The sequence below is a fragment of the Styela clava genome, chromosome 5 (assembly GCF_964204865.1).
Source record: "Styela clava chromosome 5, kaStyClav1.hap1.2, whole genome shotgun sequence".
NCBI classification, from domain to species: domain Eukaryota; kingdom Metazoa; phylum Chordata; class Ascidiacea; order Stolidobranchia; family Styelidae; genus Styela; species Styela clava.
In genome coordinates, this window is record NC_135254.1 from 19,707,738 (window position 1) to 19,834,963 (window position 127,226).

The following is a 127,226-nucleotide window of genomic DNA, read 5'->3' on the forward strand; positions in this document are numbered from 1 at the left end:
AGTCATCAGCTGCACGAAACTAGGGCTCAAAGTCTTAACTTCATAACTTTGGCCGCGAGTAGGGCTAGCCTAAATTTTACTGGTTGGCAAAATTGGCCCGACTTCGCTCAGTTGGATGATTCGTGTCAACCATAACATCGACTGATGGATTTCATTAATCATCTTGCACAATTTCATTGATCATTTGAAGGCTCTTTCCCAACTTTCCAAGCTAAGGAAGAACGCAAGAGAATCGATTCCGGCTCATTACAAGTTGAAGCAGTGAGGAAAGCTTACTTGTGCTTTTATGGGTTTCGCTTTGGGTAGGATCTTCATATAAGCGCGACAATGGATAATGTATATTTAATACACTGACTTGTAAAGATCCATTTGTACACTCAGTGTCCAATGAAAGGATGAGCTGAAAAAGCCTAACTTGGTAACATCACGCGCACTCACTCAGAAATACAGAAGACCGATATCTGAGCAAAGTTACAGGCCAACACACTAAACTGCCAAGAAAGACTATAAAAATACATGATATACTCGACATAGTCGACCACATGTTGGAAGTACAGTAAGTTGGTCTCGCGCAATCCAACTCGTAATCCATTTAGATTCGCCAATATTATAAAACTTACGACACTTGCATAAATATAATTTTGTGTCTACAGTATTAGATTTTCTATATGTAGCCTACTATTCAAACAACTGAACTATCGCACTATTGAATTCCTCGGGCCCCTTAAATGTTCCACTGGGATTATGCTTCACCAAAAAAAAAAAAAAATTCAAAACCACTGGGTTGCATCAATAAATGATTCCATGTTTGATAACTTGACTAACTGGACAGCATAACCGATTTTTAATCGCATAACCCACACGAACTGGTAACCTGGAAAAAGGGCGTGGTACTCAGGTTTGATTACGCAGTCATTTCGGCTTTCATCACCCCCACCGGATTGTGTGTGGAAATGCTTTTTATTAAATTTTATATTTTATTTTTTTTTGGAACTTCATCGCTTTTGGCAGAACCCAAAAATCAAAAATACCCTAGAAGAGTGAGTAATTTGATACATAACATTATCACATTGCACCAAAACTTGTAGGGTCACATTTTTGCCAGTACAGCCATAGACCACTTGTAACACTATCACCCTTGTGTGGTGCATACCATATATGTACACACCCTTTAAACTTGACCATTTCCCCGTTTTATAGTATATATGTGGTATCATCACTCAATGGTATTGTACTTAGATCCAAATTCTTAAACTTATTACTATATTTACATGCAGTGTGTTTCATGTTGTGTTGTGTCTGTATTTATATAGATGTTGTTTTGTTATACAAACTCCTTTGTACACACAGTTTTGGATACTCCACCCTTACCTCTGTTACCAAAACCACCCACCCTCCTTGCACAACTGTCTGTATAAAGGACCATATTATACGTATTTGATGTACCGTAATATAATTCATACATATCAAAAAGGGGGTATGACGCACATTCGTGTTTTAGGCCAGTATGATCTTGTGCATACATACCGTATTCAGTATTTATAATTACTAATTCTTTTATATTGCTTTTACGAGACGAATAAACATACATACATACACCGGACCAATATGTGGATCCTATCCCTTTCTTACAAACTTTTAGTAATAATACACAATAAACATATATAACCGCACGAACAAACGCAGCATGTTAATTACCGAATTTGCCTCGACGAAAATCTGCCTATAAGTAATATTTTGACGGCGGTGTCCTCGTCAGTCACCGTAGCGCAGGGGTAGCGACTAGGTGCCGCTGAGCGTAAGTCTTTGGAGGATGAATTGATAGTAAGCCCCAAAACAGCCAAATATCAATGAATAGCTCTAGAATAGAGCAAAATAGTATTGAAAAAGACGTTCTTACCACTTTGTGTCTAACTTTAAATGACATGAAATCGTTTGTTTCAAAATTTCGGATCTTAGGGCATAAAATAAACACACTCGCTACCACTCAAAATTAAAAAAAAAGATTGCGCAAGAAATTCCAATTTTCAAATCATTCCTAACACTAACTAGATAAATACCAATTTTCAAACGATGCGGACCGTTTGCGTGTAAAGCGAACGTGATGACCACTACACTACAGAAACGCATACGCCGGAGGGTCATATTAAAATGAACAATACTCTTGGGAGACTTCTTATAGGGAAACGTATACACCCGTGGTTCGTGAAATCGGCTTGAAACCGACCCTGATGTCTTTCCGTAGTGTAGTGGTCATCGCGTTTGCAAACGGTCCTTCCAAAGTGAGAAACATGTTTTCCTGTTAACATTTCGCTCTAGCCTAAAATCTTTGACGGATCTCGTTCATCGCCGTAAGAAATAGTGCATATTATGAACTTGGGTATCCTTTTTAAAGTATAAATTAAACCTTCGTGGTAAATTTTTACTTCCTCCTAATATCTCGAAATACTTTTAAGATGAAATGAATATTTACTCGAACAATCGATAATAACCGAATGTGTTTTTATCATAATTATCACACATTTAAGAAAAATGGGTTGAAATGCTGAAAGGAATCAGTTGTTAAAAACATCTCAAATACAATGAGTAATTAAAGTTTACCTTCAGTGGGAAGTATTGCGGTAAACTTATAAATGAATATAGTTGTCAAATCACCGACTTTTTTTTTAATTCTAGATAAGTAATTTTATCCGTTGCTAAAACGTGGAGATAATGAAGATAGACATTTCAAATGTCAAGTTGCTCAATTTAAAGCGTAAAAGTGTGGAATCGAGTAATATATGAACCGATTAAAATGAACAGGAGACGGATTAAAATATGCAGTGGATCTTGAGAAGACTTCGAAGTTTTTTAAAAACTCAAATAACACGCATATGTAGTTACCACACACCCTGCCTCTATACACAGCTGTTGTGAATTAAGTATTTTAGGTTCGAAACCTGCTTGGTCTAGCAGTATATTCCTACCAAGCCGCAAGTTTCAGATTTTTACGTAAGAGTTACAGTTTCCGTGAAGCTTCGTTCTGAGTGGAAATACGAAACACCGTGAGAAAATGACCGCGGAGACTTATCATAACTACATTCTCATTCGTCACATATACAAATCGTTACGTTGTAAACGACCCATCCAACGTGAATCTAGACCGCTAGGGTTGATATCTAACTTTTAAGTGTTTCCTCTTTCATGTCATTTATTTTGCCGTCGTATCTATTGTGCAAGGCTGGCTGCATTCTGCATTATTAAACACGTTAGTGGACATAACGATCGTTTTGTTATTATGTTGTTGTTGTACTTGTTCTTTGTAACAGAAAATTCAGTGCTGTATGGGATTCGTTTCTTCATGTGATATGATGTCATCACAATTTTGCCACTATGTTGCGCTATGTGCTCATAAATTTGAGCATAACTCTCTTGTTTATCGCCATTTGATTTTTCACAGCATACTCAATTATAAATTTTTACCCACTGTCTAATGAACACAATTGCTACGACACCGTCACTCCCACCACTTCAAGGCAAACCATATGCTTATTTTGTCTCATATTCTTTTGAACGATGTATAGGACTGAAAAAGTGCAGAAACGAAACATTTAGTGAACTTGCAAACAGCTGTGAAGTTAATATCTCATGTTCGGTAAACAAAGGTTTAGAATTCGAAGTTTTATAAATATTTTCATATTCAGCAAAAGAATAATTCGGATTTTACAATTGCGGTAAATTTCGTATTTGACAAACAAACATTTCAAAATCTAAGTTTTGTGATGAAGTTTTTATTTCGTGTTGCAGTCCTAACCAATTACAATTCTTATTTCTACGCCGTGATTATCTTGTTAAAACGTGTAAAAACAATAAAAAACCGTCAAAAAGCACTAGAAACCTTGCTAAAAAGGCCAAAAATGTATCAGAAGTTCGCTCAACTTCATTTGTCTCTTGTAACTTTGCTCAGAGATCATTGTTCTATATTTTTTAGTGATGCGCGTAACTTTGCTTTCAGTAAATTTGCTTATACAAACACACACACTTTGCTCTGATTGCATATAGAAGGAATGCACAAACTTCATGTGCGGCAAGCACCCTAATTATCATACACGAGTAGCAGACGTAAACTAACTCTTCGCTATATTTATCTCGGGAACTGAATGCCAAGCCCTGTATTATCCCCAAGATTAACAACTGAATAAAAAAAAATATGGCTATGTACTGATTTATATTCTTCGACTAAAGTTGTAAATTGATGATGTTTTAGTCTTTCTTGATATAATTCCTACACTTTACCACAATTTTCACATTACTTGAATTTCGAATACAATTTATTGGAATGGTCATGATCACAAATGTACTGATTGACTCGACATGGTTTGCAATACGTTAATCATTGTTATCAGATTTCCTATTTCCAGAGGTAAATAGTATCTTGTGCTACTATAATAGAAACCAGTCGAACTTTACATATATTATTGCGATTTTGAGAAAATCCATAAAATGCACTGCGATTAATACTTCAGCCTTCTCCTCTTATGGAATTAGTTTGAAACGAGCACGCCAAAACCTGACAAAAATAGCACGTGGTGACTCAGTATTCTAAATTACCAAAATTATGTTGAAACCAATGCACCCATCGAAAATATTCATAACGATCGGTTGTAAAATAGCAAATATGCAATTTATATATATGTATTCCTATTTTATTGATTTGATCGACAACACGGGGTTATTTTCGCTGTACTTGGGCGACGGTAATATTTGGGCCACATTTTGCTGTCGCACAAATAGATTGGACTTTATTTTCTTTATGAGCAGAAAGTGTGAAAATTTTTGTGATTCTGGTTCTTGTCGACAGTTTCTAGGCCCAGCTATCTATCTTGTAGTTGTTTTTGCTAAGTTGGGGCTACAAATATATATCATGATTTCTCTTTTTAGACCCGGTTATCTTTTGACAAGATTTTGAGGATTAACAGGGAAATTTTTTCGCTATCGTATTGTATTCCAATAATTCGCTGGAAACTTATCTGGAACTTGGAGTACTGTTATGGTAAATTTCACCCTAAATGTGCAAACTTGCAGACTGGACCTATTACGTCATATATAGTATGTATCTGCTTAGTCAGGAGCGATGAGAAGTCGGTATTAGTTATCGATTCAAATAAAGGATAAATTCAGTCGGATCTTGCTCGCCTTACCGTACTTGGTAAGGATTTCCCATAATTAATCGAATTGATGGGGATATCACTTCAAGTGTGCTAAGTATCTCACTATCTAATTATGGCAGCCATGAGAATATATGGAGCAAACATAATAATCCTCTCCAGAGTGACAGAATAGAGTCTTTTCGTGATATTATTAGGAGTGTTTATAGAGTTTCTTTTCAGGGTTTTGCTGATATATCAATTCAATGGACCATATATAAAAAACTTCATTATGTTGTTTTGTTCTGCCAGCTAATATTTAGTAAGTTGCATAATAATAGTTTTATTTCAACTCCTGGATATGAATCACTGTTTGCCACAACTTGTGAATGAAGTTGCCAAAGTTCAATTCGTTACTTGAAGGTGAATATAATTTATTGAACAACTATCATAATGTCAAATATTCATTAGTTTCATAGACACCCTATTAGTTTTTGTTTTGAGCATTAAAGATTAAGTTTTTCAAACCAATCAATTCTGTACATTCTAGCATTGCTCAATCAGAAAATGAACTAATAATACATATGATAACAATTTTTGATTTGGCAACATATTCCATATTCTTAACAACATGCAACAAAAAGCGGCGACGTCGTCCCATAAACTGGTACCTATCTATATCGATAAATGAATATGAAACATTCAGTACTCCTGAAGTATGTGAACCAAGATGGCGGACACCGGAACATTCTATGTGTACAACGTTAGGGTTAGGCCATAATTTCAGGAACAAATACTACGGGACTCACTTGGGTATTCCCCGACCTTGTAATAGAACTAAGGAAAATTAGAATGCAATTATGGCCTAATCCTAACCTGGTACACATACTACGTACCGGTGTCCGCCATCTTGGTTCACATATTTCTGGAGCGCCAAACATTCATACCGGTACATTATTATATTTTCCCAAACCAAATCAACAAAATCATTTTTTTGCTGAAGATGCATTTTAGATCAAATAACGTTAGCGTGGTTTTCCTAATCGCAGATGTGGTGAATTACGATGCTAACAAGAAAACAGACAAAAAACAAAGCGCTTTGCTTCCATTTCGAGGGTTTAATAAATGAAAGACGTTAAAGCGGTTCAATAGATGATTGAAGAAATATGTGCTTCATTGTACAGTATATAAGATAATTCGGAGTCATTCAAAAACATGTGGAAGGAAAGATTAGAATTCGGTGAGAATAAAACTAGTAAATATCGCAAGAAAAATCATATGGTTGATCTGAAAAAAGAAGTTGTTCAGCAAATATCGGAAAAAAGACATATTGGCCGAATATCCACAAACCGTTGGTATGATTGGAAAGTTATTTATCAGCCAAACCCCTCTTGTGCACTATAAAAGTTTATCTATTACCATTCATGAATATAAGTGATATAGCATTGTAAGCTGGCCTCTAAGTGAGTGTTGATTCTGAGTATGCCAACAAAACTACAATCGAAATCGGTGCGAGCCTGGTAAAATATGTTGGTGATCGACAAGGAATGTCTTTTTTTAACATCTGTATCTAATTCTCAAACTCAAAATTTATGTACCTATACATGTACCTTATGCTTTATGAGGAAGTGAATAAGCGATTGGTGTGGAACTAAAAGTAATTGAGAAATAAATTTACTCTTACATTCTCTTTTAAAGATACTCAGGTTATTTTCTAATATGTAATATCGCCCCTCTTACCTAAGTTTCTGATAATGCATCTTTCAATTGGTTTTTAAATTCTTTAAAATTTCGGCACGAAACACGCGCACCAATTTTTGATCTACATATTGATTTTCCCTTGTCTTAAAAATGAAACTGGATTCTGAAACCATGCCCATTTTGGCAAATGAATATAGGTTATTTTTATTCATTTTGTAAAAATTGTTCGAAATACCTTCATAACGTTTCTGAACTTTGAATCGCCGACAACGAAATACTAGAAAAAGTGTGGTGCGTGATATATAGCGGTCATCGTGATATTTATTCTTGATTACTGTGTACTTTTACTGGGATTTTTCAGCATTGTTGTAAACACATAATATTAATTACATTAACTGGCGTAACTATTTTCCGACTATTAAATAAGCAAATCAGTTAATGGCCTATACACTGTGGACTAATTCGGACGCATCCCACTCAGATATATATATTGCCTGAAATTGAAATTCAGATTAAAAAGATCTACTTAGCTCTTGAAATTTTTCTAACGAACTGGAACTCTGGCATATTTAAAAGCTCATGTTATTCTTTTAGCGACAGCATTCCTAATTAAACAAATGGGGTACAATTTGTTGCTGAGACTTGTGGCAACGCAGGAATTAGGACACGTCTATGTACGGAAAGTCTGAATTGCTCCTGACGATGCCGAGTTATTTCGTTTTCCACCCCCATTCCCTCTGTTCTCCCGTTTTAAATATATAATTATGCAACTTACGGTCATCAGAACACGAAATATTGCATTTATTAGGAAAAGTTTCTTGTAATGGTAAAAGTTTTCTGGAAATGGTAACTATATTTGAAAGAATATATTTTATTTCAAAGAACGGGTAATTATTCAGGTGATGGTTCGATTTAATGGTGGGAGGTACCAAAATACAACGTGTAGTTTTAACTTGCTCATATAAATACTTTCAATTGTTAATACAATAAATTATCGCAAAACAACTTAATAATTATGGCGATTTCAAGACCCTCAACATCATGAATCGATATTTTCTAGTTCTTTTGCCTAAAAGTGATGTAAAGCACGTGTAATGCACTTATTATAGACAAATACATTTGAAATCAACAAAAAACGACATCGAACGCACAAAATTGAGATAATCGATGAAACCCTATAGTAACTTCGATATGCGATAATTAGTTTTCTAATCCCATTTATTTGCGAATTTAATGCGTCTCTGAAATACCAAGTGATTGGTATTGACATCATTGGTTTTCATCAAATATATCAAAAGTGATGGCCGAAAAAAACGATAAAAAAATAAATTTAAAATCCAATTTTTTCGAATTTTATTGATGATAACATTTTTAGCTTTCTTATGTTGAAATATATCCGAATATACTAAAAATTTTAATCCAAATGCACTAGAACAAATTTTCCATTTTGTGGTCCGAGGTCATATAGGTAATTGAACCCTTTCCCTTAAGATATAATTATAAAATTCTCACATCGACTAATGCAAAAAAAAATTAAGTTTGACTGAAAATTTGCTCATTTATATGTGTTTGAAGTTTACCTCACGACTTCGTAACTTTCAGCAATAAGTCATTTAACAGATAATCCAATTTATGAAATTATGGAAATTTTGTCATGTGGTATTCAAAACTCCACTATGAACAACTTTCAAAATATTGCTATTAGATCTCTTTTCAGGTTACACTTTGACCTCAATAAAATAGTCTATTCTATTTTTGAAATTGCAATTACTTCGCAAAATATAATTTTGTAGACGATGAGATTTTAGTTCTGAACAATTCCTGAACAATACTTTTCAGTATGTATACTGTCAATTTATTATTTTTCCATGTGTGTCATCTATTACGAGTATAAAAATAATTAAATGAGTAGTCCCATATTTTCATGTGCATGGTCTAATATCGTCTGTTACACGAGAAACTCATTTGTGATTAGGCAACCGAGAGCACTTCAGTTCGAAAGCGCAGTCGGAGTCAGATGTCGTTACGCACGACGAAACTTGATACGAAAGTATATTCGGGGTTTCGGGAACAAACGAACATTTTACAGGGAACTAATCCGTGCCAAACTTGGCAAGAAGGTCTGTCACGATGTCTACAAAACCCACAAAAGTGATCAGGCCAAAGAAAGAGGTTTATTTTTTGCAAAATCGGGTTTTTGGGTCTCGGATGCGAGTACCCGTCAATCTAGTCACACTCGAGTGATTTCAATGTTTACAGGTCATTGAGCTCTGTTTCCGGGCAGAGCGTTTTGCAGACTATATTTTTACAAATATATTCAACAGGTGGGCAGTGGCTTACAAGCAAAGCATTTAGGGGAAGCGTGAACGTTTTTAATGATTGACTATGATTAAATAGCCAGCTCGCGGTGTCGACCATATCCAATGATGTTCCTCATTCCAGCAAATAGGCTAAATAACGTAGTCCCTCGGAATTGGGCGACGACGATTGGGCACCAACTCCACTATATTTAAAACGAACTGTATTACTTGGTGAAATTTTGTCATACCATTTTTTATTGAAAACCGCTAAAAATAACGCTGTGAGTGGCTCACCATATGCCACAGAAAACGAGTAGCCCAACTGCAGCAAAAATAACATGTGACCGAAATGCAGCAAATAGATGTATATATATATATATATATATATATATATATATATATACTAAAAGTAAATAGTACCAAGGTAAATCGATTCAAGTTCAAACAGAGAATAAATTCCTGAAATATATCCTAGTTACTTATAGTAAAGATAAACACTTCACTTATAACGTTTAAGGTTGGGGGGTCGCAACCTGAAACTCGACTTTAAAAAGATCTATAGGTCACGTCGTGTTCAATTAGGATCCACACGTCAAGGGTCGTGGCAGAAATTGTCAGTTGCAGTTACAGAGATCTAGATCAATATAGAATAAACAAAATACTTTAAATGTCATGAAACATTTACATCCACTCATTCGCTTTGCTACGTTTTTCTCATTCGCATTCATTGGGTGACTTGATTTTTGAACAAAGAGGAAAGCAATGTTTGACTCGAAATATGTATTCGCCTTTGTGTTATTCTTCCCAGCGAGCATGAATTCTGTCTCAACAAGTCACTGCGATTGTAACCTGGTAAAATCTGACCATGAGATAGACTGGAATCGCTTGAATGGTCGTTGGTTTGAAACAGTTAAATCCGTAAGCATCATTCTTCCTGGATGTTATGGAATCAGTGAATTAAGATCAATGAAAGACGGGGGTATCATGTTGGACATCGATTATCATTTAGAAAATAAAACGTATGGAGTTATACCAACCTACTTGCAGAGGAATAGTGAAGGTCATTATCGAGTTTTCAATAACTGGGATTCCGAATTGGCAAAGGACGTGAAAGATTCCACAACGAATGCTGAAAATATGCCCAAATATTACAGTAAAATGGCAACCCACGAAGATCATGCTGTCTTCACCGACTACGAAAATTATCTCATTTTTTTAAGATGTGGAGAACACAACGAGAAAGCCGTCTGGATATCAACTCCTGATCAACACCCAAATGTAGAAAGCATAGTGCTTGCTACAAACAGATTGGCATCGATGGGAAACGGATGGAACTCAGTACCTCTTGTTCTATCCGAATGCAAAGATGCCGGCGACCTCAACAAATTTGTAAAGGAATGATTTGTGCATAAATCACAAAAAATATTACCTTAGTATTGATAAATTACTAAAAAATGTACAAGTGTAAGTAAGTTTTAACACTTATAAAACATAAAATTTAGATGATAATTTAATGCCCCTAGTACTCAGTATTTCCGAAATATTTTGATTCCCATACTGTAAGTCCATAAATACTTAATTCTTTTTTTTCATAAATTCTGCATACAACAAATAAATTTTGTAACTATTTATGCATATTTTCTCAACTGTTAACACTAGCAAGTTACAATGTACATTTTTGGTATGGCAACTGGCAACAGAATGTAGTTCTTTTGAAACCTACGAGCAGTTGACATTTTTTTTTAACAAGATATAGAACGTATTTTTCTTTTTTAAAAACCTACGGGCTTTTACATTTTTTATCTATATCACGATGCTGATGAATAAAATAAAACATCTGTTCTTTGTAAATTTACATGCGGCAGTGAAGTTAGCTCGTATTCTTGTTAATTTCCTTTGCGGTTAGCTCGTGTTATTTTGATAACTGTCATCGTATGTATTATGTGTGACATGATGTACCGTATTAATTTATAAGAAGCGGCGTTTAGTGGTGAAGCGCTGAATTGTTAATCTGCGGACTTCGGAATGAAATCAGTTCGGTTAAAAAGGAAATTTGTCTCAAAATTGAAAGATACGAGTTATTAGTTACTTCGCGGTTTTGTATAGGCTTCAAGCTTTTCAAATACCTTTTCCAACTTTATATTATAACCCTCCTCTGACCAAACAGATGTTTTGTAAATTTCAAAACTTTTGTTAGGATTCAGAGTAATAACATTCTCACCTTGTAGGCTTCAGGTTTCTCAACAAGTTACCCGTTGAAGATGAGTTCGCACTTTTGTCTGAATAACTCAAACCGCTTATAGGCTACATATAAACATATCACATGCACTCGTCCAGTGTTTTAAATTCATCTGCCGTCCGCAAGCATCATTTTTCCTGGATGTTATGGAATAAATGAGGTAACATCAACAAAATACTGGGGTATGGCGTTGGCCAACGATTATTTATCATTTAAAAAATAAAACGTATGGAGTAATACCAAATTACTTTTTATGGAATAGGGAAGGTCATTATTAAATTTTCTGTAACTGGGTTTCCGAATTGAGAAAAGACGTGAAAGATTCCACAACAAATGCTAAAATTATGTCTAAATATTGAAGTAAAATGGCAACGTATAAAGTACTGTCTTCACCGACAACGGAAATTGCATTCCTAGGGTGCGGGCCACACAACTAAAAAGCTGTAGGCGATGGTTATCAGCCTCTGATCAAAATCTATTGATGCCTACTACGAAAAGATCGACGAAATTTAGGTGAAACTCGGTTCCCCTCATACTGTCATAATGTAAAGATGCAAGTAAATGGTAATAGGATACTTGCATACATGAGCTGATTGCTGGTGTGGATGCGTGGGAAGTAAGATGCCTCTCAATTATATATTTAGCTGACGATCACACGGAGGACTATAAAATGGTGTCGATCAATGGGGTATAATTACGCTTTTCCAAGGCAAAACAGGCTTACAGAGTTTTATACCCAACGGTGATTTTTCAAGGTAGTAAATTATACCACACTGATAGACACCATTTTATTGTGCTCCGTGTGATTGGAAACTATATTTACGAGGCACCTTACTTCCCAAACACCCACACCAGAAATCAGCTCATATATGCAAGTATAGCATATTCACATTTACTTGCATCTACACATTCTGACAGAACAAGGGGACCCGAGTTTCACCCAAATTTCATCGATGCCAATCTTTTTTGTAGTAAGCAGTATGCTTGCTACATTTAGATTTTGACCAGGAGCTGATAACCAGACAGATTTCTCGTTGTATGCACTATGGCCCACTTCTTAAAAAGGAAGTAATTTGCGCAATCGGTGAAGACATTATGATCTTCATAGGTTCCAATTTTACTGATAAAAATATAATATTCAGACATATTTTCAGCATTCGTGTTGGAATCTTTCATGTTCTTTCTCAATTCGGAATCCCAGTTATTAAAAATATAAATTTTTAGGTTCCATTACATTTGAACCCACGTACATTTGAACCCATGACAATTGCACCTGTATGCTATTGCACCTATGGAATTTTTTTTGTTTCACGGATAGTTAAACCCATACTAACCCTAACCCATGGGTTTTAGCACCCGCATATAGATTGAACCCGTGGATATACGCATGGGTTCAAATGTACATGGGTTCAAATGTACGGTCACCAAATTTTCAATATGACACGTTGACAAATTTTGCAACCAAAACACTTATATTATGGTATAAATTCTCCATAAATCCAAAGGCACAAGCTGCCGTCGCTTTCTGGTTAGAATAGAATAAATACAGAACAAGACGAAAGAAGCAAAATTGTTGCGTTTTGCTAAATCAAATGCACGTTGTTTCTGTGAGAAATACAAGTTACGAAAATAGCACAGAGTATCGTTGATACAACCAAAATACCGATTACAAAATGCTGACAATTCAGATTATATGTGACATCACGATTATCTGAATGCGACGCAATCTGTGCTGCACAACAATGACTTCATAAAATGGCATTAAACATGTCAATGCTTCATGTGACAAATCTATGAAAAAATCAATTTTGTTGATGCGTAATATCTGAAAACTCTAGGATTTGTAGCGAGGATACACAGTATTCAAAAATCCCTGACATTTAAGCACTTTTTAACATTCCTCACTGACGCAAATCTGACCACTAAAATCATGTCCGGGAAAAACCTGGCGTATGGCAACCCTAATCCAAGAAAAATGATGCTTGACGAATAACATTAGGGCGAATAATTATTTCGTGTCAAACATTGCTATCTTCTTTGTTCAAAAATTAGGTTACCTATTGAGTACTGATGAGAATAACGCGAAGCAAATGAGGGATAGAAATGCTACACGATATTTAACGTTTTATTTTAATCTATCGATCTAGAGCCAAATTGCGCCTTTTATGTTGTTGTGTTATGTTTTACAGTTGGCAGTTTCTACCTCGACTCTTGATTGCTGGTGGTGATTGAACATATATTTTGTTTTGATCATATAGGCCTACGCCCAATAGATAGATGAATATTTCTATTGCCTTTGTGTAATAGTGTGCCTTTCTTAGAAGTTTCTTTTTTAATTTCTCATTTTATCTCGGTAACATGGGTTCTGTTATTCTCTTTCACTTCATCACAATTCGAAAGGTTTACGCCGCTATCAAGATGTCCATAGTTTCAGGTACAAATACTACGGTCATTTGGCTAGTCCCCGAACTTGCAATAGAACTAAAACAGGAAAATTATGATCTAACCATAACCGGGTACACATACTACGTTCCGGTGTCCGCCATCTTGATGCACATAGTACAGGCCCAAAATCCGATTATGAAAGGGGATGCGATTGCAATCATTTGAGGTAAAAAAGGGTATGTGACGGTATTTGAATAATATTGATTAAAAATCTAGTGGAAAATTTATTGCATCGAGTACTCAGAAATTTCAGAAATACTTTGATACTCATACTGTAAGTCCATATATTCTTGAATATTTTTTTTTTATAAATTCTGCATACAATGAATAAATTTTATGCGAATTTTCTCAACTGTTAATACCTGCAAGTGAAACGTCTTGTCTTCTAACTACTAATAAAACTAGTTAGATATGAATCTGACTCCAAACAGAATAGATAATAGTTTACGTGTTCGTCTGAGATGTCTGTTAATTTGATATAACAGCAAAAGTATCCAAAGAGTTGCCTGTAAAGATTTTATTTCCGTGATAATATATTAGTATTACAATAACTTAAATCAAATAAACCAACTCACTATTAGAGATTATCAGATTAATATTACTTAATGAATGATCTCTTTGTTTGTTGAGATCGCATTTTAACGTATATCACAACTCAGTTTTTTCTCGATGATTCTAGAAAAATCCCTGTAAAACAGGGGTGATTCATCATATCATTTGAAAATTATTCAATTTTGCATACGGCTATGTGTGGAAGTATTATGTTAGAATGTTCTAGAATAATCTTCAATATTTCATGGCGTTGAAACTATTTTTAGATTTGATGTCAATATTTCCAAAATTATTGGTTAATTTGTTACACAAGTTACAATGTACATTTTTGATAATTTAACAAACAATACTAAAGTAATGTTTCATGATTTATGCACAAATCATTCCATTACAAATTTCGTGAGGTCGCCGGCATCTTTACATTCGCAGAGAACAAGAGGAACCGAGTTCCATCCATATTCCATCGATGTCAATCTGTTTGTAGCAAGCACTATGCTTTCTACAGTTGGGTGTTGATAAGGAGTTGATAACCAGACGGCTTTCTCGTTGTGTTCCCCACATCTTAAAAAAATGAGATAATTTTCGTAGTCGGTGAAGACAGCATGATCTTCATGGGTTGCCATTTTACTGTAATATTTGGACATATTTTCAGCATTCGTTGTGGAATCTTTCACGTCCTTTGCCAATTCGGATTCCCAGTTAATGAAAACTCGATAATAACCTTCATTATTCCATTGTAAGTAGGTTGGTATTATTCCGTACGTTTTATATACTAAATGATAATCGATGGCCAACATGATACCCCCCTCTTTCATTGATCTTAATTCACTGATTCCATAACATCCAGGAAGAATGTTATTTGCTGATTTAACTGTTCCAAACCAACGACCATTCAAGCGATTCCAGTCTATCTCATGGTCAGATTTTACCAGGTTACAATCGCTGTGACCCGCTGGTACAGAATTTATGCTCTCTGTGACGAATACTACAAAGGCGAATACAAATTTCGAGTCAAGCATTGCTTTCTTCTTTGTTGAAAAATCAAGTTACCTACTGAATGCGAGTGAGAAGAACGCCGCGAAGCAAATGAGGGAATGGGAATGTTTCACGACATTTAAAGTTATTTGTTTATTCTATATTGATCTGGAACTCTGTAATTGCAATTGACAATTTCTGCCGCGAACGTTGCTGTCTGGTGGCTTGCAATTATATTTCGCTTTGATGGTATACCCCTAACAACCGGAAGCATATTTTTACGGTTTATAAAAATAAAAACTTCTGGAAATATAAGTATGTCATCTAGCTGGCGTGTAGATCGTAATTGGACACGAAATGAGCCTATATATCGTTTTAATATTATATTGCTTGTTGTAACAGTTTATTTATTATAATCAAAATTATGATTTTAAGAAACCCAAAACACATCTTAACCTTAACACAAGAACATGTAATATATTTACATTGAGTCACTAAGTATAGCCAAAGAATAAAGAAAAGAATAAATTATATGCACTTACAGTATGAGCATCAAAATATTTCGGAAATACTGCGTATACTAGGGACATTCAATTTTTATCTGGATTTTGAATCTAGATTATTTAAATACCGCTACATACCTCTTTATCTTTATCACGTTTTCAAAACATAGCACCCTAATGATTTAATTACACACATCTGCATGATTGCCATATGTTGGCTTCCGGATGTTTTTCTCGTTATGAGAGCGTCTCGCACAAAAATCGGAAAAGAGAGAAAGCGGCGTACACCTTTCCAGTTGCGATAAAGTGGAGAAAATATACCCATATATTAAAATAGGAATAACAGAACCCATGTTTCCGAGATGAAATAAGAAATTTAAATTACATACACAAAGGCAATAAAAAATATTCATCCACCGAAACATACCATACCTTCGCGTTTATTCTCATTAGCATTAAATAGCTTGATTTTTGAACCAAGAAAAAAGCAATGATCGACCAGGAATGTGTATTTGTTTTCATGTTATTCGTCGTAACGAGCATAAATTCTGCGTCACTGATCCCCAGCGACTCTAACCCAGTAAAATCTGACGATGAGATGGTCTTGAATCGCTTGAATGATCGTTGGTTTGAAACAGTTAAATCCGTAAGCATCATTCTTCCTGGATGTTATGGAATCAGTGAATTAAGATCAATGAAAGACGGGGGTATCATGTTGGACATCGATTATCATCTAGAAAATAAAACGTATGGAGTTATACCAACCTACTTGCAGAGGAATAGTGAAGGTCATTATCGAGTTTTCAATAACTGGGATTCAGAATTGGCAAAGGACGTGAAAGATTACACAACGAATGCTGAAAATATGCCCAAATATTACAGTAAAATGGCAACCAACGAAGATCATGCTGTCTTCACCGACTACGAAAGTTATCTCATTTTTTTAAGATGTGGGGAACACAACGAGAAAGCCGTCTGGATATCAACTCCTGATCAACACCCAAATGAAGAAAGCATAGTGCTTGCTACAAACAGATTGGCGTCGATGGGGAACGGATGGAACTCGGTACCTTTTGTTCTCTCCGAATGTAAAGATGCCGGCGACCTCAACAAATTTGTAAAGGAATGATTTGTGCATAAATCATAAAACAATACATTAGTATTGTTAAATTACTAAAATATGTACAAGTGTAACTAAGTTTTAACAGTTAAGAACATAAAATTTAGATGAAAATTTAATGTCCCTAGTACTCAGTATTTCCGAAATATTTTGATTCCCATACTGTAAGTCCATAAATACTTAATTATTTTTTTTATAAATTCTGCATACAATGAATAAATTTTATAACTATTTATGTTTATTTTTATCAACTGTTAACACTAGCAAGTTACAATGTACATTTTTGGTATGGAAACTGGCAACAGGATACAGAATGTGGTTCTTTTAAAACCTACGGGCAGTTAAAATTTATATTTTAACAGGATATAAAACGTATTTTTCTTTTTTGAAAACCTACGGGCTTTTACAATTTTTATCTATATCACGATGTTGATGAACAAAATAAAACATCTGTTCTTTGTTAATTTACATGCGGCAGTGCAGTTAGCTCGTATCCTTGTTAATTTTCGTATTAATTTATAAGAAACGGCGTTTAGTGATAAAGCGCTAAATTGTTAATCTGCGGACTTCGGAATGAAATCAGTTCGATTAAAAAGGAAATTGATCTCAAAATTGGAAGATACGAGTTACTAGTTACTTCGCGGTTTTGTATAGGCTTCAAGCTTTTCAAATACCTTTTCCAACTTTATATTATAACCCTCCTCTGACCAAACAGATGTTTTGTAAATTTCAAAACTTTTGTTATGATTCAGAGTAATAACATTCTCACCTTGTAGGCTTTAGGTTCCTCAACAACAGGCCTGCACAACTCAAATTACCACGAGGGCCACAAGCATGAATCTGAAGGCCCAGCGGGCCGCAAACTTTGCCACATGTATATTTCACAAGATGAACTACAAATCAAAATAATATTGTGAAACAGTTAAATTTAATGAAACACTTTCATTACTGGGGAGCTTGAAAATATGAAGAATCTTATTTTCTGGAGTAAAAACAAGGTACAGTATTTTTGCATATGAGATGGCAAATATGTATTTAGTGGTTCATCTACATTGAAACCAACCCTTCATTTTCAATATTTCTTTTTTATTAGAATTAGGTATTGCGTGTTGCAGTATAAACTGACTGCAGTAAAATATTTTACTCGGGTTCTCAGGTAGTTCTAGTAGATCAGACATGGGCAAAGTACAGCCCGCGGGCCAAATCCGGCCCGCTAGGTAATTCAATCTGACCCACCTGATGATGCCACGACCAAACTGAAACCAAATTGTGATGTTTTAGTTAAAAATAACCCGAGGAATTTGTTGGGATTGCGGGTAAATTTCGTTGTTTTGACACGAGGTTGTAACATTGTTCATAAAATGTAACTCTTTACGTCATACTTACATGATTAGTTTAGGTGGGCAAAATTTTTGGCCCCTGATTCAAAAACCGTGCCCACCTCTGATCTATTTCAATATAGAATAGACAAACAACTTTAAATATCGTGTAGTATTTTTATCCCTTCATTTGCTCTTCGTTATTCTCGATTCGATTTTGTAAGTAAAATGGCAACGTATGAAGATCATACTGTCTTCAACGACAACTAAAATTGCATCATTTTTAAAAGCTGTACATATGACTATCAGCTCCTGATCAAAATCTAAGCGTAGCAAGCATACTGCTTAGTACAAAAAGATTGGCATCAATGAAATTTGGGTGAAACTCGGTTCCCCTCGTTCTGTCAGAATGTAAAGATGCAAGTAAATGTTAATAGGATACTTACTCATATGAGCTGATTGCTGGTGTGGATGTTTGGGAATTAAGATGCCTCTTAATTATATATTAAGTTGACAATCACACGGAGAACTATAAAATGGTGTCGATCAGTGGGTTATATTTTACTTCCTTGAAAAATAACCGTTAGGTATAAAACTTCGTAAGCCTACTTTGCATTGACAAAGCATAATGGCGGATGAATTCGAAACACCTGGACCGGACAGGTGCATGTGATATGTATAAGCGGTTTGAGTTATTCGGAAGTGCGACCTTATCTTCGACGGGTAACTTGTTGAGTAACCTGAAGCCTACAAGGTGAGAATGTTATTACTCTGAATCGACGATAAAGGTCTTGAAAATTACATTACCCTACAACTGTATGGTCAGAGGAGGGTGTTGGTCCGAATTGCTGCTAATTAAATGTTCACTTATGACAAGAAAACGAACAGCCTACTTATATATAGATATAATAGACAAACCAAACAATCCCAGCACAATTAATTAGCTTCATGAATCAGATATGAACACAGACTAAAGTTCGTAACAGTAAATCACAACAAGGGGAAATCAAGTAATAAACTAATTATAGCGATATTAGTGTACTATCTATGAATAGGCATATATATATATACTAAAGGTATATAGTACCAAGGTAAATCGATTCAAGTTCAAACAGAGAATAAATTCCTGAAATAGATCCCAGTTACTTATAGTAAAGATAATCACTTCACTTATAACGTTTAAAGTTGGGGGGTCGCAAACGGAAAACTCGACTATCAAAATCTATAGGTCACGTCGTGTTCAATTAGGATCCACACGTCATTCTTATATTTCCAGAAGTTTTTATTGTTGTAGGCCATGTAAATGTACATCCGCCTGTTGGGTGTATACCATCGAAACGGAATATATTTGCAAGCCTCCAGTTATCAAGGGTCGTGGCAGAAATTGTCAGTTGCAATTACAGAGATCTGGATCAATAAAGAATAAACAAAATACTTTAAATGTCATTAACATTTACATCCGCTCATTCGCTTCGCTGCGTTCGTCGCATTCGCAGTCATCGGGTGACTTAATTTTTGAACAAAGAAGAAAGCAATGTTTGACTCGAAATATGTATTCGCCTTTGTGTTATTCTTTTCAGGGAGCATAAATTCTGCCCCAGCGAGTCACAGCGATTGTAACCTGGTAAAATCTGACCATGAGATAGACTGGAATCGCTTGAATGGTCGTTGGTTTGAAACAGTTAAATCTACAAGCATCATTCTTCCTGGATGTTATGGAATTAACGGATTAAGATCAATAAAAAACGGGGGTATCATGTTGCTCATCGATTATCATCTAAAAAATAAAACTTATGGAGTTATACCAGCCTACTTGCAAAGGAATAGTGAAGGTCAATATCGAGTTTTTGATAACTGGGATTCCGAATTAGCAAAGGACGTGAAAGATATCACAACGAACGCTGAAAATATGTCCAAATATTACAGTAAAATGACAACCTATGAACATCATGCTGTCTTCACCGACTACGAAAATTATCTCCTTCTTTTAAGATGTGGAGAACACAACGAGAAAGCCGTCTGGTTATCAACTCCTGATCAACACCCAAGCGTAGAAAGCATATTGCTTGCTAGAAACAGATTGGCATCGATGGAATATGGATGGAACTCGGTACCTCTTGTTCTCTCCGAATGTAAAGATGCCGGCGACCTCACCAAATTTGTAATGGAATGATTTGTGCATAAATCATGAAATATTACTTTAGTATTGTTAAATTACCAAAGAATATATATTGTAACTTGCAAGTGTTACCAGTTTGAAAAATAGGCATATATATTTATCAAACTTATTTATTGCATGTAGAATTTATAAAAATATATTCGAGAATATATGCACTTACAGTATAAGCATCGAAATATTTCGGAAATACTGCGTACTAGGGACATTACATTTTCGGTACTCCTGAAGTATACGCACCAAAATGTCGCACAACCTGAACCCTAACCAGGTACACAACCTGAGTTAAGCTTGTGCGCCATCTTGGTGCGCATACTTCGAGAGGTCCAAATTTTCATCTGGATTTTGAATCTAGATTATCTAAATACTGCTACATACCTCTTTACCTCAAATGCTTACAGCGTTCTCCATCGCATTTCTTCCAAAATTGAATTTTGTAGTACCAAGGCATAGTCGTAGGTATGAATACAAGCGTTTTAAGTTCGGTATGGGTTAGCGAATTTAACGCAGAATATTACGTATTTTTATCTCAATATCTTCCGTTAGGTTTCTGCACAACAATACGTACTTCCCTTTCCCCCTGCAAAATGTTTTGTCATATCCGCAACGTGTTTCAAAGCATATCACCCTATTGAATTAATTACACACATCGGCATGATTGCCATGGTGACCGTACATTTGAACCCATGTACATTTGAACCCATGCGTATATCCACGGGTTCAATCTATATGCGGGTGCTAAAACCCATGGGTTAGTGTTAATATGGGTTTAACTATCCGTGAAACAAAAAAAATTCCATAGGTGCAATAGCATACAGGTGCAATTGTCATGGGTTCAAATGTACGTGGGTTCAAATGTAATGGAACCGATTGCCATATGTGTGCTTTCGAATGTTTTTCTGTTATGAGAGCGTCTCGCACAGAAATCGGAAAATAGAGAAAGCGGCGTAAACCTTTGCAGTTGCGATGAAGTGGAGAAAATATACTCATATATAAATATAGGAATAACAGAACCCACGTTTCCAGGATGAAATAAGAAATATAAATTACATACACAAAGGCAATAAAAAATATCATAGAAACAAAATATATATCTGTTTTTTCGCCACTAGCAATCAAGTGTCGAGGTAAAAACAGCCAACTGCATTGACACTTGACAGCGCGATAAAAATGGGTAATGTAGCTTTAGTAGATCAGACATGGGCTAAGTACGGCCCGCGGGGCAAATCCGGCCCGCTAGGTAATTCAATCTGACCCACCTGATGATGCCATGACCAAACTGAAAACAAATTTTGATGTTTTAGTTAAAAATAACTCAAGAAATTTGTTGGGATTGCGGGTAAATTTCGTTTTGACACGAAGTTAATTGTTTTCCACTGTTGCTTTTGTAACATTGTTCATAAAATGTAACTCTTTACGTCATACTTACATGACCAGCCTTTTCAGGTGGGCAAAATTTTTGACCCCTGATTCAAAAACCGTGCCCATCCCCGATCTATTTCAATATAGAATAAACAAACAACTTTGAATATCGTGTAGCATTTTTATCCCTTCATTTGCTGCGCGTTATTCTCATTAGCATTGAATAGCTCGATTTTTGAACCAAGAAAAAAGCAATGATCGACTCGGAATATGTATTCGCTTTCATGTTATTCGTCGTAACGAGCATAAATTCTGCGTCACTGAGCCATAGCGACTGCAACTCCGTAAAATCTGACCATGAGATATACTGGAATCGCTTGAATGGTCGTTGGTTTGAAACAGTTAAATCTGCAAGCATCAGTCTTCCTGGATGTTATGGAATTAACGGATTAAGATCAATAAAAGACGGGGGTATCATGTTGCTCATCGATTATCATCTAAAAAATAAAACTTATGGAGTTATACCAGCCTATTTGCAAAGGAATAGTGAAGGTCAATATCGAGTTCTTGATAACTGGGATTCCGAATTAGCAAAGGACGTGAAAGATACCACAACGGACGCTGAAAATATGGCCAAATATTACAGTAAATTGGCAACCTATGAACATCATGCTGTCTTCACCGACTACGAAAATTATCTCCTTCTTTTAAGATGTGGAGAACACAACGAGAAAGCCGTCTGGTTATCAACTCCTGATCAACACCCAAGCGTAGAAAGCATATTGCTTGCTAGAAACAGATTGGCATCGATGGAATATGGATGGAACTCGGTACCTCTTGTTTCTCCGAATGTAAAGATGCCGGCGACCTCACCAAATTTGTAATGGAATGATTTGTGCATAAATCATGAAATATTACTTTGGTATTGTTAAATTACCAAAGAATATACATTGTGACTTGCAAGTGTTACCAGTTTGAAAAATAGGCATATATATTTATCAAACTTATTTATTGCATGCAGAATTTATAAAAATATATTCGAGAATATATGCACTTACAGTATGAGCATCGAAATATTTCGGAAATACTGCGTTCTAGGGACATTACATTTTCGGTACTCCTGAAGTATACGCACCAAGATGTCGCACAACCTGAAACCTAACCAGGTACACAACCGGCGTAAACTTTTCCAGTTGCGATGAAGTGGAGAAAATATATTCATATTTATATATATAAATATAGGAATAACAAAACCCACGTTACCAGGATGAAATAGGAAAATTTAAATTACATACACAAAGGCAATATAAAATATTCATCAATATATTGGGTCTATACTCTATACCATCGAAACAAAATATATATCTGTTTAATCGCCACTACCAATCAAGCGTCGAGGTAGAAACTGCCAACTGCATTGACACTTGACAGCCCGAAAAAATGGGTAACGTAGTTCTAGTAGATCAGATCTCGGGCAAAGTACAGCCCGCGGGCCAAATCTGGCCCGCTAGGTAATTCAATCTGACCCACCTGATGATGCCACGACCAAACTGAAACCAAATTTTGATGTTTTAGTTAAAGATAACTCAAGGAATTTGTTGGGATTGCGGGTAAATTTCGTTTTGACGCGAGGTTGTAACATTGTTCATAAAATCGTCACGCTAATAACCGAATTGCTTAAGTCATTTTTAGCAGTTTTGAGAAAAACGTAAAAAAATTTCTAATGATATGCCATTGAGAGTCAATAATTTGCCATGGTTCAATTTTTTGATCGTAGGCGGATTTAAGTTAATTTGTATGACGCACTTAAGTGACGTCATAATGGCGCACTGTGACTTAGGCAGAAATGTGTCTATGACTTAGGGACATACGCAATTTGCAACTTTACTATATGCATCAGTCCTGAAAACTAAACATTCCAAAAACGAATGTAATTCTCAGTTTCTACAATGTCTAATCCCCAAAATAGCAATCAGTTTCAATTACATTATTTTTTATGTTTGAAAATATATATTTCATCAATATAACACGTTCTGCACACCCACCGAAATAAGACTAAGATTAAATATAAAGAATAAAATAGCAATGCACCCAATATAAAAGGCAACCAAGGTGAATTGGACTCGGACAGTGAATATCACAAGTGCACGTCTTCCTATACTGTAGTATAAATTCAAATTAATACGCGCTAAGATAGAATCCGAGATGCAAAAACTCGAAAATACTTCGCCGAGGTTATTTTGCCTTTGTGACGTCACAATAGTTCTGCGGTAGCAATGATAATTCATTATGACAGAACAATAGCACAAATGTGCATGTCATACTAAATCTTCATTTTGATGGGTTTCGGAATTCTTAAAATAAAATCTGAGTTAACAGACAGGTGCCCAGCATTACATAAATACTTATTTTAAAAAAAACTCAAAATCGCCAAAAATGACTTACGCAATTCGGTTTTTAGCGTGACGAATGTAACTCTTTACGTCACGTCATACTTACATGACCAGCCAGTCTTGGTGGGCAAAATTTTTGGCCCCTGATCCAAAAACCCTGATCTATTTCAATATAGAATAGACAAACAACTTTGAATATCGTGTAGTATTTTTATCCCTTCATTTTCTTCGCGGTATTGGACACGTAGTGGACATAGCGATCGTTTCAATATTATGTTGTTGTTGCTGTTGTTCTTGTTCTTTGACACTTTTTAGACACCTAGTGAAAAATCTAAAAAGTCGCTTTTCTCTTTGATTACTGGACCAATTGCTCTGCAATTTTCAGTGGTTACAGATAAAATTTTTATCCAGAAGGCTATTACTTTTATTTATTTCAAATATTTCTGTTAGCTCTGTGAAATTTGTTTTTGTTTGCTATGACGTCACCGAACGTTTTGCGGATATCGGACGCCATTTTGTGTCCGACTGTACTGCTTCGCTAGGTGTGAATATATTTGTAGACTGTGATCTGTCCATATATTTGGGCGTAGCTCTCTTGTTCTCATTAGCATTAAATAGCTTGATTTTGTAAGTAAAATGGCAACGTATAAAGATCATACTGTCTTCAACGACAACGAAAATTGCATCCTTTTTTAGGATGTGGGCCACACAACTAAAAAGCTGTATGACTATCAGCTCCTGATCAAAATCTAAGTGTAGCAAGCATATTGCTTAGTACACAAAGATTGGCATCGATGAAATTTGGGTGAAACTCGGTTCCCCTCGTTCAGTCAGAATGTAAAGATGCAAGTAAATGTTAATAGGATACTTACTTATATGAGCTGATTGCTGGTGTGGATGTGTAGGGAGAAAGATGCCTCTTGATTATATATTTAGTTGACAACCACACGGAGAACTATAAAATGATGTCGATCAGTGGGGTATAATTTACTTCCCTGAAAAACAACCGGGTATAAAACTTCGTAAGCCTACTTTGCATTGACAAAGCATAATGGCGAATGAATTCGAAACACCTGGACCGGAAAGGTGCATGTGATATGTATAAGCGGTTTGAGTTATTCGGAAGTGCGACCTTATCTTCAACGGGTAACTTGTTGAGTAACCTGAAGCCTACAAGGTGAGAATGTTCTTACTCTGAATCAACGATAAAGGTTTTGAAATTTACAATAGCCTACAACTGTATGCTCAGAGGAAAGTGTTGATTTGGATTGCTGCTCATTAAATATTCCCTTATGCCGAGAAAACGAGCAGAATACTTATATATATATATAGAGATAAAGAAATAGTCAAACCAAACAATCCCAGCACAAATAATTAGCTTCATGAAACAGATATGAACACAGACTAAATTTAGTAACAGTAAATCACAACAAGGGGAAATCAAGTAATAAACTAATTATAGCGATATTAGTGTACTATCTATGAATAGGCATATATATATATATATACTCAAAGTAAATAGTACCAAGGTAAATCGATTCAATTTCAAATAGAGAATAAATTACTGAAATAGATCCCAGTTACTTATAGTAAAGTTAATCACTTCACTTAGAACGTTTAAAGTTGGGGGGTCACAAACGGAAAACTCGACTATCAAAAAGATCTATAGTTTTTATTGCTGTAGGCCATGTAGATGTACATCCGCCTGTTAGGTGTATATCATCGAAACGGAATATAATTGCAAGCCTCCAGCAATCAAGGGTCGTGGCAGAAATTGTCAGTTGCAGTTTCAAAGATCTAGATCAATATAGTATAAACAAACAAACTTTAAATGTCATGAAACATTTACATCCGCTCATTCGCTTCGTCGCGTTCTTCTCATTCGCATTCATCGGGTGACTTGATTTTTGAACAAAAAAGAAAGCAATGTTTGACTCGAAATATGTATTCGCCTTTGTGTTATTCTTCCCAGGGAGCATAAATTCTGCCCCAGCGAGTCACAGCGATTGTAACCTGGTAAAATCTGACCATGAGATAGACTGGAATCGTTTGAATGGTCGTTGGTTTGAAACAGTTAAATCCGCAAGCATCAGTCTTCCTGGATGTTATGGAATCAACGAAGTAAGATCAATGAAAGACGGGGGTATCATGTTGCTCATTGATTATCATTTAGAAAATAAAACTTATGGAGTTATACCAGCCTACTTGCAAAGGAATAGTGAAGGTCAATATCGAGTTTTTGATAACTGGGATTCCGAATTAGCAAAGGACGTGAAAGATACCACAACGGACGCTGAAAATATGTCCAAATATTACAGTAAAATGACGACCTATGAAGATCATGCTGTCTTCACCGACTACGAAAATTATATCCTTCTTTTAAGATGTGGAGAACACAACGAGAAAGCCGTCTGGTTATCAACTCCTGATCAACATCCAAGCGTAGAAAGCATAGTGCTTGCTAGAAACAGATTGGCATCGATGGAATATGGATGGAACTCGGTACCTCTTGTTCTCTCCGAATGTAAAGATGCCGGCGACCTCACCAAATTTGTAATGGAATGATTTGTGCATAAATCACGAAACATTACTTTGGTATTGTTAAATTACCAAAGAATATATTGTAACTTGCAAGTGTTACCAGTTTAAAATATAGGCATATATATTTATCAAACCTATTTATTTCATGCAGAATTTATAAAAGTATATTCGAGAATATATGCACTTAAAGTATGAGGATCAAAATATTTCGGAAATACTGCGTACTAGGGACATTAAATTTTCATCTGAATTTTGCATCTAGATTATTTAAATTTTCTTTATCTTAATCACGTTTTCAAAACATAGCACCCTAATGATTTAATTACACACATCGGCATGATTGCCATATGTGTGCTTCCGGTTGTTTTTCTCGTTATGAGAGTGTCTCGCACAAAAATCGGAAAATAGAGAAAGCGGCGTGAACCTTTCCTGTTGCGACGAAGTGGAGAAAATATACTCATATATAAATATAGGAAAAACAGAACCCATGTTTCCAGGATGAAATAGGAAATTTAAATTACATACACAAAAGCAATAAAAAATATTCACCCACCGAAACATACCATCGAAACAAAATATATATCTGTTTACTCGCCATTAGCAATCAAGCGTCGAGGCAGAAACTGCCAACTGCATTGACACTTGACAGCGCGATAAAAATGGGTAATGTAGCTCTAGGACGGGGGTGGGCAACCCCTGGCACGCGTGCCGAACTTGGCACGCGAGCCCATTTATTCGGCACGCGAGCGAGGCTTCAGAAACGAAATCATTTTCAAGACACTGAATTAATCTGTTGAAACTCTGTCCTGAAATAGATCCCATTTACTTATAGTGAAGGAGATCGACGTCGAGAAACATTTTTCTTCCAATTCCCATAATGTTATTAGTGGTATGGCAATGTTTCAAATACCAGTGCATTTTGGAGAATCTCCTGTTTTCGAAATAAATGTTCAATAGTATAACCATACAACAACTTCGTTATCGACGATATTAAATCATAAAGTATTAACAGGCAGTCGCAGTATGTTAGTTGTCATATTTATTCTATGGCTAAGCTCTGAATTTAACAATATTCTAACTTGTTGGCCATTTGCTTGGGTTGAATCAAATAAACTTATCGGCAGCGATAGTGTCATTTTATATCTACCACTAGAGAGCGAGATCGGACAGTGTAGAATCTCGGGCGTGAAATTCATATTAGACATTAATATGATAAAATATTTATATCTTCACAATGACGGAATTTGAGTATACTCTCCAGCTTTATTATTCCACATGTTTATGCATACGGAAAAATCTATAGTGTCAATTATTAAATTTTCACGACATTACGTCATGTTGTTGGCGCGCAACCGGTAGTTAAATCTACGGATTGTATTGTTTTGGTGTAAACTTCACCGACAATGCTTGCCAAACAAACCGGGCTTTCTTGCAGATTACAGTCAGATTTCATCTAGAAAATAAAAATAATATATTTTAATTTTTTTGTCATGCTGTCAGTAAAATTATTGTTCAAAAAAATATGACTGAGATAATCACAAATAAATTAGCTTACAACTTGTACGCTTTGATGAATTTAACAAAGTGAGAGGCAAGCGATTATTCACATTCCAATATTTTGGAACAACTGTTCGAAAATCTCGCTGAAGCAAGCAAATCTTTCTCGAGGAAATCAAGAATTTAATCAACTCCAGAAACGAACAATACGAAATCGATATTTATTGTTTTCCTCAGTGAATTGAGATCATTTTTCATTGTTCTTTGTTGTACCTGATAAAATGAGCATCGATATCGCCGATAGGGGCTTATACCTGAAGTCCATCGACCAAAAGCTTATTTAAAATCTGATCATTTCTGAGACACAAACAAATGTCGATAAGCTGTCATTTAGGACGCCATTTCTATTGTATTTAAATATTTATAATCTGTTTCTACCACGCCCAACTGTACCACTAAAACGACGATTAGCTGCTAATAGGATTTTGGCATACTAAAACACATATTCGCATAAATACCTATGAAATTGTCAACACTTATAATGATAAAAGTAGAATCAAATATATATTTCTGGTCGTCCAATTTCCGAAACGCTCCCAAATTCAGATGACGTTTCATTTCCAAGCAGTCTCACACTACATGCAACAACAACAAAAATACGTTTGAAATTATGAGATATCGCTGTTAAATGCAGATAAAAATTTTCCTTTCAATCTTAATTATAATAATATGTATTGTATCATAATTCTCATATATCCCTCATATTTGTTTTATTTAGAAATAGAAAACCTCAATTTGTATCGGACAAGTATTAGCTTTTCTGTATAATGGTCAAATAGGTGGCAATTTGCAAAGCTGAATAAAGAAATATTTTTACAATCTGTTATATATTGTTAATAAGTTTTCATGTCGTTTCATCAAATACCTCAAAAAAATTTTTTAGTAATTTTTTTTAGCTTTCAGTTATATTGAAACTTTAATTCCCCGTTACGCGCACATATGAAATATGCTGCAGCCGAATAAATGTAATAAATAAGAACTAATAATTCACGACCAACTATAAACTCAAACTGAGTCATCCACCTACAAAAAGTTTTTGATATCAAATCCGCATTTAATTCGATCTTTTCGCCTTTGTTTTTTTATATCTTAGTCCACAATCGTTCCAAAATGGTATTATTCGAGCCATGATGATTCATCGAAACTTTGTTTAAAATTTCTAGTTTAGATTTTCTGTGTTAACTACATAATCATGTTGATTTTGAGCGATAAAAATAAATATAACATGATTGGTCCCATTGTTTTAGTGTGATTTATTAACCAACGATTTTATCACATAATGTCAATCTGTCACGACGTTATTTCACCACACAGACTTCGCGAAAAATATGAATCGTCCATTCGTGGTTGGATTTAATAGCTTTTGTGTATAATTTATATTTCTTTTTATATCATTACTATCTTTGTCTTATTGTTTCTCTTAGCCTTTCAAATTGTGATAAAATCCGCAGAGATTTCTCAATAATTCAGCAAAGTAATATAGTTAGAATTCATTCATATGCATATTTAATTGAAGATAATTACTAAAATGTGATGGAACTCGTTTCAGCCTTGCCGTAATTATTGTATCTTGCGTTAAGGTTTTTGAAAACCGTTATTGAATCGGCAGTGTTGTACTTTGTTTGAAATGACATAAAATCGTTTATAGCTTATTGTAAACTATATATAATATGCCTGCCTGCGGGGTATAATATCGGATAAAGCAGGGCGTTGTGGTAGCATATACACTTTGGTAAATAAAGAAATTATCATATTTTTGACCTTTTATGAAAGATTTGATTTGTAGATGTCTGGCTGTTTTACAACCATTTTTACATAATTATTAATTTTGATATTCAACATCTGGTTATTGTGATACATTTTGATTTGAGTTACTCTTTAGCGGCTGGCCATACATTTCTAATCGCACATTGAAAAGCGCCCAAAAGATGATTATATAAAGTTCTTTTATGGCGTCTTATCTCCCAATATTTCCAATTTGACGAAAAACCAAACAATAACTGATAACCAAGCCAAAAATGTGTGTCTGGTATTCGTTTTATCAAATCGATCTAGTGATTTTCGAGATTTCGAATCAAATATTTGTTGTTGTGCAATTTTGTAACATTTAAACGTACTGGATACGGATACAGTCCAAGAAAATACGGAAATTGTCGCGACAATTGCAATTCATTTATGGCTCTAACGCACGTGCGTGATGTCTCGAGTAGGATCATTTTTTTGACTTTCTATCAATTAATATACGTTGATGTAGTTGTGTATGGTAGCAAATGTCACCATATCACGAAATAATCATGACGGTATAAATTATCAATCTGATTAATATCTAAAATGATAAGCATCAGGAAAACTTGGACGTAATTTCCGTTTAAAAACATCCGTCAGTGATAGTGCTTAACTATTTATGACATTGCAATTTAGTAATTGCTGCTGTATGTCATACGTGCGTCAGCTTTACAATTTTCCTGTGGGTTTTCCGACAATATAAGTATATTCGTTATCAATTTTATAAATTGATTATAAATATCGATAAGACCTTTTGACGTAATTTCGTCAACTTCTAAATTTCTAATGGGCTGGGTTTGCATTTGTCATGCATTATTAGCAATCGAGATATAATAAATAAAAATACGTTATATTGTCTTCTTCGTATATGTGTTTTCTGCAATCTCCTATTTAAATTTGAATAACACCGCATAACGTCATATATCGTGTGACTTCAAGGAAGTATAGCATTGAATGGCCTTCCTGTTCAAAAATGAAATCTGCAAAATTGTCATCTTGCTAATGTAATTTAGTTTTGGTGATTCGCTTATTTTTGATATCTTTCCAGTCTGGTTGTTTTTCACGTGATAGACATGCGTTGGCTGGTCTTATCACCACAATTTTGAAGAAAAATTTGCCAATCAAGAAGTCTCAATATTACTGATATAATATTATTAAAGTTACTGGGAATAAATTTAGATATATTCTTTTGAACTTTACCACATCAAACATTATAGTTTCTTGTTAACTCTAATTTTTTTTAACATACGGGTAATACTGCTATGTTTACCAATTTATGTTACGTAAAAATGCGGTGCATAAGATATAAATTTAGATTGTTGCGGTATAGGTTCCACCAAATAAAATGAAAAAGTTTTTGACATGATAAGAGCCGATTAATTGTGATGGCGCTCTTGAAATGAAAAACACTATTTTCTAAAAAAAACTCTTTTGAGTACATGTTCGCTACATTTTTGCTTTACGAAGGTTACAAGATATTGGATGACAGAATTTATACGCTATTTTTCCCAAGCATAAAAATAGAAACCTATTTATCACTTCTTACAAATTATCTTTTACAAACTAACAGCTTCTTGCATAAAAGGTTTTATCATGTTTTATCATAAACATAAATGTGGAAAATTTAACATTAAAGCTTAAAATACTAGAAAAGAATCAGAAACAGTCTTGTCTGTTTTATTGCGCGTGTGAATAACTTCAGTTTCAAGAACAAAATAGATAAAATCTTTCTCATTCACGTAGGTGTTTCGCATATATTAAACTATAGTACATCTCGTTATCGAACGTGTTCGAGTAAACTGCAAATATGCAGCATATAAAGGCGATGCATTGATTCGGCGGAAATTGCAACGACGTCATGACATATTAATAACCTTTCACTCCCAGGAAATAACTTATCTTTTTCATGCTTGCAAGTTGAAAGCCTTTTGAATTGAATATTACGCTGTTTTGTGTTGTGTAAATCTGGATTTGGGTGGATTATATTTTTATTCTGTTTAGATGTATATGCTCAGCATTGCTTACTATGTTTACTATCTGGAAGTAATGACTGAAACCACGAAATCATCTTCAGGCTGCTCAAAGAAAATGCCAACTATTCATTATAGGCGTATTGACTACAAAAATAGATATTTCAAGTAAAATATTCAAGTATGTTCTATCATGAACTCTTTTTGAATAAAAGTTTTGTTTTATTTTTTATTCACTTTTTAAATTGACACATCTTTTTTTCTCTTTCTTCCTACCTCTTGATTTTTGTTTCGTTTTATCGTCTCTTCATAAAAGGCTAACAAATACATAACTACTCTGAGTGATGAGACTCACAGACGCTTATCAGTTTAAACGATAAACAATGAACCATTTGTATCCTCATTTGGCGAGCATCAAATTCAAATTTAGGCAATAAACAAATGCTAGATTTAAAGCGTGTCATTTAATTTGATCAAATGAACTTGAACTACAAATAACATTATTAATATCAAATATTATCTAAGAAGTTGCTGTGTGGCTCTATTATAATTTCCCTGTTTTTGATATTAGATTGAAATCCTAAACTCCCTCTTGTTTCTCATGATTTTCTAGTTACTCGCTATTTTACAGATTTTTTAATACATAAATGTGTGTAACAATAATATTCCGCACTGATTTGATATTTTTGAATACAGGGATTGCGGATTACAAAGCCTACCGCAAGCTAATAAATTTTTGCTCTTCAAAAAAATAAGAAAAAGTGGTTTTGTATAAAACCTAATATCCATTTTTGGCAAAAAATAACAAAATTCCACGAAAAAAGTAATTCTTATTGTTTTAACACTGTTGGAATAGTTTACCTTTCATATTTTTGCATATCACTACGAAAATGTCCTACAATTTTGACTTCCGTTTTACGAGTATATACGTTTACTGTCATTCGTGTCATTTTCCATCATTAATCCGTGCCGAAAGAATCTTACATTTTCTCGAATTTATCTTAAAAACTCCATTAAATATTTATAATACGATTCTGGACTATTGAAAGAAAATTTTTACCTCATTGTCTATTGACTTACCAAAATAAACAAGCTCTCGTTTTAAAATTAATCATCAGTTTTTGGTCGATAGTGCCAAAATGATCGAGGTGATTACAACTATATCTCCATAGAAAATATCAAGATGTCATTCAAAGTCATATAACTTATCATGACTTTGGCATACGCGCCATTATCTCCCTTCCTAACCTGTATTATTTACACACATATATATATGTGTGTGTGCGTTTCAATTGTATCTTGAGTTTTGTGAGTTAAGGCCCTTCCCATCGCGAGTCATATCGTATCAAGGCGATAAAGTTTTGGTAACCCCGGTTCCACACTTTTTTCAATTTGTATTAAACTAACCCCATCATAATGGAGATTTTGTTTGGCTATTGACTACAGAAATTATGTTGCCAATAACTTGAAACAATACTTATAGAATAGCTCTTTTAAGCTGGGGAATTTAACAAATCAGATAAACGATCTTGAGAAATATGTTTATTTTTTTTGTCAAAATTGATACAATAATTATTGAAACAGGGCAGTAGAATTAGTTTATGACCTAAACAAATGCGGTTAGACAGCTTATGTCGATCCTTTGACATCGAAAATGGAGAAAATCTCTGATGAATGAATATTTTATCAACACCGACATTCTTTCAATTAATTCGGAACGTAATCTATGATCAAACTTGAAAAATAAAATATATAAATATAAAATGAATACAAACTATGTCATATGCTTGTTTTATATTTTTCTGGCCAACAAGATGTAATATAATTTTTATTGTGGAGTGACAAATTTATTCTATCTATTTTATTTCAAATTAAACGTTAAGCTCTGCTTGTACCACAAAACTTGGTTTTAACATGTTGCCAAAGTGCACTTTTAACTCTTCATTCTGGGATCATTAGGGGGGACTTGAAACCATGTAAGTATAAGCGTATAGGTCAACGTGACGACTTCTACATGCAAAATGGTTATTGCCAAATTTCATTCGTGAGTAGACCCAAAAAAATTAATGACTAGGATATTAGATTTAATTCATACAATCAATATCAGAGAAAAGTTACATCCGTTCTTATAAGCGAAAATGAGCAACGTATTCCGCGACTAGCATTATTATGACGCAAATTTTTATGACCCCTTTCCCTCGAACAAAAGACCTAGTCACTAATACGTAAAGAGCTACCTATTAGACGGGCGGAAATCGGCATTTCTTATTCAATTTTGACGATCCCAGTGAAGGACATGGGATTGTTTGAAAATGAGATATTTAAACCGCGATGCCAAAATAATTCGGTTCAACACTAACCATCAGCCCACCAAGTTTAGATATAACAATCTATATTATGCTATTTAACGAACGAAATTTTGAAAACACTTCATTTAATATCACATTTATCTGGAATCTTTTGCAATGTCAAACTCGTCGCTCGTTAACTCAATTAGAATCCCACTTAGTTTGTATTAAATTAGAATCGTGTGTATCAAAAGCTGCATATAGATTTGTTGGTTCGATAGATATGGAAGGATTACACAGAAGTTAATGCAATACCTGAAGTAGCGCACTACACCCCTATACTAACAAGCAAACGGTTAAACAAAATTGCAGTAGATTTATTCGTTTATACCAAAAAGCTCACAATCAGTGTTCAGGCATAGATTAAATAATATGAAGTACATCAAAAGAGTATAATCCAATTAAAACTCAATGCACCTGTAAAAACGTTATTGTCATTCATCAATCTGACTATTGATAATTTATCACGCCTTATTCCAAATATTTATGTTATCGGACAATCGAACAACAATCTTTTACATTTGCTAATGTTAGACTTGAACAAAAAATTGTTAAATCTATAGAAATAAAACCTTAAGTAAGCACTTCTTAGTTTTGTTTCAAACAGGTCATATTTGAAAAGAAATGTGAGATTTCAATATATCAGTTGCCACTTCTATATTTAATAATAGTGATTGAAAATTTGGTTTGCTTCTAATAAACTTCTCTTTATATTTAAAAACTTGAATTCATAGTATTATTTTCAAAAAGCATTAACTACAGACTTTTGCGTAGCAGTTCAAAATTATTGGTTATGTTCAAGTAGCACTGGTCCATTGAAAAAATTCAAAAAATAATTTTAATCTTTATCAATTGACGTGAGGTTTCAAGAATGAGGGTCTAAAAAGCGTTTCAAGCTACAAAAAATGCTAGATATGATACAGAATTTTTAATTTTGAAGAAGGGGGGGGGGGCTGGCTTCGCCCCTGACCAAATGTGTCAATGGCAAAAACCCATGGTAACAAATTGCACGCGTTATTAATTGCCCATGAGAGGACCAATCGTTATTAATGTATACCCGTATACCCGTGGCGGTACAAAGGGTATACAAAGTATTTGAATTCATGACGTCAGAAGTTGAGAATGAGATTTTGCAATCATCAAAATTGTGAACGTTATATTAGGCAATATACCAAAAATTTGCCTTCAAACTTCAATGTCTAGAAATTATTTATCTTTCATTTAAATCTCGTCACGATCTGTACCAGCCAATGTCTCGTCCAAGAACTTCAAGAATATTTTTATGTGCTTCCACGATCCCCGATCACAAGAGATCGAATATAATACCAACATGCCTTCTATTAATTATCTAAGACGTGATCCAGTAAAAGGCACTTGATCATAGAAAATACTTATATGGAAATACGTTTTAAAGCGCAATGGAGTATGAATGATAAAATACCCATTTAAGGGTGCGTCACGTCAATGGTCGTGATTACACCGAGTTGATGTAGATTATACAGTTTTCGTAAATTCGCGAAACTTCTATAATCCATGACGCATGTCATGTTATCGTTTCTTCGACTCTATGCGCAATATAATAACGATATAAAGTGATTTTGTTTTTATGATATTCATACATTTTTTCGAGATTGCATCGTAATTTTTATCATGAAGATTCATCAGAAGACAGACTAAAATATAGGTTTTACAAACGGGCACATTTTTGAAATCTATTTTCTACGCTTACAAACGAATTGAAACAAAATTCTAATTCGAATGATGAGTTCACATTCATGAGTATATACATATCTTCATAGCAAAACAAACACCTTCCCTAAGAATTGGAAACTTGTATTTTAAGGAATTTGTCAACTAAACGCGATTTGAAATAACTTTCAGTTTCGCGTATTGTTTTTGTCAATTTAATAATTTTTGAATACTTGTATAACACGTATTCTCATGATGTCACCATATACTACATATACGCCGTTCCTTTTGGAAGTTCCTATTTAATTTCTATAGATCCAAACTTTAAGAATTAAAAAAAATCCTGAAAAGGTATAGATGGTATCTAGAATTGTCATTACTGTTTTGTATTTTTGTGTTTGTATATAGTCTTGATCTTCTTTCATCTCTCAAAGAAAGAGTTGGTTAAAACAGAACGTCAAATTACAACAATCTTACACCATATAACGCAAATATACCCAAATAAAATTCATTCTAAACACCATACAGTCTTATGATCTAATACAGTGTTTTCTCAACCTTAGTTTTAGTCTTAATGTCAGTTTTTAACGTCAAAAAATCTTAGGTCCACAAAACTTTAAAAAATATTTTCCAGTATCTAAGTGTCAATGAACAAATCAATCCTTATGCCTATTTATTAACAGCTTGTCAAGTTCATTTTCAGCAATATATTTTTCTTGGAATCCGCTGTAGGCCCAATGAAAACTCCATGCCATTTCAAAAAACCTGAAGAAACACTGATCTAATGCAATACAATATTATCTTCTGAACTACGTCGGTGTCCAAACCATCCGGGGTGGCGTTAGCATGCTAGATCTCGGATGAAATGCTGTTCGAAAAAAATGCAAGGAACTTTACAAATACGTATTTGACGAGAATCATTTATGAAGCTTTTATTGCGTACCGAAATTAGTGAAAATACCACTGCCGTTTAAACTCTTAATTATGGGCGTTTTCAGTTTTAATTTGGTAAAGGTCGGTGAAAAATTAATGAATTGGTAAGTTAGTTAATAAATGTCTGGTTATTTTATAATCCTGAAAAAATGTAAACATTTATGGATAAACAGTAAAAATTTACTCGTTGTATAAATATAATCTTCTGTGATATTTAACTAGAAAACAGTAAAACAAATAAAACGTATTCTTATATTAATAAAAACTGGATAAAAAGTATGATCAATAAAAAATTTGAACTAAGCAAACAGGAAATTCTTATTTTATTCTTAAAATGCGTAGATGGATATGCGCCAGAATTATTTGAATATAATAGAACAAATGTCGCCGATATACTGCTGGAAACTTTCAGTAATTTCCTATTGTTTTGTTAAGATTTTTGAGTTCATTAAAATTTTTTATTTTTGATTCTAGTAAGACTAGAATAAAAACGAACCTCAGGCTTTACAAAGGTGATTTGCGATAGAAAACGACAATGGAAATTTACTCCTTGCCCGGAAATTTTCCAAATAAATTTGATATTATGTGAAGTCAGTTTCGATTACTATAATATATTTTCAACGTGTAAAAGATTAGAGATCACCTAATATTCTCTGTGAGTTTCCTGGTCGTGAAACTAATACTTTAAAATTATTTCTTATCTAGGATGATGAGTCAAAAAATTATAATGATTATTCATTTAATTGATAATTGATATTTCATTTACATTGTTTACATCTGAAGTAGATGTACCAAAATATTAGGAGAGAACATCGGAAATTTAGTCTTCCAACAAGGTGCTGATGAATAATAGGCAACTGACAACAGTGTATCGATCGATATCTGTAGAATTTGGCAATATCAGACATCGGATATGCATCGGTTAGGGCGACACGCGGTTGAACCCATAAAGTTCAATATACCTCACGGTGAAAAACTGATTATATTTCGCTATACGAGTATATATGTCTGGGCATTCAATGAATGGCGTGAAAGGAATTTAAGAAAGGTCCAAAAAGCGCTTTTCGTGGTACATGATTACGTTTCTTGTACAATCGCTGAAAAAATTGGTTTTCTATCTTGTTTAAAATCGGATTTTTATGGATTAGCCATTATATAGACAATTTCTTTCGTGTTTACCGTTGGTTGGGTGTCGCATTCTCGCTTGTCATCTTGGCATTGGTATCTGATAAATCATGGATGAAATTACGAGAAATTTTCTTTTATTTTCGTTAGTCAAACACAAAACTTTCGGAGGCGCAAGTGAAGCAATTCGTTTGATTCATGCGTATCGTAGATAATTCGTATTGACAAAATTTCGTTGAGATTTATTCCACACCCTTACGTACCTGGAAAAGAATACAAAAATTATGCTCAATATGTTAAAACTGATGTATCTAAGATAAAAGTCAAATTACAAAACGCGCCATTTTGCCACAACAAGTACAAATTTGAGAACACAATAATTTGGATTCTTTAAGTTCAGTTGAATTGTATCCGGACTTTGAACCTATTTGATTCCATTGCTGTTAGGTAAGTGAGAAAATTGTGAGCTATAAGAGAAAATAATGTTTCCAGATTAGATACTGACGACATCGCTTAATTAGAATAGCCCCATGGGAAGCAATCTATTGCTGAATGCTGATTATAAACCGTTGTGGCGTCAAGGTTATTCTAGTCTTAATAATATTAATTATCACATGTACCCGCGTTGGCAAAGTATTGCAGTATTAAGATATGTTTTATCAACAGTTACATTCATTTGACACTTTCTATTAAAAACGTGATAAAAAATTTGGGCCTAAGAAAAATCGAAACAAATTGGAAAAATCTGATATTATTGTTCAAATGTTTTTTCATAGGAGTATATGATTTTCATTTCACTTTTGCTCCGAATGCAAAAATAAAAACATATACAACTTTATTTCAATACCAAATGCAAAATTTACTTTATTTAGGGTAGCTCATGGCTATGCTAAATCAGAATTAGTTTGTCTTTTTTTTGATGAACAATAAGAGAGCAGAAAACCAAATACCAGCGCGTTTCACTGTTTGTGAAGAATTTTCCAACAAAATATCGCCAAATTTGTACCGATCACCAAATAAATGAATATAACAGGAAGGAAGTTGTACGTTTTTTGCAACACATCTACTGCTCATCGCGTGGTCTGGTAGTTCACATATCGATACTAATATTCCAACAAAATCGCATATGAATGAATATTTTGCTAATTCACAATGATATTGCAAGTTGTATTTGGTTTCAAAACGTCCGCTGGGATTTTCCTTCGAGTCGATGACAAGTTAAATTCGATAAACTCTCCTGAACGTCACATATTTAAGAGACAATTGCGATTCCGGCATTGCTGAGCTGAATCATTAAGTGTCACCACAAATAACTTCAAATAATAAACGATAATATCGAAGATTCATTGGAATCATTATTGAAGTGAATCATTTAATTTGCATCCGAAAGGAATTATCAACCATCTTTCAACTTTTGGGAGTTCATATTGGAATAATTCGTCCAAATTGTGCAACTAATAAAAATAAGAACAAATACATAAACAAAAACTGCAGATAAACCTTATATCAACTATATAACCCAATTGCCTTATCATTACTGTATTCGCTTCGCACGCTTTGTATACTTAACTCCAAGTAGCGCTTTGTGCAATCACGATAATATACTTCGACTCAAGGATGTGATCTTTTGAATTTATTACATTCTGATTGAGATGGTTTGAACGCAAGTTTCCAATTTTTTACGTGACCCGATTGACTCCTTATTGTAAGGGTTTTCAAAATAGTATTTTACAACTCTGTGGTCAGATAGATCTCTTAGATGTCCTGCATAGAGGGTCATGCGGAGATATGCATACAATAACAAGCACCCGTCGAGTTCAGTGTTTTTTCTCTTACTAAATCTCAAGGGACTCATGAATAACAGACTGCCATTAACACATGACAATTATGATTTGACGTCTGTAAATATATTAGAAAATGTTGACTAACTTCGTTATTTGATCAGATTCTCCTTTATTCAGGATGTGATATATGAAAGATCAAACGACGTTATCATGCTATATTCTTCAATTTTAAATAAGCGAATAAACCCAAGAGAATTTGAGTAAATGTAAACAAAGGTGTTATGCAAATACAAAAAATTAAATTATTTTTCCTAATATGAAGTCACCGTGGATGATTCAGGTATTCTACCTTTAAAGTTCCTATGTCATAAAAAGTCATAAAAGTCTATGCCATTAAAGTCTCAGTTACGGTCAGCCCGCGCATCTTCCTCAATATTAAACTCATTTTGCAGGCAATGTATATTTTGAACTCCAAAAAAAACAAAAAACAAAACAATGTAAAGTAATGTGCTTATATATGGTTTGTTATAAAAGCTGCATTAATTTGGAATTAAAAAAAATTAAATTGAAAAATAAATTTTCCTTCGTCTTATTACATTACTCGGCGCAATTGTGTTGTAGAGCATATACATCCTCAATAAACAACACAACTTTACAGATTTATAACACACGAAATAGCACCAACTTGATGCCTCAGAGGTATGTACTACCCTCGACTTCAACCGCGAAATTTTTTGTTATTTTTTTTTTCAAATCATAAATGTTCTGTGTTTATGACATTCTCAATACTAAAACCAGACTATACATAATTTGACAAGAAAATTGGTATTTGTAATTTCGATGTGCATTTAGATATTTATCAGCAGTTAGTTCTCTCTTACAGAGCGATGGCAATCTCAGATTCAAGACAATAATATTTAAATAGAAAGTTAGATTACCCCATGTGAGTACGTGCGATTGAGCATTGTTGCCACATAATTCTGCTGTTGTGAGGTATCATCAAAAAGATATATTGTACCCAGTATAGAGTGCTTAGGCACATTTTTAATAAATTATATATAAATTCCGCTTCATCTTTTTGTATTTTTATCATTTTTTTAGGTTATGTCGGGTCAAAATTTAAAAAAAATCAAAAATAGGAAATGTGATTCAGGAAATCTCAATTAAAGTATATATATAAAATGAAAGATTAAGCTTGACTAGTACAAAAAATTTCAATTGAACTCAAATCCTAAAGGGCAATTGATTCTGGCAACAGTGGCGCGATTGACGATACGCAGAAATAATGCAATTTTGCTGCCAATTGCATTTACGACGAAATTGTATATACAGTGATCAGTGATAAAAACGGCATTATACTGTGTTAGGCAAGTCATTTTTTATGTCTTCATCAATATCTCTTTAAATAAAATTATGGACCTTTGCAGATATTGGGTTTTGTTCTAGTAATAATTTATTGTTTATATCAAATAAATTTACTTACTTTTCTATAGTATATTTGCAGCACGTTTACGATTGAAATTAACTCATTTATAGCGAATTTCGATTGAAGCACAATAGACTCTTCCGGACATTAACTAGTTGCCTTTATCTTTTAAAGTAAACCTAATCACCCATTGTTTTAGAATTGAAGAAGTCAGAAAATGGTCATATTTATCCCGTCATTTCGCGGGAAATATCGATTGATAATTCCAGTCTTAGGCTTTACGCATATTTTTAAATACTTGTTAGAGTATTGGCAAAAGGGAGCAGTTTGAGGTATTTTTACTTCCATCGCTCCGAGCTCGACATGAACTTGACAAAGCAGACGCACCGTATAATGCCTTTAGTCCAAATTGTTATAAACGTGGCTCCTTAATGAGTAATCCAGGCTTGAACTGGGAATTTATATGACTAAACCTAATTCAGGTTCAACATTTATTACCAATATGGAAAAGCTGGGTATTCGGATTGTATTCTTTTGCATATATCGAAGCGAAAATTCTTTTTGTTTGTTTATATCTAGTTATGGGAAATTATGCCATGAGCCTCACTAATTACCGTACCTAATGTGTGCCAAAACAATCACTAAAATTACTGCCAATAAGTATTGCCAACATCGTATCATTACGCAATCATGCAATAGGATTTGAGGATATGATATTTGGGGAAACCTACGAACGACAACATAATCAAATCAGAATTAAATATTTTGAATTGATAATCATTTCATATAGTCAATATAAAGCATCGATGATTTACATTTACAATACAAGCACGTTTCGGTCTTATTTTCAAAATTTATTTGCTCATATCGAGGTCACCGTATTGACTCAGGAAAAAGAGCAAAATTACGGACAGGCGACTACACTGAAATATCCAACAAGGTTCAGTGAATTGATATAGCTTTATAGTGGTGCATCACGCGCCATCGATTGCCGATTGGTGCGAAACTATGTTCAGGTCAATATGACCATGCGGGAAAGAAAATGGGAAGACTAAAACATAAACTCAAATTCCTTATGCACCAGTAAACAGGAAACAGCTATGGCGCAAAGAATTTTACAAAAGTTTTCAATAACTGCTACAAATAATAAAAATCAGACACGGGTTTATTACTCAATTTTTCGCAACTATGTGACTGAAAGCAGGATGACATACACATAAATTATACAAATATAGATTAATTTATTTTGCATTTTTCACGATATCAAACCTAAAAAAAATCATGCTTGACATCTTAGAGCCAGGAAAACTTGTTTATAAATATGCAATTTGCTATATATGGTCGCATCATTTGCGATTCGTGATTGGCAAGTTTGAATACGATTAAGGATCCCTGTAGTATCAATTAGAAAATTGTCGTTTAAGTTTCGTTCTTGCTGAATTCAGTTAAAAATAGAATATCCATTTATATTAAAATAACGCTATATAAATATAGTTCCATTTATGAAAGTTTTCAAAGGATTCGTGCACTTAATCTTAAGCAATTTTGTTTGCAGTGAATGTTCATAACTGCTCTAAATATTTGCAAAATTTTAGTCAAATGTTATGTGAATTGTATTGAATATCACGAGAATAAGTGAATTATAAAACTCAGTGAATTCGAAATGAAATATCGAACCTGGTAGGACTTGAAAAAAAATAAGAAAGTAATAGTTTCATAAAGACTGCTTATTGTCTTCGAGTACGGAAAATGTAAAACGAATTAGTCTATGAGTTGCTAAGAAAATCGATTTTTCAATAACAACAACTCAAACAAAAACAACAACAACAATTCAGCATAGGTCATGGTAGAGAGACCAGGACATTAAAATTAAATCCTTTTTGCACTAGTAAATATTTTTGCATAGCGAAAGTTCCTGCTGACGTATTCGAAATTGGCAGAAACGGAAGTTCACGTGAAATTCCAAAAAAATCTAATAATTCAATATTTTTATAGAAATGTATATAAAAAGGTAATTTGTCCTCTTCGCGAATTTCGAAACTCCATTTTAAGTTTAGGACATTCACTATACACACAAATATACAAGTCTGGAATAAATTTGACATTAACAATGATCACGATGCAATGTATTAATTTGCATATTTTTCGCCAGAATTGGTCACGTATAATCTTGTGATTTATAGCCCATCAGCACTGCGGAAAAGGTCTGTATTTTAAACCTGCGATAAAATGTCAGAAATGTCTTTATCTTATATGCAAACATAACCACAATAAATTTATGTTTCTTTATTTTTCATATTCCACCCACAAGGATAACATTTTAATAGTCATGTATGACAATAAATTCTTTTGAGATTAACTTAGTCATCGCATAGTTGTAATAGGGGAATCAGAACGAGCTCAAAAGGGCAATCTCGAACTCGCTCTTTGCTCAGGGGAATAAGAGAGTAAACAAATGAATAAATTAACTTTTGTTATCCGTTGTAGAAAATAGCAATGTTGTATAAAAATTTGGTGTTTTGATGTCATGCATTGCCAATTTTGTGCTAAATACTAAACTCTATTCTAATGTCATTTGTGTATTTTGCTATGAAACAATTTCAACATCTAATGAGCTGCTGAAAAACAAGTTTTATTGAGATAAGTGGAGAATTAATTGAATTCAAATCCTTCACAACATACTAACACTGTTACCAAGAAGAAAAGATTTAACCGAGATTATAGGAACGGCAGACGATTTACATGATATATGATGAGAATAGGATACGTGGTATCAATCAAAGTTATGAAACACTATTGACAAATAACATTGTCTAACTCTAGGACAATGACCTATGTAGTCTGATAGACCTTTTTTCTACATTTTTCACTTTCATAATTGACCATCGCCATTCCAAAAAATATACTATATATGAAGTATAATGACTAGACGTGGAAGTATCAATTTCGAAGTGCCTGTCGGAAATGTAGTCGGACAACTCCACGATCCAGACAAAATAATTTGTTTCATGTCTCATAATCAGTCATATTATTGACATATTGGGTCAGAACAAAGCAATACGTAATTTGCTTTCGACCTAAAATTTGTTTGTTTTCCAATTTTCAGTGATAAACAATCGGCAACTTCAATTCCTGTTTCCAAAAATGTTGTATTTCAACACTGGCTTGCAAGCTTATTTACTGATGATATTTATTAATAATTCGTTTCAAATTGATGGGGTCTCTTTTCGGTGGGGATGACTTATTTTATTGCTGTGGATTCATAGATATGCCTAACTTCGAAGAACTTTCCCTTTTCTCAACGGTACCACAATAACTTTTTTATCCCATATCATATAAAATTTTAGTGGTATTAAATGGGGGTTAAATTTCGCCACAAAGGAGGTAATAAGCGCCTAAAACATTGACATCTGTAACCTAATACAGCGATAAAGTGAAAATGTGTGATCATATTTTATATATCTGGTGGATAGGCGTGTCAGTTGAGACAATAACAATACCTAAACGTGAAAAGTAATATTGTGTACTACACCGACAACGTATATATAATCTCTTCGTTGGAGAACTGTTATCTATATCGCCTCACACCAACAACATGTCATAAAAGTTTATTAACCGAAATTTATGTAACATGCGACCCTGTTTAACGAGTTATAAATCTGTTATTCATAGATGTTTTTTGATGTTTACGACCAGTCGCTGTATATGGCTGTAGTAGGAAATCCGAATCTCAACCTCCGTAAATGTGCTGACTGAATTCACAACCCCTTGTCATAATGAAAGCAATAAATTCGGTAATGCAAAGTGAATCAGAAATTTGAAATTTTGAAACTGCGCGTTATCGATACCTCCGTGATCTTGCCTGGATTAACGTTTCAAAGCAAACGTCCAACTGAAACACTGGTAAAACGCAAAAAAAAGTTTAACAAAAATAATGTGTGAAAGCGGAAAGTATTGGGAACACATAATCACTAACAAAGACTGTAAATTATAGACTGTGATTTTACCAAAAAATATGAAGGAAAACCGCGCAGACAACCTGGAGCGACATATATTGCAATCCTAAAATGCCTTCGTCCTTTTGCCTTTTCAAGGTGGAGCAATTTGTCCTAGTGCAAATAAGACGATAATCATCTTAACAAAACAAGTTCTATAGAATTACACAAGAGTCGTGATATATATTTGGATCTGAAATTATGAATAATATGACAGTTAAAAAGCATTTTGTGGGCCAGCGTTACCACAATTGATACCACGTGATTTTATCTGGAAATATGAAATTGGCTGATTTTTCAGTACTAGTAACAGCACAACGATGAGCATACGACTATAGCCCATGCTTTAATAATAATAAAAAGAGCGGTGTTTTCATATCAATCTCAAAAATTGACTGTGAATTTGGATTTATGAAAATTCATTTCAAATCGTGTGAAATCAGCACCCCTAAAACGTTTACCTGTAAAAATCTTTGTAAAAAATTGAAACTGTGATTTAGATTTTATGATTGCTACTTTGATTGATATCGAAGAACTTCGACCGACAACAAGATTGATATTGAATTTTTACGCTGTTAAAAAGGTGGAAATGCTCTAATGATTTACTCACTGAAGAACCATTTATTTTAAACAAAATTTGTGCATAGGGATCGTTTTGTTAAATTATTGTTGTTTTTGTTCTTGTTGCTGTTTTATTTGATGCGGTTTTGCTGAAAAATTGCTTTTCTCCTCAATTAAGGAATCAATCTATTTCAAATCTTCATTACTTTAAGATGGCTGAATTTGCTAGAGGGCTTTTTCTTTTAGTTTCCTTTTTCGAATTTCACTGAGCCCATGGAGATCGATATTCACCCAATATTTTGCTGTTTTTCATTTTATTTCCTGAAAACCCATTTTTCATAGGAAACAATGGAACATATTATTTCATCACATTTTTCCGTCTGTCTTTCCAGCAGATTTAGTGCTAAGATACAGCTAAGCTACAGCTCTTATTTTTTCGTAATAACAAGGCGGAGAATAAAAAACTAAAAATGGGTCTTTGGCCAATATTACTATTGAAAAATTAAATTTTGACCTTACACTTTATACATAGTCTCACATTCTATTTTGTATAAATTGATGATATTTGAGACTGGTTATCGCTTATTAATCAGTCGGTGTTGCTATACATATTCTTGACAAAATATACAAACCACAAGATAATTTGTATTGTACAATGATATTTTATAGAAAAGTTCATGCAGTTGAATATGATCGGTTATGCAAATTATAGCCAAGATTCTGCGAGACGATATTTCATGTTTAAAAGTTGCAAAATTTCACTATTACAAAATATTCTAATATCTCGTAGCCCTACCTACGATGATATATTGATTTTATATGGACTTGTCCTATTTTTAAATTCACAATATATAAGTGAATAAATAAAAAAGAAAACAAGTGCAATTTTATAACAATATTGATGGATTAGAATATATTTTTTGATAGTTGATAATGAATATTTGACAAATTCATTCATCAGATACCATTTTTAGAACTGAAAAGTAAGGAGATCACGTGTCCCAAGTCCCAATGGAACTATGTAAATTAGGGGAAGAAAATTAGACTATACTTCAATCCAGTAATTTTAACAAATGTGGGGACTGAAGTAAATTGTTTTGTGTGCCTTCCAGGATCCGGCATGCCGAAATGGGTATATCTAATACCGGATATCTGGATAAACTTTGGCTCATTTTGTCAGAGTCCAACTTCGTGAAATGAATTGGATACGCAATACTTTTCACATGACTGTTACCTAAATTCCACAAAAATCAATTTAATAATAACGGACATGAAAACGCAATGCGTTGTGGCGTCACACGATGGACTATGAACGATGATGAGATGTCATTCATATGAGGAATATCAATATTGCAAAATCAAATTCAGGTAATGTCAACAAGAGGTCATGAAATAATTAGATATGTATTGGATTATAGTATAAATGTAATGATATTGCCATGAATTGTCCGCATTAGACTTTTAAATAAATGATTTTCTTGTTTGGGATGAAATTGAATTTAATGTTTTTAGATTCTAGTCCGATTTAGAATCAAAAAGTGATTCTTCTGAATACTTCGAATAAGTCGACTATAGAAATAGCATTCTGTTGATTGTTCATTCTTGGCAGCACCAATGGGATTCCTTTATTCTGTGATTATTTTTTATCACGATATTTAACTTTTGAATTCACTCCAATATTGATTTATATAGCAATCTTTGTAATTTTTCTTTATCTGATATACCATGTGCTATTTTGCAATTGCAAAATTATGCAATATTGATATTGCAACATAATGCATAATAATTATATATGAAATGCAGTATATAGTTTTACACATTACCTTCCATTTTACCATAAAGTATAGATTCGGACGCAGTGTCGCAACGGGTACGAATGTGATTCGCAGACATTCGACTGAAAGCCATGCAGGAATCGAGCTCTATCAAATTAGCTTGTCTGTTAACCATGAAGAACTCTTAATAACGAACCAAATAAAATGTATATTGCCATTCGACACATTCTACATATTAATATTAACGAGAGCGATATAAAGTTTTATTCGTATTTTCAGAGTGATTCTATAATCATACTGTTACCGGAGTAAACAGGGTGGGCTCAAAGTAGAAGTCCGAAATTGGAGTATTTTTACTCGGCAAAGTCAGGTATAATTCATTCTGCTCGCCTACTTAATTACAAATGTTGCAACTTGTCATAAAGCATAAATCAATAAAAAGCTACAACGCCCACCTAGACATACGTACGTAAACATTATCAAAGCCAAAGCACTAATAAAATATTATTAATATGTTTGTGTAACATAGACGAGACAATTCTTGTTAATAGTGATTATGAAACAATAACAATCGAAAGTTTGTCAATGTAAAGTCTAGACTAGCGAAAGTAACATTGGCCAAGTTGTAATTATCATCGTTTTAAGCGTGATCGATTTCGAGCTTGGCTAGATTTTTTTCTGAGTCACGTTTAACACGTAAGCGATTTATTAACTATATTAAAATAAAATAATAAATAGAAAAATGCCTTTTTAAATTTTTCATGGCAAATTTTCAAATTAATGAATTAAAAAGTGTGTACAGAAGTTTTAATTATCACTCCAAAAATGAAAATTCGGCGTAGTACTGGCACGTATACAGTACGCTGATAAAGATGTAATATTACTAATGTTGCAAAGTAGTTGTCACAACATGGTAGCTATTTTACACTTCTCTTTTTAGCATACGCAGGAACTGGACTTCTCTCAAAAAAAAGAATATCGAACTACTGAGAAACTGCAGTAATTTTATTTTCATATAGTTTTTTTTTACAATATATCCATCTTATTTCAACACCAGGTATGACAACAACCTTTTCTTTTGTTTTATTTGCTTCTTTATAACGGATATATCAAAATACGTGACAATTAATTACATATAAAGAGTAAAATATCTTAAAATAAACGATTCCGTGTTTCAACAGATCAAAAATTAAATATAGATAAAGGTTGCATACTAAGAAGGACCTTTGATATAGTTGCGTATTTACGTCAGCGTACAGGAGTGACAAATGATGCGTGTTCACGCTTTTACGCTTCCAGTAACATACCGGATACAGATGTCAACAAAATATGCTCACGATTATTTCCAACATAAAAATGAATATTTATTAGTATATTATGTAAATCCTACTAAATTTGAAAGGATAGGACGTTTAATTTCTAAAAACTTGTGATTTAAATTTTAAATAAGGTTCTTAAATCGGAAATCTGTCTATTTTGTCCGGATTTATCCACAAATGTTCCTTTTCATTCGATTGACACTCACACAATAAATCTATTGATGAATAATACTATATTAGATGAGTACTTTGAATGCATTCTATTCAACATTAAACAAAAACGCACACGGAGAATAATCGACATTTACTCAAAGCCTGTTTTTGTTCGCCAATTTTTTACGCACTACTACAAAACGCGTAAAAATAATTTATTTTATACATTCATTTAGTTGTTTTTTCTATAAAACATATTACACTAAATAGGTTCTCTTAGCTAAGTATGGTATGTTATTGAAAGGTGATATTTTGATTGAATAGACTTACATTGATAAATTAGCAAAATTTAGATAAGATTATTGCATACTTTTATCTATTTCTATAATTACTGTTATTGTACAGTTAAATTACTGATGTTCTTCAAAGCTTCCAATTCTGGTTTCGCTATTTACGTTGATTGACCCCAGGCAAGCTTGATATTGGATCAACAATAATCACTTATTGCAGGGTGGAGTAAGGCCAAGAATAAATAACATCATCGAATGGTTACCTATGCATGGTCCATTCTTGATTAATGAAACAAGTTAGTGTCTTGAATATGAACAAGAATACCATATAAACCATGATAATGAGTAAGGGGGAGGATTGTGTTGTATACCAAAATAAATAAATTCTAGCGATAAAATCAGTGTTTTCTGTATTCATATACAACTCAATAATTTGAGAGTGAACAATGCGGGTAAATGGGCATTTGTGATGTCGATAAAACAATAGAATCATGTTTTTGTAGCGGACAAAAAGACTTTTATGATATGTTGCAAAATATTTGAATATTCGAAAACAGCACTGTTAGATTTTTATCAATTCCCAATGTCAGTAACTTGATATTTTTATGAAATAATTTGAGAATATTATCAATCATTTGTAACGTTTTAAACGTTAACGTTTTTTTGAAAGTGAAACGAAGAAACGTATTTTTATATTTTTTTGCCGCGAATCTGTTTTATTAAACATTTTTCTTTCTAAACTTGAAGTTCTTTTTTCTTTTAACAGCATATGTATGCGGTATGCCGTAATTGGATTAGAAAATAAAGTGAAATTTAATCCCCAAAATGCAACATGGTGGTTTTATATTCGACTAACTAAGACACAAAAATGCTTTAGGAAGCTACTTTTTGCATTTATTCTTCACTCAGGGTATAAACTGATAAATACTGACCTAAGAAACCTGCGAACTGAATGCATAAATCCACACAGAGAAAAAGTAATGACGACCAATCGAAACAAAATTTTCCACGCGGAAAAAGTGGTGTGTTCCCTCTGTCCTATTGTTGTCATATCTCATAGCCGAGGTATCTTAAACAGCGCTATAAACTATTTGCAAAATAGTAAACAGAGCAATTAGTGTTTTTGTAAAATTTTATTGAATTATAAAACGAAAATCAACTTTAAATAAAAACAATAAAAATTGGAACAATTGCAAAAAATGATTATAGCTTAAAAACTACATTTCATTTTATTAATTAATCAATGTGATTTTTAATACTCTGCATTATACTAATACATTGCTAACCAAAAAGCTGGCAATAGGCGATATTTATGACTACGATAAATCAGAAATCATGATTTTCCGGAAGCCTAGAAGCTCAAACCTTGCATGGTCCACTATTTTATAGATGCCGTATATAATATCGGTGAAGATGGGATATATTCGGAATAAGTTTAAAATGCGTATCATTCCAATGCATTGAGAAATCATTATAATTCATATGATTAATTGCATGACATATTAATATTTTAAATAACTTCCAAGAAAAAAAGTAAATGTATTTTGAATATTTGATTTTTTAGGAGTCCTAACTCAATGCAAATAATACAAATACTTCATTAACAATTGCTTTCTGATTTTGTTTAAAATTAGCACAAAAATATATTAAAAATGTGGATATTAATTTCAACGTGGTTCATGGCAAATGTGTAGTAATGAGATAAATCCGACAATATTATAAATTTTATTCAATACAATTGGAAAACAAAAAATAGATAATATATCGTTTGTGAACTTGACAAATATTATTGAATCAAATTGGCCGGTTTATAGCAAAACCAGATACCAAGTCAAAATGAAAATCAACATCGTTACTTTCATTCATAAATTTGAAAAGGTATAAATATAACGAACGTTCCATTTACTAAAACTGAGTAGGTTGCAGATTCGTTGAACGGTTCCCAACAATTTTTCAAAAAAATATAAGCCGTGATTGAATCGATAGAATTTCATTCGAGTTGAAGGAGTCTTTCATCGCATATTTGGTTTTCTGTTGCAGGCGAACATCGGCCTGCGTCGTTTCACCTTTTGGTGTTTATACATGAATGTATTTTTTGTTTGACTCAGTTGAACATACCAACAATAACACCTTCTTGGCATACTCTTCTTCGATAACGACAGAAATAACAAAGATTGTATTGATCTGAAAAGTAAGTTATTTAGTTAGTTTTACTCGTTTTTTAAAGTTCAACGTAACAAGAAGTTGCTATAGAACAAGACGTATTTAGTATACCTACACTATACGCAAGGTGGTGTGCCTACTTTGATTGTCACAAGACAATACTCGTTGCAAACAGTTCCTAATTGTACCTACCTAAGTAAAGGGTAATTTATATGAAACGTGCAGGTTGCAAGCTGCAAAAATCATTGACTTTGCGGTTGCCTTGATAAATAAAAGGCTTTAGAAAAATATTTGTTAATGAGATTTGAAAACCCATAAAGTATTTTAATTAGGCTCTTCATCTACCGCTTCCAGCTTAAAGGTTCGGGGTCAATTGGCAGCTTGCGCGTGGAGGAATTAGTGGACCAAATATTTTGGTATACAAGCTTTTCTCGAACCAATTTCAAAGCGTTCGTAAAGTCTATAAAATTTTTTACAAAACCAATTCAGTATAAACAACTGCTGTAAATAAACTTACTTATTTTCTTGAATGCTAGGCACGTATACGCGTACTTCTTTGTGGATTTATTTCTTTGACAGGCGAGATTACAACGCTTGGATAATTTAGTAGACACCACAGGTTTCGCAGTTTCTGATGCCGTGGTAACAGGCTCGGCGGTTGTCGTCTTCGTGTTCCTATCATCTTCGTTGTCTTCGGCAGAAATCGGCGGTCTAACCAATTCAGTACCCCACTGGGATTTGGAAGTAGAATTAGTCGAATTTGCTGCGGCTGCGGTGGGTTTATGTAATATTCCAAGTGTTCCCCAAACATTTCTTGGTTGACGATGTGTAGTGAGTGGTGTCGGATCCGGTGTCGGATTAGCCTCGGTAATAACCACTAATTTAAACTTTCTGAATAATGGAAACTTGTGCTTGAAGCTTTTGTGAAATTTTGAAACACCTGGAAATTTAAATGTTCGACTTATAAATATAAAAACACTTGAAGCAAAAATAATATTTTAAAATTTAATGAAGTTGAAAATAGCAAGATCGTCTGAATATTTTCATGAGAAAATCATTTGTAAATTTATATTGATATCGTCAATATTTATTATTATCATTTCGTGTAGAGTGAGATAGGTAGACAATTTTTTCATAATTATTTCATTCTAAGCGATAAGTACCGGTTGCAGAATGCTTGTTACCAAACTGTAACAGTTAATAAACACATAAAATATAATTATTGAACATATGGAGATTACATGAACAATTAGTTATGATTGATATCAATTAATTGGTACTTCAAAAACAGTTGCTGATAGGAAGTGTAACATTACAAACGAATGCAGTAATAGGTGAAATTTAAATTTGAATTTAATTATTCGGCATTGGAGAAGCAATCGTCAACAATACGTTTTAAATCCCGGGATATACGGCACAATTATCTAGAAGTCTAATACAATGACGAATATGGTGTTGCAGAATAATTATACTACCGTTAAAAATAATAGTACAGAACTTGTAAACACGACCGCTGCCATGTCACAAACCAAATAAATAGATATAAATTAGATTTCAAAGGTGTAACACAGTTTCGGTACATTACCAAACGTAATCCATGTGATAATTAACGTTCATTAAACATGCTGTCATTAAACCAAACCGCTCGACATGTCGCTAAAAATGATATATTTTCCAATTTCCACGACTAAAGGTTCTCAAGATGAACTCTTAATCCGTTTCGATCACAATACACGAAGATGTTTACAACGAATATAACTCGAAAGCTATTTGTACACGTACTTGTTCAATGCGTCAGAATTTGTTCAAGTAATTCTACTCAAATCTAAGCCTTCTTACCTGAACTACAGTTTCCAGTGGTGTATAAGATGAACAGTCCAACCAAAATTTGAAGCCATATTCTTTGAGTCGACATTGTTAATTTATAATATGCAAGTATTTTTAGATTTGTAAATAATCTATTTAAAAATGAAAGTAATTCTTAATTTGATGATTTGTAATAAAGGGAATTTATAGATAAATATTCGGAATCTGACGGTGTCACACAATGTAGTCGATGATTTGTAATAAAGGGAATTTATAGATAAATATTCGGAATCTGACGGTGTCACACAATGTAGTCTGCGTAACAAATATTTATCGAACTTTGACCTTGAAATTTTAAGCTCAATTCTTAAATTAATAGGCATCAACGTTATAGGTGTTTACGTTTAACTATATATACGAGTATATATATGTATTAAAACAAGCGAGTTAAGGGTTCAAATATTTTCATCGTATGAGTCCTTAAATCAAATTAATTGAATTATTATTACATTGCAGCGAAATATATACCTTACCTTCCGTTTGTCTGTAAATAATTGACACTAATATAACTTCAGGTAGGAGGAATAACAAGATAGATACGCAATATTCCATGAAATTATAGAATCAGCGAAAGTAGATATTCCTTCTCGAATAAAATTCACAACTAAATGAAAACGTTATTATAGTATCGGTATATTGGTGTTCATCCGACGTTGTTAATTTGCAAATTCCCTGCTCGATATTTTATGTAATGCTTTACAACTTTTTTTTTCGTGTTTATCGTCCAATACCTCACGTTGTAAAAAAAGTATGCTGCTATGATCAACAAATAACCAACCACATACAGCTTTGCATCTCGAATCGCCGCTCGCCTCAGCGTAACTGAGCTAAGTTTATCTTGCGAGTATTTCTTCTGTATTATAGAATCAAATATAATATATTACAAAATTCTCTCAACGGTTAGTTTCAAGTCACGTCGTGCAACCACGGCACCACCAACCAAACGCATGACTGTCGACGCGGAGCCTGCCTTTTCAATACCCTCGAGATACGCTCTTTTTTCTTTTAGTCGATGATTCAATTTATTCGAAATGCAATAAAAAAGTGAAGGTAAATGCAAAACGTTACTGCTTATTTGTTGCGCTGATCAAAGTGTTTGAAAATTTCTCATTAGAACTACAGTATATATAAGTTTAATGACGTCATAGTATTTTCTAATAAGGTTATCTACGTAATTAGTGTTACATCACGCAACGAATTATTGGTAAGGAATATTAGGCAGTGATAAAAAAAAATCCTGTTATAAATTTCTTCTAAAAATTAGATTTACATTGTATATCACCAGTTCCACGGATCAAATATATTACAACTATTGTTGACATGAAAGAGCGTTTTTCTTCTTATAAATTGCATTCGTATTCAAATTTATATACAATTATTACACTCCATGATTAAAAGTACTTTGTCTATGACCCCTGACCGCACCCAGAATTCCGGTTAGAAATTTGAAGTTTTGCTTTTTGGAAAAAAAATACAAATAATAGTTTTTTATTTCTGGTAATAAAAAGGAAATTTACTATCCTAACCACGCAAGGCACTTAGGCGTCTTACTGGTACCGCGCCAATAAGGTTAAACGCGAGGTCATTCGCAGGTACTCAATTATCGAATTTTCCTACAACAATTTATCACTTTCCGTTCTCCGTTTACATTCATAAAATGCCGCAAATCGCTACCCACACATTATTAAATTTCTGACAAAACTTCGAGTTACAACATAAAATTGCTTGAAATCTGATATTGAATTCGTACGTGGGCTATAATGGTCACTCAGATATGAATCATTTAAGATGGTTTTTATCGAAAATTTGCCAACTGCCAACCGTGTGAACTTTGTAAAGAAGATGCATAAATGTAATCTATTAAACACGATATCGGAAAACAAATTTTAAGATTTGTTGATATATTTATATCTCGTGTAGTTGTATTAATTTATGTTTCAAGCGACGAATTGTGAACACCGCCGCGTATCACTCAAGCTATGAATGTTTTACGCTTTCATTTCCTTTTGTCGTGTGACCATCAATAAAAAACCATGTATATGAAAGGTATTTCCATGGCGGTTTTACCATCTAATATTCATAGGATGTAAATCGGTGTAAATAGTCCGCCAAGAGCGTCACATACATTACGGCCGACTTGCAACCCGGTGCTGAAATATTGAAGTCAATCCGTGGATAGTATATGGACTGAAGAAATTTTAAAATGAGGAGGTTATCAATTCTCTCGCACGTAATTAAAACCACGGGATCCGTACCCCAAATTTCCAACACATGGAAAAAGCGCTCCATTTCTAACGCTCAGCAGGAAGCGTTAACTGTCGAGTCCATTGGCTAGTGACAACGATAACCAAAGCAACCCCTGCACACGATCATTTTCTATATAAAACAAAACGATATTCGTTTAAAGATTATTGTATTCATATCGTTAAAACGTACTTACGTTGGAAATTATTATACAAAATAAAGAACTCTGATAGGAACACAAAAAGTTTCACACTCCGCCTGCAATCAACCATTTCGTGAGACATCCGGTGAGAGTAGTGAATAAATTAAAGCAAATAGGCAAAAACCTACCGCCGCAATATATTATATATATATACAGATAAGTCTTCAATTGCAAAGTTCGTTTACCTACTAACGAAATGCATACCGCAAAGATAGATTGGAAGATATTCGTATTATGTTTCACAAATTGGTGGGCTACAATCACTAGTTCCCCTGGTACATTAATTTCTGCCAAAAATGAAAATGTTACTACTCAACACCATAAAACTATTCCGCGCCATGAAATAGCGTGCAAACTTATATCAAACTACACTGATGGATTTGCAGGACAACGTTCTTGGAATTACCTGATAACCAGCGAAATCGTACTTTTTGTGTTCTTGGATTCATATACTTATCCCGGGGGAGAGGAAAACAGATAAGGCGGTTTAACCATATGGTGTACCACGGCCTCTCGTCCGTGCCAGGTATGGAATTAGCTAGCCAGTTAACTGTTTTCGAAAGCATGGGGTTTATCGTGGAGGAAGCCGTAACCGATCAGGGGTTACGTGAACAACCCTACGGCGGCGAGGAGTCCAGCAATCTTCTCGCCCATAACTATCCCCGCATGGGGTGCCAACCCACGCAGGTGCGGTGGCGAGCTTATTCCTAACGCCCCTAGCACGATGCGCCATACCGCCGAGTATAAGTAGATAGGACTTGTTCTTATCATGGAATCTTACGTTACGTTCTTGTATCGTTTATAGAGATCTACTCTTGACATGGTTTTGTTAAACTGGGTACCTTGCTATTACCGAGTTCATTTCACCGCCTCCAAAGAAATCTTCATCAACCATCGAGAATGATTACCAGGTCCTAATTCATCTCTACCGAAGACGAAAGTGAAACTTGAATAATGTTTCTATAGTGCAATGTATCTATCACCCAGACGTCAAAATTGAATAACACGACTTTATTTAAACAGCGGTTCATTAAATTACAGTAAAATATTGAAGCATGAAAATTGCATAGGCAAAAAAATCCAAAAATATCTACAATTAACAAACGGATGAACAAAATGTCTACATTTGAAAATTTTTACAATTTTACATCCTAATTTATCCTCCAGTAATTGGAATAATAAGCCATGCATGAATAAAATTGATAAAAAATAATTAGGAACTAAATAAAAATAACTACATCTTCACAATAGCGATGCTCATTGTCAAATACTTTTAAATCTTGAACTTCAAATGTGCAAATAAACCGATTTTTGAAAATTTACATATAGATGTTTGATAAAACTCATGATACGATAACATGATAAGAAAAAACGACGATTTCTATTTCGAATTTTAACCGACGCCATTGAAAGTGACACATTAAATGACGAAAGTATTCATAATAAAGGACACCTGCATGAAAAGGTTGCAAAAAATAGTCGTTCAGGATAAATTTCCTATTTGGCTACTGAAGTTTTGAAAGAAATTGTTCCGGTAGTTATTTGGCGCAACATCAGGAATAAAAACAATTTATAAATAATAAACGATCCACTGATCTACTTCATGTCCAACGATTCAACTTTTGAATGGATCGATCAATAACAAGCTCAATGTGAGTATTGAAATGTTGAGTAAAAATCTATGAAATAAAAAAAGGTCGAAATGAAATGGCAATCTGCTACGAATAAGTGTAGAATGTATGTCATCATCGTATATGCATCGCTTGTATTCGTGGTGCGTTTTCCACATTCATGGTTTACAGAGCAAACCTGGAAAATAATTTGAGAGAATACTAAAATAAAAGCAACATCAAAGCATCAAATCGATTGAAAATGTTGGTTGTGCTCGTAACTGCTTCAGGTAAGACACCAGCATAAAGAATTTAATTGGTGACACAAACACCAATGTTCTACTGCCCTTTAGGTATACCAGTATTTTGGCTTTTCCTGTTGCCCAAGAGGCCGAAAATTCTTGTCAATCAACTTGGACTGTTGTTTGTTGTGATAGAGTTAGTAACAAAGCTATTATGTCTTGATGGCAGTTTTCTCAAGACCCTTGGACAACAAAGGTGAAGCAGATATGATATATCTCATATGCATCAAGAACTACATTTTTTGATACTGCTCAGTGTTCAGTTGTGTGACCAACTCTGAAAGAATAAAATGAAAACTTGCAGCATACCATACATTCTGCATGAGATCATCTCATTGAGGAACTTAATTTCTCTCGTCATCAGGTACTGTGATACGTTCAACTGTTACGTGGCTCTGTGTCGAGGAGGAGCGAGAATGTGGAAATCTTGCCATTATTAAAGCTGGTGTATCTTCGTGGACCAGGAAGCAAAGCTAAAAAATAAACATAATTTTAAATTAGGAAATACCATATAGGATAAGATTTTCAGTCTCATGAAAAAAAAAGTCAATTTCAAGATGATTTTGTTATATTATGAACGAAAGCCCAGACCCAGTTAGCCAATTTTTAGCCAATGTTTTTGATAAATGGAAAACATACATCTTGAACTGAAAATCTCAGTCAGTGAAGTCCTACAAAAATTCTGCTTTTGACTTGTTCCAGGTTTTTGGTGAAAAACAAAATAAAGTTTTAATTAAACAATTTACATTGATTGTATTGCATAAAAAATATTAAACAAATAAAATATTACATAGAAAAACCCCAGAAAACAAAATGATCCAAAACTATATTTATACAATATTTCTATATTACCCATATTTCCTTATTATTGTTCTTTTGAAGTACATCCTTGATGATATCAATGTGTTCTAATGCAATGTGAAACCTTGCAATATTCAGAGTTATGTTGTCACATTTTGGCACAATTCTTGACAGAAGATGGTTGAATTCACGCAGGTTGATATCTTCTCCAAGACAAAGATCAACTTTTTGAAGCTAGAAGGGACAAAAAAATAGACTATAAATATATATTGTGCACTATTTGGTCACCCAAGAAGTGTGTGTACCAATATGATATGGAGGTAACTAATTTTGTTCGCCTACTTTAATCAAGTTGTGTAAAGGGACTGAAGCTTATTGGCAGGGGGTATATTCACTTGGCTAACACTGACATTCCCTGAACTCGAAATAGAACTAAAATCGGAATGAAATTATGGCCTAACTCTAAGCTGGTACACACACTACACTATTTTGTGCCTTTATGACAAAACACACAGAAAACTCAATTATCAACTGGGTTCAAAAGCTGGCCCATCAGTACAAGATTAACTAATAGGATTTAGGTAATTTAGTCACCCAGAAACATGTGAATGACGCTCGTACAAAGATTTATATGGAGAATATTATATCCGGTACTGAAGTTTGGGTGGGATAGGTGGGATATTCTAGTAAAGATAACTTCAATACTTTCACAATAGGTGGTTCTATAGAGCCCTATTTTAAGCAAAAGCATAGAAAAATTCATTCAAAAAAATCTTCATCATACTTCTTCAGTAATTTCTGCTATTTGTGAAATGATGTACAAGTCACTCGGAGATAACGAAATATCCGGTAGTGATATTATTTTTACAAAGGATTTGACAATATCTTGAACAGACTCTCCACATTCATGCAATGATGCAAGGAGTTCAAAGCGTTGAGGTTGAGTTAATCCCTTTATTTGCAGTTGCTCTGTTAAACTTGATTTTAAGGATGATATAAGATCATTATGGTGCTGTTGTGCTGAAATAATAAAAAAAAACATTATAAGGCTTAAATTTATTATGATACTAGTATATTTTCAGCATGGCGAAGTAATAAATTACCGACCGATAATACAATCCCAGTGCTGAGGAATGGTTTCAGCACAATCGGATAAATATGAAAATCCTATCCTATGATCTATTGAGTTAGAATAATCAATATTGAAAAAAATTGTGATTTGTGAGACATAATTTTATAGAACTAACTATGTGGGTATTGTCACCTCAACCATGATGTTTGTTGTAGGCTACATAACAAACACAAAAATGACACCGGGGTTATGCGATCAGAGTTTGGCATGGTATTACTGATATTGGAATACGTTTTTCAAATTCCGAGAGTTGTATTTGAAATATTTAATTATTTTGAGTTTGGAGTTGCAACTTCAGACATATAATGATGATAAACAAAGTGAAAACTTTGGATAGAAAAACAAAGTGAAAATTTTGGACAGAAACACAAAAAGTATCGAGATGACTGTGCCTTCTTAATTAACAAAAGTTGAAGAAGGCTTGCATATGCCAAAGTATTTGTTATCGAAATTGGTTTTCTTAGAGTTTGAAGATGTAACCGGAATCATAATTTCCTTAATCAGAAGGTGAGAGTCAAAATTCTAGTCAAACTGTGATCGAAAGTTGGAGTTGAAAGAGCTATTTTTAGATGTCCGGTCTTAATCGAGTGTGATTACACAGTAATGAATTGTACAACTTAACAACAAATTTTCGTCACATTGTATCAATGAGTATAATAAACTTACATTTAACATAGTAAGCTAAATTTTTCCTTGTTTTCTCATTCAGTAAAAACCCACAAAGAAATTTTCTAACAACAATCCATTCATCTGTATGAAGCTTAGTTGAAAGTAATTCTTTGAATTCCTAGAAAAATAAAAGAGCAATGCCAAAATATATGACATGAAACTGCTTATTGCTATCGCATGTGCTCCCATACTTTGTTCCTTACAGGGCACAAGTTGTTATGATGCAACAAAGAATCATGGCGCCAAAATCAAATGCCGGATGCAAAAGTACTTAGATAAGTTATGAGAGTGGGCATCTTGGCTGTTATTTGAATTAGAAATTTGAACATTTAAAATCATTCATTAAGAAGTAAGTTATAATTGTTCTTTAGCAGTAGTCACATTTTGTATACATGAATAAATTTTTCACATCACATCACATAAAAATCTTTATAAAGTATGCCACATGCGGCCCATGGAAAGTATGTTGTGCAGGCCTGTCCTATTCTATCCAGTATTTACCTCCAAACTCAGAGTTGTTGTGGCTGCAGCGGCAAAAAAATCAAATATAACTTGGTTTGAAAAATGGTAGGAAAAATCACAAGGAAATAATCGAAAAATAACACCATGTCTATGCTGTGGTGCCATTGTTATGAAATCTGCCATGTGGATGTCTTCTATTGCATGACTTTTGATCTCTTTATCTCCGAACCTTAAAAATAACAGTCATTAAAATGTTTAGTAATAAGGCAAATTGATAAATGAATGATTTTGTTATGAAGACAAATATTTTGTCAAAATAATTTTGTTTGAAATTCACAAAAACTTGTTAAATATACTCTAGAATTTTTTTTTCTACAATTTTCCTTATTAAAAGAACAAAAATCTTAAGACTATGCTTATTATTATTTCTACTCAATTTTCAATAAAAACATAACTTTTCGAAAGAGTATGAATACATTAGTATTTAATAGTTAAAATTCTGAAATTAGAATCCTTTTTAGATGAGATTCTTAAGATTAAAAATATTAGTGAGACTATATATTTCCTAAAACTTTAAAAATATTTTTTTAGCGGGAATTTTATTACATATGGTATTATTGCAATAATGAAGATGAAATATTCATTTTTGGTTTTCAGATTTTTGGCCCCAAGATATAACCACACTCAAAAAATCGGGATTAAATTTAAATTGAAGACCCCTCCAATCAACAAAGATCATAACTTGTGATACTTTATAAATTGAAGTTCACATTTCATAATAAATATAAATAGCTAAAAGTTGATACTTTGGCCCGTTTTTATCCCCTTGCATAGTATATTCTCAAAAATATTTATAGGCTAAGCTGATACTCAATTTAAAAACATTTCAAACTAACTTTTGGGAAATTGATGTCTCTTATCATACAAAAACACAACTGCAGTACTAGTAACACATATATTTGGCACCAAACTGGATATGTCACCTCATAATGCCACGTTTCATCAAATCAAGTGCCAGTGGTTTGAGTTTCCTTATGCTTTCGATTACATCGTTGGAAGAATGCGAAGATCTGAGGAATAGTTGCATCATTTGTGAGACGAGCAAAACATCAGAGGCGATTTCTTTCTGTTTGTAATGGTTTGCTTCCATTAAAGCAGACAGAGCAAAATACTGGAACAAAACGTCATCAAAAAGTTGAAAAGCCATTGGAAATCGCCTCGCGAATAATAAATTGAATTCCTCTCCTAAATATAAAACAAATAACAATGGAATACATATATGTATTATTACATTCTCATTGATCTGGTAAATAAGGGCAGATCTTTGAGACAAACAAAGCTTGAAATATTCATTACAAATGATAAAAATGAGTGGTGACGTGATGGAAAACCGAAAAGATTTTGGAGCCTCCAAATGAAAGCAACTCCTTTCATATCGTGAGTCGTGTCATATCAATGGCTGTCTGTATAGAGCATTGTATAGATCATGACAAAATATTCATATAAACATAGGCATGCATAGTCAATCCTGAGCTATTTAGCGGCAGAACCGTATAATTGTGCAAAGGCGTTCACTGTTGACAAAAGCTAATTTGGACGCCTAAACAAATTTCAAACCTTGCAAGCCTGGAACTGGAAGTAATGATTTTGTCACTGAAACCTTCTGATTTTCAGTCATTGGCTTTACAACAACGAATTTCTGAGGCCTGGAGTCACCTGAATATTAGAAAGTATTAGGAATAACATACGGTATGCTACTGTGGTTTCTTTCAATCACCACATTATAAATGGGAATCAATTATCAAACAGCAAGGAAATGATTATGATGGACAGAATTGCAGCAATCCTCGATAATTGAGGTCGTTTCACATACCCGCTGGTTGTTATGGTTTCTGTGGCCCTCCAAGCTTTAGGAATTGCCAAAAAAAATAACTACTGCCAAACCTGACTTGATAATTAGATAAAATGGCACGATTCACCACATATTAATAAATCATATCAGCCTTTCTCTGGGATAATTACAAAAATGCAGAGTCATTAGACCAGTTCATGCGTTAGTAAACATCGATCATTGGATCAAAACATAAAGATGAAGGAAAATTTTGAAAAATTACCAGTTAAAAATGCACAGGCAGACATGAGGTTTAGAATTAAAATAGAATCCTGAATTGCCCAACAGAAATTGAAGTAAAATGTACAGATTTAGGGTGTTTTAGACGCTAAAATTTTTTTCTCAATTCTGCAACTGTCATTAAAAAATAAACTTGATTCCAATATTTATGTCTCTTACTCAAAAATGAATTTTACAATTTTGAAATTAGGTTGAAAATAAAAATATGTAAGATTAATTGTATTTGTGTGAAATTGAAAAAATGAAAGCTTTTTTCAGAAATATTCAAAGCCATTTAATAGTTAATCTGTGGTTCCACACATAATATGTAAACTTATGACCTTCTACCTTTTAGATTTTTCCATGCCCACTCTCTTGCAGATATCAGTGTCCTGCATCCTGGCAACAAATAACCCGCGATGAAATTTTGAAGAACGACTTCAATTGTTGTTTCAGATTGGTTATTAATTCGACTCTGAAAAGCAGAAATCTTTCGCACTTTTTCTTTGTATTATTCAATAAAAACTATTCATACTTACAATAGGGTAATGGAAATTTTTTATCACATCCGCGACACCATCAAATATGAATAGTATTTTTTCTTCGTTTTCAGTAATCCATTTCATTCCATATTTGTAAATCTTTTCGTCCTTGTTTTGGAACAACATAAAAATATGGATGGATATATAAATTTAAAATTCGTGGTTACCCCAAACGAGGTAAGTGATAAGAGATAAAAGGTCTTTCTGGCAAGGAAATTTTTAACTTACATTATTGCAATACATATTTAGGTATACCTAATAAACTGTTCAATCTGTACAAAAGCCAGAGTGCAAGTTGAGTGCATCATTAGCTATGATCAATTGAAGATTGAATAACAAACGGACAACAGGTTTTTATAAATAGTGACATAACAAAAGAGCTATGAACGTAATATGTGTACCAAGTTGGGGTTGGGCCATAATTTTATTCCAATTTTCCTTCTTTTAGTTCTACTACCATTTCGGGGACTAGCCAAATGACTACTGTAGTATTTGTATCTGAAATTATGGCCTTACCTTAACCTGGTACACATACTACGTTCCGGTGTTCGCCATCTTGGTTCACATACTCAGGAGTACCCAAACTACAGCAGCTCAATTGTGAAAATTGTACATATAATGGGTTAGTAATAGTAAGTCACAAGGTAATTTTTAATGTGCTAGAACAGTGATTCCCAAACTTTTTGGAGTTGGGACCGACTATTTATTACCACAGCTTATGGCACCCATCTCGTGATTTTCTACGATGTAATTATATTTTTGATAAATGAACACAAAAGACCTCTTTCAAAAAAAAACATAGTGCATAGCTATTCTTCAAAAGAAAATAAATCTAAATCCTATCTAAATTTCGGGGAAACACGGTACGAAGTGCTGTACAGTGTACAAAACTGCTATGCGTATAAAAGCCACATAGTCATTCTTTGTTTAGCAAATTTTTTGTTCCTTCAAGAAGATCGTAAAAAGGAAACTTTCACAGATTGGAATTTAGATCCAATTTAATTTCTTTTGTTTTTTTGAAGATTTACGTATTCAAGTCGCCACCGATCCGAATAACCACTAACCAGTATAATTAATCAAAGCTTTCTACATCTTTTCATGACCCACTAAGATTCCTTTTGCGACCCACCAGTGGGTCGCGACCCATAGTTTGGGAACCGCTGTGCTAGAGTATATCAATCCATTTCCATAAAAGATATTTGTTATTTGGCCATAAATAGACACAGTTATAAATGACCTTGCGAACAAAGTAGGACGGCAATATTGAACATTCTGCCATGCGCATAACAACAAGGACATTTATCACGTTGATTAAATGTGCATATATCAAAAAACTTTTTCTTACAGTAATTCATTGCCACTAAAGTGAAATATTTTTCACAATGGATCGTAATTTTCATTGAAAAAAATTAATGAGTATTAGGCTTGAGAACCTGTTCTAAATTAATTTAAAAATTATATAATTCGTCTGTTGTAAAATCAAAATATATACCACAAAGCATGATTTAACTCCAAAAATTGATAAAAGTCATTTCCAATATGAAAATTTCTCACAACAGGATCTGGATATCAGATTACATTTTAACTAAATTTAAAACTAATAAGAAATTACAATGACAATTTTTTTCTTGGAATACATTAACATACCGTAAGAACAATCATTCTTTCCAGCAGCATATTTGCAAAAGTAGTTGGATTTCTTTCTTGATAAAGTTTAGATACATCTACGTAATGAACAACTTCAATGTGATGTAAAGCAGGAACTTGTCTATTAAGCACCATCTTGGCATATCTGAGAGGAAATACATTAGAAATAAAGATGGCATCAGCATGTGAGCATATGAGTTTATGTGTTATGATCCGTTTTGAAGATTTACCGGAAGGCGAAAACATTTGGCCTTTCTGTAAACAGAAGCTGTAAATACTGTATGTAGAACAGGTCGTTTAATTAAACAAATTTCACACAGAAACTATCTTGAAGGATTGAGAAAGAATTTGGAGGACAATGGCTACTATAGTTTGAAAGATGTCTACTCAATTTATTCGACTCTGGGTGGGCATCGAATTTCAACCAGAGATTTCAACCTGCGATGCCATCATAGATAAGTCTAACACTTAATAAACCACCAGCGAGGCATAATATTATATTACATGGAGTTAAAAAATTAGATCAACAAGATCAACAAAATTGATTTTTCGTTATTTAGATGTAATTTTATTGCCTACACTCTAGTATTATTGTCTATATGATTATTTGCCTGAGTCCTATGCTATATTAGGAATGGATGTTATCTTCTGTTAAGTAGGATAATTGGTACTCCCCTAATATGTGAAACAAGATGGCGGACACCGGAATGTAGTACGTGTACCAGGTTAGGGTTAGGCCATAATTTCAGGTACAAATACTACGGGAGTCACTTCGCTAGTCCCCAACTCATAATAGAACTAAAATAAAGAAAAATTGGAATAAAATTATCGCCTAACCCTAACCTGGTGGGATAATTACTAACAAAGGGGAAAGTTGTTGAACAATTCCTTTTAAAAAATAATAACTAATTATAATCATGTTTGCCTCATGAATTTACATGTACAAAGATTGTTTGGTCATACATTTTTAACAGTACTGTTTTTCCACATCCAGGCGGGCCCACCAATGCGACATGGTTACATTCACTTCTAAGTAATCTGAAATGTAAATCTTCCAATGTGATCGCATTTCCTTTTACTTCACGTCTGTAATGTTTGATATATTTTGCGTCCGGAATGTACTTTTGATTACCTGCAAGAAATAAAATAGACATTTTAAGTGAAATAGAAATCATTCCAGCAAAAAATACAATAGGATTGCAAGAAACTTGGGAGTTCTTTAGCCTTGTATCAATAATGCTGGTGCCCCAAAAAACCAGAACCCATGAATTTCTTAGTTACTTTTACGTGGATGAATTTCTACAACACTTGTCAACTTAAATTGACAATCATAATTCAAGTCAAAGCAAGTAGAGCACAAGATGCAACAATGCTTTATTGGCTTTAATGCAATAGAATCAATCAAAAGAATGTTGTTTAAAAGCATAGAATCCTAGTCCAATATTATATTTCATCTGCGTATGACTGATTAATACTTCAGGTTGCAGTAGTGCTGTGTGAGGAGAAAGATACCAGACAAAATCCTAGCAATTAACAGTCCTGATTATAGTGTGAGAGTTGCAGATGACTTAAAATTCCTAATTTATATAGACTGCATTTTTTTGCTAATTCAGTGTTCCATCCATCAAAAAAAACGTTACCGGTAACTGCAGGGATGGCCAATTCGAATAAAGTATTCGAATGTATTCGAATATCTCGTCATTCGAATATCGGAATTAGCGTTCATAAGAATATCGGATATTTGTGTGACGTCACACATTTTCGACGCCGCTCTCAAGACGTTTCCGTTGAATGAAAACATTCTCGATAGAAACTTGCGCGTAATTATTTTCATCACTCATCAGCGTAACGTGTTATTTAGGCCGTAAACGCCTTTACGTTTGTGTTATTTTCTCTAAAACGAAAATTTTTCACAAATTTTTTCCACGTAAGGAAGACAATTATTTTATTTTTGTACGCGCACGGAATGGTGAATCTGGTAAATACGTTCATCGGCGGCGAGTTTCTAAAGACTACGCAACTTTTTGATTGAAAAGCGGCAATTTAAAATACTGAAAATAAAACCGTAAACAATATAAGTTTTATTGAGGCCCGCGAAAATTTGAAAAACGCTTTTCTAGGCAGTGAAAATCGCAGAATTTTGTGTGCATCTGGCACACATTATGTTTGGTTGGCGTTTAGAAACATATCGTCACGAATTGAAGGCGGGATTTGCCTGATTATCCATTACTTTAAATTGCCGTCGATTATTTTCAAAGTATATTTAATCAATTTTATTTTGATGAAATAAATTTCACTCCGAGATGTTACAGAAGATTTACGGATTTTTAAACGGTTCTATCCAAAAATAATCAGAGTGGCGGCATTTCGATTGAGCGAAGACACTGTTAACAAGTACATTCGCAAGCCGAATTCGCAAAATACGCATCAAAACATTATTTAATCGGGCAGTTTACCACACGTTTTTATTTTTATGACCGCGGATTGCAATGGTATATAAGAGTGGTGAGGATTTTATTTTGTCGACGCAACCGCAGGTTAAGTTGAAGACAATTAAATTAATAATGAAGCAAGACATTTTGAATATGCCCGTATCGGTCACGAATTCATCACTTTGCACAACAGAAAAATATATTGTTATATTATTTGTTGTAAAAGTCGACTCTTTTAACAGGTGGCATAATCGCGGCGATGAATACGTATTTTCAATTCACTGCTAAACTTTATATTTATATTCATTGTATGAAATGAATTATACTCTACAATTAACAGGATTTTATATCATTATTTGAGATTTTTCTAACGGCGATAACGAGTTAGCAAGATTGCAAAAATACGTATTAAAATTAAATACATCAGGCAGTTTATCTCGTACTTTTAGGTCACAGATCGCCGTGGACCGAATAGTAATGTTTTTTTTTGACGTAAGAAGAAGCAACCGCGAGTTACGTTGGACACTTTAAATTAATATATAAAGATATTTTAGAAACTCATAGTTGTCATGGATTGAATTTTTTACGTAACAGGATGATCATTATACGCTGAAAAGACGGCTCTTTTAACGAGCGCGGAATCGCGGTGGGTGTTACCAAAGTCACTTCGGGTGTTACAGGCGGCAATGGGAATTTCCGATTTCGAAAATCCTGGCTGCGCGGCTGGCAGTGGTGGTCATTTATCCTCTACTAATTTATTTCTAATTTCAAACACAACAATATGTTACACATAATAACAATATGGTGCACATAAATTAATATACAAATACACTGATAGGTAGTAGAATACTCTATGCTTAAATATTAGAATTTTTAAAGGCATAATGGATTTTCGATTGTTGTTGCTTGTTTCAGTTGCCTGTATTGCCAATAAATTTTATTACTCCCAGAAAATATTACACAATTATCTGAATACAAGTAGTATTTTTGTCAACAGACTTGACTATTATCATAATATCATGGTACCTGTGATAGAAAGCGTCAGACAACTCCTTGGCTATCTTTTCATATGGTCATTTGTACAAAGTGAATAATTTTAATAAACTGGCTGTGTCACAAGTTGCTATTATTTTTTATTGATAGGTATAAACTATCAATTATCTTGTGTACATATATTGTTGGTTTGTGGCGCTATTCTGATATTTTTATTGAAGCTTATTTCCTAATTTAATGGGTTTTAATAAACTAAACAAAAATGTGTTATTTTCGATTTTAGAATGTTTAGAATGTATTCGGAATAGTTTAGTATTCGGAAATGGCCATCCCTGCCGGTAAGTTGGATAGACATAAAATGTATTTAAAACATATAATATATATGGAAAAAATAACAGATAACGATATAATATTAACAATGCCATCTGCTCATAATATGTTCATGCTTACGTTCTACTCCAGCCATTCCGGAGAAGTATCTAGTCTCAATTAGTTCTGGTATTTCTCGGACAACTGGTTGAGAAGGAAGCTCGATGGGTGGTGTAATTTCAGTTTCAATTTCATCTAATGTTCTTTTATTGATTTCTCGCACAAATAGTTGTCCATAGTATTCAACTAGAAGATTAGGAATCATTTTTTAACTTAGCTATAGGAATGATGAGATTGGCAATTGGAATTTACTAATATCATATATAAGTCTGTACAAAATATGGCTGATAAGTGGCGTACAAAAATATTGAGATGTCTGATATTGACTGTTAGGAAAACAGCCAGATGGAACGGGTATTGATTCTCAAACGCAGACGTTCTTGAGAAATACTTTCAGTATAGAATTTTTATCGAAAGTTTGAACCTTTAGCAGCTAGTACAACAAATAAGTTTAAACAGGATTTAAAATGCTATTCAGAAATTGCATTTTTCATGTCAAAATCAGATATTTATAATTAAAGCTAATACTTTTATGATGCTTACTCGTAACTTTCGCTCTGAATAAGGCCCTGTATAAGCACCCACTGAGATCTCATAATGTGTACAGAGCAGGGGTCGGCGAACTTTTGTCATTCACAAGCCAAAATTAAAGGTTGCAAGTCATTGGCGGGCCGCATATATTTTTGGAACGTTAAAAACCGAGGGAATGGCCAATGAATTACATTTTGTCACACAGATCGTAGTTAAATTTCAAGCAGCGCGCAAAGACTGATCATTTGAATATTTTCTGCGCCATTTAACCATTTGCACTCAGCAGTCAGCATTAACTTTTTTACGTTCTGTTGCCATTTGTCTAATTATAATCAATTTATAGGCTCATTAAACGAGTGATTGTGAATTATATACTTGTTCAAAACAAATCCTGTTACCTGAAAAATATAATCGTCATTACAGTTGTTTTGTTAATATAATTCAGTGAAGTGCAAGGGCCGGATTATATTGTTCCGCGGGCCGGTCTGGCCCACGGGCCGTAATTTGCCAACCCCTGGTATAGAGCTACTGTTATTTCTTATCATTTATTCCTCTCCCCGGAATAAATATATAAATCTCACATCTTATCTGAATCTAATGTAGCATATGATTATAACACAATGAATATGTCATTTTCTTTTCATGCGTGTTCTCTCAATTTACTCGTTCCTCTTGATTCCCTTTTTACTACGGTAAATTTAAAAATATGAGAGTAAATTTTTCAATCTTCTGTGACAAAAATCCTATTTCTTACCTGCCCTGTCATCGACCAGTAGCTCCTCTAAAAGAAAGTTACAGAAATATTAGAGAAAATTCTGATCTTCCATTTAGGGGGAAGGAATATTTTAGTCAAAGATATTGCATGATTGATTTTTGACTGATTTTTGTTAAAATTTATCTTTTTAAATTTAGTTAAATTTAGTTTTTTTTATTTTACTTTTATATTTGACTCAGTTTTTGTCATTTGAGTAAAACATCGCTGAAATGTTGAAGTAATCTAGTGTAATTAAGCATAGATTTTACAAAACTAATTTTAAAAATAAATAAAGAACTTTTATTTTGAAATCATCATTTTTTGGCAAAATTTCTTTTTCTGCATTAAAATTATTGTAAGTTTCATGAATATCCTTTATGATAAATTAATTAAAGATATAACTGAAATTAATCACAGAAAAAAAAAAATGGGACAAACATATATTCTCATACTTGATCACCATGATAAATGCTGTAGTAATAAATCCAGCAATGTTTCAGATGTATTTAAACAGGATTCCAACTTGCCAGGACACAAGGTATAATCAGCGGCTTGGGTGCATTAAAATATTTTTTTGAATATTTGAATCAGAAAAATAATGAACTAACCTGGATAATGTATGTTATAAGTATGATTAACTGCGATCAGAAATCGCCCTCGTAATAGCTGATTTAAGTCTGGCACAAGCACTTGATTTTCTGGAAAAAAATATCAAAATAATTTACTCATATTGACTTCAGATAAGCCAAAAATGAAGAAAATATTTAAACATATTATATACAATAGATTACATTTGGAATAGTAAAGCAATTGGTTTTAGTCGTACCTACTTCATCTAAATTTCAAAATATGTTACTCCAACAGTTTGCATGAACTTGCATAATCATAAAGTAAAACAATTCAAACTGATATAAATTTGATATATAAAATAATATATAAAATGGAACTAATTCGTTGAAATCATATGAAAATGCCTTATCCACTTCCTGGGTATAACTTCCGTAACTTAAACAAATTCTAATCAGAATTATTGATGCACAAAATAGTAGCATCAGGGTCTTTATCGGAAAGATGAGATTATTCTGATCAGTTAATTACCATTCATTATTAATAATTGTCATTGACTCATAGCTGTGGATATGAATGGTAACATGACAGGTTCTTCACTGTTCCATACATGCTTTAAGAGTTAATACATAATCATTGTATAGAAACCATAATTTTTTATTTCAACCGCAATTTTGCACAATCAAAACATAAGAAATCAAGTATAGTGCTTTATTCTTATGCTGAATTTACTAAATGTGTTGTCTACTGACCGGTTTGTGCAAATAATTGTTCATTGTTAGATGTTGTTACTTGACTGGTATGGTCCACGACTGGTGTCCGCAAAAATGCTTCAGCGTTGATGGCTGAAGACATAGCAATATTATGAATTAAACAATAGCAAGTGAGGCTATTGGGGGGGAGATCAGTCATTATAGATTATCAGAACTCTTGGAAAACTATTAATAGAGAAATAGGAGTAATGATTATTACAGAGATAGTATTATTAATCAACAAAAAGATTGATGGTTATTTTCAAAATTTTCTGCTGACTGATAAAAATAATCTTCAATAGGCTATACATTTTGCATTTATCTTGCATATGCTTGGACATTATTACACATCAGCATCGGGATATTATATATAAATGGCGATTTATTTATTTATCCCTTGGATAAAAAAGACGATAAGAAGGTCTGTTTGGCAACTAACATTTCTCCGATTTGGTTCCAGAGTCTGGTCGGGTATGGCATTAGGTAATCATCAATCATTCAGAATGCATGAAAATGGTTGGCAGGGAATATGGGACTGACCAGAAGATACATGAGCAACCTTCTAACAATTAATAGACAAAAACAAATTGCACAAAATGACTACTCAAGAAATTCAAGCCTGATATTCCATGCACTGATGTGCCAGTGGTAGAAGTAGTTCAGTGTCAAGTACAGAAATAATAACATTCATCATGATATAATTGATAGTTTTACCAAATAAATAGTTTTCAATAAAAAAAACAGTAATCTCAATAAAATATACAACCATTTTTGCAATGAAAAAAATCAAATTTTGTAAGTAAATTCTCCCAAAAATATCACCTTCATTTTCTGGCATCTCGTCAGTCTGCATATTTGACTGGCCTTCTCCAGGATTATCTTGTACTGAAAGTATGTAGTATAATATTAATTACAGAACAGCTTTGATATGTATAGCCATGATAACAACAAGTTTATTACAGTACAAATGTAGGGTCTCATGTAGTTTCGTACCTAACATACTTCCAGTGGGCGTAGCATAACAATTTTTTCACGTGTCAATCCTAACCCCCACCTGACCATACCATCCAAAAATTACGTCACTACGACGTCACAGTGACGTAATAGAGCCCTTCAAACTATGCGATTTGTCATCCAAGACGCGCAGACGAGAACCCGAAATCGAACAGCTATTTCTTCGTTTTCTCGTCGCAACGATCCCGATAGGAGAGAGATCGCTGACGTTAGTCAGTTCTTTATCGTCGGCGCCGATGCCATTTCGGGCGATCGTACGAGAATTTGGCAAGCTCTATGACGTGATTGTGATGTCGTAGTGACGTAATTTTTGGATGGCGTAGTCAGGTGAGAGTTAGGATTGGCATGTCAAAAAATTGTTATGCTACGCCTACTAGAAGTACGTTAGGTAAGAAACTACACGAGACCCCAAATGTATATGATGCATTCAAGTCACTTTAAATACTTTTGAGACTGAGAAGTTTCTCATATCTTTTTTTAGAAAACCGTATATACAGATATAATACACACAAATTAAAAATGGAGAATTTTGGACAGCGAGCAAACCTTTGAAAATGTTTAAAACCTGAAAAATATCATCACCAGCACAGGCAAAAAAAAATAACAAAAAATACTATCCTAGTCAAGAGAGGTTTGAGCCAGTAATATATAAACAAAAATGTGCAAATGCATTATACGTTCAGGCTGTTTTACATTTAAAACTGACTTAGGCAAATAATGACCAATTCAATCCGATACAAAGGTGACTTGTGAAATGAAATGTGATAAAGTGACAAAGACAGTAAAAGCCATGAAAAACTACACAGTTACGGTAACTGCTGAATTGAGAAGGCTACTAAAGCAAAGCTTCGATTATTGCAATTACTGAATTATTTTGACTAAATTGAATAAAGCGTATGAATCTTTGGTGACAAAAATCAATCATGAAAGAAATTTAACATACTGACATACAGAGTAATCTGTAAATAAATTTTCCATAATACTATATTACCTGTACAAGAAGCAATTTGAGACACATTTTGCAATAATTGAAAAAATAGATTTACCATTTTCCCCATCAATCGATTGATTCTCTGTTGTTTCCATCACTCAATCAACATTGGACACGCTAGTGTTTAAACACTGATTGGTATCAGAGTACAGGAGTAGAATGGTGACAAGGGTTGCCACTTTTGCCTGACTGAAAGAATCTAGTTTGACCTCAAAAAACTTCTAAAATCATCTAGACACAAAATAAAACAATCAAAATAGTCTATAATACAGTAATAACTAGCCTACATATTATATCCAAGTACTGCTGTACTGTAGTTCTTAGACTAAATTTAATAAAGCATACAAACAGTCTATTACGGTATAACGTTACGGTACCGGTATCTGTATATTGCATCATATTACAGTATTGGTACTAGTCTATTAGAGGTCAAACTTTTGTTTCTGTGTTCTTATTCCAGCTTACCGCCTTACAAGATTAACGTTTTGTTTGTTTCTGGCTGAATTTCTGCCCTGCTGCCCTGCCAATAATGTTTTCAAAAATAGATAAATATTTCTTGACTCCACAAAATTTTAGGTCTGGTACAGTTTAGTACCACATCCACTTCTACTTACAGTACAGCAGTACGGACTTAGTTGGTTAGGAATAACATATGCAAAATTCGCTAAGCTATGTCCCCACTGGAACTTGGAAGTACTTGCAACTTGAGACCCCAAAATAGGCTATTACACTGGCCATCTGGCTGACTGGCTGGAGTACGGTACCGGTACTGGTACTGTCATGCATTTCAAAAAATTTCAGGTAGTCTGTGTTCTGACTGTTCAGTTGTTTGTAAAGACGCTTGGATTTTATATCAGATATAAAAAGTCTTGGGATCGTGTTTGTTTGATCACAAAATAATATCCGTCGGAGACCGAAGAATTATCGAATCGAAACTCAGGATTCTTTAGTGACACCCAGTGTCCCATCACTAATTAGGATTTACAGGAGAGGATAGGATTTACATATTTATCCCGGGGGAGAGGAAAGCCGATAAGACGGCTTATCCATGATCCATATGGCAAACCACGGCCTCTCGTCCGGTTATCATTCCAAGTCGGTTATGGGGTTAGTTCAGTGGCGGCGCGTCAATAGGGCCAACCGGGGCAATGCCCCGGTTGTTTTTTCGGTATAATGGAAAATATTCGAAAAATACCTCAATATCGGCTGCACAGACTGTCTACACTAGCCATATTCTCCCGACATGGTTCATTTTTCGCTCGCAAAGCCTTCGCCGAACGTCGACGGGGCGACGCCGATTTTGTCCCGGTTGCTCATTGTATATCGTATTCTCTCTTTTATCTTCCACTCGCCGCGATTGTCTCGCTTGTTTTCTGTTTCTTTTACTAAATCATCGGGGCTAGCCCCGAAATTATGACGACACAATGCCGACGTTTCTTACAACAACGTGTTGACATATTCACGCATTCCTTCTCGTTCGTTGGTTGCTTGAAGAGTTGATAGTTTCCTCGCCTTCGTTTTTGTCGCTTGTTTCGCTATTTGAATCAGTTAGAGACCTTTAGTTCATTTGCTTTCGATTTTCCACATTCCTTTTGAGCTCCTCACTTCTTTCCGGCTTCGCATTTCTTATCCTTAGACCTCATAATGAATAAGGTTGATGCACTACTTCGCACTCCGTTTTCGCAGCTGCCGCTGGAACAAAAATTGGAGGTACAACGTCTTGGGCCTTATCAACCAAAAAATTGTTCACTGGAACAATCCCACGACGGAGGAAAGCGTCGGCGTACATTCTGCGCAGAAACTTGGTATAAAAAACACGAATGGTTGTGTTACAGCGAGGACAAAATGCACTTTTTTGTTTTTATTGCCTACTTTTTGCTACCGCCCGTGACTCACGTTGGTGTAAATTTGGTTTTAGAGATCTTAAACATCTTTCCGAGCGTGCCAGAGATCATCAATCTTCTATGGAGCATCTGGACAATGCAGTAAAATACCGAACATTCGGAAATGTTAATATTGCAGCACAGTTGGATGAAGGACGCGCGGTTTCTATTCGTCGGCACAACCAAAACGTCGAGAAAAACCGCCATGTTCTCGGTCAATTGATAGATGTTTTGAAGTTCATTGGTTGTCACGAGCTGTCCCTCCGTGGGCACGATGAACGGGCTGGCTCTTCTAATAGAGGGGTATTTTTGGATATGGTGGAATACACCGCATCCCTAGATACAGTATTGGAAGATCATCTTGATGCCGCAACTGTTTCGAAAGGGACATCTAAGGATATCCAAAATGATTTGCTCGACTCAATGTATAAAATTTATTTACAACATTTGGCTCTGGAAATTGAGAATGCCAGTTCCTTTCGATTCAGTCTGACGAGACAACTGACATCACGTGCGTTTCCCAACTGGCTGTAATTTTTCGGTTTGTGAAAGATGGCAAACCTACCGAGAGATTTCACAGCTTTGTACCAATCGTTGATCGCACGGCTTGCGGGATATCGGCTGTACTGAAAGAAGTGTTACAGCCTTACAACGCGAATTCAAAATTGATAGCTCAAACTTATGACGGCGCGGCAGTCATGAGTGGGTCGAAACATGGTGTTCAAGTTTATATAAAAGAAGATTTTCCTCATGCGCATTTTTTACATTGTTATGCACACCAATTTAACCTCGTTATTAAAAATATGTGTCTTGATACCCCTCTCGTCCGTATATTTTTTGCAAATGTTTCGGGGTTTTCTTCAATTTTTTCCGTTTCGCCGAAGCGCTCTGACCTCCTTCGCCAGATATGTAGCCGCCGTCTCCCAGCTTGTGCACCAACACGTTGGAACTTCCAATCACGCGTGGTGCAGGGCGTGTCCGAAATTAGGTCTGAGCTCATTGAGTGTTTCAATGGCATTCAGAGCTCTCCGGGTTGGGACGAACGCTCTGTGAGGGAGGCGGCAGGTCTAAAGCGTCTGCTAGAAGATGGTGAGTTTTCATTTTTTCTCCACAATATTCTATCACGTGGATGTATTATACGGCGCATTGCAGTCAAGGCTAATGGATGGAGCGTCTGTGCAGTTGTGTATTTCAGACTTCTGCGATGCTGTATCTCGTATCCGGGAAACAATAAAATACGACGACACATGGAGTGCTTCTTTACGCCGCGGGCAAACAACGCAGCGTTTGATTTTGTCTGCAAAGGAATGCTGTGACATTCTGGTGAATCAAATAGGCGATCGTCTGCGCACTGAACACCTTGCCGCGTTCTCTTTGATGAACCCCAAAAATTTTTCAAAATTTGCACGTCAATTTCCCATCCATTTGTTGGCTACTGTCTCCAAATTTTACCCCATGATAAACGTGGGTAAATTGGAAAATGAATTGCGATGTATATACACCAATCAAACTTTTTTGAACATCACATCAACTTGCGCGCTCTATGGGTTCCTCATAGATAACACTCCAGTAACTACCTTTCCGGCGTCTGCAAAATTTCTGGACATCATTTTGACGACGCCTATTTCTTCCGCCGACGCGGAGCAAACATTCAGCACGCTGAAGCGTATTAAAACGTATCTCAGAAACACAATGAAGCAAGATAGATTAAATTCCTTGGCTGTTTTATCCATTCACAGAGACGTTATTTCTGGGATGCATGACTTTAATCAGCGCGTTATTGAGCAGTTTGCTTCCAAGAAACCGCGCGTGTTGCCTACATGTTCAAGCAGTAGAAGTCTAGCAGCATATATATCTATGAGTGAGCGACGCATGTCCTTATCTTTGCATTACCGTTCCTTTCTTCATAGTAACGTTTTAAACCTTATTTAAGGTTTTGTCTGCTTTCCCGAAGTTTCTGTTAATATGTCATTGTATTTATCGAAGCATGGACTTGGTGGTGGCGTAAGATCGATAAGTAATAATATGATGCTGTAATCTGGCAATGGCGTTACGTTTCAAGTTTGACAAATATGAATAACATTGATGATTTAAATCTAGTAATATACAAGTAATATAATATGAATATTTTTCAAAACACAATGATTTAAATCGTAATTTTATGCCTCCATTCTGCCATTAGCCATTTTGATTAGTCAAGTATCCAGATTCGAGTATTGGCCCTGATCTAGTGAACCGTCAGTTATGCACCTGAATCTCACGCAATCATATTTTATCATGTTCCTATATATATATCAGTTTTTTAAGTCGAAATAATGTTCGCATACAACTAATTATCCTGCCCGCCCCGTACACTCAAGATGATAATTACTATTAAAGGAATATTTGCATTTTTCTCATCAGATAAAATAATCGCTCGATTTATGTTGCATATGACAATAGATAAAAATATGACAATAGATAAAATATTTAATCGCTGCTATTGTTCAGAAGTACAGCTGAATGATATGGTGAATTATTTTTATAATTACTGTATATCAATTGAATTTCCCCGACTTTTATTTCTACATTCTCTTCCAAATCATATATGATGATTCATATCAATCTTGTTGGTTAATTATTGAATGAATAAGTTTCTCTTTGTGCTTATTGCTTTCATTTGTTTCAATTTTTATTAACTCGTTTTTAATCTTGGTGTCGCAGACTTATGATGACTATCTCTGGTCCTTCGCGACCTCCAGTCAATTGCAATGAAATCCATTACTGTAACGCATAATTACTTTTTCCTATTTTGAATTTGTGTTGTGATTTCTTGCACGACGAAATAAACTTATTGTCTATTTTGAAATATTGGAATTGGCATTTTTTCGATGGTATCGATACATCTCTAGTAACTATCAAAAGCAATATTAATGTTTCGTATGACACCCACTGACAATAACATCTGCTAGATATAGCTACCATTGTTGTGTTTTTATTGTAAGTACTCGAACATAGCTCAGCAGCGACTGCTCGGACAGTTTTAGCTGTTTGGCAAAAAATGCGAACAAACTTTGTCAAACGAAAGAAATACACAAAACAGATTTTCTGACTAGAAAATTTTATTGAAAAAATTAAAGTTTCATCGTTAAAATCTTTTGAATTCACGGAGGTGGAGGTTCCTCTAATTGTGAATATTTCATCTGTAAATGAAAGTAGAGAAATGGTTTCAACGCTCGTTACCAAATAAATTTCATTAAGCAGCAATTTGTAATCAATATAACTCGAAAACAGAAATGGATATTTATAGATTAATAAATAAAATATTTAAATTGAGTATTATTGCGATTAACAAAAAACAATATGCATATATATGTTATATGCTTTACATGCATTGTATGCTTCCTAAAACCCTCATGTATTCTTTTATTAATGAAGCGAAATTTGAATTTTGGTATCTGATGTTTTCAAATGTCAACTTTCTCCCTGAACTAATCAGTGTCATAAATATTCGCAAATCAGCATAAAGTTATTGGGCCGACGCCGCATGGTAACGAATACCATTCAAACAAATGTAAAAAAAATATGATGACAGTACATTTGCACCTGTAAATATTTGAGCCCACGGGTCATTTAAACCTAAGGTCATTTTCACCCGAGATATATCTGTATAGGGCAGCATATGTACAATTGTCCCTGGTTACAAATGTGCGTGGGTGCGAATGTCTTGCTAATATATAATAGCTCAATAGTCGTATATCATATATATATATAGATACCTTGTCTTCGCCGTCCAAAACAGAATTTACATTTTCGGACAGAAGACTAAGAATATCATCATCTCCAAATGAAACATCTTCTTCTTCCTATTAAATTCAGACTTTTTATTCAACACAAAACAAACTAAAATTTAATAAATGACATTTCATACTGCCTACTTAGATTATTTTCTAAATCTCCGTTTATGCATCTTTTAGATGTACGATAAAAAATTACAAACCACTGAAGCCAAATCAATTTTGTCCGGAAGGGAAATGAGAACATCTTTCGAAAGAAGTATTTCATCTAAAAGCTGTGGTAAGAAAATTAAACGTTTGTTAACAAGAAGAATCAAACGCTGTAACAATTCCAGTTGACGGTTTATATATAAAGTTATTAAGCAAACGTCTCATTGTTGTAAATGTCATTCAAACAGATGTAAAATAAACTTAGTGACAAGACATGTGCACTTGTGGACGCATGCGGCCCGCAGTTTGGACCACCCTGACATAGATTGTTTATATTTATATGATCATCAAGGTTTCATTGAACAAAATGAGGCATTCACTACTTTTGGGGAGCAAATAAATAAAGTTTGTCTCTAAATCTTTTGAAGTTATTCCTTTCCACGAGCAATTTAAACTCAACGTCATTTTCAACTACAATAACTCAATAGTCGTAAATTTTATAGTTACCTTGTCTCCACCTTCCAAAGCAGAATTGGCCTTTTCTGGAATAAGACTAAGAATATCACAGTCTTCAAATAAAACATCTTCTTCGTCCTGTCAAATTTAAATATTGTAGTTTACAAAAAACAAGAACCTAGCTATACTATAATTCAACAGACATTTTGAAACATGATTCTTGTACAGTACTGTATATATTTAACTGTAGAATTGCGTTTGTTGAAGAAAAAATAAGTGAAAGAAACCCAATCAAAACTTCGAGTTCCACGTTTCCCAATAGTCCCACGTGTCTCATTTGTCTCACGTATCTAAATTAATATTTATACGCTATACAAGTAAATTTATATAATCAAACCTTGTCCCCAATGTCCAATGCATTTTCTGACAGATGACTAGGGATATCATCGTTTTCAAATGTTGTACGAACCATTCGGAAAGCGTCGCATTCAGCATTTTTTACTGGTGTTTGATATTTGTTTGATGTGGTACCATCCTGGAAATAAAGATGCCTCTCGAAATAACTATATGGCATTTTCTTTAAATATATATAGATGATGAATTAATGAACAAGCTAAAAAACAAACCTTGTCTTCACAATCCAAGGCAGCCTTGACCTTTTCTGACAGAAGGCTAAGTACATCATCGTCTTCAGATGTAACATCCTCTTTGTCCTGGTAAATTTATATTTTGTAGTTTACACAAAACAAAGACCTAACTATAATTTAACTGACTTTTGAAACGAAGAATTAATCCAGTCTAAATGAATTCTAACACTGTATATATTTTCTTGGAAAGTTGCCGTTGGTGAGGAAAAAATAGGTGAAATGAACCCAATGTATAGGCTAAACGGTGTAAATTTCGTTACGACTCGCTCTACGTATCCCACCTAACATTCTATATTACAGGTTAATTTACTTATACAGACCTTGTCTTCACTGTCCGATGCAGAATTGACATTTTCTGACAGAAGACTAAGGACATCATCGTCTTCGAATGTAACATCCTCTTTGTCCTGTTCAATTCATATTTCGTAGTTTACACAAAACATGGACCTAACTATTTTATAATTCAACCGACTTTCGTAAGACGAGGAATTATTAATCTTGCTTATCTATACTCTTAGCTACTCTAAGAATTTGTAAATAATTAGATGAAGAATTTTGCTTGTTAAAGAAAAAATAGGTAGAATGGACTCAATATGCAAATAATTACGTAGATCAATTAACTAACTAATATTGTTTCATTCAACGAAATAATCCCACTCATGTATTTATTTATTGTAGTTCTTATATTTGGCAGGATGAAAAATTTACAAACCTTTGGAAGCAAATCAATATTGTCGAGAAAGGAAATGACAACAGCTTTGAAAAAAAGTATTTCATCTGAGATCTGTGGCAGAAAAATTTTGTTAGTAAGGTGAATAGAACGATTGACAAGTCCAGTTGACGTTTTTGGAAACTTTATATATAAATTATATTGATTGCTACCTCATTAAATTCAAATTTTTCATATGTTTTCACGATCATACAAAACAGGCTTTTATTCTATTGCCTCGTTTTTTTCATTTTATAACGAATCATTTAATGTCGATAATTACTCGGTACGATATTCTTGACCTCGAAAGCAAATATTTACGAAAAGCAGTGCATTCCTTTGTTGCAGAAAAATGCAAATTCCACTTGTTTTGTTAAATATTATTACGCTTTGGGAATATAGAACAACATTAGATATGGATAGATAACATTCCGGAAATAGATGCGTGAATCGTACATGGTGCATCACTTGTACCACGTTTCCAAATTAATTATTATATATTACAGGTAAATTTATTTAAACAAACCTTGTCTCCACCGCCCAATGCAGAATTTACATTTTCGGACAGGAGACTAGGAATACATTCGTTTTCAAACGTTGAACGAACTTTTCTGATGCCGTCACATTCAGCAATATTGACTGGAGTTTGGTATTTCTTAGATGTGCCATCCTGAAAATATAGATGCGTCTCGAAATACCTACTTCGTAATTTTTTCAAATATAAAAAATGAATTCAATTTGATTCTATTTAATATTGAGTTAATATTAAACAATCTTTGTCTTCGCCGTTCAAAGCAAAATTTGCCTTTTCCGACAGAAGACTGAGGACATAATCGTCTTCCAATGTAACGTCCTCTCCGTCCTGTTAAATTCATCTTTCGAAGTTTACACAAAACAAAGACCTAACTAAAATTTGCCCTACTGTTTGAGACGAGTGAATAATCCTATCTTTTCAAATTTAAGTACTGTATATATATAGCTGAAGAAGTGCGTTTGGTGGAAAAAAAATAGGTGAAAAAACCCAATAAAGAATGTCTCAAAAATTTCGTGTACGAATTGTTCCACGTGTCCGAAAAGTCCAACGTGTCTCATTTGTTCCACGTATCCCACTTAACATTCATATATTACAGGTTAATTTAATCAAACAAACCTTGTTTTTACCGACCAATGCAGAATTGACCTTTTCTGACAGAAGACTAAGGACATCATCGTCTTCAAATGTAACATCTTCTTCGTCCTGTTTAATTCATATTTTGTAGTTTACACAAAACAAAGACCTAACTATAATTTAACGAACTTTTTAAAGACGAACAATTAATCCAGTCTATTCGAATTCTTGCGTTGGGTAAAAAAAAAAAGTGAAAGCAACCCAATGGAGGGTGTCTCGAAAATTTCGAGTACGACTTGTTTCACGTGTCTCAGTAGTACATGGTGCATCCCTTGTACCACGTTTCAAAATCAATATTTAAATATTACAGGTTAATTTAGTTAAACAAACCTTGTTTTCACTGTCCAATGCAGAATTCACATTTTCTGACAGAAGACCAAGGATATCATCGTCTTCAAAGGTAACATCCTCTTCGTCCTGTTAAATTAATATTTTGTAGTTCACACAAATCAAAGACCTAACAAAAATTGCCCTACTTTATTAGACGAGTGAATAATCTTCTCTTTTCAAATTTTTGCAATGTATATACTTAAATGGAGAATTGCGTTTGGTGAAAAAAAAAATGAAAGGAACCCAATGTAGGGTGTCTCGAAAATTTCGAGTAGCCTACGACTTGTTCCACGTGTCCCAGCAGTACATGGTGCATCACTTGTACCACGTTTCAAATTAATATTTATATATTACAGGTTAATTTACCCAAAAACTTTCTCTTCGTCCTGTTAAATTTATTATATTTTGTAGTTTACACAAAACAAACACCCAACTATACTATAATTTGAAAGACATTTCAAGACGAAGAATAAATCCAGTCTATTTATACTCCTGTACTGTATATATATATATTTAGCTGGAGAATTGCGTTTGACAAAGAATAATGAAGTAAAAGGAATCCAATGTAGAGGGTATCTAGAAAATATCGTGTCCCACTAGTTCCATGTGCCCCAATAGTCCCACGTGTCTCACTTGTCCCACGCATCCCACTCAGTATTTAAATATTACAATTTAATTTACTTAAACAAACCTTGTCTTTAACGTCCAATGCAGAATTGCTATTTTCTGACAGGAGACTAAGAATGTCATCGTTTCCAAATGAAGCATCTCCGCCGTTCTGTTAAATTTTGTTATTTAACTCAAAACACAGACCTAACTGTTTTAAAATTTAATTTGTAAGACGAGGGATTAATCTTGCCGAACTACATTCTTAGCAACACTTCGAATTTGTAAATAATTAGCTGAAGAATTCCACTTGTTGAAGAAAAAAAAAGTAGAATGAACTCAATATGCAAATAATTATGTAGATCAATTAACAAACCACTAATATTTCATTCAACGAAATAATCCACTCCTGTGTTTATTTATTGTAGTTCATATATTTGTCAAGATGAAAAATTCACAAACCTTTGGAAGCAAATCAATATTGTCGAGAATAGAAATGACAACAGCCTCAAAAATTAGCATTTCATCTGAGATCTGTGGCAGAAAAATTAAACTTTTGTTAGCAAGGTGAATAAAACGATATAACAAATACAGTTGAAGCTTCTGGAAACTTTATATATGAATTTTAATGATTGCCAACTCGTTAAATTTGAATTTCCCATTCATTTTCACGATCATACAAAACAGGTTTTTATTCTATTGAGTTGTTTCTTCATTTTAAATCGAATGATTTAATATCGATGCTCGGTTATCGATGCTCAGTTACTCGGTTTAATATTCTTGACATCAAAAACAAATATTTATGGAAGACAGTGCATTCTTTTGCTTCCAGGAGATTGACAATTGTACTCGTTTTGTTAGATATTAAACAGTTTGGAAAAGTATAAGGCAACATAGAATATGGATAGATATTCTTGAGCATCATTCACCACTAACTGGTTTGAAGTTAGGTATATAAAATTGTACTTTAAAAATGTTGTACGAACTTTTCTGATGACGTCGCATTCAGCATTTTTCACTGAAGTTTGATATTTCTTTGATGCGGTGTCATCCTGGAAATAGATGCGTAAATAGTACATGGTGCATTACTTGTACCACGTTTCCAAATAAATATTTATATATTTAAGGGTAATTTACTCAAACAAACCTTGTCTCCACCGCCCAATGCAGAATTTACATTTTCAGACAGGAGACTAGGAAAATATTCATTTTCAAATGTCGAAGGAACTTTTTTGATGCCGACACATTCAGCAATATTCACTGGAATTTGGTATTTCTTTAATGTGATGCCATCCTGAAAATATAAATGCGTCTTGAAATAACTACTTCGTAATTTCATTCAATATAAGAAATGAATCCAATTTCATTCTACTTAATATTGAGTTATTAATAAACAAACCTTGTCTTCGCCGTTCAAAGCAGAATTTGCCTTTTCCGACAGAAGACTGAGTATATCATCGTCTTCAAATGTAACATCCTCTTCGTCCTGTTAAATTCATATTTTGAAGTTCACACAAAACAAAGACCTAACTAAAATTTGCCCTACTTTTTGAGACAATTGAATAATCCTATATTTTCAAATTCTTGCACTGTATATATTTAGCTAGAGAAGTGGGTTTGGCGGAAAAAAAAATAAGTGAAAGAAACCCAATGTAGGATGTCTCGAAAATTCCATGTACGTCTTGTTCCACGTGTCCCAGCAGTACATGGTGCATTACTTGTACCACGTTTCCAAATCAATGTTTAAATATCACAGGTCAATTTACTTAAACAAACCTTGTCTTCACCGTCCAATGCAGAATTTACAGTTTCGGACAGGAGACTAGGAAAATATTCTTTTCCAAATGTTGAAGGAACTTTTCTGATGGCGTCACATTCAGCAATATTTACTGGAGTTTGGTATTTCTTTGATGTGATGCCATCCTGAAAAAATAGATGCGTCTCGAAATAACTATTACGTAACTTCTTCAAATATATAAAAAATGAATAAATGAACAAGCTGGTAAACAAACCATTTCTTCAATATCCAAAGCACAATTGGCCTTTTCTGACAGAAGATGAAGGACATCATCGTCTTCAAATGTAACATCCTCTTCGTCCTGTTAAATTCATTTTTTATAGTTTACACAGAACAAACACCCAACTATACTATAATTTGAACGACTTTTTTGTGACGAAAAATAATCCAGTCTATTTATACTTTTCTACTGTATATATCTAGCTGGAGAATTGTGTTTGGCAAAGAAAAATGAAGTAAAAGGAATCCAAAGTGGGGTGTCTCGAAAATGTCGTGTCCCACTAGTTCCATGTTTCCCAATAGTCTTACGTGTCTCACTTGTCGCACGCATCCCACTCAGTATCCATATATTACAGTTTAATTTACTTGAACAAACCTTGTATTCAACGTCCAAAGCATAATTTACATTTCCTGACAGGAGACTAGGGATATATTCGCTTTCAAATGTTGAACGAACTTTTCTGATGGCGTCACATTCAGCAATATTCAATGGAGTTTGGTATTTCTTTGATGTTATGCCATCCTTAAAATATACATGCGTCTTGAAATAACTTTTTCGTAATTTGTTGAAATATAAGAAAATAATTCAATTTCATTTTACTTAATATTGAGTTAATGATAAACAAACCTTGTCTTCGCCGCTTGAAGCAGAATTTGCCTTTTCCGATAGAAGACCAAGGATATCATCGTCTTCAAAGGTAACATCCTCGTCCTCCTGTTTAATTAATATTTTGTAGTTCACACAAATCAAAGACCTAACAAAAATTGCCCTACTTTATTAGACGAGTAAATAATCTTCTCTTTTCAAATTTTTGCAATGTATATACTTAGTTGGAGAATTGCGTTTGGTGAAAAAAAATGAAAGGAACCCAATGTAGGGTGTCTCGAAAATTTCGAGTAGCCTACGACTTGTTCCACGTGTCTCAGCAGTACATGGTGCATCACTTGTACCGCGTTTCAAATTAATATTTATATATTACAGGTTAATTTACCCAAAAACTTCCTCTTCGTCCCGTTAAATTTATATTTTGTAGTTTACACAAAACAAACACCCAACTATACTATAATTTGAAAGACATTTCAAGACGAAGAATAAATCCAGTCTATTTATACTCCTGTACTGTATATATATATATTTAGCTGGAATTTGCGTTTGACAAAGAAAAATGAAGTAAAAGGAATCCAATGTAGAGGGTATCTAGAAAATATCGTGTCCCACTAGTTCCATGTGCCCCAATAGTCCCACGTGTCTCACTTGTCCCACGCATCCCACTCAGTATTTAAATATTACAATTTAATTTACTTAAACAAACCTTGTCTTTAACGTCCAATGCAGAATTGCTATTTTCTGACAGGAGACTAAGAATATCATCGTTTTCAAATGAAGCATCTCCGCCGTTCTGTTAAATTTTGTTATTTAACTCAAAACACAGACCTAACTGTTTTAAAATTTAATTTGTAAGACGAGGGATTAATCTTGCCTAACTACATTCTTAGCAACACTTCGAATTTGTAAATAATTAGCTGAAGAATTTCACTTGTTAAAGAAAAAAAAAGTAGAATGAACTCAATATGCAAATAATTATGTAGATCAATTAACAAACCACTAATATTTCATTCAACGAAATAATCCACTCCTGTGTTTATTTATTGTAGTTCTTATATTTGTCAAGATAAAAAATTCACAAACCTTTGGAAGCAAATCAATATTGTCGAGAATAGAAATGACAACAGCCTCAAAAATTAGCATTTCATCTGAGATCTGTGGCAGAAAAATTAAACTTTTGTTAGCAAGGTGAATAAAACGATATATCAAATACAGTTGAAGCTTCTGGAAACTTTATATATGAATTTTAATGATTGCCAACTCGTTAAATTTGATGTTCCCATTCATTTTCACGATCATACAAAACAGGTTTTTATTCTATTGAGTTGTTTCTTCATTTTAAATCGAATGATTTAATATCGATGCTCGGTTATCGATGCTCAGTTACTCGGTTTAATATTCTTGACATCAAAAACAAATATTTATGGAAGACAGTGCATTCTTTTGCTTCCAGGAGATTGACAATTGTACTCGTTTTGTTAGATATTAAACAGTTTGGAAAAATATAAGGCAACATAGAATATGGATAGATATTCTTGAGCATCATTCACCACTAACTGGTTTGAAGTTAGGTATATAAAAATGTACTTTAAAAATGTTGTACGAACTTTTCTGATGACGTCGCATTCAGCATTTTTCACTGAAGTTTGGTATTTCTTTGATGCGGTGTCATCCTGGAAATAGATGCGTAAATAGTACATGGTGCATTACTTGTACCACGTTTCCAAATAAATATTTATATATCGAAGGGTAATTTACTCAAACAAACCTTGTCTCCACCGCCCAATGCAGAACTTACATTTTCAGACAGGAGACTAGGAAAATATTCATTTTCAAATGTCGAAGGAACTTTTTTGATGCCGACACATTCAGCAATATTCACTGGAATTTGGTATTTCTTTAATGTGATGCCATCCTGAAAATATAAATGCGTCTTGAAATAACTACTTCGTAATTTCATTCAATATAAGAAATGAATCCAATTTCATTCTACTTAATATTGAGTTATTAATAAACAAACCTTGTCTTCGCCGTTCAAAGCAGAATTTGCCTTTTCCGACAGAAGACTGAGTATATCATCGTCTTCAAATGTAACATCCTCTTCGTCCTGTTAAATTCATATTTTGAAGTTTACACAAAACAAAGACCTAACTAAAATTTGCCCTACTTTTTGAGACAATTGAATAATCCTATATTTTTAAATTCTTGCACTGTATATATTTAGCTAGAGAAGTGGGTTTGGCGGAAAAATAAATAAGTGAAAGAAACCCAATGTAGGATGTCTTGAAAATTTCATGTACGTCTTGTTCCACGTGTCCCAGCAGTACATGGTGCATTACTTGTACCACGTTTCCAAATCAATGTTTAAATATCACAGGTCAATTTACTTAAACAAACCTTGTCTTCACCGTCCAATGCAGAATTTACAGTTTCTGACAGGAGACTAGGGATATATTCTTTTCCAAATGTTGAAGGAACTTTTCTGATGGCGTCACATTCAGCAATATTTACTGGAGTTTGGTATTTCTTTGATGTGATGCCATCCTGAAAAAATAGATGCGTCTCGAAATAACTATTACGTAACTTCATCAAATATATAAAAAATGAATAAATGAACAAACTGGTAAACAAACCATGTCTTCAATATCCAAAGCACAATTGGCCTTTTCTGACAGAAGATGAAGGACATCATCGTCTTCAAATGTAACATCCTCTTCGTCCTGTTAAATTCATTTTTTATAGTTTACACAGAACAAACACCCAACTATACTATAATTTGAACGACTTTTTTGTGACGAAAAATTAATCCAGTCTATTTATACTTTTCTACTGTATATATCTAGCTGGAGAATTGTGTTTGGCAAAGAAAAATGAAGTAAAAGGAAAACAATGTGGGGTGTCTCGAAAATGTCGTGTCCCACTAGTTCCATGTTTCCCAATAGTCTTACGTGTCTCACTTGTCGCACGCATCCCACTCAGTATCCATATATTACAGTTTAATTTACTTGAACAAACCTTGTATTCAACGTCCAAAGCATAATTTACATTTCCTGACAGGAGACTAGGGATATATTCGCTTTTAAATGTTGAACGAACTTTTCTGATGGCGTCACATTCAGCAATATGCACTGGAGTTTGGTATTTCTTTGATGTTCTGCCATCCTTAAAATATACATGCGTCTCGAAATAACTCTTTCGTAATTTGTTCAAATATAAGAAAAGAATTCAATTTCATTTTACTTAATATTGAGTTAATAATAAACAAACCTTGTCTTCGCCGCTTGAAGCAGCATTTGCCTTTTCCGACTGAAGACGAAGGATATCATCGTCTTCAAATGTAACATCCTCTTCGTCCTGTTAAATTAATATTTTGTAGTTTACACAAAACAAAGGTCTAACAAAAATTGCCCTACTTTTTGAGACGTGAATAATCCTATCTTTTTAAATTCTTGCACTGTATATATTTAGCTGGAGAAATGCGTTTGGTGAAAAAATAGGTGAAAGGAGCCCAATGTAAGGTGTCTCGAAAATTTCGTGTACGACTTGTTCCACGTGTCCAAAAAGTCCAACGTGTCTCATTTGTCCCACGTATCCCACTTAACATTCATATATTACAGGTTAATTTACTCAAACAAACCTTGTCTTCACCGTCCAATGCAGAATTAGCCTTCTCTGACAGAAGACTAAGGATATCATCGTCTTCGAATGTAACATCTTCTTCGTCCTAACAAATTCATATTTTGTAGTTTACACAAAACAAGAACCTAACTATACTATATTATAACGAACTTTTCAAAGACGAAAAATTAATCCAGTCTATTTGAATTCGTGTACTGTTTATATTTAGCTGGAGAATTGCGTTTGGTAAAAAAAATCAAGTGAAAGGAATCCAATGTAGGTTGTCTCGAAGGTTTTTTGTACGACTTATTGCACGTGTCCAAGTAGTACATAGTACATCACTTATAGTATACCACATTTCCAAATTAATATTTATATATTACCGGTTAATTTACTTAAACAAACCTTGTCTTCACCGCCCAAAGCAGAATTTGACAGGAGATTAGGGATATATTCGTTTTCAAACGTTGAACGAACTTTTCCGATGGCGTCACATTCAGCAATATTCACTGGAGTTTGATATTTCTTTGATGTGATGCCGTACTGAAAAAAATAGATGCGTCTCGAAATACCTACTTCGTAATTTCTTCAAATATATAAAAATTGGATTAATGAACAATCTGGTAAACAAACCATGTCTTCAATATCCAAAGCAGAATTGCTCTTTGCTGATAGAAGACTAAGGACATCATCGTCTTCAAATGTAACATCCTCTTCGTCCTGTTAAATTTATATTTTGTGTTTAACACAAAACGAACACCCAACTATACTATAATTTAAACGACTTTTTGAGATGAAGGATTAATCCAGTCTATTTATACTCTGATACTTTATATATAAGCTGAAGAACTGTGTTTGGCAAATAAAAATGAAGTGAAAGGAATCCAATGTGGGGTGTCTCGAAAATGTCGTGTCCCACTAGTTTCATGTTTCCCAATAGCCCCACGTGTCTCACTTGTCCCACGCATTCCACTCAGTATTTAAAGATTAGTTTAATTTACATTAGACAAACCTTGTCTTCAACGTCCAAAACAGAATTGGCTTTTTCTGACAGGGGACTAAGAATATCATCGTTTTCAAATGAAACATCTCCGCCGTTCTGTTAAATTCCAATTGTTATTTATCTCAAAAAACAGACCTAACTATTTTAAAATTTAACAGTATTTTGTAAGGCAAGGGATTATTCTTGACTAATTACGTTCTTAGCTACACTTCAAATTTGTAAATAATTACCCGGAGAACTTTTCTTGGTGAAGAAAAAATAAATAGAATGCAATCAATATGCAAATAACTATGTAGATCAATAAACTAACAACTCATATTTCATTCACCAAAATAATCCCACTTCTGTGTTTATTTATTGTAGTTCTTATATTTGTCAAGATGAAAAAATTCACAGACCTTTGGAAGCAAATCAATATTGTTGAGAAAGGAAACGACAACAGCCTTGAAAAATAGCATTTCATCTGAGTTCTGTGGCAGGAAAATTAAACTTCTGTTAGCAAGGTGAATAAAACGATATAACAACTTCAGTTGAATTTTCTGGAAACTTTATATATCAATTTCAATGATTTCCAACTCGTTGAATTTAAATTTCCTATTTATTTCTACGATCATACAATACAGCCTTTCATTTCTATTGAGTTGTTTCTTCATTTCATATCGAATGATTTAATATCGATTCTTACTCGGTTTAATATTCTTGACCTCAGAAACAAATATTTGTGGAAGACAGTGCATTCTTTTGCTTCCAGAAGAATGACAATTGTACTCGTTTTGTTAGATAGTAACATAGGATATGGATGGATGCGTTTGAGCATTATACACCACTAACTGGTTTGAAGTTAGGTTTATAAAAATGTACTTATAAAAATGTTGTACGAACTTTTCTGAAGACGTCGCATTCAGCATTTTTCAATGAAGTTTGGTATTTCTTTGATGCGATGTCATCCTGGAAATAGATGCGTAAACAGTAAATGGTGGTGCATCACTTGTACTACGTTCCCAAATAAATATTTATATATTAAAGGTTAATTTACTCAAACGAACCTTGTCTCCACCGCCCAATGCAGAATTTACATTTTCAGACAGGAGACTAGGAAAATATTCATTTTCAAATGTAGAAGGAACGTTTTTGATGCCGACACATTCAGCAATATTCACTGGAATTTGGTATTTCTTTGATGTGATGCCACCCTGAAAATATAAATGTGTCTTGAAATAACTACTTCGTAATTTTATTCAATATAAGAAATGAATCCAATTTCATTCAACTCACTATTGAATTAATAATAAACAAACCTTGTCTTCGCCGTTCGAAGCAGGATTTGCCCTTTTCGACAGAAGACCAGGGATATCATCGTCTTCAAATGTAACATCCTCTCCGTCCTGTTAAATTCATATTTCCTAGTTTACACAAAACAAAGACCAAACTAAAATTTGCCCTACTTTTTTGAGACGAGTGAATAATCCCATCTTTTTAAATTCTTGTACTGTATATTTTTTAGCTGAACAAGTGCATTTGGTGAAAAAAAAATAAGCAAAAAAACCCAATGTAGGATGTCTTGAAAATTCATGTATGTCTTGTTCCACGTGTCCGAATAGTCCAACGTGTCTCATTTGTCTCACTTATCCCACTCAACATTCCTATATTACAGGTTAATTTACTCAAACAAACCTTGTCTTCACCGTCCAATGCAGAATTGACCTTTTCTGACAGAAGACCAAGGACATCATCGTCTTCAAATGTAACATCCTCTTCGTCCTGTTAATAGTTTACACAAAACAAGGACCTAAATATACTATAATTCAACCATCTTTTAAAAGAGGAAAAATAATCCAGTTTATTTGAACGCTTGTACTGTTTATATTTAACCGGAGAACTGCGTTTGGTGAAAACAAAATTAGTGAAAGGAACCCAATGCAGGGTGTCTCGGAAATTTCGTGTACAACGTGTTCCACGTGTTCCAGTAGTACATAGCGCATCACTTGTACCACGTATCCACATTCATATATTACAGGTTAATTTACTTAAACAAACCTTGTCTTCACCGCCCAATGCAGAATTTACATTTTCGGACAGGAGACTAGGGATATATTCGTTTTCAAATGTTGAACGAACTTTTCTGATGGCGTCACATTTAGCAATATTCACTGGAGTTTGGTATTTCTTTGATGTGATGCCATTCTGAAAAAATATAGATGCGTCTCGAACTACTCGTAATTTTTTCAAATATAAATAAAATGAATTCAATTTCATTCTACTTAATATTGATTTATTAATAAACAAACCTTGTCTTCGCCGCTTGAGGCAGAATATGCCTTTTCCGACAGAAGACGAAGAATATCATCGTTATCAAATGTAACATCTTCTTCGTCCTGTTAAATAATTTTTTTGTAGTTTACACAAAACAAATACCTAACAAAAATTACCCTATTTTTTGAGACGAGTGAATAATCCTATCTTTTGTAATTCTTGCACTGTATATATTAAGCTGGAGAAATACGTTTGATGAAAAAAAAATAAGTGAAAGGAACCCAATGTAGGGCGTCTCGAAAATTTCGTGTAAGACTTGTTCCACGTTTCCGAATAGTCAACGTGTATCATTTGTCCAACGTATCCCACTTAACATTTATATAGTACAGGTCTACTTAAACAAACCTTGTCTTCACCGTCCAATACGGAATTGATCTTTTCTGACAGAAGACTAAGGATATCATCGTTTCCAAATGAAACATCTTCTTCGTCCTGTTAAATTCATATTTTGTATTTTACATGAAACAAGGACCTAACTATGCTATAATTTAACCGACTTTTGTAAGACAAGGGAATAATTCAGTCTATTTGAATTCTTGTTCTGTGTATATTTAGCTGGAGAATTGCGCTTGGTAAATGAAAGGAACGGAGCCCTATTAGGGTGTCTCGAAAATTTCGTATCCCACTTGTTCCATGTTTCCCGATAGTCCAACGTGTCTCACTTATCACACGTATTCATATTCATATCTATATATTACCGGTTAATTTACTTAAACAAACCTTGTCTTCACCGTCCAATGCAGAATTTACATTTTCGGACAGGAGACTAGGGATATATTCTTTTCCAAATGTTGAAGAAACTTTTCTGATGCCGTCACATTCAGCAATATTTACTGGAGTTTCGTATTTCTTTGATGTGGTGCCATCCTGAAAAAATAGATGCGTCACAAAATAATTACTTCGTAATTTCATTAAATATATAAAAAATGAATTATTGCACAAGCTGGTAAACAAACCATATCTTCAATATCCAAAGCAGAATTCGCCTTTTCTGACAGAGGACTAAGGACATCATCGTCTTCAAATGTAACATCATCTTCGTCCTGTCAAATTTATATTTTGTAGTTTACACAAAACAAACACCCAGCTATACTATAATTTAAACGACTTTTTGAGACGAAAAATTCATCCAGTCCATTTATGCTCTTGTACAGTTTATATTTAGCTGGAGATTTGTGTTTGTCAAAAAAAATGAAGTAAAAGGAATCCAATGTGGGGTGTCTCGAAAATGTCGTGTCCCACTAGTTTCATGTATCCCAATAGTCCCACGTGCCTCACTTGGCCCACGCACCTCACTCAGTATTTAAATATTACAGTTTCATTTACTTAAATAAACAAACCTTGTCTTTACCGCCCAAAGCAGAATTTTCTGACACGAGACTTAGAATATCATCGTTTTCAAATGAAGCATCTCCGCCGTTCTGTTAAATTTTAATTTTTATTTAACTCAAAACACAGACCTAACTATTCTAAAATTTAACAGACCTTTGTAAGACAGGGAATCTTGCCTAACTACATTCTTAGCTACACTTCGAATTTGTAAATAATTAGATGAAGAATTTCACTTGTTAAAAAAAAAAGTAGAATGAGTTTAATATGCAAATAATTATGTAGATTAATTAACTAATCACTAATATTTCATTCAACGAAATAATCCCACTCCTGTGTTTATTTATTGTAGTTATTATATTTGTCAAGATGAAAAATTTACAAACCTTTGGGAGCAAATCAATATTGTCGAGAAAGGAAATGACAACAGCCTTGAAAAAGAGCATTTCATCTGAGGTCTGTTGCAGGAAAATTAAACTTTTGTTAGCAAGGTGAATAAAACGATATAACAATTTTAGTTGAAGTTTCTGGATACCTTATATATAAATTTAAATGATTGCTAACTCATTAAATTTAAATTTTCAATTTATTTTCACGATCATACAAAACAGGCTTTTATTCTATTGAGTTGTTTCTTCATTTTAAATCGAATGATTTAACATCGATGCTTACCTGGTTTAATATTCTTGACCTCAAAAACAAATATTTATGAAAGACAGTGCATTCTTTTGTTTACAGGAGAATGACAATTGTACTCGTTTTGTTAGATTTAAACGGTTTGGGAATAGATAAGGTAACATAGAATATGAATAGATAATCTTGAGTATTATTCACCACTAACTGGTTTGAAATTAGGTATATAAAATTGTACTTATAAAAATGTTGTACGAACTTTTCTGATGACGTCGCATTCAGCATTTTTCACTGAAGTTTGGTATTTCTTTGATGCGGTGTCATCCTGGAAATAGATGCGTAAATAGTACATGGTGCATTACTTGTACCACGTTTCCAAATAAATATTTATATATTGAAGGGTAATTTACTCAAACAAACCTTGTCTCCACCGCCCAATGCAGAATTTACATTTTCAGACAGGAGACTAGGAAAATATTCATTTTCAAATGTCGAAGGAACTTTTTTGATGCCGACACATTCAGCAATATTCACTGGAATTTGGTATTTCTTTAATGTGATGCCATCCTGAAAATATAAATGTGTCTTGAAATAACTACTTCGTAATTTCATTCAATATAAGAAAAGAATCCAATTTCATTCTACTCAATATTGAGTTATTAACAAACAAACCTTGTCTTCGCCGTTCAAAGCAGAATTTGCCTTTTCCGACAGAAGACTGAGTATATCATCGTCTTCAAATGTAACATCCTCTTCGTCCTGTTAAATTCATATTTTGAAGTTCACACAAAACAAAGACCTAACTAAAATTTGCCCTACTTTTTGAGACAATTGAATAATCCTATATTTTTAAATTCTTGCACTGTATATATTTAGCTAGAGAAGTGGGTTTGGCGGAAAAAAAAATAAGTGAAAGAAACCCAATGTAGGATGTCTTGAAAATTTCATGTACGTCTTGTTCCACGTGTCCCAGCAGTACATGGTGCATTACTTGTACCACGTTTCCAAATCAATGTTTAAATATTACAGGTAAATTTACTTAAACAAACCTTGTCTTCACCGTCCAATGCAGAATTTACATTTTCTGACAGGAGACTAGGGATATATTCTTTTCCAAATGTTGAAGGAACTTTTCTGATGGCGTCACATTCAGCAATATGCACTGGAGTTTGGTATTTCTTTGATGTTCTGCCATCCTTAAAATATACATGCGTCTTGAAATTACTCTTTCGTAATTTGTTCAAATATAAGAAAAGAATTCAATTTCATTTTACTTAATATTGAGTTAATAATAAACAAACCTTGTCTTCGCCGCTTGAAGCAGCATTTGCCTTTTCCGACAGAAGACGAAGAATATCATCGTCTTCAAATGTAACATCCTCTTCGTCCTGTTAAATTAATATTTTGTAGTTTACACAAAACAAAGGCCTAACAAAAATTGCCCTACTTTTTGAGACGAGTGAATAATCCTATCTTTTTTAAATTCTTGCACTGTATATATTTAGCTGAAGAAATGCCTTTGGTGAAAAAAAATAGGTGAAAGGAACCCAATGTAGGGTGTCTCGAAAATTTCGTGTACGACTCGTTCCACGTGTCCAAAAAGTCCAACGTGTCTCATTTGTCCCACGTATCCCACTTAACATTAATATATTACAAGTTAATCTACTCAAACAAACCTTGTCTTCACCGTCCAATGCAGAATTAGCCTTCTCTGACAGAAGACTAAGGATATCATCGTCTTCAAATGTAACATCTTCTTCGTTCTAACAAATTCATATTTTGTAGTTTACACAAAACAAGAACATAACTATACTATATTATAACGAAATTTTCAAAGACGAAAAATTAATCCAGTCTATTTGAATTCTTGTACTGTTTATATTTAGCTGGAGAATTGCGTTTGATAAAAAAAATCAAGTGAAAGGAACCCAATGTAGGTTGTCTCGAAGGTTTTGTGTACGACTTGTTCAGTACATGGTACATCACTTATACCACGTTTCCAAATCAATATTTACATATTACAGGTTAATTTACTTAAACAAACCTTGTCTTCACCGACCAGTGCAAAATTTACATTTTTTGATAGGAGGCTAGAGATATATTCGTTTTCAAATGTTGAACGAACTTTTCTTATGGCGTCACATTCAGCAATATTCACTGGAGTTTGATATTTCTTTGATGTGATGCCATCCTGAAAATATAGATGCGTCTCGAAATAACTACTTCGTAATTCCTCAAATAAAGAAAATATATTAATAAACAAGCTGATAAACAAACCATGTCTTCAATATCTAAAGCAGAATTGACCTTTTCTGACAGAAGACTGAGGACATCATCGTCTTCAAATGTAACATCCTCTTCGTCCTAACAAATTCATATTTTGTAGTTTACCAAAACAAGGACCTAAATATACTATAATTCAACCATCTTTTAAAAGACTAAAAATTAATCCAGTTTCTTTGAATTCTTGTACTGTTTATATTTAACCGGAGAACTGTGTTTGGTGAAAAAAAAAATAAGTGAAAGGAACCCAATGTAGGGTGTCTCGGAAATTTCGTGTACAACGTGTCCCACGTGTCCCAGTAGTACATAGCGCATCACTTGTACCACGTATCCACATTAATATTTATATATTACAGGTTACTTTACTTAAACAAACCTTGTCTTCACCGCCCAAAGCAGAATTCACATTTTTTGACAGGAGACTAGGGATATATTCGTTTTCAAATGTTGAACGAACTTTTCTGATGGCGTCACATTTAGCAATATTCACTGGAGTTTGGTATTTCATTGATGTGATGCCATTCTGAAAAAATATAGATGCGTCTCGAAATAACTACTTCGTAATTTCTTCAAATATAAATGAAATGAATTCAATTTCATTCTACTTAATATTGAGTTATTAGTAAACAAACCTTGTCTTCGCCGTTCAAACCAGAGTTTGCCTTTTCCGACAGAAGACTGAGGATATCATCGTTTTCAAATGTAACATCCTCTTCGTCCTGTTAAATTCATTTTTCGTAGTTTACACAAAACAAAGACCTAAGTAAAATTTGCCCTAATTTTTGAGACAATTGAATAATCCCTTATTTTTAAATTCTTGCACTGTATATATTTAGCTGGCGAAGTGGGTTTGGCAAAAAAAATATGTGAAAGGAGCCCAATGTGGGGCGTCTCGAAAATTTCCTGTACGTGTTGTTCCACGTGTCCGAATAGTCCGAAGTGTCTCATTTGTCCCATGTATCCCACTTAACATTCATATATTACAGGTTAATTTACTCAAACAAACCTTGTCTTCACCGTCCAATGCAGAATTGATCTTTTGTGAGAGTAGACTAAGGATATCATCGTTTCCAAATGAAACATCTTCTTCGTCCTGTTAAATTCATATTTTGTAGTTTACATGAAACAAGGACCTAACTATGCTATAATTTAACCGACGTTAGTAAGACGAGGGATTAATCCAGTCTATTTGAATTCTTGTTATGTGTATATTTAGCTGATGAATTGCGTTTGGTAAATGAAAGGAACGGAACCCTATGTAGGTTGTCTCGAAAATTTCGTATCCCACTTGTTCCACGTTTCCTAATAGTCCAACGTGTCTCAATTATCACACGTATCCATAATAATTTTTACATATTACAGGTTAATTTAAACAAACCTTGTCTTCACCGCACAATGCAGAATTCACATTTTCTGATAATAAACTAGAGATATATTCGCTTTCAAATGTTGAACGAACTTTTCTGATAGCGTCGCATTCAACATTTTTCACTGGAGTTAGGTATTTATTTGATGTGGTGCCATCCTGAAAATTTTGATGCGTCTCGGAATAACTATATCTTAATTTCTTCAAATATAGCAAATGAATTAATAAACATGCTGACAAACAAACCTTGTCTCCACAATCTAAAGCAGAGTTGTTCTTTTCTGACAGAAGACTAAGGACATCATCGTCATCAAATGTAACATCATCTTCGTCCTGTTAAACTCATATTTTGTAGTTTACACAAAACACAAACCTAACTATATTTTACCCGAAAAAATCAAAGACGAAAAATTAATCCAGTCTATTTGAATTCTTGTACTTTTTATATCTAGTTGGACTCAAACAAACCTCGTCTTCACCGTCCAATGCAGAATTGACATTTTCTGACGGAAGACTAAGGACATCATCGTTTTCGAATGTTGTACGAACTTTTCTGATGACGTCGCATTCAACATTTTTCACTGGAGTTATGTATTTGTTTGATGTGGTGCCATCCTGAAAATTTTAATGCGTCTCGGAATAACTATATCGTAATTTCTTCAAATATAGAAAATGAGTTAATAAACATGCTGATAAACAAACCTTGTCTTCATAATCCAAAGAAGAATTGCCCTTTTCTGACAGAAGACTAGGGATATCATCGTCTTCAAATGAAACATCGTCGTCGTACTGATAAATTTAGACTTTTTATTCCATACAAAACAAAGACCTAATTATATCATAATTTGAGATTTCGATACATGAGATTAATTTTGTCTATTAAACGTCTTGTACATATTTGACTTGAGAATTGCGTTTATTTCTTAAAAATAAATTAAATAAACCTAATGAACAGATAATTACATAGAACAATGAAATTGCGTCTAATCATTTATTCAACAAAATTCTTGATTTTTGAAATAGACGTATGATTTTTATTACAGATCCTATATTATATCAAAATAATAATTTACATACCTGTGGAGGCAAATCAATTTTGGCAGGAAAAGAAATGAGAACATCCTTGGGGGAGAGTATTTCATCAGAAAGCTGAGGAAGAATAAACTATTGTTAAAATCAAATAGAGCAATTGCAATTTCCGAAACAATTTATGAGTGTTACCCCTGGTAATTCCGCAGTGTCGATGAAGTTTTGCAGTTACACAAAACAGGTCTCTAATGCAATTTATAGGTTTACTGGTTTCCAGCAGAATGAAAATTCGACTCGTTTCGTTAAATATTACAAGAATAAATAATATTATTGGTATACTATTTGTAGGGCAACATTAGATATTGATATATATATATATATATACAAGACTACATATTTTACACAAGTAACTTGTTGAAAATAGTCTACAAAAATGTGTTTAAGCGAAAAATGTTGTACGAACTTTTTTGATAGCGCCGCATTCATCATTTTTCACTGAAGTTTGGGATTTGTTGAATGTGGTGCCAATCTGAAAATAAATGCGTCTCAAAATTTTTCTTTAAAGTTTAGCAAATTAAAAAAAAAATAGAAAAATGCAATTTCATTCTATTCAATTAATCAGCATTCATTAACGAACATAAATATTGAAGAGATTTGATTCATGGGGATGAAAATGTGTATCTTTTATACTCCATCATCAAGCAAATGGAAAAAGAGTTACCTTCTACAAAATTGAAATTAGTGGAAATTTTAACACCAAAATCATCAAATATTCGGAACCAACAGTTATTAAAAACAAGGCCTGCAATTGCCTCAATTGTGGGTACAATTTGCGCGTTTTGCTCGGTAAAATAGAGCCGCAGACTGAAAATATGATAGAAGGTAAATTTCAGCATGATAATTGATGGATCGATAATTGGACACGTTAGTTGGACCTATGGATCGTTTCAATATGATGTTGTTGTTGTTCTTGTTCTTTGACACGCTATGAATAAGTGGACAAATTGCTTTGAAATTTTCAGTGGTTAAAGATTGATTTTTTTGCCAGAGCTATTACTTCAATTTTTTATTATTGAACACGAAGTGGACCTGTGGATCGTTTTACTTTTTCTTTGGACACCTAGTGGAAAACCTAAAAAGTCGATTTTATGCTAGCACTCTTCTTCTTGTTTTTAATCACGTGCTTATCGAACGTCGGCGGTGTGTAACAAAGTTCTTGCTTTCCCAACGGGGAATGGCGTACAGCGCCGTAGGTAAGAACTGCTTCTCCCTGATTAACGTGTCCCTATATTTTAGCATTGCTCTCTTGTTCCTAATATATTTCTGTTCTGAGGTTATAATTGGTTGTCTGTGACTTGTCTATTTCATATTCTAGCAAAATAGTGATCGCTAACATTGGAAATTCGATTTTTGAAATTTGGGTCGTGATATGTTTATAAAACTCAGATTTGGGCCCCGCTCAAAAAGTTCAAGAACCCCTGATCTAAAATAAAAAAGGTAAGAAAGAAAACTATAACTCACATTGTTATTTGGAACTACACTCCTGATTTTATCATCAACCATGCAGCCAGGTAAGTTCTGTGCAAAGAAATAAAAAATAGTTCAATATAAACTTGTGATTCACCAATGTTAGCAGAGCATATTCGTGATATAAAACTCACCGGATATGAGATCGCACGAGGGAGCTCAACTATCGATTTTTGTATCTGAAAATATTTATTTCAAATTAATCAATTGAAATAAAATGTGTGAATAATAGAATAAAATCAATCAATTACAATTTGGTCTGCCAAAGCATCGTTATCCAGTGAAGGTATCGTATCAACATTGTTGAAGGAACTTTTGACATAAGACACAGTAGTTTGCTGTTAAAAATATATATTGGTGAACATAAGTTATTTTCTAAAACAAAATGCATTCCGAGTTTATATTATAACTCTGCAAAGTAATAACCACCACATTTGTATAAAATATACATAAGTGCATTTTCAAATATGGAAGCTGTCAATCAAATTGAGATATTTTTTTTGAAATTCGCTCACCGTTCTATATCGTTTTTCCCTTTTTGGAATGCGGCAACAGCAGCACAGCTGAAATATAAATGACTTGTTTCAATGGCAAGAAAACTTCTGCCTTGTGTTAGTAGTAATGGAACTATAAAACGGAGCGACGCAACAAAGCATATAATAGATATTATTTTGTAGCCAAGTGTTAATTAAGTATAATAATGGTATCTTACATAAAATACGATAAACTAATTTAATATAAAAACCAATAATTTGAAATTAGTATTATATTTACCTTTTTGATATGGCCTGTGAACGATCGGAATATACTCTCATTCTATGAAATAAAATAAAAATATTTAGTTGAGAATAAATAAAAGGACGTAGCTTGATAATAATTCTTTCTTCTACGTAGGAAGAAGTATGGAAGTAAACATTGGTTTGTCAAGATCTAGTTTGTAATCGACCTAAGTTCCCCGCTTGATTAACAATTCCAAGACGAATGAGTCATAAGTGCAACAAGGCATTCTCAAACAAGTATCGTCATATGCTATATTTCAAATTCTATTGGATTGCGCCAATCTCAATGAATACCGCTAAAAATTTACGTCAACATGCTACTTTAATCCAAATTTACATAATATGTAAACAACAAAACTCTAACGAGAATATCGGTCGGACCGAAGACTTATCGATCGAAACTGCGGTTTCGATTCATGACTCTATGGTGACACCGCGTGCCACACCACTAATTAATTAATAACTCGCTTATTATACGACATAATTCATCCAAAATCGATAGGCTTCTGGTCCGAGATATGATGAATGCACATGCGAAATTTGGAGCAGATTCAACCACGCTTTCATGAGATACTGCGTGCATCTAACAGACATACAGACAAATACCTATCAACATACTTACAGATCTAAAGATCGACTCGTATATTTCCTTTCCATGTGGGTACTAGTATATATAAAGCTTTCTCCGTTGCGAATAGGAAAAATACCTTATTGAAAACAATATGCCTTGCATAGGCTACTCTATTTTACGGAAGAAATCTAAAAAAAAATTAAAATTTCCCCATTGTCATCTCAAATACTGTCCGACTACCAACACTACCCCTCAAAGTTTGTTAGAAGCGTGGTCTAGCACAGAGAATGAAAAGTCCGCAATCACCCCTAACCAGATTTAAAAAAGACCCGATATTTCTTTATTACATTACCTTTGGATCACGTCCGTTATGAGAAATCATTCTTCAATTGAAAGACATTACTCCGAAAGAAATTTTGACTCATTTCTAATCAACAAAATATGTCCGAGCAATCGTCTGCCAAACATATATACCACACGAGAGCTACGTACCGACCAATTTTTATTTAGTACAGGGTATCAGCCCCCCAAAATATAATTTCGAACCATTTTATATCGTAAGCTACCCTTGTGGTTTAAAGATACGAACTAAAAACAATTCATTTAATTTTTTGGTTCAACGTTTTGTGACGTAACAGTAGAAAAAGCGATTGTGAACTGCAAAGTACTCACAAGCTTGTGAAGAGCAAACAATCAGAGTCAAGCGAGAATGTCTCTAATGAGATAGTTGCGAGTGGGCAGTGGCGGGCCTAGGGGAGGGCCATAGAGGCAGCCGTACTGGGCAGCACGTTATATGAGGGCAGCAGATCCAAGCTGTATAATTTTAGATGTGTAGGTGAAAGCTGACTTTTATTTATATATAACAACATTTATAATTTGTTTATCCCTCGAATTAAATATCAACAATATCAGAAATTCGCCCTGGGCAGTAGAAAAGTTTGGCAAGCCCCTGTGAGTGGGGTTTTAGATAGCAGAAGATCCCTGGATTTCATGAAGGAAGTTAATGCTTTTATCATAAACATTTTCTGTGGTGCTAAACTAATTTAAATGTCTGAATTTATGGATTGAAATTTGTTTCTTGATTCGATTTAGATACCATTTACTTCATCGTACTTCGCGTTCAACCTTCGTTGTGCGTTTGCCTCTGAGACTTTGATCACGCCCGATTGTACACGGATACTTACATCTCCCTTTTTCGCAATCAGGTCGTACAAATGCATTAAGCGCGTTTTAAAATAAGGAATCCAACTTTCTAAACGCCGACATCATACGACTTCCCCTGGTACTACGCGAATGGGAAACTTCGAAAATGAAAGTTGATGAAATTAGATGGGTCAAAGAGGTAGAATTATACATGGGGTATTCGGTAAGGTTAAACGGGGTGGGCAAGATTTTTGGACCAGGGGCTAATAATATTGCCCAACTAGACTGGCGGAACATGTAAATGTGACGTGAAAAGTTACATTTTATGAACAATAATTACAGTGTTGCAAAAGTGGGAAACCATAAGCATCGTGCCAAAACTAAATTTAATCGCAATCTCAAAAACCCATTGAGCTTATTTTTTAGTCAAAACACCAAAATTTGATTTTAGTTTGATTGCGGCTGCATCGTGTGGGTCAGATTGAATTACTCAACGGGTCGGATTTGGTCCGCGGGCAGTATTTTGCCCATGTCATGAATAGAAGGTGGGGTTATACATGAGGAGTTCAGGGAAATTTAGCGGGTCTGGATCGACATGGCGGTGGAGTAGAGAAGAGTATCTGGACCAAAGCTGAATTGAGCTGGAGGCACGCTGTGAATTATCACCAGTTCTGCATTTTCACCAACAATTGTTGGTCTCGGGTCTCGAAGAGGGTTACTCGTACCCAGCAGAGCTAATGCGTCGGACGATTCAGCATATCCACTTATCGAAAAAGATCGCGCGGAGACGTCGCACGTTTTGCACACTATGAATTGCGGTCAACCAAAATTGGAAGAAGCTATTCGAATACAGCTCTAAACGAAAACGGGAAACGATAGGGACATCCCTAATATCGCTAGGCGGTAAGGGCGTTAAAAACGAGTAAATCCGCTTAGAAAAATAATTTCATTACATGGTTAACAGGAATAGACAAAGTAATTTTCTCTGACGTTGAGCCCATTTTTGGCATACTTCTGCCGCAAAATCACAAAAGATTTATGATGCCTGGCTACCAATAACGTATATTGACAACCATGATAAATAGAATAGATTGTTAAGTCAAGATTAGAATACGCAATTTACTTTATTTTACTTCAATTCCTATTGGTTTTATCATAACGTTGTGTTTTACCTCAACCAAAATAATGGCCCCAAATTTTTCTTCGACGTTGAGCCTCTTTCAGCTTCTTTGGCTTATTTTTACCTTTGTCAAATAAGCAGTGACGTCCCCAAATGGGACAAAAGGGGCAGCCGCCCCGGGCAGCACGTCGTAGGGGGTAGCAAAATCAAGCTGTAGAGTTGGCGTTATTACAAATGTTTTTCTCGATGCGTTTTTTTTTAAATAAAAGCTTACATTATGTGTTTAGTGTGACTGACCGTGGTGATGATGAGTCAACAATGTATGTTTCCCCGACTATTGACCCCAGAAAAATTCTTCTTATCCTATTTCATAATTGCAACATTTTTGGTGCTCATTTTAGGGGTTGTTTCGCGAGTTAACGCCTTAAAATGGTTTATATGTTTCAAACGATCAGTCCAATTCAAAATATTCAGCTCTGTTATTTAAAAGAACCAGTAGAAAAACATATTTGAAGTCTTCGATGTCAAATAAGCGCCTGTAAATTTTATCTTTGATCAGTATCGAAAAAAAATCCTGACGAGCAAGGTGAAAGAGGCTGTCGTTCAGACATTTATTGCCAGCAAAGTAGCAATTGGACAAAGAAATAAGCGTCTTGCTCATTGTTAATAAATGAGTTTTATCTTATACATGTGAGTTTGTATAACGACATCTATAATCTGTTTATCTCCCGAAATATTTTTGAAGTTAGGGATAAGGGGCATCATTATTAAAAACTCGCCCCGGGCAGCAGAAAATTTGGCACGCCCCGGCAAATAAGTTGCGTGGATCTCAATAGTTAATAGTTGTATGAAAATTTACCGTGGTTAAATGCTTTTTTATGAGATTTGCATTAAATCATTCTTTCTTGATGTTGGTTTTATACAATGTCACAGAACTTTAAATGACAATTATTTAGCATTTTATAAGTGGAAAAATATTTTTTCCAGATGGTTCAATATTTATTTTTTACTCCACGTGACATGGTTGTTGAAATTAAGGTATCGGATTTAAAGCCATTCAAAAATTTCTGTAACTGTATAACTGTTTATGTGTTACCATCATAAATTACGGCTAGGTACTCAGTTTGAATTATCCGGGTTCTGGTGTATGAACTTATAAAACATGACGCAATAATATTGCCCAAACAGCTGCATGATTTAAAGCATATTCCACGTAGGCTTACGTAAATTGGATTTAATGCTTCAAGCTAGGATAGGTACGAACTTTTTGTCAGTTTTGAATTGAACGTAATGGGGGAGGCGCACCCTGGATACTCACACATACTGGGGTGTATGATATTTGCAAGACGATAGTAGGAACCATTCTGCTGTTTTTTTTATTACATGTTGTCAAGTACCAGTATTCGATCTGCAAGGACGGAAGAATGCTACATAGCTCAAATTTGCATTCGATATGCATAATTCGACCCGCCTTAATTCTACCATTCGTTTAATTAATCTGTTGATTAGGGTTAATATTTTTTTCGATCGTTTAATAACGAATATGTGACATTCAGAAGTGTTGTTTCACTACAAGAGAAAAGTTAGGTTTCACCAAATATATATGTCAAGTCAAGTAGCAGATGACGGGGTTTTGACAAATTATATATCTATCATTTCATTTTCGTGATAACGTTAGCGGACATAAACTGGTCGGAATGGGCTAATATATTGCAAGATAACCACAATTCCTTTGGCGATCAAAACTGCATTTTGTTTGTCCGTTTGTTGTTGGTTTGTTTCTTTCAGTGTGACCAAAATAAAATATATTGATTGAACTGAGTGATCCAGCACCGAAGCTACCTATAGGCTTAATTCGATCCGAACTATATCCAATTATAAATTGTCAGTCATCAAAAGGTCAAGATAAGTTAATATTAAAATACCTTCAAGTCACGTCTCTGGCACTGACTGGATTTCATCCGTCGCTTCGATGACATTACTTCACCACACATACCGATTCGACCGTCATATTCGACCAAATATGAACTGGCCAATATCTACTGATCATCTTCACTACACAAGAGATCCACCACAAACACTATAATAAATATCACATATTTATAAATACGCAAGAACGAACAGATAAACAAGAGTAGATAATCCCGCTTCTCTGCTACATAGTTCTGTTAGGTAGCTAAATGAAATATTTCAGAAATTGATTGGTAAATGCGTTTGTGTTGTAACAATGGACAGAAAATTAATTGTATTGTCTCGTATGAATAAATAAAATGTGACCGGTAATGGATGTTTCATCGAGCATCGACTTCTATATTTAATTCCATGATATTGGCCAATCATCAAGAAGCTCATGATGATGTCACAATTGAAACTTAAGAAGCCATTCAGACACTTGTGTCACTCGGACAGTTTTTCAGATATGCTGGTTATCAATGGCTCGTTTTCTCGTTTCGCCACGTATTTGTAAGATTTTTAGTTCAGCTGCAGTAAGTCCCTTAGATGAGAGATGGTGTGACGCATGGCGCGGCGGTAAAGCGCATCGTGCTAAGCGTAAAGCGGATATATTTGACAACAAAGTCTGTGCCACCACTGTCCAACTCAACTAATAATTCCAGTTTGGATAAGACATAAAAAAAGACTTTTTCATTGTTACTAAAATACTTTGGTCATTGTAATATTCCGGGTATTATTAATATATATTACAATAATACTTTATAAATAAGTAAACAATATTACCACATCAAATACAAAGTAATATATCCTCTCCCAAAACCACAAATCTCTTCTCCGATCTCGTTATCTGCGCGAAAATTTGACCAAGGCCAAAGTTTTTCTTTATTCGTAAAAATTTCTTATGGCTGGTTGTAAATAAAGTATCAACTATTAATTATGCATTAGCGTTCGTACAATCTGTTTCTGGGAAACCGCCTAATTTTATTTGATTTTTTTTTCAAATTTAAAAATGATTTCTCGATTAGATTTTGCATGTGATAAATATAATGGTGAAGAAATACAAATGATTTATATGGTGAATTTTTTTAAGACTAGTGTGTCTTTCCTTTTATTTAATTAAGGTTTCCCAAATATATATATATACCATGTTTTTTATGTTCGTTTTTTTTAATTGTTTTACTTTTGACTCGTGAATCTTGGTGTCGCAGACTAATGACCAGTTCTCAGCGACATCTTGTCAATCGCGATGAAATTCGGTATTCTCATGTATAATAGTTTGTGATTGAAATATTTGAAGCTATTTTGTGAGTTGTCTAAACGTGGAAGTTTGGAAACGTTGGAAGTAATTAATAGACTGAGTGATGGAAAGACCTCATGATATACATCCATTAACTGTTTAGGAGGAGCATCGTCGAATCTTCTGAACCGCTCCACCGAAAACAAGCGGACCAATCGCACCCAGGCTAAGAAACACTGTCTTGTTGCATGATTAGGAATGGTTAGAATTCTAGAATTCAACTTTTTTTTTCAAATTATAGCTGTATGACACCACACAAAATTCGTTACGAGTACGACCCGGTGGATGTTTGCAAGCGCAGTCATTTGCCGCTTGGAGTCTTCCGCGGCAGTGGATACATTCTGACATTTGTGCACCATTTTCGCAATATGTTGACAGGGTTTCATGTTGCAATGGCTGTAGATGCATCGTGGTAATGTCCATCCATATCTGTAAGTCAGTTCCGGTAATCAAAGGAACCTGTCTAGGTCGAGTTATACTTTGAAGACGCCACATATGTTACGGTATATTCCACGAGTAGGCTACATAACTTATGAGATATACTGATATAACTGCAGGATCTTGTAGCATAAAGTGTACCGTACTAGAGGATAAATAAAGGCCATATGAGTAAAATTTTACATACATTTCTTCATATATGTGTATACAGATTTCATATCCTTCCAAGAGCATATAAGTTAGTGATGTATTGTCTGCAATGGCTTTTGACAGTACTGCTTATACCTCGGCTGATTAATCCTGGATTGCTGTTCAATTCAATATTTATTGGATTTTCGTGATTTCCCTTTTTCTGACGCGACAACCATTGCTTTTTAACTCATTTGCTATACCATTCAATATTTTTTTCTCTCTTATATCTAAGGCAATTTTTGGATTGTGACAAACGAGGTAAAAAGAACGGATTTGCCGAAGTTGATCTTCTGTTGGAGGTATGAATGTTTCTCAGTCTGGTAAAATAGCCATCAAATGTAATAGGTAGTAAATTATTGTGATATTCATGCATTAGCTTACAGACCTCTTATTTATGAATATCCGCAAGTTTTGGAATGATGGTTTGTCATTTTGGTCACTATGGAGGATTCTAATGACCTTATTCTGAAGCACTAAGCAAGCTGACGAGCCAGAAAAATCCTAGTTACACCGCACGCAAGCCAAGTCATATTTATTAATCCCTCGCTTAATCGTTTGTTTTTCTTTTTCATCTGATCCTCTGCTAATAAGTGGTCATTTTGTACACGAAACTTGAAATAATGAAATACAATAATATACAGCAATAATCGCGAAATTCGTTCAGGTTCATTCGCGGGCCGTTTTTCCAAAGTTCTCATATTTTTCATTTTGTCAAGACTAGTTTTTTATTTCACATTTTGTTTTTTCATATGGGTTTTCGATTGGTATCAAGTTGTTGTGTTTGATTATTACTCGATATGTTTATCCTCGGTTTGTGCGCTTGATATTCCAACGGTTGATGTTCTGACTCCTTTTCAGAAGGTGCCGTCTGTCGGGTATCCAATGTAGCAAAGAAAAATGATTTTTTGTGATTGGTTGCTAAATCTGTTGTAGGCAGCGCTGTTGTATATTTGACGTTTACGCTAGATATTCATATTTTTGAGCGCATAGAAAACAGTTCCAAACAGACTGGCAAGCCAGAAAATATCCAGTTTACACTCACACATGCCAAGTTATATTAATTAAGCCCTCGCTTAATCATTTGTTCGTCTATTTTAGCTGATCCTCTGCTAATAGGTGGACATTTGTAAACTTGTTTTGGTATCCCAAGGGCATGACAGTGTAATGTCGTTGTACCATACAGTTCTTCAAATAGCCGCGTTTTTTATTACTTCAAATTGTTTCTAATTTTATTGTTGGAGAGTAGTAGAATAATTTTAGGTTAAAATACGTCCAACTAACTGTTAACTGAAGGCGCTTAAATTCACTCAATATGCTAGATAACGTCACTGCTACAAAGGCGGAACACTGGACAAACTTGTGCGTGCACTGAAAAATATACACAAAGAGAAACTAATTCATAGAATAAAGCCGGGATAAAATAATGATTATGAGACGGAATGTGTTTGTGCGTTAAACTGTGTTTGAAAAGACAAAGATTTGGCGCTGGTTGATTTTAAATTTAGCCGACAGATTACTAAAATGCTTTGCTTTTATACATTTCGTATCACATTAATGGAATTTGAAATTCAAAAAATAAATAAAAATACGCTCATTGCGTTAATGAGCCTTGTTGGCAGTAATTGTGACAAAATTATACCACTTTGAGCTTTTAAAAAAAAAAATGCGGATTCGGCTCACCTTCATGCAGGTACATCCTAGAACTCTTATTTGTAGTGCGATTGTTGGCGAAACACTGACCCGCATTTTATTCGTGACCCGCCAAGGCACGAATAAAATAAAAATAAATGCTAACATATTAGTGATAAAAATTAATAAAACCGGCTTTAAATTGATCTAACAGTAACTAAACTATTATATTGTACCGTCATTCATATTCGAATTGTTAATTTATCGTTCTCGGCCGGTATGGTCATTTTCGAAACCCCTAATCTTGGACGTATGTATGCACCGCTGTGTACCGTTATTCAGCTATTGGCTCTGACGTAGTTTATGACCTAACAATGCATTTGGTCTGTTCATTTCTCGCAACGTCTCGTCTCTTTCGGAAGTGCATCTGCAGACTGTTTAGGGCAGGGTCGGCCAACATTTTTGGCCGACGGGCCACATTTAGTTTACTAAATGGTAAATTAACATGGAATATATGGTAAATATTTTTCTAGTTTTGCTACACTGACTAAAAGTTAAGGACAAAAAAGTTAAAAACAAACAAAACCCTCGCATCAAACTTTCTCAATAATAAGAACAATGAAAAAACGAAGATACTGTAAAGTCAACAAAGGTCTTTCTACGCGTAGATATTTTGGTGTGAAGTTTGAACAAGTTTTCAATATTTGCTGAAATGGACGATGTAGCAATGCGAAGCCAATTTTTATATAACTGTCAGAAATTAGTGATCTCACTTGCTTATACAAGTAAGTGTTGACGAATAATGAGGTCAATAAAACTGCCATTCTGTGAATCCTCTGAAATTCTTTCTTTAGAGACGTATTTTCTGTAAAATTGAGTAATGGCAAGTCTTTAAACCTCTCCTTTAAATTAGACTGTTAATTGTACGTTATTTAAGCGCCAAAGCAATCCAAAGTTGTCAACTCATCAATATTTTGCTTAATTGCCAAAACATCAAAGATTTTATGCATGTACATACCAGGCCTAAACCTACAGCATTGGCAATTATCATTTATGACCCCAGCATAGAGGGAGAAGGGGGCAGTCACCCCGGGCAGCACGTTATAGAGGGCAGCAGAACCTAGCCTAGTTTTTCACAGCTATTTCCGGTCCAATTTTTGATTAGCAGCAATTACACTATAAGTAAACAGAATAATCATCGAATTATTGGATCCGCACTGAAATTTCCGAACATAATCAAAAACTTTGCATATTCTTTATTACTCATAATTGGCTATTCAATTGCTAGTTGCGAACGATCTTTCTCAAAGTTGAAACAGATAAAAACATATTTAATGTCTTCGATGTCAAACCAGGGCCTGTTAGGTTTATCTTTGATCAGCATCGAAAAGGCATTCCTGACTAACGAGGTGAAAAAACTTGTTGTTCAGACATTTGTAGCGATTGGACATGTTTTTGCTAATAAATGTGTTCGATCTTGTAAATATGAGTTTGTTGCTTAGGTTGATGATTTATTTAATAAAACAAACGTTTTCATTTATTCTCATGCATAACAACATCTATAATTTGTTCATTCCACGAAATATTTTTTAAGTTAGATATATGGGGCAGCATTATCCGAAACTCGCCCCGGGCAGCAGGAGAGTTCGGCACGCTCCTGCTCCTAGGCGGGCCACACGTGGCCCGCGGGCCACGGGTTTGACGACCCTGGTTTAGGGGTTATACGTGAACTAGATGCTATTTTATTAGTTGCTCACATACAATGCCGTTCAGAAAACAAAATCTTTGAGACTTAAAAAATAAAAACCTAGAAATAACAATGATGCAGTGTGGAAGTGCCTTAATGTGGTTGAAAGCTGATCGAAAAATATCAATTTCAGAGTGGAATTCCCTCCAAACTCTTTGAAACCGTAAAATAATTTACCGCTTCATCCTAAACAATTTTTTGTTATTCATACGCGTGTTTTCGTACTCTAATTTCATAAAATCGAGTGCCATAAAAAGTCCCTGATAGAAGTGCTGCATAATAAAGCCAAAAAAAAACACCAACACCAACAGAAGCTTTTAGGATTTGTTCCAGTTTCTTATAGATACAAACATCAATTAAATATCTGTGACCCACCCTCTTCTGTTCGCGATAAAAATATAATTTTTGACCCATTCATTGAAAAAGGTTCGCCATCTCTACAATAAACCTTAGTCATCCGAAACCCATCCTACGCGCAAAATTGAAAGTGGAGTGAACAAAACAATTTTAACATTGGATCTTATGAGGAATGTGATCACCAGCGCGGAGATTTGCCTTTTTTGTGATTTTCTAGTTATCTTTCGTTGTAAACGTGGGCAGTTTCATATATAGAGTGATTTTTAGATATTCTTCGATATTTTTATGACGATAAACATGGTCAAGTTTTTGATAATCGTTCATTGAAATTTTAATGGGCGTGGTGTTGCCGCTGACGTCACTCCACCTAGTCCTACATGACAATCTTCCAACCGGTGTATGCGCGCTGACTGCAGCGCTAATGTCGCCTTGGGTACAGTACCGTACCGGTAATGGGAGCGTGTAACATTGACAGTCTTTTACCATTTCACTCGCGTTTGTTTACTGGTTTTACGCACATATACCTGTACAGTTAGCAACTATCTACTGAAGGCATGCTGACTTGTTATTTATTTTAAACCACCAGTACGTACCAAGGGGGTGAAAACTAAATCATAACGGAAATGTTAGCAAATAGATCTCGGTAAGATAAGTTGTATACAAAAACAAATATATATCTCCAATCTATTACAATAATCAGTACCGGTATCTTAACTAGGTTAAAAAACATGTCAGCATGCCATAGAGAAAGGTCGCTTGCTGTATCCGTAGGCGTAGGGTATGCGCGAAGCCAGTAAGGAAAAGTGAATCTGACTGAATAAGTGAACAGACTGTCATTCCGGCTAAACTTTACTAACTAAAATAGGCCTTCAATTAAACGTCAAACACGGTATGTTGTGGTTCGGTATCCTGTTATAACAATATAAGAAACAAGAGCAGTTGGAGCGCATATTTTACAGACCACAACCCGTTGGCAGAATGTCATGATGTAGTGAGAAAGACGCCAGCGGAAACACCACGCTCCTTTGAATTTCAATAAAAGATTATCAAAAATCTTGACCATGTTCATCATGATAGAAAAATATAAAAAGATATGCTATCCTTAAAACTGCACATGTCTACAATAAAAAATAACAGGAAAATTCAAATTTCTGCTCTGGTGATCCCCTATCCACAAAATAGCTAATGTTAAAATCGTTTTGTTTATGCCACTTTTATTTTTCGCGCGTAGGATGGGTTTTAAATGACTAAGGTCTATGACGAATTTTTATTGAAAAAACTAAAATGAACAAGAACTAAAAATGAGATATCTTTTTATTTTCACGAATAAAGCAAACGCAAACGATAGTTCCAGATGAACGACTCCAGCTATAAATGCACTTGCTTCCAAACAATTCAGTATGTGTATTGTAATTTTTGAAAATTGGGTAGCCTCGTCGTGAGCTGTCATGCGTGGCGTTGTTAATTAAGTAAGATTCTGATACACCCGTTCTTCGTCAGTAGCGGTAGCGCAGGGGATACTTAGAGACTTTAGATTGAACATTAGGCCAGGTATCAAGAGGGCACGTAGAGAATTTAGATTGAACATTAGGCCAGGTATCAAGAGTTCGAGCCCCACCGAGTTGTAGGGCAGGATCAACACACAATACAGGTGGTCGGGATAAAAAAAAAAAGGAGCCGGTGATTGGACAGCAGGCCCATGAAAATAAAAATGATGAAGGTGGTGGTGGTAGAAACCTGGGTAGACAGCAGCAGGCAAGCCGCCAAGTAAAGATGATGCCATCGAAGTGTCGAAATTGTGGGGGAAGGATCAGCACACAATACAGGTGGTGGTGGTAAAAAGGGAACCGATGGCAGAGCGACAGCCCAGGAAAATAAAAATGATGAAGATGGTAGTGGGAACCTGGGTGGAGACAGTGTCGAGAAAATAAAAGAGTGTGCAGAAAGAATAGAAATCAGCTAGTGCGAGTGCGGTCCCAGGGAGGAAAACAATAAAAACGAGCAAGCGATCGTAAGTCAAGTAAGTAAATAATAATAAGTAGATAATATACAATACAAGTAAAATGAAATACGGCGATCCGGCATTGCAGGAAAAGGAGAATGAATGTCAACACATACCCACGCATACTTGCGTGGTGCAATACCAATCAATATCAACTGACGCAGCAAGGAGATGAAGCAAAGGAGGTAGCTAGGGGCATATTGTAGAGCGTATATGCTGTAGGCCAGGCCTGCCCAACCTTTTTCGTCTCACGGGCCACTTTCACGTGACGAAATTCGTTGCGCACCGCAAGCGTTTGTACCAAACATTAATATATATCAGCTAGGCCCTGATTTCGGTATAGGTAATTTACATAATACATAAAAGACAAGTTTATTACAATAAAATCAATCAAGGTAATTATTGCTTTTTGGTTACTGCGTAGAGCTGGCAAATTATTCGAGTATCAAGTCGAATATTAGAATAGCAGTTTAATATTCGAATATCTGGTAACACGGGAGTGGACATTACACTGGTGGGCCGCCGAATCAAAGAATCAATTATTACACTTGCGGTTTTTTGACGACCACACGAGGCCACACACATCACGTCAAAATTGAGTGTTATATTTGCGTTATAATGTTTTCATTCATTCGCAGCTATGATACTGCCTCAACGTTTAAATTAGCATAACGTGCACCAATGTCACGGGAATATCAAGTTTACGTGGGCCGTTTCGTAAAATTTGAAATACCAATACAAGTATTTAATAAAGCAACATTACACAGCTTTGAATAGCCTATATATACTGATTTGTGACTAATATGTAGCAATGCCATAAGTCAATTTCATCAGAATTATTGACGGATACGCAGTGACGACATTTCCGAAATATGATTTAACGCAAACATAACATAAACAAAAATACAAACCGAAAAGGGTGAGTCCCGGGATCAGTAGCAAAGATATTGTTGAATTTTTGCTTTACGTTGGCAATAAAGACGATCAAAGCCGACACGAAAGAAATCAATCAGAATGAGAATAATTTGCAAACTCAGGCTTCAAATTCGTTCTTATAATTGCGCTCAGCGTTCGTCCCCATTTATCGCCCAATATCTTCCGAGTTGGTAGAACAGAACGCACAGTTTTGCAAGAAATAAAAAGAAAAATGACGTCGATGTCCACCAAGGTGCATACGTAATAATAAGAACCCGCACTTGAATGTAGATAGATGGCAGAATAAGCACATCAAATTCACGAAATATATAATATAGTAAAAATTTGCCCACAAACTTTAAAAGGCGGACCGCAAAAAAACAGTCCGACGGGCCGCGTGTTGGGCAGCCTTGCTGTAGGCAATATGCTTTGTGTAAAAAAATATTATTGCCAAGTGCAAAGCGAAATAAAGATCGCAGAAAATCGACTTTTTCAAAGTATACAATGTATTCAATTTCTACTAGACTCCGTATGGCGAGCGACTCGTACGAAAATATTTTATCGTTGAGTAAGTCTGTTTGCTCTCTTTTAATTTGGTGTTAGCAAAATGTAATTTGGTGGATATAAAACATCTCTATTTGAGTATTGGAAAATTTATGATGAGTAATAACCTAAATCATTGCTCAATTCAATGTCTATGATGAAAATGTCAAAATGGTTTTGTATGATAATAAAGAAATAAAATCGCATAAACTGCAATAAATGTATGTATCTATCACACTTAATGAATAGATAAAAAAAATCTTAGATTCATATTTGTTGAATGCAATGAACTGATATTTTCATACATATTGTAGACAAAAAAAACTAGGATAATCATTTTTTTAAATATTTATTCTTCTTAAATAATCTTATAACCTTATTTACATTGTAGCGTACCGACAGTCTATGAAAGAATTATCCAGGTTCAGAATATCTTCCAATATGATCTGAGGTCAAGTTTCCTCTCAATATTCACTTAAATTTATACTATTCTGTTCTATTTATTAATTATCCTCCAATGAAACGGTTAATACAACCAAATACTCCAAAGAAACGGAAAGCACACAACAAAAACAACAATACCCGGCAGTGAAATGTAAGTTAACTTATGACAGGCATTTTAAAAGACGATAAACAATTCTATATGTGCACAACATTTGAACACAACTGATGATAGCTAATTTTATGATAAAACTGAAAATACAACACTAAATGAACTGCAATGGCATCGCACTCAAACCAAAACATGATCCCATTGTCCAGCACAAAACATCTAACCAATCCCAATCCAACAGTCACAAAACCACAAACAAAAATCCCCGATCACTCACCGGAGACCAGAGGCACTCCCTCAGACACTCAAAACCAAACATCCAACCAAAAAACAACCACACTGTACCATCCACAGCACACGCTAACAGGACACCAAGGGGCAGATCGACAGTGTCACCAGAGCCATTATATCACAGCGCCCTCAGTGTTAAAAATATAGCAATAATATCACATGACATCATTTAAAAGATAAAACAAGGGTCGTCGCAACATCAAAACTTTATTTGAACTGGATTTTTTACCAGTTGTTGCAAGCTATCAAACGTTACTAACGCCATATTTTTTTAAATTACCAACTCAAATTGTCTTGATAACGCCCACCTGCGAACAATTCATATTTTCTCTGCGCTGTTGTATAACATATTTGTGGTGAACTAACTTTAACCCATAGAGTAGAGACGCGTCGGACAAGATAACTTGCTTACTTTTCCACGTTAATTTCGAAGCACGTGTTATTACTTGCAATCGCGATATTGCCCACAAAGTCGACATTGTTAACTGATTAGACGGCGCTGCGAGAGACAACATTGCCAACAGATCCGGCATTCCTGAGAGAGTCGACATTACTGAAATTGTCGGCATAATGAACTTTGCTGACAGATTTGACCTACTTTTACAACTTAGAAATTCCTCCCAATAGCGCACAGAATACATTTCCCGAATAACGAATAAAACTATATATTCATAACTATGTCTACTAACGCCTGATATAAAACTCGATAGGGAATGTAAAACAATCTGTATTATCCAATATTACTTCGTAAAAAAAATATGCCTTTTATTCATGTTGCTCCTTTAATTTTTGAGAAACTCATTCTACACATGCAAGAAATTGTACATAATTTCAACAATGAACAATTCAACATATCAGCAGCATTCTTTCTTCTTTGTTTATTTCCAAAAAGTCGATCTGGTCACTTTTTTTCTGCAATCGCATTTGCATGGTTTCTGCAATTATAATGCAAAAATGAAAGATATAAAATATTTTACGCTGAGTGGATACAATATATTTTTTAGTTATTTTATTTAGTTTTTTTTTTCAATCACTATTGGCATTTCATCTATAAAGTACTTGTTGACCCAATAGTGAAAATATTACAGAAAAATAATACAATAAAACTTGTCAATAACGTTTGCTGTAAATGTTAAACACATACATTTTTGCAGAAAACTGAACTCAATATACTTATACTGGAATAATTCAAACTTACAATATAAATAAAATATGAGAATAATTCACAGTTGGGATATTGGTCTACCTTAATTGTTATATCTCCCTTGTACAGCCTTCCATTTTCTTTGTAGATTGTCAACAGCTCACCAACGCACCAAATAGTCTGACACTCGCATTCGGATCTCTTATTGGAGGTTTGACGCGGATAAAATTCAGAATCGCTTGAATCTTCGGGGTAAAGTTTTCGCATACTATTATTTGTATTGTAATATTTTTTTAGCTGGCCACATGACCCTTGAGGAGACCTTGAAGAATAAAATATTTTTTAAATGTATCAAGAATTAATAATTAATTTATGTATTTGGAGTAATAACTTCAAATTAAAAAAAAAAAAAACTGTCTGGTGCATACTGAATAGTAACGTTTTTTCGAACTACTTGGCGTAGTCATTTCCCTCAACTTATTACACAGAGGGTTTATTGTCTTATTATCGTTGATCCGGCTAGGGTTCCACATAGCGACTGTCAGAACAGCGACTGTCATAATGGCGACTTCATAATAGTGACGTAATCAAGTGAGTGACTGTCAAAACAGCGGCTGTCATTATGGCGACCGCAATAAAACAGCGACTGTTATGATATCGTTAGTCCAAATAAAATGTTGTTTTAAAGTCCCTTTCGGTTTCAACTTTTTACTACGCACTGTTTGCCTGTTTGTGCGTGCATACGTGTGTAGAGAGGTTCCTAACTCTAACTCTAACACGAGTTAAGTCGCTATCATAAAACAGTTGCTGTTTTAATGCGGTCGCCATTATTACAGTCGCTGTTTTGGCGGTTGCTATCCGGCCTGGATACCCGTTGATCCTATGAAAATTGCAATTATGGAAATTATTCAAATTCCAACACCCTAATATTACTTGGGAATACAAAATTGGCGTTTGTAAGCCGGGATTTACTGGTCATTTGGAACTTGCAACTTGGTATAAATAAATCTCTATAATACCATTTTCTAATAGAGTTATATTGAAGCAGATTATTTTTAAGATAACTTTTTTAATGCAAACAGAGGTTGTAATCGTTTGGTGTCGCGAGCTGTGCGCTTCCAAAGTACAACTAAAGCCACCTGAATAAATGACATGGAAGCGCATTGTACGTAGTGAAATTTACCTGCATTCGACCGTGACAAGTTTGATCGGCCTGTATAATTCAACCATTTTGTTGCATCTAGTCGATCCATAACGAGAAATGTAAGAGCATTTTCTGTCTTTGCAATTCGTTTTCTTACCTGTTCCCTGCCCAATTTGGCATACGTCATCTGGTCCTGATGAATAACTGTCGAAATATAATATATGATGGTGGAATAGTTTAATTCCTGACACAGGGAAAATTTTCTTCTTTTAATTAATGTTTTGATACCGGAAATTATTGATTACTATTAAATTTTACTGAAGTCTGAGTCATCAGGTGTACCAGCACCAACTGTATTGAATGTACAGAAACAAAATATTATAAAACTTCGCGAACTTGTCACATACACCATCTGAATTAGAGTCTAATGTGAAAACAAATCTGTTTGCATTTGAGAACCCAAAACATTAAATTTAATATTTTTAATGCAAGCTATCTGTCAAAACGCTTGTTACAAAATAAACGTTCTATTTATTTTTTCAGTTTTAAAACTCCATCTTTTAGTATCATCTGTCAAAATTTGACTGAAAATGTAATGATTACCTGCTGAGCTGTGCGCATTTGGGATGTTTGCCGTAAACAAAGTTCTTATCTTTGCCGAAAGCAAATTCCAATGCCTCAGTTGGAGTAACCTGTAATGTATAAGAATACTTTATTTTTTTGGTATTATATTCTATTTACAACATAAATTGTATTAATGAATACATGCCTCTTTATCAAATTTAGCAAAGAATTCTGACGGAACGAATTCTCGCATATTTTTCCATGCAACAGCTCGAACTTCCGCCATTAAAAAGATTATAACAAACAATATTTTCAGCATCATCTTGTAGTAAACAGTTTTAATAGTGTTCAGATGGAAAATAGGAATAAAGTTCTAAAAAGTACTATAAATTAACAAGCTCATATATGTAAGTGTAATAGCCTACCACCTATAAATACACGTATATTTTGGTTTTTCTGAAGTATTTAAATAAGGCGACCTTCATTAGAGGGAGTTTATTGTACAAGAGAAAAATAAAACTTATTTGAACGTAGTCACCAAACTTCTATTTTCAAATTATGCTCACATTTAATAAGAGGGCCATGTTCTGGCATCTGGCAATAAAATTTATGTTTACAAGATAAGAAAGCGAACTGAGGCAAAACCAATATAACTTGATATGTGTGTTGAAACAGTGATTGTGTAATGTACATTTGAAGATAGGCTTTGGAATCATTCATTGAATGAAAATCTTGTTTATATTATCCAATATTTGATGTATTTCCCTGAGTAATTAGAAGATGGAAAGTATTATTAAATATCTATTATAAGTTATATGAAGTTAGATAAAGACGATTACGCTCCAAACCATTAACTTTATACTACTTTCAACCACAACAAAAAACACGGAACAAAACAAGCATTTTTTAAATTTACATCGCATCTAAAATCGCTTATATACGTTTTCTATAATGACAACAAGCACTATTGTCGAGAAAAATAGAAAATGCTTCAACGTAATTGAAGTTTTTTTTATTTAAATTATGGTAATATACTTCCGAACTCTTTGAATCTTTGAAATATAAGAAAATCAAACAAATCTGACCATTAGTTGCGAAAAAAAGCTTTTTTCATCTCGTTAAGAACTATATCACACAAAGAATAACAAGAATTTAGAAAATATTTCACAAGCGTGTTTTGTCAACAATATATATATATATATTACCAAGACAAATAAAAAGGCATCATCTATAACGGGAACATTTCTTGTAGAACTGTGTAAGAAAATGTGTTTCGAAACTGCTTGTTTTTGTACCTTAAAGACGTTATCTGATCCGCCATTCTTACCATCGAATAAACAGACATTTATTATACATAGGTTGTTGAAAAATTTGACATTTTACAAAATACTCCGAGCTATAAATGCTTCCGCCATTAGTGATTGTATAAAATAATTTTAAATTAATAACGAGATAAATGCAGAGCTCTCGTCAATTGTGGTAACATTTATCAGTCCTGTTTATGAAAATGTGTTTGGTATACTTGTTTTTGTGTTTTAAAGACGTTAAACTGATTCACCTTTCTCACAATTGCATAAACAGATCTTTAATAAACGTCACTACCTTCAAACTTTGTTATACCGCATTCTATGATGTAATGGACTGATACATATTGTTACTTAATCTGACAAAGACCCAAGATGAAATTTGTTCAAAACATTTTATTATCTATCTTCAAATAAATTTATATTTGCGTGTGCAATCTATTTGCAAATTTATTAGCCTACCACCTATACACGTATATATTTTGTTTCTCTGAAGACTTTCAATAAGGCGACCTTCATTAGAGGGAGTTTATTGTAATAAAACTTATTTGAACGTAGTCACCAAACTTCTACTTTCAAATTATGCTCATATTTATTAATAAGGGGGCCCTGTTCTGGCATCTGTCAATGAAAATGATGTTTACAAGATAAGAAAGCGAACTGAGGTAAAAACGAGATGCTGATATCCTTATATTCGATTTTTTATTTAGCCCACTGACCACATCACATTGAAAACGAGAGAAATTATTCAATTATTTTATCATAACGCATATTTCGCCGTTCTTTAAAAAACAAGCTGTGCAACGTCCAATATAACTTTATATGTGTGTTGAAACAGTGATTGTGTAATGTACATTTGAAGATAAGCTTTGGAATCATTCACTGAATGAAAATCTTGTTTATATTATCCCATATTTGATGTATTTCCCTGAGTAATTAGAATATAGAAAGTATTATTAAATATCTATTATAAGTTATATGAAGTTAGATAAAGACGATTACGCTCCAAACCAGCGGTTCCCAAAATGGGCAAAAACGTCTCCTTGTGGGCGTTTGCGATGACTTGGAGGGCGCATGTGGCGATTTGGGCAATTGGGGGGCGCTGGCCGTCAAACTGGCCGATTGGGGGCGCTGACATCAATACGGGAACTCACAAGAAGTGTGATAATTTATGTCATTTACTGCTATGTTTTGGTTCAAACTAGCTTGGTTGTTATTCCGGCGTTGGAAATTTGTCGCTTAATGTAGAATAGGTATTATGACTTTTTTAAATCCGTATTGTTTCATAATAGTACTAGTCTAGCGCATACGGTATATGCTTTCTTCACCATCCACTCAACGTTTCGTTGTACTGTATTGAATAACAGCTTCATTTTACTATCGGGTACTATGGTGCTTTGAAGTGGTATAGTGTTAGTGGCCTACAACACCCTTATGTTATAATTTTGGTTTTGTTAAGAGCAACACGTGAGAGCTGGGCATCTGATCGAACTGACCTACGCCAAATAGGACCATCTGCATGTTGCGACAAAACTGGTTCATTTTTATTTCTTGGGTCATTGAATAATAAGGCTACATAAATAATACATAAATTGGCAAAGATCTAGCTATGTTGTGTTTGACATTGTTTAATTAATGTCGGTTTATCATTTGTGTTGCGTATGTTCAAACTATCGAATGCAGTAACTTAAGCAGCATATTTAACTGATTTATAATAAAAACATTATACAGCGTGGTCCCCAAAAAACGAAACCATCAATTTCCCAATTACTTCTACGAAAATGGAGTGAAATATTTAATTTTGTCTACACTTGAACTTCTGTTTGCGTATGTTTGTGCCTAAAAGTGTCGGAAAATCTAGGACGTTTCGCACAAAAACTATGTTGTTTCTAGATTTAGAATATGTTCCAAATGATCTCTTCGGCATTGAAAAAAGAATTTTATTATTTTTGTCATTGTCATTCATTGTAACATTGTCAATCACTCTTCTTTGAGTATTTCTCTATTTTATTTCTGCAATTGCAGCCTTGAGTTCACCAATTGTTTGAGACTTGTCCTTCGAACACGTTACATATCACAATCTGAGAGATTTCAGTCCGATAATTAAGGTGCCCACTTTTCTCTCAAGAGAGCAAGCGTCTGGTTTGATGTATCGGGGGGTCGCCTCGTCATGCTGGAACCACTGCTGGTCACCTCTATCAATCCCTCAAGTAATGTGCAGATTTTTTTCGGCACAACCACATAATGTTCTGTATTTGTACTCTTTCATTTCCATGTCCGGACAGCAGAAGGTGCGCTGTGACTGAAAACCAAGTGAGTGGTTGAACATTTTGCGAAACTTCCGAGTATAATCATACGCAAACAGAAGTTCAATTTAATCATTTTTTTGAGATAGTTGGGTACCACTGGTTTTATACCTTCAAACCCAAGTTCAGTCTTTCATCTCTCTGGCAACAGAATCAAATTGAAATATCATGACGTGTTAGATCGTGTCAAAAGTTTTTTTATCGCTCTTGCCAGCTCATTCTCGGTAGAGCGAGTATTTACTGCAGTGACCGCACTTTTACATATTTAAGAGAGATTTCCTCGACAGTGTGAGACGAGACTGAAGACTGTTTTTGACTGAAATGAAGCCAGATATTATCAAGCTGATGGTAATTCACTAGGCCCAACCTTCACATTATACTAATGATAAATGGAGAATAAAGTTACTTTGACTTTTTTGTTAGGGGGGCGTTTGCAAGTTAAAAAGTCGTCCAAGAGGGCGCTGGCTGAAATAAGTTTAGAAAACACTGCTCCAAACCATTAATTTTATACTATACTTTAAACCACAACAAAAAAAACAGAACAAAAAAAGGATTTTTTTAAATTTACATCGCATCTAAAATCGCTCATATACGTTTTCTATAATGACAACAAGCACTATTGTCAAGAAAAATAGAAAATGCTTCAACGTAGTTGAAGTTTTTTATTTAAATTATGGTAATAGACTTCCGGACTTTTGGTTCTTTGAAATATAAGAAAATTAAACAAATTTGACCATTCTTTGCAAAAGAAAATCTTTTTTTCTCGTTAAGAACTATCACACAAATAATAACAAAAATTTAGAAAATATTTCACAAGCGACCAATACCCACTTGAATAAACAAGGATATTACATAAGCTCTGTGTTGTGTGCCTTAGCAACCCTGTACGACTTTGTGCAGAACTTATGTATTTTTCTTGGTATTCTTCTTTCTGGATGAATGTCATGAATTCTATACTTCTTTTCCGCGCTTTCTGTCTGTTTTGCCTGTTTTTTCTTGGGTAGAAGAGAAAATGTTTGGACGTTTATTTATATTTCCACTACACAAGACAAAAACTTTATGACTGCGTTTTTATTTCTGATAAGAGATTCTTATATGTAGTACTTTGATAGCAACAGCTAATGAGACGTTGCCTGCATTTTTCAACTCGCGTTAAGTATTAAATAACTCAAAACAAGTATTATTGACGAAGAGAGTTATAAAAAATGTTGAATATAAATTCTTTCACTTTTCATCGGTAATGACAACAATTTGTCAATGCAATCTAGTTTGAACAAGGGATTTTTGAGTGGAATCGAGCTCAGACGATAGTGGCAATTTTTGTCAATAGAAAATATACATTACCGAGACAAATAAAAAGGCATCATCTATAACGGTAACATTTCTTATAGAACTGTTTCAGAAAATGTGTTTCGAAACTGCTTGTTTTTGTACATTGAAGATGTTATCTGATCCGCCATTCTTATCATCGCATAAACAGACATTTATTATACATAGGTCGATGAAAAGTTTGACATTTTACAAAATACTCCAAGCTATAAATGCTTTCACTATTAGTGATTGTATATAATAATTTTAAATTAATAACGAGATAAATGCAGAGCTCTCGTCAATTGTGGTAACATTTCTCAGTCCTGTTTATGAAAATGTGTTTGGTATATTTGTTTTTGTGTATTGAAGACGTTAAACTGACTCACGATTTCCACAATCGCATAAACAGATCTTTAATAAACGTCTGTACCTTCAAACTTTGTTATACCGTATTCTATGATGTAATGGGCCGATACATATTGTTATAAAATTATTCTGACAAAGACTTAAGATGAAATTTGTTTAAAACATTTTATTCTCCATCTTCAAATAAATTTATATTTGCGTGTGCAATCTATTTGAACTTTACTTCAAATCTCAATAAAGAAATTTTTCAGATTTGTTTACTTCAAAAATAATTTGCTAATTACAAATTTACCTCTTTAGATCTCAATAAAATATTTAGCTATTGACTTTACGATTTTTTTCGATGTCTCCAATTTTAGATATTGCTACCAAACTAGTATATTAAATCTAGTCATGAGACAGAATAGACATTGTATCAATTTAAAAATCATAAACCTGTTCTGGCATCTGTCAGTAAAAATTATGTTTACAAGATAAGAAAGCGAACTGAGGCAAAAATGAAATGCAATGATCTTCTTATATTCGATTTTTTATTCAGCTTACTGACCACATCACATTGAAAACGAGAGAAATTATTCACTTATTCTATCATAACGCATATTTTGCCGTTCTTTAAAAAACAAGCTGTGCAACGTCCAATATAACTTTATATGTGTGTTGAAACAGTGATTGTGTAATGTACATTTGAAGATGAGCTTTGGAATCATTCATTGAATGCAAATCTTGTATATATTATCCAATATTTGATGTATTTCTCTGAGTAATTAGAATATGGAAAGTATTATTAAATATCTATTATAAGTTATATGAAGTTAGATAAAGACGATTACGCTCCAAACCATTAATTTTATACTACTTTCAACCACAACAAAAAACAGAACAAAAAAAGCATTTTTTTAAATTTACATCGCATCTAAAATCGCTCATATACGCTTTCTATAATGACAACAAGCACTATTGTCAAGAAAAATAGAAAATGCTTCAACGTAATTGAAGTTTTTTATTTAAATTATGGTAATAGACTTCCGGACTCTTTGAATCTTTGAAAGATACGAAAATTAAACAAATTTGACCATTCGTTGCAAAAGAAAATCTTTTTTTTCTCGTTAAGAACTATCACACAAAAAATAACAAAAATTTAGAAAATACTTCACAAGCGACCAATATCCACTTGAATAAACAAGGATATTACATAAGCTCTGTGTTGTGTGCCCTAGCAACCTTGTACGACTTTGTGCAGAACTTATGTATTTTTCTTGGTATTCTTCTTTCTGGATGAATGTCATGAATTCTATACCTTTTTTCCGCGCTTTCTGTCTGTTTTGCCTGTTTTTTCTTGGGTGGAAGAGAAAATGTTTGTACGTTTATTTATATTTTCACTACACAAAACAAAAACTTTAAGACTGCGTTTTTATTTCTGATAAGAGATTCTTATATCTAGTACTTTGATAGCAACAGCTAATGAGACGTTACCTGCACTTTTCAATTCGCGTTAAGTATTAATTAACTCAAAACAAGTATTAATGACGAAGAGAGTCATAAAAAATGTTAAATATAAATTCTTTCACTTTTCATCGGTAATGACAACAATTGGTCAAGGCAATCTAGTTTGAACAAGGAATTTTTGAGTAGAATCGAGCTCAGACGATAGTGGCAATTTTTGTCAATAAAAATTATACATTACCGAGACAAATAAAAAGGCATCATCTATAACGGTAACGTTTCTTATAGAACTGTTTAAGAAAATGTGTTTCGAAACTGCTTGTTTTTGTACATTGAAGACGTCATCTGATCCGCCATTCTTACCATCGCATAAACATACATTTATTATACATAGATCGTTGAAAAGTTTGACATTTTACAAAATACTCCGAGCTATAAATGCTTTCACTATTAGTGATTGTATATAATAATTTTAAATTAATACCGAGATAAATGCAGAGCTCTCGTCAATTGTGGTAACATTTCTCAGTCCTGTTTATGAAAATGTGTTTGGTATACTTGTTTTTGTGTATTGAAGACGTTAAACTGATTCACGATTTTCACAATCGCATAAACAGATCTTTAATAAACGTCTGTACCTTCAAACTTTGTTATACCGCATTCTATGATGTAATGGACCGATACATATTGTTATAAAATAATTCTGACAAAGACCTAAGATGAAATTTGTTTGAAACATTTTATTCTCCATCTTCAAATAAATTTATATTTGCGTGTGCAATCTATTTGCACTTTACTTCAAATGTCAATAAAGAAATTTTTCAGATTTGTTTACTTCAAAAATAATTTGCTAATTACAAATTTACCTTTTTAGACCTCAATAAAATATTAATCTAATGACTTTACGATTTTTTTCGATGGCTTCAATTTTAGATATTGCTACCAAACTAGTATATTAAATCTAGTCATGAGACTGAATAGACATTGTA

At 34.0% G+C, this 127,226-nt stretch overlaps 4 protein-coding genes across 6 annotated transcripts; all 4 read right to left on the reverse strand.

Annotated features, from left to right (window-relative positions):
* Positions 1-50,582: 50,582 nt before the first annotated feature.
* On the reverse strand, positions 50,583-54,406 carry LOC120344500 (uncharacterized). The gene is made up of 4 exons (XM_039413747.2): positions 53,965-54,406; positions 53,465-53,583; positions 52,143-52,565; positions 50,583-51,646 (listed from the first exon to the last, which is right to left on the reverse strand). The coding sequence occupies exons 2-4, from the start codon at positions 53,538-53,540 to the stop codon at positions 51,567-51,569; spliced, it is 579 nt and encodes a 192-aa protein (XP_039269681.1). The 5' UTR covers positions 53,541-53,583; positions 53,965-54,406; the 3' UTR covers positions 50,583-51,566.
* Positions 54,407-56,927: 2,521 nt separating this feature from the next.
* LOC120344596 (uncharacterized) lies at positions 56,928-73,925 on the reverse strand. Of its 3 annotated transcripts, none has more exons than XM_039413892.2 (18): positions 73,731-73,925; positions 72,493-72,555; positions 71,671-71,763; positions 70,960-71,049; positions 70,352-70,378; positions 69,088-69,252; positions 66,176-66,344; positions 65,213-65,357; positions 63,563-63,673; positions 63,372-63,498; positions 62,531-62,629; positions 61,897-62,158; positions 60,953-61,142; positions 60,449-60,569; positions 59,435-59,670; positions 58,702-58,884; positions 58,164-58,322; positions 56,928-57,746 (listed from the first exon to the last, which is right to left on the reverse strand). In XM_039413892.2, exons 1-17 carry the CDS (start codon positions 73,768-73,770, stop codon positions 58,194-58,196), a joined length of 2,250 nt encoding a protein of 749 aa, XP_039269826.2. In that variant the 5' UTR covers positions 73,771-73,925; the 3' UTR covers positions 56,928-57,746; positions 58,164-58,193. The 3 variants fall into 3 exon arrangements, with proteins under 3 accessions (XP_039269826.2, XP_077968911.1, XP_077968912.1); XM_078112785.1 differs by having other exon boundaries at positions 58,159-58,322; XM_078112786.1 differs by lacking the exon at positions 71,671-71,763 and having other exon boundaries at positions 58,159-58,322.
* A 4,699-nt stretch (positions 73,926-78,624) lies between these two features.
* LOC120344762 (uncharacterized) lies at positions 78,625-106,895 on the reverse strand. Its single transcript, XM_078113136.1, has 66 exons — positions 106,664-106,895; positions 101,900-101,941; positions 101,641-101,688; positions 101,377-101,463; positions 101,260-101,304; positions 101,120-101,176; positions 100,062-100,127; positions 99,647-99,718; positions 99,272-99,358; positions 99,038-99,184; positions 98,816-98,902; positions 98,582-98,728; positions 98,210-98,296; positions 97,836-97,922; positions 97,580-97,726; positions 97,198-97,284; positions 96,965-97,111; positions 96,597-96,683; positions 96,222-96,308; positions 95,970-96,116; positions 95,593-95,679; positions 95,341-95,487; positions 95,180-95,245; positions 94,674-94,745; positions 94,299-94,379; positions 93,915-94,001; positions 93,679-93,825; positions 93,304-93,390; positions 92,320-92,406; positions 91,944-92,030; positions 91,692-91,838; positions 91,528-91,593; positions 91,044-91,115; positions 90,655-90,741; positions 90,276-90,362; positions 90,048-90,185; positions 89,662-89,748; positions 89,292-89,378; positions 89,040-89,186; positions 88,658-88,744; positions 88,422-88,568; positions 88,045-88,131; positions 87,793-87,939; positions 87,632-87,697; positions 87,108-87,179; positions 86,731-86,817; positions 86,046-86,132; positions 85,794-85,940; positions 85,413-85,499; positions 85,177-85,323; positions 84,800-84,886; positions 84,548-84,694; positions 84,387-84,452; positions 83,863-83,934; positions 83,486-83,572; positions 82,795-82,881; positions 82,447-82,533; positions 81,823-81,966; positions 81,300-81,371; positions 80,908-80,994; positions 80,567-80,653; positions 80,338-80,475; positions 79,992-80,078; positions 79,538-79,609; positions 79,317-79,403; positions 78,625-78,740 (listed from the first exon to the last, which is right to left on the reverse strand). The coding sequence occupies exons 1-66, from the start codon at positions 106,730-106,732 to the stop codon at positions 78,702-78,704; spliced, it is 6,303 nt and encodes a 2,100-aa protein (XP_077969262.1). The 5' UTR covers positions 106,733-106,895; the 3' UTR covers positions 78,625-78,701.
* A 10,529-nt stretch (positions 106,896-117,424) lies between these two features.
* LOC120344961 (uncharacterized) lies at positions 117,425-119,900 on the reverse strand. The gene is made up of 5 exons (XM_078113268.1): positions 119,713-119,900; positions 119,547-119,635; positions 118,983-119,147; positions 117,902-118,121; positions 117,425-117,590 (listed from the first exon to the last, which is right to left on the reverse strand). Exons 1-5 carry the CDS (start codon positions 119,827-119,829, stop codon positions 117,534-117,536), a joined length of 648 nt encoding a protein of 215 aa, XP_077969394.1. The 5' UTR covers positions 119,830-119,900; the 3' UTR covers positions 117,425-117,533.
* Positions 119,901-127,226: the final 7,326 nt, after the last annotated feature.

What these genes read in the sequence shown, in the direction of transcription:
- LOC120344500 (XM_039413747.2), bottom strand. Translation starts at nt 53,540, where the DNA reads ATGTCGACTCAAAGAATATGGCTTCAAATTTTGGTTGGACTGTTCATC. An exon ending in CACTGGAAACTGTAGTTCAG is followed by an intron (nt 52,566 to 53,464) that starts GTAAGAAGGCTT and finishes TTAAATTTCCAG; the next exon opens with GTGTTTCAAAATTTCACAAA. An exon ending in CCTAGCATTCAAGAAAATAA is followed by an intron (nt 51,647 to 52,142) that starts GTAAGTTTATTT and finishes CTTACTTTTCAG; the next exon opens with ATCAATACAATCTTTGTTAT.
- LOC120344596 (XM_039413892.2), bottom strand. Translation starts at nt 73,770, where the DNA reads ATGGAAACAACAGAGAATCAATCGATTGATGGGGAAAATG. An exon ending in CGAGATGCCAGAAAATGAAG is followed by an intron (nt 71,764 to 72,492) that starts GTGATATTTTTG and finishes CTATGTCTTCAG; the next exon opens with CCATCAACGCTGAAGCATTT. An exon ending in AAAGAATGATTGTTCTTACG is followed by an intron (nt 63,674 to 65,212) that starts GTATGTTAATGT and finishes TTCCAAAACAAG; the next exon opens with GACGAAAAGATTTACAAATA.
- LOC120344762 (XM_078113136.1), bottom strand. Translation starts at nt 106,732, where the DNA reads ATGTGTGGTGAAGTAATGTCATCGAAGCGACGGATGAAATCCAGTCAG. An exon ending in CTTTGGATATTGAAGACATG is followed by an intron (nt 90,186 to 90,275) that starts GTTTGTTTACCA and finishes TATTTTTTTCAG; the next exon opens with TACGGCATCACATCAAAGAA. An exon ending in CTTTGGGCGGTGAAGACAAG is followed by an intron (nt 89,749 to 90,047) that starts GTTTGTTTAAGT and finishes TGAATTTGTTAG; the next exon opens with GACGAAGAAGATGTTACATT.
- LOC120344961 (XM_078113268.1), bottom strand. Translation starts at nt 119,829, where the DNA reads ATGATGCTGAAAATATTGTTTGTTATAATCTTTTTAATGGCGGAAGTT. An exon ending in CTTGTCACGGTCGAATGCAG is followed by an intron (nt 118,122 to 118,982) that starts GTAAATTTCACT and finishes TTATTCTTCAAG; the next exon opens with GTCTCCTCAAGGGTCATGTG. An exon ending in AGGGAGATATAACAATTAAG is followed by an intron (nt 117,591 to 117,901) that starts GTAGACCAATAT and finishes TTATAATTGCAG; the next exon opens with AAACCATGCAAATGCGATTG.